Below are 131,043 nucleotides of genomic sequence, written 5' to 3'. Positions count from 1 at the left end.
AAGCACCTGCCTTCAGCTCAGGTTATGATCCCAGGGTCCTGGGATCAAGCCCCATATCGGGCAGGCTCCCTGCTCAGCAGGAAGCCTGCTTCTCCCTCCCCCACTCGCCTGCTTATGTTCTCTCTCACTCGCTGTGTCTCTCTCTGTTAAATAAATAAATAAAATCTTATTTAAAAAAAAAATGGGTTAGAGACATAAAGTAAGACCTGAAACTGTCAAACTTCTAAGAAATAAACATAGGGGAAAAGCTCCTTGACATCCACCCTGGCAAGGACTTTTTGGATTTAACACTAAAAGCAAAGGTTAAAGCAAAAATAAGTGGGGGGGCACCTGGGTGGGGCAGTCAGTTAAGCATCCAACTCTCGGTCTCAGCTCAGGTCTGATCTCAGGGTCCTGAGATCGAGCCCCACCTCAGACCCCACGCTCTGTGGGGAGTCAGCTTCAGTCTCTCTCCCTCGTCCTCTGCCCCTCCCCACTGATCGCTCTCTCTAAATCAATCTTTTTAAAAAAATAATAAACAAGTGGGACTACATCAAACTAAAAATCATCTCATCAAAAGAAATCACCAACAAAATGAAAAGGCAGTCTATGAAATGGGAGCAAATATTTGCAAACCATCTATCTGTAATCATAATCACAGGACACAGGAACTCCTACAACTTGACAGCAGAAAACAACCCCGTTTAAAAACGGGCAAAGGAGGGGTGCCTGGGTGGCTCAGTGGGTTAAAGCCTCTGCCTTTGGCTTAAGGTCATGATCCCAGGGTCATGGGATCGAGCCCCACACAGGCTCTCTGCTCAGCAAGGAGCCTGCTTCCTACAACCTCTCTCTCTGCCTGCCTCTCTGCCTACCTGTGATCTCTGTCAAATAAATAAATAAGTAAATCTTTAAAAAAAAAAAAATGGGCAAAGGACCTGAATAGACATTTTTCCAAAGAAGCTCTCCAAATGGTCAGTAGATATGTGACAAGTACTTGACATCACTCATCAAGGAAATGGAAATCAAACCACAGGGAGATGTCATCTCCGATCTGTTAGTCTACTATCAAAAACGATAAGAGAGAACAAATACGTGAGGACTTGGACAGATGGGAACCCTCGTGCTCTGTTGGAGGGAATGGCAGACGGTTGCCGCCACTGTGGGAAATGGCACGGAGGTTCCGCAAGAAATTGAAAAGGAGCTACCCTCTGATCCAGCAAGCCCACGTCTGGGTACGTATCCAAAGGAATGAAATCACCACCTCAAAAAGATGCCCGCACTCCCGGGTTCACTGCAGCACAATTCACAAGAGCCAAGATGGGAAAACAACCGAAATGCCCAGGGTGAATGAACAGGAAAAACGAAAGCAATATATACACGCAATGAAATAGTATTTGATCTTAAAAACAAAAAGAAGGAAATCCTGCCATTCACAACAACATGGATGAACCCGGAGGGCATTATGATACGACATAAACCAGACAGAGAAAGAAAAATATACTGTGGGGCACCTGGGTGGCTCAGCCGGTGAAGCGTCTGCCTTTGGCTCAGGTCACAACCCCGAGGTCCTGGGATCGAGCCCCGCATCGGGCTCCCTGCTCAGCGAGGAGTCTGCTTCTCCCTGTCGCTCTGCTGCTCCCCCTGCTTGTGTTCTCTCTCTCTCTCAGGGTCTCTCTCTCTCTGTCAAATAAATAAATAAATAGGGGCGCCTGGGTGGCTCAGTGGGTTGAAGCCTCTGCCTTCGGCTCAGGTCATGATCCCAGGGTCCTGGGATCAAGCCCCACATTGGGCTTTCTGCTCAGCAGGGACTCTGCTTCCCTTCCTCTCGCTCTCTCTGCCTCTCTGCCTACTTGTGATCTCTGTCTGTCAAGTAAAGAAATAAAATCTTTTTTAAAAAAATAATACTAAATAAATAAATAAATAAATATCTTTTTAAAAAAAAAAGAAGAAGTAGAAGAAAAGAAAAATACACTGCATGGGATCCCATATGTGGAATCTGAAACACAACAGTCCACTTCCTAGAAACAGAGGAGAATGTGGTTTGTCGGGGGCTGGGGGTGGGGGGGACCGGGAAGGGCTGGTGAACGGGTACACGCTTCCATCTGATGTACAAGTCGGGCGCTTTGCCTGACAGCCCTGTACTGCCCAACTCACGTTTACTAAGAGCAGAACTTACGAGTTCTCACCGAACAAAATCTGGAAGAGTAAACACGTGAGGTGAAGGTGTGTTCATTAACTCAGTGACGAAGATCCGTCCCCCATGTATACATGTATCAAATGCTCACACCGTACACTTTAAATATATTACAGTTTTGTCAAATGTATCTCAATAAAGCTGGAAAAACCACCTACAAGGTAAAAAGGGAAAGTATCTACATTTACTTTCCTATTTACTACAAAGTAAAAAGCATGGAAGTATCCAAGTGTCAAGTCTTTAAAATTACTCATTTTCTTCAAAGTGTCTGTCCTGTCATTTGTTGGGATCATTTGTCCTCAAGCCGCCCCCTCCTCACTGTCCCATTCCAGCACAGACTGGAGCGCATGTGTAGTTCCCCCGCCTGACCTCCCTTGGAGCCCAGACAGTGTTGTCGGACCCGCGCTTCAGGTCACTTTCAGCTCTTTCATTCTAGCCTCATCCTGCCAAGGGTTCTTGCCTGTCGTGAAGCCAGAGGTGGGAAGGCAACAGAATAAAACCAGGTCCCCTATTTCTCCTTTCCTTTCTTGCTGATGCTCAGAGGGTGGACAGCGGTCCTTGGGCTCAGCCTCCCCTTCCTCCCTCTCACCAGCACCTTAATCCCCTTATTCCCCTGGCTTCTAGCCCCACAGCTCTCCTAAAACTCCACGGTAAACCCAACGGGCACTTCTCAGTGGCCCACTCGTACTCTTGTTGGCACTGTTTGTCACTGTTCATTGGCTTGTTTCAGTTTTAAGATTTGTTTATTTGACAGAGAGAGAGAGAGAGAGAGAGCGCACAAGCAGGGGGACTGGCAGGCAGAGGGAGAAGCAGACTCCCCGCTGAGCAGGAGGAGGCTCCATCCCAGGACCCTGAGATCATGACCCAAACTGAAGGCAGACACTTCACCGACTGAGCCACCCAGGCGCCCCCATTGGCCTGTTTTCTACTAAGCTCTGCTCCCTTGACTACTAAGACATTAGAAGTGCCGCCCCGATGCTCTCCCATCATCTTAGTCACCTGTGCAACCTCCTTCAGCTGCTCCCTTCCCTCAGGCCTCACCTCTGCCCACTGCCAAATACACAGAAGCCCCTCAAACATTTGTGGTTTGATGAACAAACCCCATTTCCTCCTGCTCTCCCTCTCCACGCTCTCCACCAGAAATTCACTCATTATTATGGCTTCCAGTACCACTTCCATGCAGACAATTACCAAAATGTGGATCCACAAAATCCATGGCCGTTCTTGGTGGCTTCCCTGATCTCTGGCCAAATTTCAGGTTCAGATCCCCAGTATCTCCTGGGCATTTCCCTTAGACCTCTCCGGCATCTTTTTTCAACTGAGATTGTCCAAAAGCAACATTGTACATTTCTTTTTTTTTTTTTAATATTTATTTATTTGACAGAGATCACAAGGAGGCAGAGAGGCAGGCAGAGAGAGAGGAGGAAGCAGGCTCCCTGCTGAGCAGAAAGCCCGATGCGGGGCTCGATCCCAGGACCCTGGGATCATGACCTGAGCTGAAGGCAGAGGCTTTAACCCACTGAGCCACCCAGGTGCCCCAACATTGTACATTTCTTTTGTGGTCTCTCTTTTCAGAGTCAGCAACCATGTTTTCAAAATCCCCCTTATTTCCACAGAAACCTGGCATCATAACAATGTCTTCCCTCTTTGACCTCAAAAGGTTTCAAGTTGTGAGGCAGGTCTGCAGGGGCTCGTGCATGTATTTTAATCTCTCCACTATGGCGGCAGCGGCTGGTGACAGCCTCCAAGTGATAGGGTTCCTGCTTTGTGAAATGAGCCACCCAAGACTTAGCATCTATTTGGACATGATAATTGGGCGGGGTGCATCCCGGCGTCTTCTCTTCCCGGGGACTTCTCAAATAAGCAACACGTATCTTGATAAGTCTCTAAATTGACTTATAGGAGTCCTTCATAGGAGGAAGAAGATTCAGAAGTAACAACATAAGAACCCCCACCTAAATTCAAGAGAAGGCCCCCACTAGCTCTGAGTCCTACTGCCAAAAACACACCATGAAAAAATATATATATATCCCCCTGAAAGGTTTGACTTGGCCTCGTCTTTTATTCTCAGTCCTGAGTTCATCTCACTGAGGTCACGGAGAATGCAAATCTGTAACGTAAAGTACGCAGTGTCCTCATGTTGGCAGAGTGGTTATTCTCTCAATCAGTACCTCATTCCTGATGATTAAATAATTCACCTTCACTTTGCAGCTCAGCCCTGGCCAGCTGCCGTACAGGAGCCAGTCTCCCCCACCCTGCACCCCACGCACCATCAGAGCACCATTAAAATAAGTTGCCTGATTTTTTCTTCCTGTCCCCGATGTTTAATGGCCACTTTCGTCTCTGGGACCCTCCCACCCAGTCCAGAATTGACGGTCCTCATTTCCAGACTTCTTCAAGGGCTCTGTCCTAGCCTCCCTGCTGAGAGGCTCTACCCACTCCCAAACCACCGCGTATAGGATCATCAGATGAAAGCCTGCCTCTCCATCCCAACCTCTAACGGCTTCGTACTGTCCACAGGACAAATTCTCATACCCAGGGCCTAATATTTAAGCCACTTCAGAAGCTATCCCTAGAGGATATTTCCTCCTTCTCCGTACACAGATCTCTCATTAGATTCCAGGTTCCTTACTTTTCCCAAACCTCTTCTCCACCTGGTCTTCCTACTCCTTGATGTCAAAAACTTCTTGGTCCTCAGCCCCAAGACCTCAACATCTCTAACCCATTATTTCTCACCTTCTGGAACCCAGAGAAGTAACAGTACCTTGGTCCACAGTCAGATGCTGCATTATTAATTTGAGACTTGATTATAATATAACTGAGTGCCACAAACTACTGATAACAATTCAGCATCATTATTCGATATTCTTTTTTCTTAAGATGTTATTATTTAGAGAGAGAGAGAGCAGGGGGAGGGGCAGAGAGAGAGAATCCCAAGCAGACTCAGCATTGAGCACACAACCCAGTGTGGGGCTCGATCTCACAACCCCAAGATCAGCACCACCGGTGCAGAAACCAAGACTGGGAATGCTTAACCGATGGAGCCCCTCAGGTGCCCCTCATTATTGGATATTCTTAAATACGAGTCAAAACACATGGCAGTGGACATGATTCAGCTTCAAACCAGCTTTATGTGGCCACAGAGCCTTTTGTTTTCGATCCGAGCTTGGAGACCTGGAACGGAGGTGGAGGGGGTGGACTTACACTGTCCAGTTCCCTCAGTCCCCGCTGGTTATCTCAAACCCCACTGCTTCGGACGGTCACGAATCCCGCAATGGAGTCTGCAACGGCTTCTGAGAGTCACACATGCCGCATCTCACGGCCCTAGCAAGTCCAGGGACTCCTGAAGGCACGAGCTCTACCTTCTACTCCTCCCAGGGCTCATCACTACCCCCACCCCCAGGGCACGATACCATACTGGGCACACAGTAGGAGCCTAATAAATGCAAATTGGGTGAGCCCATACGCGACTGTGGAACTGATTTAGTGAACTGTCAGGGCTGGGAGACCAGGGGACTCCATGAACACAGGGTGGCATCCTTCACCCTTATGCAAGGACATGTGACCGTCTCACGATGGCGCTTTCCCACCGCGAACCCAGCACTTCCAGCAACGACCCGGTTACACACAGTCCGTCCCTGCGAGTCACCCCACTGAAACGGCCGTGAGAGTTACCTCCGTCCATGAAACCAACATAAGTGTCAGTTCCCGGAGGAAAAGGAAGAGGGATTTCCAGTTGGGGGCAGAGGAAGGGAGCTGGCTTCCTAAACACGCTATTTACAAACATCACATTCCAGGGATATGAAATCAGAGCAGAAAGTCTCTCTCGTTGACCTCAACAAGAAGCGGCTGACCTCATTCCAACTCCTGTCAGGAGCACTTAGTTGCTCTGTCACTCTGCTGGAATGTTCGGAGCTCATTTTTGCAAACCCCTTAGGTTGAATGATCTAGGATGCACAAGCCTCGGGGACAGTCAGGTGACAAATCAGGGGTGGCAGAAAGTGGTAGAAAGAATATGAGGTTGAGAGACAAAACAGACCATGACTTGGAAATTGGCTCTGGCACTCATTAGCTCTTCTGAGCCTTGGTAGCCTTAGCGCAAAAAAAAAAAAAAAAAAAAAAAAAGGCGGGCAGGAGGCCAAACACCTTCCTCAATGAAACGAGATGCAGATGGTAACAGCCGGTACTTACAGAGGCTTCTTTTGTGCCGGGCACCAATACACAGTGCTGGACAGTGACGTCACAAAGTGGATACTATAATCCTCCAACGTACATGGACAGATGCTGAGACACAAAGAGGTTCTAGGTCACTTTGCCCTGGTCACTCACCCAGGACACGGCAGGGGCAGGACTGAAATCCAGGTGCACTCCAAAGCCCTCACTGTGGTGCCCTTGGGAAGCTCCTGGCACCCAACAAAGGAACGAAAAAATGAGGAAACGCAGGCAGCAAGAAGGAAAAAACGCTTTACTCCACTTCTTTACTGGGATCCCAAGTCTCCCAAAGTTAGATGGTAAAGTCTTTACAAGGCTGTAGCTCTCCCTCAGCGTTGCCTTGTCCTGGCCTCTGTGGAAGGAACTGGAACAAATCGCCCTCCACACCCATTCAAGCTGGGAGGACAGGCAGTAAGACAGCCCGGCTGGTTCCCAGCCGATCCCAACCCAGCACAGCCTTCGACTCTCACCTGAGCAGTGCAAACTCTCTGCCTTGCCAGTGGGCTCCCTTCTCCCTCTGCCCTTTAAAGCCCTACTTCTGGGGGCACCTGCGTTTCGGCTCAGGTGGTGATTTCAGGGTCAGGAGATTGAGCCCCGAGTCTGCTGGAGAGTATCTCTCCCTCTTTCTGCCCCTCCCACTTGTGCTCTCTCTCTCTCTAAAGCAAATCTTTTAAAAAAATAATAAAGTCCAAATGCGGATGGCTCAGCAGTCTGGCAGCCCCCCAAATCCCCTTCACCGTATCAGGGGCTGGCCTTGGTGGCCCTGAGTGCTGTCAGCTTGGAGTTCCTGGTGTTGAAGCTTCCCTCCCCCACCCCGTGTGACCCTCCCACTCGGACAAAGCAAATCCGGCCCATATATCACGGTTATTGCCTGTCTTATCAGAGGCAAAGCTGCAGTCGTGGAGCCACAGACAGCAAACGAGCCCCAGCAGGAGATTTACAGGTAGATGAGGAGGGCTGATTGTACGCCATGGGCCATAGGGCACTTTTAAAATAAAGATAAGAAAAATACATACTTACGGGAGTGCGGGAGGCTCGCTCTAAAAGATACAGAATCCCCAGGAGGGCAGTTCGGACTGGGATCGCCTTAATCTGCTGGAGAAGCTTTGACAACCCACCCATCCTGGAAATGCCCCTTTGCAGCAAGGAAAAGCTCTAGCCCTCGGCATGATGACTCTATGCCAAACGTCCTCGCCGTGAAGGTGAAACCTAGCATAAGCTCTTTGCCGTCATGTACAAAACAGCCGCAGCTGCCCCAGACCCAGCGTGGAGGAGCCAGTGAGAGCAGACCCAAGGGGTGAAGTACTTCTCACCGCCCGCAAGGTTCCCAGGACCTGGGAACTCCAGACCCGCACGTCCCCAGGAGGTGTGGGGATGGGTCACCAGCTCAGAGAAGGACAGCAGCACCAGCGGGATCACTGTCACCCATGGACAGAAGGCATGCCCTTTCCTCGGGCTGCCCCCAGACAGGCCGGACAGCTCCTTTAATGGAACTAGGGGAGCAGAGTCATGGCCATTATTAAGAGTGGCCAGGCCTTGGGCATTAGGCTGAACTCGCACACGTGACCCATCCATCCTCTCAGTTATGCGTTTAAAACCAACCACCTTTTCTTAAGTTAAACGTATCATGTGCACACTCATTTTTTAAATTTAGAATTCACGGTCTATAGGTTTCAGTTAACTCTGGGTCAGTCAAGAGACCTTAGGAAAATGGCCACTTTGCACAGTGGCTTTTGCATGGAAGGCCCAGGAGATTTTCCCAGGAGCCTCTGCAAACCCAGACCCCATCACACCTGCTTGGAATATACAGTCTAGGCTTTGACAGATCTGCACCTGTGCAAGTCAGAAAGGAGTAACAAATTGAAGCAAGACAGGTGGGAATGTTTTACCATGTTTAATGACACAGATCTTCCCAAAGGAATCCCAATCCCTCACAAAATTATTCACATTCTTATATACCCCAAAAGCAAAATACCTCAACTGCAATCCTGGCCCCAAGGTGATTCCTCAAAATGGAAATAACTCCTTGAGACATAAAAAAGGTAAAATAAGAATAAACAATAGAGTTAACTGATCAGAAAGTGAAAAGAAGATTGACTTGCAGAACAGAAAAAAAAAAAAAGACTTTAAATAAGTATGGGCATTTAAGATCTGAGACCTAAACTGAATCGAGGAATTAGACTCAAACCATTTCAGAAAACCTGAACAGCGACCGTGCCGGAATCCGCTTGAGCTGACTGGCCCGGGACGCCATCCCACTGGAATGGGCTTCCTCGAGCTGCTTATGTCCTTTGTAAGAGGTTCTTTTCTGGGCCTCACGTCACAGCCTTCACATAACACGGTACTTTTTTATTTTTAATGATGACTAGACATCAAAATAAAGGACAACTGTAGTCTCAGACACACCCAAACAGACAAGCAGGTGTAATCAAGCATTTGTCTGTTTTCCAAAGTGGATGAAATCCCTGTTATAACATACACACTTTTACTATGTGGCTGGAAATTGAGAAGAGAATAAATGAACTTTTATTTGGGTTTTTTTTTCCTCCTTTATTTATTAATGTTGTATTCCTAATTTACCTCACAAACCGATTACTGTGGTCCTAATGAGAGAAGGAAATTTGACTCTCACTGAATCCTTTAAAAACTAAAAAGGATTTAGGGTACAGTAGAGGAAAATGGCAGGTTATAACGCTCCCGTTTTCAGGCCCCTTGGCTCTGGGCCTGTCCGCACAAAGATAAATGCGTCTCCAGCCCCACGTCGTCGCGGCCCGTCCCCCTCCTCATGCTCCCTCAGTCTGTGTAAACATTTCCCCAGGGTGCCTTCTAGCTCATTTTAAATCTGGTTTTGGCAGTCATGTTTGCAGAGTATATTTACTTCAAGTAGCTCTTCCACAGAAATGTTTGGGGAAGGTTTTGTTCCTCTTATAAATGTATTAAGCACTGCTGGAAAAGGGGCGGGGGCAGGTGACAGAAGGAGTGGTTTAAACTACAGTCCTAAGAAACCGGGCTCCTCTTACAAATGTATCCTAGAAGGGGAACATTTAGAGCAAGATCTGAGTTCTCCAGATGTAAGGCTCCCTCCTCCTAAGTTGTCAGTGGACTTTGTGTAAATCAAGCCTAACACTAAAAAAAAAAAACAAACCAACCACAAAAAACATTTACCGAAAAGAAAATCAGGTTGACAGCCTTTTCCTGGAGGATTTTTCAGGTTATTCCTCTACATAGCATCCTCCTCTAGCTCATGTAAGATCTAAGCTGAGGAAGGAAGAAAGGAAGGAGGGAGGGTAGGAGGAGGGGGAAAGGAGGGAAGAGCAGAGGAAAGGGGGAGGCGGGAAGGAGGGAGGGAAAGGGAAGGGGCAGGGAGGAGGAGGAAGGAAGGAAAAATTTAAAAACTTTCCAAAAACACATCCAGTGGGACGCCTGGGTGGCTCAGTTGGTTAAGCACCGCCTTTGGCTTAGGTCATGATCTCGGGAATCCCTGCTCAGCAGGGAGTCTGCTTCTCCCTCTCCCGCTGCCCCCTCCACCCACTTGTGTGCGTGCTCTCACTCTCCCTCTCTCTCTCTGGAATAAATAGTAAAATCTTAAAACACACACACACACACACACACACACACACACACACAGTGACACAAATGAGGAGCACCTGAAAAGGCATCCTGACACTTTCATTAGAATTCCAAAAAGTGCTTTCTAAATGAAAAAGCACCTGCCACCCAACTACAGTTATTTTCTATTTGGAGCTCGAAACACATCGGCCAACTGTAACATGAATTCTCTGACTTGACAAGAAAATATGAGCCCCACACAGGAAACACTTTAATCCGTGACTCTTACCTGGGCACAAAAGACTGAGTACAGGGTTTGATTTGAAAGGGGTGAGACACTGGTGATTCGTAACAAAAGCTGTTGTTCCTTTCTCTAAGGACGTGTCAGTTGGCTCCCTGAGTTGTCCACGACACTCCTCCCACTCTCCTTCAGGTTCCCTTGTGCAGCTGGAAGTTTCACGCGCTGCACATGGTACAGAGAAAAAGGCAAACTGTCAGCACCCGGAGGAGAAGGTGGTGTCACTCGAGCCCAGTCCTGGCACGGAGCCCTACCTGGGATCACGGGGGTCTGAGCCGGCTCTACAGCCTCAGGGCGGGAGGAGGCCATATTAGGTAGCAGGACCCAGCAGCCTGTGACCTTCAGCAAGCTACCAGCCTTCTTTGCATCACATCAGGATGAGATAAGCCGAGTATCTACCTCTTAGTGTTCTCCTGAGGAGTACACAGCCTCCTGGGCTCACAGTGAAGGCACAGAAGCTGGGCTGAACCGTTAAGCCCGCCCCCATTCTGTTCCATGAATGGGATCATATTTTTGGGCACGGAGAGAGTCTGTACAGGATTGGGGGGGGTTGGTATTCCAAGTCCCCCATCTCAAGCCACCTGCAGGATTCTCCATCCTAAATGTGCATCAGAATCTCCCAAAGAACATTTTTAAAAATATCTTTTCCAGGGGCACCTGGCTCAGTGGGTTAAAAGCCTCTGCCTTTGGCTCAGGTCATGATCCCAGAGTCCTGGGATGAAGCCCCGCATCAGGCTCTCTGCTTGGCCGGGAGCCTGCTTCCCTTCCTCTTCTCTGCCCGTCCCTCTGCCTACTTGTGATCTCTGTCAAATAAATAAATAAAATCTTTTAAAAAAGCAAACTCAACACCCAAAGAACAAATAATCCAATCAAGAAATGGGCAAAGGACATGAACAGACATTTCTGCAAAGAAGACATCCAGATGGCCAAGAGACACATGAAAAAGTGCTCCACATCACTCAGCACCAGGGAAATACAAATCAAAACCACAATGAGATACCACCTCACACCAGTCAGAATGGCTAAAATTAACAAGTCAGGAAATGACAGATGCTGGCGAGGATGCGGAGAAAGGGGAACCCTCCTACACTGTTGGTGGGAACGCAAGCTGGTGCAACCACTCTGGAAAACAGCATGGAGGTTCCTCAAAAAGCTGAAAATAGAGCTACTCTACGACCCAGCGATTGCACTACTGGATATATACCCTAAAGATACAAACGTGGTGGTCCAAAGGGGCACATGCACCCGAATGTTTATAGCAATAATGTCCACAATAGGCAAACTATGGAAAGAACCTAGATGTCCATCAACTGATGAATGGATTAAGAAGATGTGGTATATATACACAATGGAATACTAAGCAGCCATCAAAAGAAATGAAATCTTGCCATTTGCGATGACATGGATGGAACTAGAGGGTATTATGCTGAGCGAAATAAGTCAATCGGAGAAAGACAACTATCATATGATCTCCCTGATATGAGGAAATGGAGATGCAACGTGGGGGTCTTAGGGGTAGGAAAAGAATAAATGAAACGAGATGGGATCGGGAGGGAGACAAACCATAAAAGACTCAATCTCACAAAACAGGCTAAGGGTTGCTGGGGGGAGGGGGGTCTGGAGAGGGGGGGGGGGTTATGGACATTGGGGAGGTATGTGCTGTGGTGAGTGCTGTGAAGTGCGTAAACCTGGCGATTCACAGACCTGTACCCCTGGGGATAAAAATACATTATATGTTTATAAAAAAATTTAAAAATTAATTTAAAAAAATCTTAAAAAAAAAATCCTTTCCAGGCACCACCCAAAGAGATTCCAATTAAATAGGTCCAGAGCGAGGCCCAGGGATCAGGAGTTTTCAGAGCGCCTCTAATGTTCACTGAGGACCACTGACCCAGGAATGTGCCCCATGGTTTGGGTGGCCAGTTACCACCTGTGTCTGTTGGACTGGAGAGACTAGAGGTCCTGGGATGAAGGGAGGGGCGACATCATCCATTGTATCAATCCCCATAAGCCACCAAACAATAGGACCCTCCGAGCTGTGACTGAGTCAGAGAGAGGCCCCGGGGTTGGAGCTGGGCATGTGCAGGCTGACCCGCTTTTTGCTTTGGTTGTAACACAGGTGAAGGGACCCCAGGGAGAGGAGGTACCACAGCTCCTGCCTGTCCACTGGGGACAAGTGAGGTTGGAAGCCATGCCAGCCACTGTCGCAGGACCTGGAGGCCAAATGAGCTATGACAGAGCAGAAACCAGCTTTCTCATTAATTTCTGTCCTTTTTTTTGTTTCTTTCTTGGTTTATTTCCATTTTGCTCCTCGTTAATTTTAGAAAGGTTTCTGTGCTACAGTTCTTGTCTGCGTCTGAGGACATAAGCCCTGAGTTCCTTGGCACCCTCCTAGGAGCATCCCTAGTGGGGTGGCTCCTGTTGGCTGGCCATGGTGGTGGGACACTCATGGGCCAGAGCTGGGGCCATCTGGTCAGTCTCTGCTCCCTTCTTGGGAGGGTTACCCTAAGGAAAACCAACTCCGATATGAGGGTTGGAGGAATGAGGTGCTAAGTGGAGGCAGGTCTGGGAGCAGAAGGCAGAGGGCCTGGGTCTGCCTGCAGGACCCAGAGGTGTCACAGAAGGGGGCCCTGGAAGCCCGTCCTTGAAAGCGGAGTCCCAATGAGCTCATGCCAGACAGGGACAATCAGATCCCACCCTTGGTAAGGACCATGACACAGAGACAATCACACCTTCTAAAGAGAACTAGGGCTGATCCTGGAGGGAGTAGGAACTGGTTTATGGGATTTGCCAGGGGCGTGGGGGGGTGGGGGGGGGCCAAAGTCACATAACACGAAATTGTGCTTATGTTTATAAAATGTTAACCATTTCAAAGTATACAAGGGATCATCTATTTTATACCAAAAGTACCAAGTCCCAAAACATCCAGAATAACGAGAAATAGATGTACTCCAACCCCCCGCCCACCCAGTTCTTCCACCTGTTCCCTTGTCAGACAATCGGATTCACTGTTATTGGCTCAAGAGTCACTGGCCCTTCTGCGCCAAGGTTTACTGTTCCATTTCCCCCAGGCTGGAGATCACTAGGAACCCAGGAGAGAGACGTCCGCTCAACAGTGAGTGCACAGAGGTTGAGAAGGCACGAGATAAGAACTAGAGCTGCAAGCAGGAGCGGGTCTTTGAGAAAAGCAAGGCGGGGGACAAAGGGTGGGAGCCTGCGGGGGCTCCTGCACATGCTCCTCCCAGAGCTGTCTTCCTGACCCCTGGGGGGACTCTAGCCGTCCCATCTCGGCAGCCTGATCTCCTTGTTTGCACCCTCCCTGGATTCATGGAGATACTCAGAGTCCTTCTAATAAACGCCCTGTTTGCTTAAGATAAACTGAAGTCACCTGAGTTTCCTTACAACCACCAACAGGTTCACCAACACGGCCCTCCAGCCCTGCCTCACCATGAATGAATGACCCAAATGTGGGGCGGATATTCCAAACCACTGGGTGGGAACTTGTGTCATCAAAGAAACCCATTTTCTGCCTTTATTTTTTTTTTTCTGTAAACTCCACCCCCAACATGGGGCTCGAACTCCTGACTCTGAGATGGAGAGTCACACGCTCCACTGACTGAGCCAGCCCGGCGCCCCAAGGAAACCCACTTTCTAAGACAGGAGTTACTCAATTTTTTTCTTCCCTTCTCTCTATTCCCTCCCACCAGCAACCACGTATCTGCTGGTTTTATGTAACTTGATGTCCCCCATGCTGAGAGTCAACACAGCTTGGCATTCAGCAATTACGTGGCCACGTTCCCATGGCGGTCATTACGTGGCCACGTTCCGTGTAACTGCCTAATAAATACCTAGATGACTATTTTGGCAACTGGAGCTTAAGTGGCCCAGAATCCATCCTTTCATCGACCAAGCAGAACGTTCTGAGGTAGAAGCTTGCAGAATGGGCTATTAGCGAGCCCTCCTCCACATTCCTTGGTGCTGATGGGGGAGAGTCCTGCCAGCCTGGGGGCAAGGCGGCTTGTGCCTAAAGCGCGAATGGCCCTTGAGCCAGACTTTCAGGAGCCTGACTACCATGAACACGTAGCGTATCATCCCACACGCCTTCATGGCTCAAAAAGGTTCCTAATAATTTCGATGTCTCTAGGCTGTTGTTGCTGCGTTCGTAAGAGCACAGGCTCCTCACAGGAGATGATCAAGGGTGATGTCCAAGACCCTGCTCAATTCCAAAGGGCTCCCTCTTTCACCCCAGGGCTCCCCTATCACACTCTAGGTTTGGGGAGACAATGGAATGTAATGCTTTAATAGCACGGTTGCTGGGGGCGCCTGGATGGCTCATTTGGTGAAGCGTCTGCCCTCGGCTCAGGTCATGATCCCAGAGTCCTGGGATCAAGCCCCACAATGGGCTCCCTGCTCAGCGGGGAGCCTGCTTCTCCCCCTCTCTCTCTCTCTGCCCCTCCCACCTGCTCATGCTCTTGCTCACTCTCTCTCAAATGAATACATTTAAAAAAAAAATCTTTTAAAAAATTTTTAACATAAACAACAACAAAAAAAGCAAGGTGTCTGAAGCCAGACCACCCAGGTTCATATTCCCAGACATGCCATTCACTGGCCATGTGACCCTGAGCAAGTCACCTAAACCTCCCCATGCCTCAGTTTCCTTATCTGTGAAATGGAACTAATGGTAGAACCTACTTCATAAGGGTGTGGTAAGAATTAGGTATTAACTCATCTGATGCATGTGAAGTGTTGGCACCAGTTCCTGGACTTGGGAAGTGCTTAATAAGGAAGAGATATCATAATTCCAGGCCCAGATAGAAAGGGATGAGAAGAGAACACCTCAGGAATAACGTCACTCCACAGTGTGGCCAACTACTGACCACAGACCTGAATTCTACAGCTGTCTCATCACCCCATTCCACACTCACTCATGAAAAAATATTTACCCAGTGCCGAGGTCATGTGCTACCAGGATCGTAGCAGGATGGCAGAAGGGGGAGTGAGGTTCTCACTCAGGGCCCACTCCCGGCATTTGGAGTTGACTTTGTCTATGTTCAGTGGGATTCCACTGTTGGGTGCCAAAACTGGCTACTAGTTAGCAGAAGGGACAGAGTCCCTGACCTTGGGAAGGTTTCATTAGTAGAAGGGGCAATCAGCCCTTTATAAAACCCATATACAAATATAACAACAAATTATGTCAGCTTTAGGAAGGGAAATGGTGGCGCTCTAAAAAGGTATGCCTTGGAGGGGAAGGAAGTGTCCTGGAAAGTCAAGAGACCAGAGGATAAAGAGAAATGACCCAAACAGGGTCAGGAAGTACTATTTCAGACAGAGCATAACAGGTGCAAAGGCCCTGTGGCAGGGAAGAGACTATTCAAGGAGTTAGAAGCGGTGCCACAAAAGAAGATGGGAGGGAGGCAGAGGAGAGAAAGAGAGACAGAGACAGGCCTGGCAGACCACAGACACACATGCTGTAGTCCTCCTGTGTGGTACTTGGGGTCTCCAACCCATCTCCTCTCCACCACATTTTCTAATTACTTCATCCTGACAGCAGGAAATTATTTAAGCCAATTAAAATAAGAAGCAGCACTTAAGCTGCTTACTTACAAAAGACAGCAGCTTAAAAATATCTCTGTTCATGCACTGGGTATGCCTTCACCAGGTAGCTTGGTCTTTCGATGATATACTTTGCTCCAGAGACAGAATATTCCTATAACAAAAGCCAAGCCAGCAACTGTGTTACACAGTGTAACATATAAATCATTACACATATAAATCAATGCTACTCAAATGTGTGCTTTTGCATTTAAGAGGCCTATGGACCGCATGTCTGCCATACATGGCAGTGGGGAGGGTTTAGTATCGTGTGTACACATACATGCAAATTCTCCCTTCTTTCTTGTTCTTCTCCCTCCCTCCCTTCCTTCCCTTCTTTTTACATTTTCAAAGGATTATTTTACTTGAAAAGACTAGAAATTAACAAAGCAAAGCCAACAACTTTGCCAAGAGGAAGCAAAGTAATTTACAACCCCTCCCTGTGAAAATCAATATTCGTTTATAAGAGTCGTTCTATAAATCTGGGCTATGCCTGTGTTTAAGTCAAGACCAAGATGACCCCTTTGACTATGACACAGTATCCTTAAATCCAACCACTGGGGCCACTGCTAACCTTTCATTTGAGTTCTTTTCACATGATGATGGGTCACTTGGCTAACTGCTGCTAGCCTGCAGTAGAAAAAGTACTGGGTGTATCTTATCTATGGGTCAGAAACACTCCCCAGATCCCACATGTCAAACAGCCAAAACACCCTATCAACTTTTAATGTTTTCTTCCATGTTGTAGCCTCAGACCACAACTTCTCTGGACTGGGGGATTCTTGTGCACGGTGCACAGGTCTGGGCTTCCAGCCGAGGAGACCATCTTCTCTCCTTGAAAGGTCCATGCTCCCCTTCCCTGCAGGACCTCCACCCAGCGGGTGCCACCCTGCAAACTCTCTGCAACTCATTGCTCAGATGGAAGCTCCCTGGTTTCTTCCTCCAGGAAGCCTGCCCTGATTCCCCACCAAGTCAAGTGCCCCCTTTCAGATGCTCTCAGGACACCAGGCCCCCTCTTTGGTAAGCATCACAATTTTACATTTAACTCTGTGGTTACTGGATTAATGTCTGTCTCTCCCCCCACCCCACTGCCCCAGCCCTAGACTGACGCCCCCGTTCCCATGTGATTTTGTCAGTAGAGATTCTGCTGTTTCAGAAGCCCTACCTTGTGCAGGTTTTGCTGAGCTCTGTGGGATGTCAGGAGACTGCACACCCTTTCATGGATCTTCCTCCAGGAGGACTGAGAGCAAGGGCGGAACCTGGCCAACACACAAAAGCAGGGCGGAGTATTATGCAGCTGCTAAAAAGGATACTTAGAGTACAGAACACAGTGGGTGGCTATTTATAACTTACTAGCAAGAAGCAGCAGGAACAAGCAATATACACAGTGTGCTTTGCATGTCTTCATTAACCATCCGCGTAAGATACACACTGACTATAAAAGCAACCAGAATGTGAAGAATGGTTGGTGTTTGAGTCTGTGGCTGTGAGTGATTCTTCCTTGTACTTTACTGGGCATTTCAGGTATTTCTCTCAATCCTTAGAAATTTCATCCATAAATGTTTAACACAAAATGTAACCCCAACTGTTTTCCGCCGCAAGGATTGTATGTTTCATCTCATTTACTTGAGGCTACTCAGACCCAAACATCACCACAGATGGTACCAGAGCCTTCCAGTTCCTCCGATGGGAGGCTCCCTTCCACGTCTGGCCAACCCTGCTCCCCCGGCCTGGAAGGCCGCCACCCCAACCATGATCCCAACTCATGTGCACCCTACCCACCTTCAGAGCTCAGTCCAATCACCTCCTACCTGCACTTGGGGTCCATTCCCCCTTGCTCACAGTGCTTGACCACTGACACCTGGTCAGTATTTGGCTCATGTCTGTGTCCGCCCCTAGACTGAAACTGGCACCGGGAATCCAGGGCCCTGTAGGTACTGAATACCACGTAGGTATTTAATATTCCTTGAGTCACTGAATTCATCCCTTCATTCATTCATCTTTGGGAGGGGGTGGGTACCAACACCTAAACTCTGAGGCAGAATGGGCCATTTGGTGATGAAGAGCACAAAGACCATTTTCCAAAGATTCTTAAAGAATTTCAGCAATTTGGGTGCAATCATTCTCTTTAGCTAATGTACGATAAACACTGGACGGTCCTGGGCAAACCAGATGGCCTCTCCATGACTATGCTATCCTTTGTCACAGTTTCATGGCCTAATTTACAAATTCATAGTCAAATTATTTCCAAAGCTCTCCATTTAGAGGGACTCTGGGCAAACAGAATTTGCTGATCCATCAGAGGTAGAGGATAACAATCTGGTCTGCAGCCAGAGTCATCATCCTACAGTCAAATGTGCTAACTCCCGAGAAGGAACTTGCAAAAACCCCCTGCTGCCATCCAACAAAACCCAGACTCCTTAGCTCAGCTTCCCCAGTCCCTCAGGCTCTTGGCCTTGGCACCCACTATTCCCGCAAGCTTGTCTAACTTCTAGACACCACCAGGGCCCCCTGCCTTCTCACCGCCCATCCCTCCCCTCCTTCAACTCCATCATAATCCAATCCCCTCCCCTCAAGGCCCCCATGGAAATACCCCCTCCTCCGTGAAGCTTTCCATCAGTGCCTTCCCTCCTCCTCCTTTCTACCCTGATAACGTTTGGTCCATACTATTCTCAGAGCCCCGCCTGACAGAAAGCCCTCTGGGCGCATGTTTTTAAATCCTCTGCTAAGCTGGAAGTTCCCAGAGATCAGGAGAAATGTCTTAAATGTTAGGGTTTCCATTCCAGGCTAGCAGACCAGCTACCAATCCTGTTCTCCTCCAAGGCACTCTTCTGCCCACAGAGACACTACAGGCCGCCACACACCCAGCTCCAATCCCAAGGATTCTGCCTCCGTAGATAGGAGGTGAGTTCCTAGTGAGCCACAGCTGAGAACACTGGCCGGCTGCATAAAGACACTCAGGAGAGGCTGCTGAAGACTGCACAAGCCATCTCAGAAATCTATTTAAAAAGAAATGAGGCCGGGCGCCTGGGTGGCTCAGTGGTTAAAGCCTCTGCCTTCGGCTCAGGTCATGATCTCAGTGTCCTGGGATCGAGTTCCGCATCGGGCTCTCTGCTCAGCCGGGAGCCTGCCTCCTCCTCCTGTCTCTCTCTGCCTACCTCTCTGCCTACTTGTGATCTGTCTGTCAAATAAATTAAAAAAAAAAAATCTTTAAAAAAAAAAAAAAAGAAACGAGGCCTTCCTTATCTCCCTCTTGAGGAAGTTACCCACCTCCTGCTCTGTCTCTCACCCACTTGTGGATGGTCCTTCTGTTAAACGCATCTCATCCAGTGACATGAGTGTATGCCTGCCTCCCGGTCTAGTGTGGGAGCCACGGGCAAACAGGGACCCATCCTGACCATCCCAGTCCACCTGGTAGGAGCTCAGCAGAGGCAGCCCCAACTCCGTCCCTCAGAAATGTTCACTAGGCTGATTACGAGGAGTTTGGGAAAAGTATAAACACAGGCACATGGACAAAAGCTATAAGCTGCCCCTGATTCTGACAGCAGAGAACCATTTTGTACCTGTAAGAGAATGGCTGTTTGATCATCACACCCATTTTACAGATGGGGAAACCAAAGTCTAGAAGGTCTACAAGGCTGAGCACTTCTGTGAGATCACACAGCAGTTAGACACAGATGGGCACCAGAACTCACGTCCCCTGACCCACCAGCTGAAGGTCCTTTCCCGTCTCTGTTTAAAATCTTTACGTCCAGAGGCTAAGCCAAGAGGAGACGAAGGCCAAGTAGAGAGAGGGACGTAAATGTCTCTAACCACCTGTGTCTGCCTGCCAGGGCTGGTTTTTAAAAAATCTATTTCATGTTATTTTCCTCCCAAGAAGTAAGTAATCAGGAATTCACCATTCTTTAATAGATTTTACTAAAATATTTGACTTGGTCTCCTCGAGTCTATGATACAACATTTCAATGTAAATGTATTCTATCATTTCTGCAAAGCACTAAGAACGCACGGCCACTTTCTTAGTCTTAGTCAAACTTAATATAATTCCTATTAAAATTGCAGGACTTTCGTTTCATTGTGACTTTCATTCTGGGATTTACTACCTACTGGGTAGTACTACCTACTATACTACCTACTGGGATTTACTACTACTGGGATTTACTACCAAGTCCCTTTGTGAGCAATCGTGTCACTTGGATACGAGACTCTCTCTCCTTATTGTCATGACTAACAGTGCAGAGAAGAGGAGACCGGCATAGTCCTCATTCAGAACAATGGTTTGTTTTTTGTTAGTTTTTTTTTTTTTTCCCAGAACAACTGTCTTAAGAAAGACAAAAACCATGTGCTCTCATCTGTAGATGGAATTAAGGAAGAACACAAACAAGCTCACAGCTACAGAGACCAGACAGCTGGTGGCTGGACTCCGGGGGTCAGGGGAGTCAAAAGGACAATTTCCTGTTATAAAAGAAATATAGAGACATATGCGTGGAGACTACAGTTAACACCATTTTGGATATTTACAAGTTGCTGAGAGAATAAATCTTTTTTTTTGAGAGAGAAAGAGAGAATAAATCTTAAGAGTTCTCAGCACTCTGTAGAAAAAACAAAATTCTGCAGCTACGTATGGTGACCGAGGTAAACTGGGTTTACTGGGATGATCATTCTGCAATATACACTAAAACGGAATCATTACTCTGTATACCTGAAACTAGTATAATATGTCAACTATCCATTTTTAACAACTGTCTTAAAAATGTTATCTTCAGTGCCATTTTCCCGGAGCTAAGGTGACCAGACCATCCTGGCTTGCCTGGGAATCAGGGGTTTCCCAGAATGCAGGACGTCAAGGGCTAAAGTCACAGTAGTCCCAGGCCAGCTGGATGGCTGGTCATTTTACCAGATGGTACAGTCTGGAAAACAAAGGTCCCTCTCTCGATTTCTGGTCTGCCTGCCACATATACGCAACTGGGCAGGAGGTGGGGAGTGTTATTTGTGACAATCCTACACATAAGCCAAGAAAACATGTCCAAAAAAAAAAGAGAAAATACACCTACATGTTAATAATCTTTGCCTTTGAGTGGCAGAACTATGGGTGATTTTTTTTTCACTCCTTTTGTTTTTTTATGGAAGACAAAAATGGATAGATAAATAGCACCTATGCCAAGTTAGCTGTTAGTCCCATTTTCTTTTTTTTTTTTAAGATTTTATTTATTTATTTGACAGACAGAGATCACAAGTAGGCAGAGAGGCAGGCGGTGGGTGGGGGGAGGAGCAAGCTCCCCACTGAGTCGGGGCTTGATCCCAGGACCCTGGGATCATGACCTGAGCCTAAGGCAGAGGCTTAACCCACTGAGCCACCCACGCGCCCCATGTTTGTCCTGTTTTCAACAAACATTCTGAGATATGCTTTCCACAAGCGAGAGAAAAGGCTTCAACTCTTCCTTCTGGGAAGACTTAAAAACGAACACTAATTTTTCATATCAACAGCTGAATAACCCTAATGAAGCAAGCGATGGAGTGACCAGGCTTCACTCCTGCTAGACCACAACACACTTTTCGCACAATGAAATAAACAGGGGGCTTGCTGCTGACCTTTCATCGCAGAGAAGGGGCTCATCCAGAAGAGGGCTGGCGGATCTGGAATGCTGGGAGGTGGCAAGCGAAGCTTCCCTGAGGAAATCGGCATCCCCATGGTTACTGTAACTGGGCGAGGGTTTTCCGAACTTACTTGAATCGAAGGGTGACGATGATTCTTTCCTTAAAACAATCCGTTCATCTGGCTCTTTGATAACCTAAGGAACAACATGCATGATTCTTCAGCTGTGATTTTGTTTTCGTTTGCTGAATTTAGAGCTGGAGGTAGATGGGGTGGGAAGGGGACAAGCGGATAGAGGGCCTGCCCCCCCGGGGAGCTCCCCCAGTAAAAGAGGAGCAGGAAGTGGCAGTGTGAGAGACAAAATGCTCAGAAGCTCAAGGTCAAGGAAAGGTAACCAAAATTCTGCACATTTGGCATATATCCACAAGCCAAAAGAAACTCATGCTCTGAGGTTTGATTTATGAGCATATGGGATTATCAGGTTTGGTGAAGACATCATTTTTTAAATAAACTATTTAAATGCCACGGCATGAAAAGCCCCATATACTCCATTCTTTGCCTGTATCTATTTTCATGTTGGAACATCGAAGTTTGAGCCTTCATCTTCCCAAACCAATCAAACTTCAAGAGCAAGTGACTTACCACCTCTATGTATTATGCAAGTATTCGCTTAGGAAAAAAAGCAGGAAGAACACCTACTGCTGAAGCAGGTTCTGGGGCCACATGCAGGGGGATTCATTCCACAGATGAAGAGCGCGTACGTGAGGGGGACAAACCAACGAGCACAAAGCACACAGGAGGGCCCAGGCACCGCTCAGACTCTGCTGAGACTCCAGCAATCCATTCCCATGAGCAGCACTTGCTAGCAGTACACTTCCCACCACTCGTCGGGGAAGGCACAATAACCGCCATTAGAGCGGGAAGTAAGTCATTTCACAAATGCTATTTCTACAATTACCTTTACGTTAGCGGCAAGGCTGTCAAGAGAAGCAGCTAGAAGAAAGAGGAAGAGGTATTTCAGTGACTCATTACGACCAATTACCCCTAACACCACTGTGACATTTGTTCCACAGAGCACGGAAATATGACATGGGGATGAATTATTAAAGAATTTAAATGCTCCCTTGTAAGTTATGCTGTCAACTTTTACATGTCCCTTCAATCACTGCGATCCTATCTAGGAGTGTTTCTGTCCTCCTGAGGCCCGATGAAGTTATGTTATTAATGACAGCGCACAGGGATGTGGGAAGGGCAAAGGAGAGCCCAAAGTGAAGCCATAAACTCGGTCATCCGTACACAGCCCGGAAAACAAAAGTCGTACCGGCCCAGGCACCCAGAGCCTGAAAGCAAGCCAGGTGGCCGTCAGATAAATAAAATGCATCTACCCTGCCTCTTCTGTCATTCCCTGCCTTTGGTTTACGTGGAACCCTATTTATGCAGGAATTCTTGAGCATACTTGTCCAAGGTAGACACAAAGGTTAGGTAGAGACAATAAAGAGACAAGAGCTGGGGAGAGCATAAGGCAGGAGAGGTGCACAGCGTAATCATTACCCTGAACGATCCTAAGTTAAGCAGACCTAATGCCAGAGGGTGGTGAGAATGACCAGGAAGTGATATGATAAACACACACAGGCAGAATCAAGACTAAATTGGATTTTTCCAAATTCAAAAAAAAAAAAAAATGCTTTTGGAAGGAGTCTTTGCAAGGCTAGGCCAAGGCCACTGGGCCTTCCCCCTCTGTGCTTGGGGCTTAGGCAGTGACAACCGGCTTTTCGAGGATTGCTGATGCCACCATGCCACTAGCAGTAAGAGAGATACAAAAAGGGCTTTTTTCCAGCCCAGCGCTCACAGCCTCCAGACACAACCGTGGGTGTGTCTGTCTTGTCCCAGAAGCTGTCTTCTCCCCAGCTCCCAGCTGAGCAGGGGGGCTGGCAATGCTAAGGCCCTTTACAGCCACAGCCACAAATGTGCCTGTTGCCTAGAAACCCCCTTGCAACTGTTTGGAGCACTCCCTTTCACAGGGGGATAGCCCTTGTTCCGTTGTCTCTCAAAGTGCAGTCCGTGGGCCAGCCACATCATCACCTGGAAGCTTGCAAGAAAAGAGGGCTCCCAGGTCCCACCCCAGCCCTGCTGAATTAAAATCTACTCTTGAACAAGACCCCCAGGTGATTCAAATGCACATTCAAGCTTAAGCAGCACTGCTTTCGTCTACCTTAGGCCTGGATGAATGAGCGGACAGGTGACCTAAGCAAAGGTCTGGCTTGGAAGCTACGGGGACTCCAGCTGAGAAACCAGAGGTCTGAACGTCTTCTCTAAATGTAGGTATGCCAAACACTGGGGGTGTGACCAGTGCACACTCTGTAAGCTCTCTGGAGCCTCCCTTCTCCACCTGCCAGGATTAAGAAAAGACAAAGAGGCCAAGACCGGTGTGATGCATGAGAGCCCCATCGTAACCGAGCCAGCATTAAGCCCAACATGTCGTCCCCAGGAAAGCATGTCTGCCGTTGCCTGATTTCACCATAACAGGGAAGGCAGTGCTGCTTGTATAGGAGACATGGGTGATTTTCAATCCAAAGGACTTAAATTAAATGTCAGAGGTGACAAAGCACCTTCTGCTTCAAACCTTGCACTCTGTCCTCGGTGGGCTGCTAACAGTCACCGTGATTCAAGAACACCGACTTGAGTTACCAAAAGAGACCATGTGGCCCCCTTTAAAGTACAAGCCTTTAAGCCTAAAATAGGGAACTTGTCATCAGGGACGGCCTAGGTCCAATTCCACCAGGAGTCAAGAAAACGGGCTGGCATTTCTAGCCTAAGAATTCTGATCAAGTTCCGGAATGGACGAACTTCACCAGCATGACCTTCAGAGCTTATATGGTGCGGGGGTTCAATCATAAGGTCAATGCCACCAAGAGATGCACTTACTCAGTGACTCTCAACATATCTTGTGTCCAGAGATCTCCCCAGGGGTCACCAAGAACTTTCAGGAGCTCTGCAAGGTCAAGACTGTTCCAATAACACTAAGACAGGACTTCTCTTTTTCTCATTCTCTCACAACTGTACGATGGAAGTTTCCGAAAGCTACATGATGCGTCATGACATCACCACTCAGAATGGCTAATGGAAGGTGTGCTTGTGTATTCCAGTATTTTACAAATTTCTCAGCTTCCATTTCTAAAATGTTAGATATTAATAGATCTCATCTATATAAACTATTAATAGATCTCATCCGTATAAATTAAAACAAAAAAACCTGTATAAACAATAATATTTAAGAAGGCAAAAGGGTCCTAACACCTCCACGGGTGGGATTCCCTGCCTTAACCTAACTGAACCTTGCTTCAGGCAGTGTTGGTTCCCCTCCTTCCTAACCTGGAAGGAGCAGAGGTTATGCCACCTGATCTCCACCGAGCTCCCACTCCTTCCCGTCCAAAGAAATGCCAAGCCTCATCTGTGAGCTCTCAGCGGTGCCTCTGACAAGCCGACCCCACGTGCCCGGCCCAGCCAGGGAGCACCTGCCGCAGAGCTCGCAGGTGATGGCGTGACAGGGAGCATAGCATGCTCCTGCAACAGCTCGGGGAACTGGGAAAGGGACAGCTTCTCCTCCGGCTCTGCTCCAGGGGAGCTCCCGCCCTGCCAACTGCACAACTGGACTCGACTTGAGAATCAGGCCTCGAGTTTCCAGAGAAACTCAGGATGGCCCAGAATGAAAGAAGATTTTGAAGGAGGATGCATTTGTTCCCACTGGGGAATGTACGGGCGTAACAAGAAACTCGAGTACCTCTTCTCCCCGGAAAAGGCAAGTTGGAAAACTTAAGTTTTCTTCTCGACTTTCGGGACTGATACTCTGAAATATTCTCGCCAAAAGGCTTTGCACTGTCCACCTGAAAGAAAGGAAGAAATACGATCTGAACCCACCATCGCTTGTGTTACCCTCTCCTCGTTACCTGTAGCGGCCTTCTCCCTCTCAGCTGTGGGCCACTCGGGTAAAAAGAGGCCGGGAACACATTAAATCCCAGTCTCCAGGCACGTTCAATGTTATCCCAACGAGGGAAGCTTGCTTCAGCATGAAGGTATGGGCTAAATGTTAGCATAAAGTCAGACATCAATGATATTTTAACCACAGGTTCAGGATCAAGCCCAGCAAAGAGCAAGTGGAGTTTATTTCAAAATATTTCAAAATAGGACAGAGTTTCATGGTCCTAAACAGTGAGCAGTGTGGGCCTAGATGGGATCCTCCCTGAAGACAAGGGATGATGACTGGCTGGTATTTCAGCCATCCACACTCCCTTCCCATGTGAGTGTCTAGAACCTTGAAAAAAAGAATAGTGGCAACTACATTATTTTAATGAAGCTGACCTTATGTTCCTGAATTGGACAAGGCAATCTGTAAGCCAGTCCAAACACTTGAAATAGGGACTCCTCCCAAATATTTACGACACAGAGTTGCAGGATTTTTTTTTTATCTTGCTTATTTCTTTTTTTTTTTAATTTCAAGCAGGCAAGTTATAACATTATTCTTCATCCTACTTTCAGAAATATATTGATTAGAATGTCCAGTCTTCACATTAGGACCCTCTAAATTTTAACGCTTCTACTTAAAGAAATGTCACATACGATCAGGAAATCAGGCTACATAAGAGTGAATCCATAGAAAGCATTTAGAGAAGGGTGTGGTACACAGTAGAGACTGTACGAGAATTTGTTAAATAAAATAAATATTAAGCCAGTTTTATTCCCTATGAAATCTACAAAGATTTTAAGATTATTTAGCCCAAGGGGCGTCGACTACTGTGTATCTCACGAAAATCTACTTCCAACGGAATGAAGCAGACTGCCTAATAAATTCAACTCAACCACAGTTTTATAGCACCGTGTTTAAAGACTGGTTGCTAGACTTTGCCATTTTTACCCAAGTCACTAGGAGGAAAACAGCTGTTCTATGGTTTCTAGCCAAGTAACCTCTGTTACAAACCAGCCCCGCACGCCATCGTCCCTGTCGCATCCCCACTGTCCCTGTCGCATCCCCACTTTGTGGCTGACCACGCTCTGTATCTTACATTCACGCGCAAACATCACCAGCAGGGATGTGAAGCCAAGTTATCGACTTGACAATAATATCAACAGTTAGTGACCAGAGTTATAAGAGCTCTCAGAGAATAAGTCATTAACCAGAAGGTGATATAAGAGATGCTTTTAAATGTCATATTAACCATGTATATATTGAGAAACTCGTCTGGATATCCAGTAGAACTACAGCTTTGGGGTGGGGGGGAACCTTATGGAATTGTAAAAAGTGAAAGGAAATGTACTCAATTGAATAAATTTTTTACTTTTTTTTTATGCTGGTGAGCCAATAGGTAATTTTTCTTTTTTTTCATTTTTTTCTACTTTCCATTACTCTCCCAGGCAACACAATGGCAGGAGGCTAGTGTGATTACATGTGCCGGCTGCTTCCTGGGGGCTACATCTAAGCCGGCGTTAATGAGGGCTGTGAGGAGGCCCATCGCCTCTACTTCCTGCAGACACGTTTGTCCTGCCAACAAACAACCACCTCATTTTAAAAACTCAAGCACTTTTTTCTATTGCTACAGAGCACACGTCAGCCTTTGTTATGTGTGTCTTCTACCCCTGCCAGTCCGCTGATCCTTCTGGATAAAAAAAACCAGCAGGTTGTCACAGGGAGAGATCACACTCTATTAATAATTTCCAAAAATTAAAAATAGGGATGACTGACATGTATTGAGCAAGTCCTCTGCATGAGACATCTTGGTATGACTTTCCTTTTTTTTTTAAAGATTTATTTATTTATTTGTCAGAGGGAGAGGGAGAGAGCATGAACAGGAGGAGCAGCAAGCAGAGGGAGAATCAGGTCCCCCGCTGACCAGGGAGTCCAATGTGGGACGCAATCCTAGGACCCTGGGATCATGGCCTGAGCCAAAGGCAGACGATTAACCAACTGAGCCACTCAGGCGTCCCTTTGGATAACCTCCCTGACAATGACTCTAGGCAGCGAACTTCAGCTAATCATAGTTATTATTTAATTTGAATTCCCTCTTTTTTTTTTTAAAGGTTTTATTTATTTATTTGACAGAGATCACAAGCAGGCAGAGAGGCAGGCAGGGCAGGTGAGGGGGAGGCAGGCCCCCCACTGAGCAGAGAGCCCAATGCGGGGCTTGATCCCAGGACCCCAAGATCACGACCTGAGCCGAAGGCAGAGATTTTAACCCACTGAGTCACCCAGACGTCCCAATTTGAATTCCCTCTTTAAGGGCACCTGGGCAGCTCAGTCAGTTAAGTGTCTGCCTTTGGCCCAGGTCATGATCCTGGGGTCCTAAGATCAAGTCCCACCTTGGCCTTCCTGCTCAGCGAGGAGCCTGCTTCTGTCTCTGCCCCTCCTCCATGCTTGTGAGCTCTCTTACTCTCTCTCTCTCTCTGACAAATAAATAAATAAATACAATCTTTTTAAAAAAATGAACAGATGAGTGGATCAAGGCGTGGCTCATATATACAATGGAATATTACTCAGCCATCAGAAAGGATGAATACCCATCTTTTGCTTCAACTTGGATGGAACTGGAGGCGGTTATGCTAAGTGAAGTAAATCAAGCAGACAAAGACAATTACTCATATGTGGAACATCTGAAATAGTGGGGAGGATCACAGGGGAAGGGAGGGAAAACTGAACGGGAAGAAATCAAAGAGGGAGACAAACCATGACTCTGGGAAACAAACAGAGGGTTACAGAAGGGAAGGGGTGGGAGGACAGGGTGACTGGGTGGTGGGTATCAAGGAGGGCACATGTGGTGATGAGCACGGGGTGTTATATGCCACTAATGAAACGTTGAACACTACGTCAAAAACTGACGACGTACTATGTGTTGGTTAATGGAACATAATAAAAAATACATTAAAAAATACTAAATTAAAAAACAATAAAATGTTTCCAGTTCAAAAAAAAAAAAAGAATTCCCCCTTTATTTAGTATCACCCACGTGTTCTTACGGCCCAGCCTTCCTGGGTTTTCTCCTCATTCGCACCTTCACCCTTCCAGACTCTGAAAAATAATTTAAGGCTCACATGTCTCACTACAAATGGAGGTTTGCTTCCCCCGGAGAGCCTGATGTTATTTCCAAGGTTCAGCTGAGCAGGCTGGTCGTGAAAGCAGCGTCGGGCGGACACGGGAGAGGGAACGCGGGTTTGCATGCTTTGGGGCAGTCTGTTGAGATTACTGTCCTTTGGCTTCCTCTTCGTATTATTTAAGGGGAGTTTGGGTCCATCTGTTGCAGATAAAGGCCTTCCTGAGTTATTATATCTTTCTTCCTGGAACAAAAACAAGAAATGCTGTTTTTAAAAATGGAAAATGGGGGGTGCCTGGGTGGCTCAGTGGTTAAAGCCTCTGCCTTCAGGTCAGGTCATGATCCCAGGATCCTGGGATTGAGCCCCTTGTCAGACTCTCTGCTCAGCAGCGAGCCTGCTTCCCCCTCCTTCTCTCTGCCTGCCTCTCTGCCTACTTGTGATCTCTGCCTGTCAAATAAATAAATCTTTTAAAAAAATAAAAATAAAAATGGAAAATGGGAGAAAAAAAGAAGAAAAATTCAATCAGGATAGAACTGTATTGAATGGAACTTTGTCTAACTCAGGAAGAAGACTGAACATCTCAGATTTGCCAAACATGAACTTAAGAAAGGGTGTTCTCGGGGCGCCTGGGTGGCTCAGTGGGTTAAAGCTTCTGCCTTCGGCTCAGGTCATGATCCCAGGGTCCTGGGATCCAGTCCCGCATCGGGCTCTCCGCTCAGCAGGGAGCCTGCTTCCCCCCCTCTCTCTCTCTCTGCCTGCCTCTCTGCCTACTTGTGATCTCTGTCAAATAAATAAATAAAAATCTTAAAAAAAAAAAAAGAAAGGGTGTTCTCTCCTTAGTTTTTCTTCAGCTCAGCTTAACATCACTTACTAGGCTGGCATCATATATTTCAAACAGTGAAAAGTTTTTGCATTAGGAGGAAGTTGGAAGGTATCAGACACCCCTCCCTCATCACAGATAGATGACTTGTTGGGGGGAGGGGCTGAATCAGGCATACATTCTGGCCCAGCAGTTTCACGTTAAGGAATTCATTATAAGGAAATAACTATGTATCTGTATAGCTACATTCTTTTTCTTTTTTATTTGAGAAAAAGAGAGAACGGGGCAGGGGCAAACGGAGAGGGAGAAGCAGATGTCCCTTCTCAGCAGGGAGCCCCATGAGGGACTTGATCCCAGGACGGTAGGATCATGACCTGAGCTGAAGGCAGACATTTAACCGGCTGAGCCACCCAGGCGCGCCAGCTACAGACATTCTTATAACCATTCAAACAATGAGAAATCATTTATACTGGTAAGCAATTTCCTCTCTGCTCCAGACCCACGTGGCTGATACTCAGCTTTGGGATACGGGGGCAAACCCTTCGGTTCGGCCCGCCATTCAGCAGAGGCTCCACCACTAGGAGGCGCCAGAGGGAAACTGAAAACGGGAGGAGGAAGCCAGGACTCCCGCCGAGCGCGGCCTTCTACTCCGTGAGCGTCACCCCAGCCACGGGGCTTCACCGTGAGAGAGGCACACGCGGCCAGTGTTTAGTTTTCGCCCCAATAACCCCAGACCCGGCCTCAGTGCGCCCCGCTCAGATCTACCAGCACCAGCCGGCCAGGGTCCCCTGCTCAGAGCTTTGAGTCCTGCCCCACCGGACCCTCCCTCCAAGCTCCAGAGGCACCAGCAGTGAGCACTGTCCCTCCAAGAGGTCCGAGTCTCACTCAGCAGAGCCCCGTCTCTAAACCCTTGAGGAAGCACCGGGGCAAGCAGCCCCTCCCCACAGCTCTGGTCCCACCTGTGTGGGGTCTCTCCCTCAGGCTCCTATGAGCTTAATGACCCCACCTCTTCCTCTCATCCCTCAGCCCCAGGGATGGAAGCCGCTTCCTCAAGTTACTATGTCTGTCACTTCGTGTCCCCTTTTACCCTCAGTCCTTCAGTCCTTTAATCCCTGTTTGGACTTTTAAAAAAAAATTAATTAGATCTTTTTACTAAAAGAACAGGTGTGGTTTTGTTTCCTGACCAGACTCTGACTACTGTATCAGTGAAGAACCCAACAAGAAAACCATTGGCCAAATCATGGTACGTCCATACAACGGCCAATTATGAAGCTGTGAAAAACTGCATGGCCTAACGATACTTAAGGATGTGAGAAATGGGGCACCTGGGTGGCTCAGTCATAAAGCATCTGATTCTTGGTTTCTGCTTAGGTCATGATCTCAGGGTCTTGAGATCGAGCCCCACATCAGGCTTCACACACAGTGTGGATTCGGCTTGAGATTCTCTCCATCTTCTACTGCCCCTCCCCCTCCTCGAGCTCTCTCTCTAAAATAAATAAATCTTTTTTTTTTTTTTTTTTTTAAAGGATGTTAGGGGCGCCTGGGTCGCTTAGTCATTAAGCGTCTGCCTTTGGCTCAGGTTATGATCCCAGGGTCCTGGGACGGAGCCCTGCATCGGGTCCTTGCTCGGCAGAGAACCTGCTTCTCCCTCTGCCTGCCACTCTTCCTGCCTGTGTTTTCTCTCTCTGTCAAATAAATAATAAATAAAATCTTTAAACAACAAGAAAAAGATTGTTAGAAACATGTTTGTGCAGTATTAAGTGAAAAAGGAAAAATACAAAATCATATGCAGTATTGCATGATCCCGATCTTTTAACATTAAAATAATGTGTGTGTGTGTGTGTGTCTGTGTACAGAAGAATATACTCAAAAAAATGAGTCATGCTCATCTCTGCATAATAAGGATGAGAGGCAGTTTTTATTTTTATTTTGTCTGTGTTTGCTTATCTGCATTTTCTGGTATTCTAAACTAAATACTTTTGTTATGAGGAAAAAAATGATAAGAGGTACTACTTTAAAAAGTTAAGACTTAATGAAGACCGATATTAAGAGGCCAAAACAATATTAAAATGGCAGAGTAGAAGAGAGAGACAGACTGAAAAAAATCACTGTGTGGGGTGCCTGGGTGGCTCTGTGAGTTAGTCTCTGCCTTCGGCTCAGGTCACGATCCCAGGATCCTGGGATCAAGCCCCGCATCGGGCTCTCTGCTCAGTAGGGAGCCTGCTTCCTCCTCTCTTTCTCTGCCTGCTTTTCTGCCTACTTGTGATCTCTGTCTGTCAAATAAATAAATAAATAAATAATCTTTTTAAAAAATAAACAATAAAAATCACTGTGCACCCATATCAGATTGGAGAAAATAGTGGGTAAATAGGGAGAAACTAAAAAGCAGCCAATGCGGGGGTGCCGGGGTGGCTCAGTCACTTAGCATCCAACTCTTGATTTCGGCTCTGGTTGTGATTTCAGGGTCATGAGATCGAGCCCCACATCCAGCTCTGTGCTCAGTGTAGTTTGCTTGGGATTCTCTCTCCCTCTTCCCTCTGCCCCTCCTGCTCATGCTCTCTCTCTCTTTCTAAAAAATGAATTTAAAAAAATTTTTTTAAGTAAAAAACAGCCAATGCCTTCCAGAATTAATCATTGGCCTCCTGAGTTGTGATGCCCAGAGGACTGATGGCTTTGCACGGATCAGTGACCCTCTGCATTCAGTAGCCCTTAACCCATAGTCTACACTTTCAAGGATTTTCCAGGACATCCAGGCAACATTTGGGATGACAAGCAAAGTCCCTGAAGAAGCTTTACAAAGTACATTCATTCATTTTCCATATTGTTCTAGAAGATATTTTAAATGGTTAAAAATTATGTACAATAAGGTAAAAAGAAACACCGAAAGCAGTCAGCATGACAGAGAAATGGAAGAGTGCTCAAGGATGCTCCAAGGCCCTTCGTGATCGCCAAAGACAGCCCAGAAACACAGCTCTGTGCTGCAGCCTCAGGAGAAGAATGAAGGGACACTATTATTCAAAGGATCAAGGGCAAAAGTCACAGAACAGGAACAAGAAAGCTAAGCAGCTTGTGATTTTAGCTTTTGCATCTCTTCCACCGACGAGACCATGATGAACACCTGTCAAAAGCACTCGGTCAAATGTGATAGGGCTGAACAAATAATTTGAATATGGAAATTCAAACCCAGCAATAAATCTCCAGGTTTCTATTCATCTAGTTGCATTGAAACTTGGTGATGGGCTGAAACTCTTTAAGTCTGTGGAGAAAATTCCTGACAGTTCTATCACTGGGTTCTTGGTTATACTTACAGGAAATCTGTTTCTTTGTAGAAACACACGTTCTCTGATGGCTGTCCTTGTAGAAAACTCTATTTTGGGAGCAATGCCCTAAAAATAAAACAGCATAAAAGAAGCAAATAAAATTATTGGAAATAGATTTTTGGCCCACATCATCTAACTTGAAAGCAGGTAAGCACTTAATTACTTTTTTGTGTGGTTGGCATAATCCACACATATTACCTATAATATACACATAACAAATATATATATGATAAAATACTATTCAGCCTTTAAAAAGAAGGAAATCCCAACTTTTATGACTGCATAGAATAATCTAGAGGACATCATACTAAGTGAAATAAGCCAGACACAGAGAGACAAATATGGTGTGCCTTACTTATGTGTGGGATCTAAAACAGTCAAACTCATCGAAGCAGAGAGGAGAATGCTGTTCCCAGTAGGGACTGGAGGATGGGGGAAATGGGGAGATGGTGGTCAAGGGCACAAAGTTTCAGTTAGTTATGCAAGATGATTAAGTTCTAGAGGTCTAGCTGATGTGTAGCAAGGTGACCATAGTTAAAAATACTATACTGTAAATTTGAAATTTTCTACGAGGGTAGATCTTATGTATCCTCACTTCAAGAAGGAAGGAAGGATGAAGGAAGGGAGGGAGGAAAGGAGAGGGAAGGAGGGAGAAAGGAAGGGAGAGGGAGGGAGGGAGAAAGAGAGAGAGAGAAAAGAAAGAAAGAAAAGGGAGAAAGAAATAAAAAGGAGAAGGGGGGAGGAAGAAAGGAAGGAAGGAAGGAAGAGGGAGGGAAGAAAAAAAAAGAAAGAAAAGGCTAAATGAGTAATAAGTGATGGATAAGTTAATTAGCTTGATGTGGCAATTATTTCACATTGTGTATCAAAACATCAAGTTGTATACCTTAAGTGTATACAATATTTATTTGTTGATTATACATCAATAAAACTGAAAAATAAAACATAAGCATAATGAGAAGAGCTACGCCCCGTGTAACATGCAATCTTGTGCCAGGCCTTGACCTAAGTGCTCTGCATATAACAACCCATTGGATCCTCCCAACAACCCCGCGAGGTGGAGCTCCAGAATCCGGACTCTGTGGATGAGTAACTAAGTCAGCTGACCGCTGGTAACGGCAGGGCTGGTCGCTGGACCCGGGCGCTCTGGCTCCAGCGTTCATGCCATTAGCTATTCTCTTTAATGCGCTGACCCGTAGGATTGAGTGACATTATCTGGGAAGAGCGATACCCAGAGGTCCTCCTTCCCCACCTGCTTTCTTTGAAAAACATGCTTTGTATTGTACCAAATATTTATGTTCATTAGGTCTATTCCCAAGCTCTCCGTTTTGTTTCATTGATCGGCACTCCTGTCTCTGACGGGTACCACACTGAATAATGTACACGTGCATACAGATGCACACAGGCACACACAGTGCACACAGGAGCACACAGGCGTACGCAGATGGACACAGACACACACAGGCACACACAGACATACACACACACAGACGCACACAGACATACACACGCACACACAGACAGACACAGATGCACGCAGGCACACACAGACGCACACACACATGCGTGCACACAGACGGACACAGATGCACACAGATGCACACGGATGCACACACATACACACACGTGCACACGGACACAGATGCACGCAGGCGCACACAGATGCACACGGACGGACACAGACACACGGTCAGTGGTAATGAAGAACAGACTACTGACACACCCCATCACATGGATGGCTCACAATGGCATTTTTCAAAGTGAAAGAAGCCAGTCTCAAAGGGTTGTAGACTATGATTCCATTTACATGACCTTCCAAAAAAGGCAAAACTTCTAGTCCCCTGATGAAGAACAGACCAGTGGCTGGGGTAAGGGGCTGTCCGACCCTGAACAAGTCACCACCTGAGGCACCGACTTGTGCCACTGTCTCATCGCCTTGCGGGGAGGCCGTGTTAACCTCTGAATGACAATATGACAAACTGTAACCGCTCACATCATGTACTTGCCTGTACTTCCAGACAGCATGCTAAACCCTACACATAGATTTAACCCTCATTTAACCCAATGGGGGAAGGATTAGTATCAGCCCATTTTATAGGTGAGGAAACTAAGGTACACAGAGACTAAGTAATTTACCCAAAGTCACAGTCACTGAGCAACAAAACTGGGACTGAACCCAGGCAGTCGGGGTCCAGCCTTAACTTCTGCACCTGTGGCTGTCTAGCTGGCCTTCAGGACCCTGCTCTATGTTGCCTGGAGAGGAGGAAGAGGGTGCCCTACCTGCCAGGAGTCCACACCCTGTAACACATTCTTGTTCACCTCCTAGAACCTCCACCCCTGACAATGACTTACAGACAATCAGGAGGAATGTACTTCCTTTTTCACAGCAGTACTGATTTTAGCTTAATAGTTTAGAGCTGAAATCTATAGGTTTTCTCTTGTCCAGTTTCCTTAGCAACGGGAGGAAGGTGGTAATGGTTAGGTCAACAAACAGATTTCACAGTACAATTTTTCAAGAATTCCAACACCAAAGGAAAAATGAAATGATTAGCTACAAGTTAATAATTAAGAAATAATAATATTCTTTCTGCTTACTTTACAAAGTCAGTCTTCACCTAACAAGAAAACAAATTATATTAAAAAAGAAAATTCTTGGGGCACCTGGGTAGCTCAGTGGGTTAAAGCCTCTGCCTTCGGCTCAGGTCATGATCCCAGGGTCCTGGGATCAAGCCCTGCATCAGGCTCTCTGCTTGGCGGGGAGCCTGCTTCTCTCTCTGCCTGCCTCTCTGCCTATTTGTGATCTCTCTCTGTGTCAAATAAATAAAATCTTAAAAAAAAAAAAAAGAAAATTCTTGGGGCTCCTGGCTGGCTCAGTCGGTACAGCATGCGACTCTTGATCTTGGGGTCATGAGTTCAAGCCCCATGTTGGTCAAAAAGCTCAGTTTACAAAAAAATCAAATTATGCAAAAAGCCCAAACAAAGCAAAACAAAAAAAATTCTTGACCTTGCCAAGGAAAGGAAGGAGAAAAAGCTGTCAAGGTATCAAGTGAAATAAAATGAAATGTGGAAATACAAAGAAAAAGTCACACTTCTATGGAGGAAATAAGTCTAATTTTTAATGAAATAATAAGAGAAAACAAATGAATGATTTGCCTGACTGGTACACATAATCCACACTCACGTTCTACAATATTAATGAAGAGAAAGTGGACACTGGGCTGACAGAAATGTGAGAGAATCAGCCTCTCACTGCGACCAAGCATGCTGACTTTGAAGTCCGACAGGCCAGCACGATAATCCTCTCTGGGAGGCTTCGAGCACATTAAACTCCCTGCGTCACCTTCCCCAGCCACAAAACCGGAAAAGAATGGCAGCCACCTTGCAGGGTTAAGGAGGACTGAACAACGTCAGTCATGTATCAAACTCAGCACAGTTCCTGGCATCGAGTGAGTACTCAGCGAAGGTCAGCCTTCATTAAAACTACGCCAACCGGTTTTATTTTGCCTTCTAGAACATTCGAGAAAAACTGAGCTCCTCTATCTTTTTCCAAATTGTTTTAAACATAGTTTCATTAACTTTACTGATACTTTACCCCTAATGCATGAGGATATTTCCCAGCAGTTTTCAAGCCCTTTCTCTGATGATTACCTGCGTTTATGAGTAACTAAACACAACTTCCTATATGTTCTTCTTCCTACTTGTGCTCACAAAGTTAAACAGAGATGACATTTGGGAGAAGATAAGACCGTGTGTTTCTCCTCGTCTTGATACCCAGCTGGATACCAGCCCCGTGTTTGCAGATGGCTTTGACTTAATAGAAAACTCAGGCAAACCACAGTTAATATGAAGAGTAACCCCCATGTGATGGGCACCGGTTTTTATCCTTTTAGCTTCGGGAGAGCAGTATACCAATAGCTCTAAATAACAAAGGCAAGCATTCTCACAAGTACCACGGATATAAGTGACAGACAAAGAGAGTATCTTTGAGGGGAAAAAATGGTGTCTGTGATCTTCACTAAACCATCATGATTGTGGAGGGTTTAAAAGTTATGCTCAGAGGCGCCTGGGTGGCTCAGTGGGTTAAAGCTTCGACCTTTGGCTCGGGTCATGATCCCAGGGTCCTGGGATGGAGCCCCGCGTAGGGCCCTCTGCTCAGCCGGGAGCCTGCTTGCCTTCCTTTCTCTCTCTCTCTGCCTGCCTCTCTGCCTACTTGTGATCTCTGTCAAATAAATAAATAAAATCTTTAAAAAAAATAAAAGTTATGCTCATTAGCAGTTCGGAGGAGGACAACTTTGGATGAATGTTTGTTGCTTTAAATATTAGAAGTTCTGTCACCATAAACATCACAGAAACAAGGGTCCTTCGTGTTACGTATTCTGCACCGTACTCTCAACAAAACAGGAGGCAATGACATTTTATGAGAGTATAACTACAGCGATTCATGGGGGAGTAAGAGCAGGGGTGAGTATTAAACAGGCTTTTTAAATTCATAAAGCTGTGGCCCTTCCAACAGAGGCCCTCTGAGTAACATAAATGTTGAGGAAACTGTCAGAGCTGCTGTGGGGTTAGAAACCACCAGAGATACCATCAAAATGAGTATGCCGAGTTTGGGTTCAGGTAATGCCCCCCAAACAGACTGCCAGGGGAGTAACTGCTGTTCGTTCAAGATCCTTCCATAGTCTCACTGTGAGCCTCTGTCCCTTTCCCTTCCATTAAGTGGAGACTCTGAATCTGCCTTGGCTGACAGGAGAGAGATCACGAGGAAAATATCATACCAGAGGCGGGGCGCCTGGGTGGCTCAGTGGGTTAAAGCCTCTGCCTTCAACTCAGGTTGTCATCCCAAGGTCCTGGGATCGAGCCCCACATCGGGCTCTCTGCTCGGCAGGGAGCCTGCTTCCTCCTCTCTCTCTCTCTCTCTCTGCCTGCCTCTCTGCCTACTTGTGATCTCTGTCTGTCAAATAAACAAATAAAATCTTTAAAAAAACAAAAACAAAAAACATACCAGAGGAAAACTCAAAAGCTCAAAAGAAATGAGAGGCAGCATTATTACTCTCACGACTCTATTTTCTTCCATTATCACTACAGAAACATCAAGTCTTTCCGTTAATCTGCATTAAGAGGAGGGGGGAAAGCATCCTTGGAAGTAAGTGACAGTATGAACAAGGCAATGATTTGGCCTGATAGGTTAAGACACCCACACCTCTCAGATCAGCAGTGGGAATCAATATAATCGGGGTTTTGAATGGGGCATCTAAACGGGGCCACTAGGAGTACCAACTGAGATGCCATGATCTGCCCAAGAACAAGCCCTATCAGAAATAAGATGTCCAAGTCCCAAGAGTCTCTCCCCACTGAAGTCCGGCTGGGCGTGAACCACTTACTGGAAACCCCGCGATTGTCTTCATGAGCACCTCCCGGCACATCCCAGGGAGCGAAGGTGTCAGCTTGGGTTCAGGGAAAAGGAAATCCCGTGTGTTTTCTTCATAGCAGGCCAACTCCTCCCATACTAGAAAGAAAGGAGAAGAGCCATAAGTAGATTTACATTCTCAAAATGATCTACATTCCCAGGTTTAACAAAATAAAAGCTCATACAGGTGACAGCTCAGATGGCACTCAGCTAAAAATAGACATTTTGATCAAAGCACCTGTAATTTAAGAGGTGGAGTAGAAGAGACTTCTACTACTTCTTATCTCATGGATCATTTTTAAAAGCCTTCCCACGTCATAAAAGAGAATGAGAAAAAAACTAAAGGATTGCTCCGCAAAACAGAACAAAGAGAAAAATCTCTTTTCATCCATCCATCCGTCTGTCCATCCATCAATGCATCCACCCATCCTTTCCTTCAACAATGTTTTCTAAGGACACATCTTGCGCCAAGTCCTAGGGATAGAACAGGAACAAGGCAGACAATGCCCCATTCACGAAAAGGTTACAGCGTAGACTGGGGGGATGGGAGGATGGAGGTCAATGTGTCCTCTGATACAGAGGTACCAGCATCCCCATGGCCCATAGAACAGCCAAAGCTGTGGTTCTTAGCAGGGCTGGTACCAGCCACAGGGACATTTCCAAAAATTTGCATGGTAAGATGTCCTGTGATGTTCAAGATGTTCCTGCACAACATTCTAACATCATAACATTCTTTCAGGTGAGAAGCTGTTTTGTAATTGGCCGAGCCTGGAACCTCACTGTTACATATGAACATGGAGCACTTGCTTTGCATGATCTTAACATACACTGAATTTTCAGGAAAGCAGCTACCATGTAAACTAAGGGTCATTTGTACGCGGCTGTGTTCAGCTCTTTACTGAGACGCAACTGGCATTTTGAAAATCATGCCATGTCTAAATACCTCCTTACACTCAATGTTTGGGTATCAATACCAGCATTTTATTTTCAACCATTTTCCTTTTATTTCCCCTTTGCTGCAACTGAGATATTATACCGTTTGCCGCGATGTGTGTGAGCTGGTTATATTAACCATGAATAGTATCTCAGTACAGCAAAGGGATGCCACAAACCATGAGTTCCCTGAAAGAAGATCTCAGGTCTAGGAGGGCTGAGAGTCACCGCACTGAAGGACGACTACTGGCGGAACCCTCCTTGTCTACACAGCAGGTGCTCCACGAAAGGGTCAGACAGAGAGTGGCCCTTGCGCAGAGCACCGCTAAAAAAGAAACCAGAGTCAGTGAGACGTCTTAGCCGTTTGGTAACTGCCATTTGATTCTGAGAACTCTGATGGGGTGTATTTCTGGCACATCAGTGGGACAAACAGCTGACATTGTCAAACGTGACAGAGTAATGTCTTCCTACTTATTCTGCTCAGCACAAACGCTTGGGCTCTAATAAGGATCAAAGGGCAAAAAGAACGCATTATCTCTTTCATCAGGAAATCATCTTTCCACTCCTCTCGTCTTGTCTCGGATGTGCACCAGCCACACGGACTGATGAGCTGTCTTTCGCTCCTCCACTACGTACGGACTCCCTCAGCCCACGCTGCTCCTTCCAGAATGTCCTTCCTTCCTTCCCATTCTCAGTGAGATCCCATTCATCTTTCAAGTTTCACCTTAAACGTCTCATGTCTCCAAGGTAACAGGTCCAAAACAGAACTCTTGAGTTTTTCCCTCAAGTAAGCTCTTCCTTATCCTCCCATCAGAACGAGTACCACAAGCTTGAGCCAAAAATCTAGGATTTACCCTTAATTTCACTCTTTCACTCCTCACGTGAACCCATTAGCTAGTCCTGTAGACTCCATCTCCAATATAAATCTAAAGTCTGTGTCCTCTCTCCACCCTTACAGCCACCAGCCTGGTCCCAGCCCCACCACCTACCTCCTGGACCATGGCCACCGCCGCTGAGCTGGCCTCCCTGCTTCCGCTGTCCTGCTATCAGAGCTCTCCTCCATATACTGCCATGTTATAAATACATCTCATTGTACCTTTCCATCTTCTTACAACCTTCCAACGGGCTCCCCATCCTGCTAGAATAAAACCAAAGCATCTCACGCTGGCCTTCAAGACTCCGTGTACTCAGGCCTCGCCTCACCCCTCCTCCATAATCTGTTACCACTCGCCTCCTCGATCATGCCATGTCCGCCCTGCTGCCTTTCCTGCTGTCCTTCAGACACACCATGCTTGCCCGAGTTCTCCTGTCACGTTCCTTCCCCGGATCTCTGCACCGCCGGCACCCTCCTACCCGATGAGGGACCTCAGTTGAAATGTCATCTCATCAGACAGGTGGGACCCCAACCTAAAGAAGCCTGGCACTCCCCACCACATCACCCTATTTCACTTTCTGCCCGACAGGTAGAGCGAACCAAGACTGGCATCACACCTGTGTTTGTGATCTCCCGTCGGTGCTGGGACCGTTACATTCATTACCGCATGCCTGGCAGGGCTGTCCCTAGAGGGCTGTGAGTGTGGGCCGGTTACCAGCACACAGCCCAGCCAAGACCACCTTACCCGGAAGGGGCTATTCTGCTAGCATCTCTCATAGGCCCCTGCAGAGGTCATTAAAGATAGACTTCTAAAAAAAATTTTTTAAGGTTTTATTTATTTATTTGACAGAGATCACAAGGAGGAAGAGAGGTAGACAGAGAGAGAGAGAGAGAGGCAGACAGAGAAGCAGGCTCCCCACTAAGCAGAGAGCCCGATGCAGGACTCAATCCCAGGACCCTGGGATCATGACCTGAGCTGTAGGCAGAGGTTTAACCCACTGAGCCACCCAGGCGCCCGTGGGGGGGCAGTTCTAAGATGAATCTCCCGCTTTATCCCACCCTCCTTTTCATCAGTGCTCCTCTGACAGTGCTTTCTTGGTGATGGGTATGATGTCCCACCTCGCTGGCCAGAGAGACTTCCTCTACTCAGAGACCTCGTAAGTGCAACCTGAAAACAGGCAGTGATGTGACTGTCTCCTCGCCCATCACTAGCAATGAAACACAGCTTTCTTTCTACTAAAGCCTGTGGCTTGGTGGTTAAGAATTGTTTCTTGGGGGCGCCTGGATGGCTCAGTGGGTTAAAGCCTCTGCCTTCGGCTTGGGTCATGATCTCAGGGTCCTGGGATCAAGCCCCGCATTGGGCTCTCTGCTCAGCGGGAAGCCTGCTTCCCTTCCTCTCTCTCTCTGCCTACTTGTGATCTCTGTCAAATAAATAAAATCTTAAAAAAAAAAAAAAAAAAAGAACTGTTTCTTGGCTCAGACAGAGCAGGTTCGAATCCCTGCCCCACTATCTACCAGCTCTGTGACCAGGAGCAAATTACATAAGCTCCTAGTTTCAGCTTCCTGTTCAGGAAAACATAAAAGTCGTAATAGTCCCTGCCCCCGGGGCTACTGTGAGGGCACATGACATTTAGAAAGTGTCAACGACACCACCTGCCATCGCCTGCCTCCATCAGGACCGCTCCATGCCGCCAGCTGAGCAGAGGCCCAGCGCCACCCTGCTCTCTGGTCGTCACGTGTTTTTGATCCCATGCTCCCGCTCAGATAAACCCCGACATGTGCGGTGAGATGCTCTCCACACTGGCCTTCTCCTGTCTCCTTCCATAGGTTTTCAGCCAGCTCTCGTCACTGCGTCCAACATGACAACTACTAAATCACGATTCGTGGATTTAGCAAGAATCAAAATAAAAATAAAGAGGTTGGAGACTAGGAGGCTCATCTCCTGTCTTGGAATCACAGGAACAGAGAGACTGAAATTGGAGAAGAGAAGTAAAAGGCTATGTGTCTCAGTTCTCTCTCTCTCTCTGCTTTGGTCATGTTCTGGAGTCCAAACTGCCACCCAGTGTGCAAATGCTGGCATGGCAAGGGGGGACACGGCAGCAGGAGCCTCGGCCATGCATCATAAGCAAAGACACCCGCTCAGCGATCCCCCTAGGCCAAGGGAAATGTCTGGCAGAAATCGGTGTTCTTGCAGACTCAGACCCAGACATCATCAACGCCTTCAGTGAGAAACTTGTGCCCCAAAAAACGAAAACAGACGAGCCTTCGAGAAAAACAGTCATTTTCATAACCATGTTGTTTTGAAAATCTAGCCTCTGCAGAGCATATCAGAAGTTACAGCTTGCCCATCTCATGTGACACCTTCTGTATAGAGAAGGAGACCGGCTCTGTGAGCAGGAGGCAAGTAGGACACCACGCAGCAGAGCAGGAAATCAGACCCGTATTAACTGAGGCAGGAGGAGCTCTTTTGTTGGGGATGCCTTGTGAACACCACTACGAAGGATAAAACAAAGTCTGATTGAAGGAACGGGCACGCACTGAAATAGCATTTTACAGCTGGGCAGAGCCTCCGTGATTTCTCCCAGAGGAACACATGGGTAAGAAGAAAGCCCCAAGCTCCCAGCAAACAGGATTACACTGCTGCCCCCCTGTGTCTGCTGGCTTTTTCTCAGCTTTTGTAAACATGAACGTGGTGGTGGGTGGGGGCGGTCCTTCATGGCTTCTAAGCCAAATCATGGGACCTCTTTAGCAGTAAAGCTATATGCAAATCTGAGGTACTCATGTCATTAACATAATGGTCATAATGTGTCTTTTGACTCTATGTGTTTCGGAAAGCGGTGCAAATGAACATCAAACAATAAAATAGGGGCACCTGAGTCGCTAAGTCGTTAATTGTCTGCCTTTGGCTCAGGTCATGATCCCAGGACCTTGGGATGGAGCCCAGTATTGGGCTCCATGCTCAGCAGGAAGACTGCTTCTCCCTCTCCCACTCCCCCACCCCGACCCTGCTTGTGTTCCCTCTCTTGCTGTGTCTCTCTCTGTCAAATAAATAAATAAAACCTTTGGAAAAAAAAAAAACAATAAGGGTGCCTGGGTGGCTCAGTGGGTTAAAGCCTCTGCCTTCGGCTCAGGTCATGATCTTAGGGTCCTGGGATCGAGTCCCACGTCAGGCTCTCTGCTCAGCGGGGAGCCTGCTTCCCACCTGCCCTGCCTGCCTCTCTGCCTATTTGTGATCTCTCTCTCTCTCTGTCAAATAAATAAATAAAATCTGTAAAAAATAAAATAAAATCTGCAGCAAAATGAAAAGCAAAAGATTTCAGACACATGAAGGATGGGTCCACGTGAACCTAAATGTGGTCCCTGGGACCCCACAGTGCAGCCTACATGAGACAAATCATTTTTGCTTAATTATCCAGTATCAAGAACAAAAGGAGAGCCAAGAGGGCTCCCTTACCACCGTTCTGCCTGGAGCCACGGGCATGATACCAGCAGCCCGGCATGGGGCATGTTCTGAGCACATCTTAATACACAGATGTTGGACCAGTCAACGGACCAATCTGTAATGCATCTGAAGCCAAGTGAAATTATTTTTATCAGTTTTAATTTAATGCTATTAAAAATTACAATTCGCAATACAAGGACTGTAGACAAAAGGAAAGTAAGTACCATATGGCCTCCATTTCACATCTGAGTAGCTTCTGAGTTATAACCCGTCTGCATGCACCCAGCCTCAAGGTTCTCCAGTCAATCATCATGGCCTTGAACTACTCCTGCAACCTTCTCACAGATATTTCTGGTCATATGGTAATCTAAGATACATTAAGTTTTAAAAAGCAAGTTGCAGGCTATGTATATTCAATCAGTATACTGATTGAATACTAAACATACATATATTAAATACTAAATATATAGAGTATGTTCATGTATACATGTGAGTATGTATAAATGTATTTTAGATTTCCTTGAATACACTAAATGCATTACATATACATATATATGAAAACATCTAAAAAGCAACACAACAAATTATTAGTAGTAATTATTGTCAGAGGTTGTTGATGAATGTGGCTTTTAACTATTTTATAAACTTTGTGTTAGTTAAATTTTTACAGTAGTAGTATTTAGGTATTGGGTTACATTTTTTTAAGATTTTATTTATTTATTTGACAGAGAGAGAGAAAGGACAAGCAGGGGAAGGGACAGAGGGAAATGGAGAAGGAGATTTCCCACCAAGCAGGAAACCCGACGTGGGGCTCGAGCCGAGGACCCTGAGATCATGACGTGAGCTGAAGGCAGATGCTTAACTGATTGAGCCACCCAGGCGCCCTAGATATTGGGTTATTTTTTAAAGCTTCTTATAGAATTAAAAAAGACCAAAATGGGCCTGCTTCTACTTCATTAACACTGAAATATAACTTGCCAGTTTGCATTGATAGATGCTTGAATATAAAATTAGGTCAAAAAAGAAAAAAAAATGGAAAAAAATTGAATACCCTGATTTTAGCCTATCACTTTCAGGCTGAAAAATATTCAGTAAGAGTTTCTGAAAAGCAGGTAGAAAGCCTCTCTGATCTTCCCTCTGTTCTCCCTAAGAAAGCCCTGACATTACGTGACTGCCTATCCTTAGATCCACACAGGGTGGGGTTCCTGTTTTCAGGGCCTGCTTCTGCCAAAGGGCCAAGAGGCAGAAGAAAGAGCTACAGACTTCCCGGTCCCCACGACTACTCAGGAACTGTGTCTTCCTCTGGGGACAGCCCCAACAGGGCAAAACTACGATCCTCAAACGGCCTCCAGAGCTACGTCTGCTTTAGCTCATGGAGCTGTGAGACTCACTTTCCTTCTCCCACACTTTCCTAAGAAAACAAAAGATTCAAACAATAAATAATCAAGGAGGGCCTGGGTGGCTCAGTGGGTTAAAGCTTCTGCCTTTGGCTCAGGTCATGATCTCAGGGTCCTGGGATTGAGCCCCGCATCGCATCGCATCGGGCTCTCTGCTCAGCAGGGAACCTGCTTCCTCCTCCTCTCCGCCTGCCTCTCCACCTACTTGTAAATCTCTGTCTGTCAAATAAATAAATAAATAAATCTTGAAAAAATAAAATATCAAAAGAATACAAGAGAACAGGAGACGTACATATGCATTATGCATAACTTATTAAAACTTCGATAAAAATACCCTAGGAATGTATACCAAAGTGCAATGTTAACATCCAGACATCCCTCCACAAGGAATCAAAGGATGAAATGAAAGTCATGTTACACAGAAGAAAAGCAAGAAACAAATCATGGGAAAATGGAAACTTTTAAGGAGTAAATTTTAAATTTCAGGTTGTCACAAATCTAAATCACGTATCTAAAAAGGGGCCAGCACATATAGTAAAATATATTTTGAAGAAATTATTTACTTTGCAAACACAATAAATTCACATAATATCCAGCAGCAGCTAGGCTTACGGGCAAGGGGCATCCCACAAACTACTGAATACAGTAATAACGGAAACTTGCTGGCGATCAGCTTACTCCCAGGTGACAAGCTACAGATGTTCAGTCTAGTACAGTTGGACCCCCTCACCCTCAGTGGATTCTGTTCCAAGGCCCCCAGTGGACACCTGAAACAGCAGAAAGTCCTCAGTCCTATATACACTACGTTTCTCCCTAGGCATATCTACCTATGATGAAGTTTAACTCATAAGTTAGGCTTAGTAAGAGATTAACAATAATAACTACTAAGAAAATAGAAAAATCATAACAATACACCATAATAACAGTCATGTGAATTTGGTCTGTGCAAGATCACCCTTCCCATGATGATGTGATTTGATAAAAGGCCTACGTGATGAGAAGAGGTGAGGTGAGTGACTCAGTTGTTAAGCTACTACTGACCTCCTGACAATGTCAGGAGGAGGGTCCTCTGCTTCTCAAACATGGTTGTTGCCATGGGTAACTGGAACCATGGGAACAGAAGCCCAGATACGGGAAGACTACTGTAGTTCTATTCTTTACAAACATACCAAGAGAAAAAAAATGATTTTTTATAAATACGTAAAAGACAAAACCTAAATGTTTAACAGTATCAATTTAAGGATGATTATACTACGAAAGGGCACCTGGGTGGCTCAGTGGGTTAAAGCCTCTGCCTTCAGCTCAAGGTCGTGATCCCAGGGTGCTGGGATGGAGCCCCACATTGGGCTCTCTGCTCAGCAGGGAACCTGCTTACCACCCCCCCCGCCTGCCTCTCTGCCTACTTGTGATTTATCTCACTGTCAAATAAATAAATAAATAATCTTAAAAAATAAAAAGGATATTATACTACAATGGAAAAACCCATAGCTATTGAGAATGAGAAACCACAGCAAAACCCCAAATACTATGTCTCTATTGTTCATGGACTTACAATAACATGTAAGTAAATTAATGAAATTCTTTATTGTCATTAAAAATAATGATGTTCATCTATGCTTTTAGAAATGCCAGTGCAACAGTCTCCTATTATGGGGAGGCCAAAAAGAGAAGAAAGTGTATGTGACACTATTATGTAGAAATTCTTTATCTAGGTGTTCTTCTGTCCACAGAGATACAGCAAGAAACAGGCTCACCAAATTATAAAGGTTTTCTCATCATTTGGGAATGCTTTTTGCAGCAAGTAAAAACTGTAAAGATATTTTCACTTTGGGAGTAGAAAAGGCAAAAACCTGTAACAGTAAAGATCACAAAGGAATTGGAAATGGTTGAGTCTAGGTAGGGATGCCTGGGTGGCTCGGTTAAGCATCTGACTTTGGCTCAGGTCATGATCCCAGGGTCCTGGGATCCAGCCTCTGCATCAGGCTCCCCTGCTTGAGGGGAGACTGCTTCTCCCTCTCCTCTCTCTCTGCCCCTCCTCCATGCTTGTGTTCTCTCTCTCTCAAATAAATAAATAAATCCTTAAAAAAAAAAAAAAAGACACACAAAGCAAAGGTACAACAGGAAAGTTTCCTCCTAAAGTCCCATGATTCTAGCAAGCATTTTTTCTGTAAAGGGCCAGACAGTAAATATTTTAAGCTTTGCAGACCATATGGTCATAACTACTCAACTCCAGCATTAAAATAAAAAAAGCAGCCACAGACAATATTTAAACAAATGAGTATGGCTGTGTTCCCATAAAACTTTATGGGCAACAAAATCTGAATTTTATATAATTTTCACATCATGAAATACTTAAAAAGTTTTTTCTAACCACTCAAAAATGTAAGACAGTTTGGCAGTTCCTTAAAAAGTTAAACACAGAGGGGCGCCTGGGGTGGTCAGTCAGTGAAGCATCCGACTTTTTTTTTTTTTTTTTCGAAGATTTTATTTATTTATCTGACATATAGAGACAGACAGTGAGAGAGGGAACATAAGCAGGGGGAGTGGGAGAAGGAGAAGCAGGCCTCCCACTGAGAAGGGAGCCCAATGTGGGGCTTGATCCCAGGACCCTGGGATCATGACCGGAACCGAAGGCAGACACCCAGCAACTGAGCCACCCAGGTGCCCAGCATCCAACTCTTGATTTGGCTCAGGTCACGATCTCAGGGTCATGGGATCGAGCCTTGTGTCAGGCTCGGAACTCAGCATGGAGTCTGCTTGTCCCTCTCCCTCCCCCTGCTTGCATGTACATATGTGCTCTCTCTCTCTCGCTCTCTCTCTAATAAATAATTTTTTTTTAATTAAACATAGAGGTACCATATAACACAAAAATCTGCTCCTACGTATACACCCAAGAGAACTGAAAACATGTACTCACACGACCACTTGTACATGCATGTTGAGAGCAGTGTTACTCATAATATTCAAACAGTGGAAACAACCTGTATGTCCACCAACCAGCAACAGTATAAACAAACTTTGATATATCCGTATAAAGGCACATCATGTGGCCCTAAAAAGGAATGAAGTAATGATCCATGCCACATCATGGTTGCACCTTGAGAACATGCAGAGTGAAAGGGGGTACACAAAAGGCCACAGATTGTCTGAGTCCATTGACATTAAATGTCCAGAACAGGCCATTTGACAGAGAAAGTAGATTAGTCACGGCCAGGGCTGTGGGAAGAGGGAATGGAGAGGGACTACTAAGAACTACACATTTCTTTCTGGAATAAGATTGTGGTGACTGTTGTACAACTCTGTGAAGATACTAAAGCAACTGAATTATACACTTGACGAAAGTGAAATTTGTAGTATATGAACTAAACATACAGTATATGAATCTCAATTTTTAAAAACACAGACATTTAGCTCACGACTCATACAAAACAAACTGCAGGCCGGACCTGGCCTGGGGCCTATAGTTTGCCAACCCTGTTCTAGCATTTAACACAGAAGCCAGCTTTGGGTATTACAACCCACATGTGCCCCATAAATTAGAACAAAGCCAAAGGCAACAACTGGAAAGAGACTGAGCCAAGATTTTATTATTCGATGATAATTAGATAAAGTTATGAAAAAACAGAAAGTCAAATGCCTGCTCACGCTTACTGCCACCAAACCCATAAAGTTATTTTTCCAGGAATGGACAGAATTCAACAGACCAGTGGGAGAAAAAAAGGAGTGTTCTAGAAAGCACAACTTGTAAATACCAATCCATTCCACCATGCCAAAGTCCTTTCAAAATAAAATAAGCAACTTTAGAAATGTATTTACTGGCACATTACCTGGAGGTACTAGCTGTATTAATTCAAACCTGGTTAGGAAGCCTAAAAGGGAAAAAATGAGATTTTAACACTTAGAAAAATTGCTGGAGTTGTTCATTAATTGCTAAGTTTAAGACTGCCATAACATCCCATCTACATTAATAATAATAATAATAATAATAATAGGTGCCGTACCAACAATGATTTAGGTATTTTGAGGCCCAGTAATTCAAAGGCATGGAATGAGAGTAAATGGTATTTTATGCCCTGATTTTAATATATTCATATTTTAATATATTCATGAGTCAATGACATAATAATCAATTTCTCATTTTTAAAAATTCACAATACAACTGTTGTCTATTAACCTATACAAGTTAATCTTGCTTTAAACAGTATACTCTCAGGGCGCCTGGGTGGCTCACTGGGTTAAGCCTCCGCCTTCAACTCAAGTCATGATCCCAGGGTCCTGGGATCATGCCCCATATCAGGCTCTCTGCTCAGTAAGGAGTCTGCTTCCCCCTCTCTCTCTGCCTGCCTCTCTGCCTACTTGTGATCTCTCTCTCTCTCTGTCAAATAAATAAATAAAAATCTAAAAAACAAAAAAAAAAAACAAAACAAAAAACAGTATACTCTCTGACTGCATAAATGAGACATAAAATATCACATTTTTTATACTTCCTGAGTCCAAAAGGCATTTATAGAGTGAGCCCATGTACAAAATCTATAAAGACAAGAATAAATTTCAAATCTTAAAGTAATTTAAACATAAATGGTATTAAAAGTGGTTATATATAAAAGTGGTTTTATATATATATAAGATATATATATAAATATATATATAAGATATATATATAAATATATATATAAGATATATATAATACATTATATATAAATATATATAAATAATATATTATATATAAATATATATTTATATATTATTATATGTAATATATAATATATTTGTTATTATTATATATTAATATATATTATATATAAAAGTGGGTATATAAAAGTGAAAACACTTTAAAATAGATAATATTGGTGGCAATTATAGACACTTAAAATTACTAATACTGTATGATATATTTGAAAGTTGCTAAGAGACTAGGTCTTAAATGTTCTCACAATAAAAAAGAAACGGCATTGTGTGATGTGCTGAGTCTTCGCTATTGCTGTGGTAGTTATCATTTCACAAAATTTAAGTGTTTGGAATCCACATATTGCATACCTTAAATTCACACAATGTTATACGTCAATTATGTCTCAAAGAAGCTGGAAATACATGAAAGAAAAGTAAAATTGCCTTTTTGTGGACTTATGAAAAATATATGAGTGTATGAGGACAGAATTTTAAATGCCAAGAAACTTAGCAGCTAAAATAGCTTGTAGTTTTAGGTTTACCAAGTAGGGAGAAGGAGTATCTTTGCCAACCATCACTCCAATGGTAATGTGAAGCACTTCATTGTCTCAAGCCCCAAATTCCTTACATTCGACTAATTCTCACCACACCCCACGTTCATGGATTGGAAGACTTAATATTGTTCAGATGGAAGTATTCCCCAAGCTGATTCACAGGCTCAGGGCAATGCCTATCAACATCCTAGCTGGCTTCTCTGCAGAACTGACTTGCAGATCCTAAAATTCACATGGAAAGCCAAGGAACGCCAAATAGCAAAAACTGCCTTGAAAAAAGAACTAAGGTGGAGGACTCACATTTCCTGATCAAAATACTCTTATTAATATATGGCACCAGGGCAAATGCATATCCAGATGCAAAAGAATGAAACTGGACCCCTACTTCATGGTATTTACAAAAATCAGCATAATATGTGTCATAGGCCTAAATGTAAAAGTTGAAATTATAAAACTCTTAAAAGAAAACATAGACATAAATCTCTGTAACTTGAATTAGGTAATGCTTTCTTAGCTATGATATTAAAAGTGCAAATAACAAAAGAAAACAGATAAAACAGAACTCATCAAAATTTAAAATTTTTGTGTTTCCAAGAACACCATCAAGAAAGTGAAAAGATATAGTCCAAAGAATGGAAGAAAATACTTATCCATTGTACAACTGATACGGGACTTATATCTACAACATACATAGAACTCCATATATTACAAGTCTATTACATAATACAACTCAATAATAAAAAGCCAAATAACACAATTAAAATATAAGCAAAAGTTCTGAATACATATTTCTCCAAATAAGATATACAGTCAATAAGCACATGAAAAATGCTCAGCGTCACCACACCACAAAGAGATTTCACTTCATACCCACAAGGATGGCTAACAATCAAAAGGATAGGGACTAACTAGTGCTGGCCAGGATGTGGAGAAATGGAGCCCTCACACGCCTTGCTGGTACAATATGAAACGATGCAGCTGCTTTGGTAAATTTTCTGCAGAGATTAAAAAGAATTACCATATGATCCGGCATGTCTATTCCTAGGTATGTACCCAAGAAATGAGCATATGTCGGGGCGCCTGGGTGGCTCAGTGGGTTAAAGCCTCTGCCTTTGGCTCAGGTCATGATCCCAGGTCCTGGGATGGAGCAGGATCTCTGCTCAGCAGGGAGCCTGCTTCCCCCTCTCTCTCTGCCTGCCTCTCTGCCTACTTGTGATCTCTCTGTCAAACTCTGTCAAACTTAGCAGCTAAGATAGCTTGTAATTCTAATAAATTGTAATTTTAATAAATTGTAAATTTAACAAATAAAATCTTTTAAAAAAAGAAATGAGCATTTGTCAACAAAAACACTTGTACACAGATACTCATAGCAACATTATTCATCATAGCCCAAACGTGAAAACAACCCAACTTTCCATCAACCAAGGAGTGAATAAATAAAACATAGTTTAGCCACACAATGGAACACTATCTGGCCACAAAAACAAATGAAGAACTAACACGTGCTGTAGCAAAGATGAATCCTGAAAACATTATGCTAAGTGAAAGAAGCCAGTTACAAAGGACCACGTATTGTATAATTCCATTTATATGAAATATCCAGAATAAGCAAATCTACAGAGACAGAAAGACTGGTTAGCAGTTACCTAGGGCTGGAAGTGATTAGTGTTTAGGGCTTCACTCTGTGGTGGTAAAAATGTTCTAAAATTAATTATGGTGATGGTTATACAACTGTGTGAAGATACAAAAACCATTTAATTGTAATAAATTAATAAATAATAAATCCCATCTCTATCTAGAAAAGAGTTTGTGATAAAATAAAAAACATGATTTAAATTTGACATAGACTCTCCTGAATATAAATGTGGAAATGTATTTCAAACATGGAAATATCACAACTTAGAATATAGTAGAATTTTACATCTGTGCACACAATTACATGTACACAACAGTTATTTTGTTTTGAGAGTACCTACTTTCTAAAATGTCTGCTACAGCCCCAGGATCTATTGCATTTTCAAATACCTGCAGGAAAAAAAAATGATGAAAATACATTTTCAAAGATTAATGTATGTTTATAGAAACTGTAGATTATATTCTTCCAAATAATTAGCACATGCCAATTCCAGCCATATAATATTTTAGACTATTTTAAACTTCAATAGGAGTATCTTTAACAGGAATGTGGTTAAAAGTTCAACGAATGACTATAGAATGAGAACACAGTACCATGTACAAGGGAAGCCTGAGTTAGCTGCATCTACCACTGCTCAAAGTGTCATTAACTTGACCTGGTTCCACAGTTTGTTCCTAAAAGTACATCTGGCATCAACCTCAGAGTTTGCTTGAGGACCTAAAAAAAATTATGCATACCACAGACACTCATTAAATGATGTTAACTGAATAAATGATGTTAGCAATTGGTTGTGCTGAAAAGGAACGTAAGAAAAATGCTCTCTATGTGTAACACAGAAGTAAACTATGAGCGAAAAAAGTCAATGGGAGAAAGACAACTATTATATGATCTCCCTGATATGAGGAAGTGGAGATGCAATGTGGGGGATTTGGGGGGTAGGAAAAGAATAAATGAAAAAAGATGGGACCGGGAGGGAGACAAACCATCAGAGACTCTTAATCTCACAAAACAAACTGAGGGTTGCTGGGGGGAGGGGGGTTGGGAGAGGGGGGTGGGGTTATGGACATTGGGGAGGGTATGTGCTATGGTGAGTGCTGTGAAGTGTGTAAACCTGGCGATTCACAGACCTGTACCCCTGGGGATAAAAATATATATTCATAAAAAAATTAAAAATTTTTTTTAAAAAGTAAACTATGCACTAGTAGCTAGACTCCTACAGAATCCAAAATACCCAGAGCGAGGGACAGCCTCGTAAGTTTAAAGTATATCGTGAAGTACAAGACAAACGTTGTGGTCTCGCTCTAGCCAACGCCAAATCTGCTTATTTTGATCTTCAGCAGAAGGATCTGGGAGGGGACTGAGATTAAAGGCATAACACGCCCTTCTACCTGAACTTTGGAAGTCTCTAAGAAACCAAGTTTTCAGCAGAGTTTGATTTCAGGCGTTGAAGTTCTGATTTAAATGGTGTTTAAATTTAAGCATGGTTAAAATCCGCTCCTGATCCAAAGCCAAGTCACCTTTAAGTACAAAAATGGAGGCTGTCCCCTATAATCCATTTTTGTCTTACCAACTTCAATTTAACAAGCGATTGCAGGTGAGAGGTTTTTCTCTTGAAATATTTCAGTACTAGCATCCCTTGACTTCACCCATGTCTATGGATTTTCTCAACTATGATCCTGGGGAGTAACTGCTCAAACAGAATGTCTCATGCATTCTTTTTCTTTTTAAATTGTACTTTTTTATTTGAGAGAGAGAACACAAGCGGAGAAGAGGCAGAGGCAGAGGGAGAGGGAGAAACAAACTCTCCGCCGAGCAGGGAGCCCAGTGTGGAACTCCATCCCAAGACTCCGGGATCATGACTGGAGCCGAAGGCAGACACTCAACTGACTGAGCCACCCAGGCGCCACATCTCATGCATTCTTGATAAGCAATTTCTTATTTATCCAAATGTCTGAGAACATTCAGTTCTGGGTCACACAGAGGGTACACAGAGGGTCCACAGAGGAGAAAACGTCTTGGATACTTGCTGCAAGTATCTGCAGCTAGAGAATGGGACAAACACAAGACAACTGGGGCCGGGTAGGAGAAAGCTGGAATATGAACCCAAACGGCTCAAAAACAAGGGCAATATTTCAAAATAGACTGGATTTTCACCACCCACTTCCTACCACTACCAATATCTAAATAGTAGAAATGGGTTCCTCTGGATTCTGACTATATGTCCCAAGGTAATATCCATTTATTTCTCTCCCTTATCCAACCAGTTTGGTAGACTCTATTTAAATTTCTTCTGTGATTTCAAAAAATATTACCTAGAGCCCTAGCCTTTTAGAAAATCAATCCTCATCTCCTCTCCCAGTCTCAGTTGGAAACAGGTTATTTTCTGGACAGTACCATCCAGACCTTTAAAAGTGATGGGCTCTACCTTGTCTAGCCTTCCCACACTCATCCCTTCATCCATAAAGCAACTCAGCAATATTGTTCCCGGGAAAATGATTAGGCTTATCAAGAATCAGATAAAACTGATTCTGCCTTCAAATTCCAAAACAAAAACTTCAAAGGACTGTGCATGATGCATAATAATGAAATTAATGTTCTAAATAAAAGTGGGGAAAAAGTCGTAATGTTCTATTAATATCATGCTCATATTCACTAGAATGGAACCTAGGCTTTATCACTGTAGCTAAATAAACCAGGGATGACCTAAGAAAATTCAATAAATCGGAGGAGGCTTGTTTTGTTACAGGATTTCAGATACAGGATTTTACAAATCTGAATACAGGTTTTTTTTTCCATTATTTTTCTGAGTCTACAAAAGTTTGTTTCTAAGGTCCACTAATGAACTGATAATCCCTGTCATAAATGTAATGCAGCTGCCTCTAACACCTCCAAGAACATTCAGAAAATGCTCTCTGCTCCAGTTAGAAAATGCCATGGGAATTCCAAGAATAGAAAACATCCACTGGGCATTTAGCGCTGGCTTGACAGAACTTGGCTCAGACCTACAATGCAAAAGCAAGCCCTCCAACTCTGGTTGTCCTGTGCCCAGGTCCCTTCAAGTCATCTCTTTCTTTCTTTCTTTTTTAAAGAAAATATACAAAATAACTTTATAAGACCCATTAGATGACCTCCAGACAACATTTAAACTTCTCTATTTGGCAATAAGAAAGTCAAGATTACCTTTTCAAACCTCATGCTCTGCTGAATCATAATAGGGAACACAGAGGGAAAGCAGTCCGTCTCCAGGTACTGATTTAGGAGGTACACCCCAAGGTACACATCTTGTTTGTCAGGAAGGAATACCCCTGGGCAAGAAATCTTAAAAACAAATGAAAAATAGAGAACAAGGTTTGCGTGGTGACGCTTTTCTAAACGGAGCTCTGTTTTTTCCTTAACCCCCACAGACGACGTCAAATCCCCCACCCCCACCGCGCCCCTTCCCCTGGAGCCCCCACACCTCCACCTTCCCCCGTCCTCTCCTTCCTCAAGTGCAAATTCCAGTTTCCTCCCACGTCTCCGCCAGGTGTCACAATCGTCCTCCCGCCCGCTGCTCTCCCCGCCCCTCCGGGATGGCAGTGCGGAAGCGGAAGAGGCTGCAGGGCCGGGAGCCTTGCGCTAGGCCGGCCGGCTCCTGGGGGCCCCCGCCGCGATGCCGAGCCCCCGAAGGAACGTGGACGGACGCCCGCTGGCCGCCTCGGCATCGAGCAGCAGCAGCCCCGGCAGCCCGGCCCACGGCGGCGGCGGCAGGTTCGAGTTCCAGTCGCTGCTCAGCAGCCGCGCGCCGGGCGCGGACCCCACCTGCGCCCGGCTCCGCGCGTCCGACAGCCCGGTGCACCGCCGCGGCTCCTTCCCCTTGGCCGGGGCGGGCCCCTCGCAGGCAGCCCCGATCCCGCTGCCCGAGGAAGACCGCATGGACCTGAATCCGTCCTTCTTAGGCATCGCCCTGCGCTCCCTGCTAGCAATCGACCTGTGGCTGTCCAAGAAGCTGGGGGTGTGCGCCGGGGAGAGCTCGTCCTGGGGTAGCATGCGGCCCCTTATGAAGCTGCTGGAGATCTCGGGACACGGCATCCCTTGGCTCCTGGGGACCCTCTACTGCCTGGCCAGGAGTGACAGCTGGGCCGGGCGCGAGGTGCTCATGAACCTGCTCTTCGCCCTTCTCTTGGACCTGCTGCTGGTGGCCCTGATCAAGGGGCTGGTGCGCAGGCGCCGCCCGGCTCACAACCAGATGGACATGTTTGTCACCCTCTCAGTGGACAAGTACTCCTTCCCCTCGGGCCATGCCACCAGGGCCGCCCTGGTGTCGCGGTTCATCCTGAACCACTTGGTGCTGGCCATTCCGCTGAGGGTGCTTGTGGTCCTATGGGCTTTCATCGTGGGCTTCTCCAGGGTCATGCTGGGGCGGCACAATGTCACTGATGTGGCTTTTGGCTTTTTTCTGGGCTACACGCAGTACAGCATCGTGGACTATTGCTGGCTTTCACCCCACAATGCCCCGGTCCTCTTTGTACTTTGGAACCAACAATGACACCATCTCATTCATTATGGCACCCGGAGTTCTGAAGGTTTCCTCATGCGATGAAGCCAGTGTAAGCCAGAGGCAATCCCGCTTGTCCCTTTAAGGACATTTCAAGCTTCTTTTGGGATTTCAGGTGTCATTCCGTCTTGATGGGTTGCTAAGCTGGAGAACATGCTAGCCATTATGACCACAGCCATATTACAGAAAGCAAAAAAAAAAAAAAAAAAAAGCCCTCTATTACATATTTATTCAATAACTGCTTATATCTCCAGGACAACTGCAAAGAAAACAAGCTGGGGTGACTGTAATCGTGCTGTTTTTTAAAACTTGACAAAAGTAAATTTGTGTTTTGTAGTAATCCTGTAAGTATCACTTGTAAAGTGAACTCCGAAAAAAAAAAAAAAAACCTATGATCTTCATTCTGTAAATATACGTGCAGATATGCCACCTACTAATACTAGGTTGAGGTAGATTTTAAACAGTATTTTAAAAGTCTAAGACATAGGTTTTTCTCATTTATTCCCTGAAAATCTGTTGCCACGGTGTCTTCTTAATCCTGCTTTTCTTGATAAACTTTCTTAGTCTCTTCCATCTTTGTGGCTTGGGTAGTGATAAGAGAAATTATAGTACATATCTTGCTTTCCTTTCCCTCTACCTCCTCAAAAACTCTTTAAATAGATATTTATTTCCCATTTCTCTCTAATAGTATCTTTTTGCATTTAGAGAACAAGCCAAGAACTTACTTGAAGAAGAAACACTTAAAGGTGGGCATAACACAGTGCTGATAGAAAAGGAAGGATGGAACTATGGCCAAATGTTTAATTCTGTTGATGACAAATAGCGTGGCATGACAGAGGACAGAAAAGCTAACGAAGGCTGTCAGGAACTAAGAGTCTGGGGGTGGGCTTACCATATACTATGTCAGTGGGCCAGTATGGCGGGAGATGGGGCTCTGCTGCCCATCATCTCTACTGAATAAAGATTACCTCAACTGAGGTAATAGGAAAATAACGGTTCTTTGCAGTGCAAGGGCATAAACTTTCTCAGAGCCACCACAAGGATGACCCTGTATATTAGAGTTTTTCATATAGAATTCCACTTCCCTGTATACAGCACACTTCAGGTAACAGTATTTACTTGAAATTCATCAGGGGAGCCCACTGCTATACCAGGCACAAGGTGTAACTAACTCCTAAATTTCCCTTTACGTTGACCTTCACATTTAAAGCAGTTTTTCCAGGATGCCTCCCCAAATCACCAGACCAAAGACCACCAAATTCAGGATGGACTTTACTCATTATTCTTTGACCAGGGAAGACCAAGAACAGAATGTGCTTTAAATGCTGTTCTACCTGAAAAATGAGAACTTTTGAATTACCTCTGGAACTGGTGTTTTCAGATAATGACAAAATTTTGACATGTATAAAGAGAGAGGATTATGGCCTTTGATCTGTCAGTTAGAGGGCCACACAGGAATCTGGAGAATGGTGTGACATGTGGGCTCTGACTGGGTAGAAATGTGAACTTTCTCAGTGGAAGAGGCACACGGAAGAACAGCTACTCCTCAAAGTAAAATAAAATCATTTGTATTCCCATAACATCCTGAACACAGACTACCTCTTCTCTCGCTGAATCAAACTGTAAAGCTCTAAGTGATTTGCTTTATTGTTTAATCTTAGATCTTTTGTTTTAATCCAGCAATATTCAGGCCGGATCTTTTTGAAAGTAATGATACTTATTTCCTTTTGCAGTGTTCGCAAGTCTGAATATTGGGGGCTCACAATTAGTTTTATCTTCAGGTTCCTGGTTATACTTCTGGAACTCCCTGTCTTAGCTGATGCGGACCTGAGTTTGCAGGCTTTTAAAGCACAGATAATTCAACTGATGTCTCTGAAACACTCTACTATAGAGTAGAAAATGATTTTACTGTAAATTAATTGTACACTGAAGAATGCCTTTTAAAAATTAAAATAAACCAGTAATGTTGAATGAAGTGAGATGAAAACTTGATTTTTGCCTTAAGAGGAAGACTGCTTTATCACTCAGCTTCTCAAGAATTCCTTCCCCTTACCACAAAATTTTGAGGGTCAGCACTTGATGTAGCACAAGTTGGGCCTATTTGCTCTCAGCGAAATGGGACAAATTCAGGAAATTTTTTTTAAAGACTTTTATTTATTTATTTGACAGAGAGAGATCACAAGTAGGCAGAGAGGCAGGCAGAGAGAGAGGGGGGAGCAGGCTCCTTGCTGAGCAGAGAGCCCAATGCGGGGCTGGATCCCAGGACCCTGGGATCATGACCTGAGCCAAAGGCAGAGGCTTTAACCCACTGAGCCACCCAGGTGCCCCAAATTCAGGAAATTTTTTTCTTTCAGAACTGCATGAATGATGAAGCCCCAGCACTTGTCTCTTGTATGGAGGCTAACCAGATTTTCCGTGACCATAACTTACTGACATTGTGCTTGTAATCACGACTGGTAGAGAAGCCCCTATAGCTGGGAGTATATGACAGTCTGTCACCAACTTCAGATGGAAGCTGAATTCAGAGTAGTGACTGACCCCAAACAGGAACAATGTAATCATTCTGCCACAGCACCTCACTTAAGCAGGATTCTTATAAAACAGGTATTGACTAATTGACCCCTTTTGCAATTAGCAAGCCAGAGCCATCTCTAGGGAAAATACTTAGAAAATATTCAATTAGGGGACGCCTGGGTGCCTGTCGGTTGAGCATCTGTTTCCGGCTCAGGTCATGATCCCAGGGTCCCCGGATCCAGCCCTGCATTGGGCTCCTTGCTCAGTAGGGAGCCTGCTTCTTCCTTTGCCTGCTGCTTCCCCTGTTTGTGCTTTCTCTCTCTGACAAATAAATAAAATCTTTAAAAATATATATTCCGGGGCGCCTGGGTGGCTCAGTGGGATAAAGCCTCTGCCTTTGGCTCAGTTCATGATCCCAGGGTCCTGGGATGGAGCCCAGCATCAGGCTCTCTGCTCAGCAGGGAGCCTGCTCCCTCGTCTCTCTCTGCCTGCCTCTCTGACGACTTGTGCTCTCTGTCAAATAAATAAATAAAATCTTTAAAAAAAAAAGTATATATATATATATTCCATTAGTTCATAGAGGTGGCAACTTATTAGGAAGTGATTGGGCTTTCTGAAATTGAATTCTTGTTATTTAAAGAAGGGTGTTTTGTTTTTGATTTTGTTTTTAATTATTTCACAAATCTTTATCCTGGAAAAATAATAAAATTCTTCTTGGACTTAATGCATGGTTATTTTAAAATAATAGAAAATTTTACAAAGCTAACAAACAAGTCCTATGAGGGGGTCAAACGCTGAAAGAGGTTGGGCTGAACTAAAGGTGAAGAAATCAGGGAAGACCAGTGTAGAGATCTTAGGGACACAGAGATCCGATCTGTCCCAAAAGATAATGATGTGTGTGGTGAGGAGGTGGTTTAAGTGGTCGCGACCATTTAGGAACCCTGGGGAAAGAGTCTGATTTAAAGCAAGGTGTGGAGATTCGTCGACTTCTCTTACCGCCCGGATCTGTAGTTCCACCACCACTTCCAGAGGCATCGTTCCCTGCGTGGGCGAAAGGACGGGAATGAAAAGATCCTTTTGTGCGGAGCCTTGGACCGCTTTTCCTTAGTTTAGCTCACTCCCCGGGGCAAACGTTCCCAGCGGCTTCCCCTGCCCCCTTCGCCCTCGTCCCCCCATCTGTCCCCCCGGACTCAGCCCAGGTCCCTCGCACCCGGACGGGTCTCACACTGCGGGAGCTGGAGCCAAGGCTTCCAGAAGGCGGAAGCGCGGCGTTGCCATGAACGCTCAAACGCGCAACCTTCCACCTGGAACGCGGGCGGGCTCGGCGCACGCGCAGTCCCGAAGCGGCTTCCCGGGCTGGACGCCGGCCGCACAAACACCGGGTGCCGCCGTGGGCGCTGCTGGCTCGCCGGATGCTGGAAGAGCTCCAGTTTCCCTTCCCATCACCTCTCTTTACGGCCCCCGTTGCTATGTTAAAATGTTCACAGCGTGCATTCTGAAAGGGGAATAGGATCATTAGCTCCGTTATCATTTAAGTGCTTCCCATTTTTAGTAGCTCTATGGCCGCCGAGCCCCGGAATTTCTTCAACAATTCCAGTTAATAGAGTAGCCTGTCCCTGAAGGTACTCTCTTGCTTGTGAAATGTTAGGTCCTTGGGTTTGGTTTGGAAAACATGGCCCCCATCAGTAAGAACCAACATGTGTGCTAATTAGAAATACAAGGATAATTCTGAGATTAAAACTTTTGGTTTCCCATGTTAGCCACAATGGAAATATTTGTCCATCTCTCTTTTCTGGCGTTTAGTTAACCTAAGGCAAGCAGGGAATTACATTACGTCCCAGGGGATAATAGTTACAGCGGTTGCCAAAGCCAGGGCCACACTGTGAAAACCATCAGAGGTGGCAGGCAGAGCGAAAGTTCTTAACCAGTAGGGGAAAATGCGCTTTTGTCCTCTCATGTATTTGATAGACAAAAAGGAAGGAAAGAAGGAGGGAGTGGTTGCTTCTAGCCAATCTGAAAAATCTGGGCGGGCTAATGCTGTCTCCGGAAAGAAATCTGAGATTGTGATGAGTCATTCATTACTAAGCTATTGGAGGTTTCTGCATTTGCAGGAATGCAAGTGCACAAACATGCCCTGAGACAATTAGGCATGAACTTTGGTAATTGGAGTTCTTTTCCTCGGAACGGGAACACTCACGATGAGGGAGGGTATATTTTGTCCTTACACGATCCCTGTTGCTTTGGCTGTCTGCACACCAAGAGGCACAAGGGTGCGTGCTTGGCTCCCTGCCACATCCAGAGAACTGATTCGTTGACTCACAACAGCTTGCTGGTATCCAGGTGAGCGGTGATATACAGGAACAGGACCAGAGTCGACCCTCACAGGTAAGTCACCAAAACCAATACAAAGTCATCAAGGAGAGTAACAACCAAAGCAAGATGACTAAACAACTGGACAGAGACATACGGGAAGGGAGAAATCAATCTTGATTGAGAACCTGCAAAGTGCTAGACACTTTGCATATGCTCATTTATTTCATCTCCACAATAATCCTTAGAGGAAGGTATCATCTCTATTTTACAGATGCAGGATCTGAGGCCAGACAGCCTTTTCCCCAAAGCCACACAGCTAAAGGGAAACAGCCACACTTGAATCCCGGTGTGCCCTGCCACCTCACAGCCCCTGTGGCATAGAAATCCTGTTGATGTGTACAGACACACTGTCCCATCTCATGCTCTTACTGGTCTTAACTGCACTCTCCTTGCTTGGCTCCTAGGGTTGGATACAAGTCTTGTCTGGTTTCCCTTCAACCTTCTGCCCATTCTTTCTCTTCATTCTCCTCTACGTGGCTATGCGTGTTTCTAGGTACTTTCCTTTACTTGCTCTATGCCCTTTACCTATGGCGGCATACGATGTTGGTAAGGACAAAAACACAGATCTACATATTTCACCTAGGCCTTTCTTCTGCTCGCCCTCCCAAGGAGGACTCTCCTGACTATGAATACATGTGTCTCTTCTTTGTAGCAACTATCACCCTAGCAGTTTCACAATTGTTCCTATGATTGTTGATTGTCTGTCTCCATAAACAGTGAGTTCTGCGTGGCTTAGAGTTTGTATTCTAAATACCTAGCATAGCAGATGCTCAATAAATATCTTTGAAGAGATGTTAAATGCAGAGATGGTCAAGCCAGTCTATAGGGTTCAAGGTATATGGGTAAGTTGAAGAAGGTCATCAAGAGGACATGACCACTGGTTGACCTGTAAGCTGAACCAGAGCAATTCGAAGCTTGTCATCCCCTTCCCTTCCACTGTCCTTGGATATACGTTCTGCCCACCATTCCTACAACAGGAGTCATTTCAAGAACACAGGCCTTGAGAGAGCAAAATGCTGTTGAGACCATCTGGATGGTATATGTGACTGAACCCAGTTAAGTCCTCCAGATAAACCTTTAAGTTTCTGGAGGGTGGGTGCAGAGATCTAGTCATCTTGTGGCTGCCTAAAACAAGCCTCCTGTGTTCCTAAGTACCCTTGCTTATTAAAACGGCCACCTACTGATCTTAAGTGGCCTGCCTCTTTCTTCCGTCTCTCACGGTCCTCCACATCTAGGAACCAGCTTCAGATTTGACCCACTGAAACTGCTGAGTTTGGGAATCAACACCACATCAGGGCAGACTAAATTCGCAGAATGAGGAAAGACCAGGTATAGCTACTACTCGTCTGCCATGGACGTTTTAAATGAGTTGATGATGAATATTTACGCTTGTTCATTTTACTCACCATGGTCACCTGAGCTACCATGGAGTTGTAAAAGTTTCTACGTACACAATGTACACAATGCCTCTGGCCCATATTGCAAAGTAGTGAATCACTGAGGCCGCCATCTGGGTGGCAGAAAGCAAATCCCACTGACCAGCTTGTGTTCCCAGTGTTTCTGCAGAGCAGACTGGCCAGCAGTGATAGCAGCACTGCAGAAATGACACATCAGCACATCCTGCTCACATCCTGGCCACTGCCAAAAAAAAATGGCACATGTCCCACATGGGAATTTTCCAAACACTTAATTGGCAAAGAACAAAAGTGTAACAGTCAGATAATTATGGTTGCAAATTTTCCATTTAACCAAAGACATGAATGATAAGACAATAAATTGTAAACATTCCACAAATAAGGTAGAAAGGAGTATTCATATGGAGAGAGAAACTAAAAGAGAGAGAGAGAGAAGGCTCTAATGGCTTAAAATAAGACAAATTCTTCATTTATTATTATTAGTTTTGTGGGTCAGAAATCGAACACAGATCTCACTGGGCTAAAGGCAAAGCTAGAAGCAGGGCTGTATTCCTTGGCTTTTTTCCTTTCTTTGTTTTTCCAGCTTCTAGGGGTCACTACATTTCTCAGCCAGGAGCTCCCTCCCTTCATCTTCAAAGTCAGCAATTTGAGCGAAGTCCTTATCACACTGCTATCTCTCTGGTTCTCTCTTTAGGGATCTTGGTGATTACACTGTCGGATCCAGATAACCCAGGAACGTTTCCCTATCTTAAGGTCAGCTGATTAGCCATTTAATTCTATCTGTAATGTTAATTCCCCTTTGCAGTGGAAGCTAACATATTCAAAGGTTCCAGGAATTAGGACAGGGATATCTTTGGGAGGCTATTATTCTGCCTTCCACGGACCTCTTTAGAGAGCAATTTGTTAATGTCTATCAAAATGTTTCATTGGACTCAGCAATTCCAATGCTAGGAATGGGTGTGTGGATATACTTTTACACATACAGAAGAATACAGGCTGCAGTATTATTTGTAGTTAAAAAAGATACGGGGGCAGGGGGGTGGGGGTGCCTGGGTGGTGCCGTGGGTTAAGTAACTGACTCTTGGTTTCAGCTCAGGTAGTGATCTCAGCATCGGGCTCCCTGCCCAGCACGGAGTTTGCTCAAGACTGTCTCTCCCTCTCCCTCTGCCTCCCCCCTCCCAAATTAAATAAATCTTAAAAAAAAAATATATATATATACTGGGGGCACCTGACTGGCTCAATCAGTACAACATGCAACTCTTGATTTCAGGGTTGTAAATTCAAGCCCCACGTTGCAAAGTTTACTTTAAAAAACAAACAAACAAAAACTAAAAAAAAATTAAAAAAATTAAAAAAATTAATGACCTTAATGGTCATTAAGTACGGTCAGATTTAATCAATTATGCTTAAGCCTTAAGGACACTTAATGCAGCATGGAACACTATGCAGCATGGAAAAAGAGTAAAGCAGAGCTGTACATCCTAGGAATAAATACTCTCTAAAATACAGGACTAAGGGGGGCAAAAAGCATTGAACGACAACAAAAAATGTGTTAAGTATGCTTCCATTTGGAAGAGACAGGGAATATATGTGCATACATGCTTAGAATATTCCTGAAAGGATATACTGGAAACTGTTAGTAGTGGATGCCTCGGGGGAGGGGTCCTAGAATAGAGAGAGAAGAAATTTCCTTTTCATTGAATATCCTTAGGTACTTTTTGAGTATTTCTGCCAAGTATTTCCATTATCTAGTCCAAACAGGAAAACAAATTAAAATAAGTAGAATAGGGGTGCCTGTGTGGCTCAGTGGTTTAAGCCGCTGCCTTCTGCTCAGGTCATGATCTCAGGGTCCTGGGATTGAGCCCCACATCAGGCTCTCTGCTCATCGGGGAGCCTGCTTCCCTCTCTCTCTGCCTGGCTCTCTGCCTACTTGTGATCTCTCTCTGTCAAATAAATGAATAAAATCTTTAAAAAAATAAAATATTCTGTAAAAAAAAAAAAACAACAAAGAACAAAAACAAGTAGAATACATAAAAGACCAAAAAGGCCCAATCTGCCTAACTAGGGAGGGCCGGGAACGGATTCTGGAGCTTTGGGGGCGGCATCCTATATGCTGCATGCCTTGAAAAAGTTTGCGTTTCTGCTTCCAGTGCGGTGGGTCTTGTCCTGTGACCCTGGGCATCTCAGGGATCCTAAAGCCCCTAAAATAATGGGCAACATTTCCTGCATGTGTACATAGGCATTTTTCTGGGAAGAGAGGCTGTCGTTTTCACCAGAGTCTGGAAGGGATGGAGTTAGTCAAACCAGGTTTTAGATCCACTGTCCTGTCCTCTATCCTGACATTAGTTCCTCTCTAGAGGGCAAAGAAGGGCCATGTGGGTGATCTGACAAAGCAGCAGGTAAAGAAAGAGGGGCTATTCTCTGCAGCACTTAAATGCCCATTTACGAGAACAAACTGTCTCTCCCAGGGAAGCTGTATTCAATAATAAGTGAAAAAGACCTCCCAGGTCCTGTTCTGGGCCATTAGTTTGTGTCTGGACTCAGACTCCTTTTTAGGCCTACAATCTTCTGAAATAGTGAATTATTCATTAGCACATGTAAACAATACCAGCAGATTAAGTTTCCAAAGTGAGCTGTTCATTAACATTTGTGAGAAATGCCTGAGAAGGAAAGATTAAAAAAAAAAAAAAAGATCCAAGTACAGGAAACAATCCGGATTATTTCAGCAACAATGCATTTTCAGATCACTGATTTTTTTTTTCAATTATTTATTTGAGAGAGCAAGTAAGTGAGCAGGAGCAAGGGGAGGGGCAGAAGGAGAGCGAGAAGCAGACTCCCCGCTGAGCAGGGAGCCCTAGTCAGGCCTCTGTCCCAGGACCCCTCTATCATCACCTGAGCCAAAGGCAAATGCCCAACCAAAGGAGCCACCCAGCCCTGAATTTTTTTTTTTTTTTTAAAGCACAGACCCAGGGGCCCCTGGGTGGCTCAGCTGGTTAGTTGCCTGACTCAGTTTCAGCTCAGGTTGTGATATGGGGGTTGTGGGATCAAGTCCCGCATGGAGCCCTGTGTTGGGCTCTTCGCTGGGCACAGAGTCTGCTTGTCCCTCTCTCTACTTCACTCCTCAATCACTCTCTCTTCTCTCAAATAATTTCTTTTTTTAAAAAGCACAAGCCTAGCCTTGAGACCCAATAAATAATTGTTTTATATCTGCCTTCTCCTAAATCTTTCTCTGAAATGTTCTTTTAACAGTTTAGTTTTCTCACAGTTTGATATACAGAAAAGTTCACCTTTCTCACTCTTATTATGAAAGTATAAAAAAGCTCAGTAAACAATGCTGGACTCTTTCCTTGATTCTCATAAACTGCATAAAAATGAAGTTTAGGGGTGCCTGAGTGGCTCAGTTGGTTAAAGCCTCTGCCTTCAGCTCAGGTCATGATGCCAGGTCCTGGGATCGAGCCCCACATCGGGCTCTCTGCTCGGCAGGGAGCCTGCTTCCTCCTCTCTCTCTCTGCCTGCCTCTCTGCCTACTTGTGATCTGTGTCTGTCAAATAAATAAATAAAACCTTTTAAAAAAATGAAGTTTATATTTTTTAAAAAGTTAATGAACCCACTGATTAATCTTAACATTACTAAAGGTGGCATCCTGTCTTCCTATGTGATTCACAGAAAGGACCTATGAAACGCTTATGCCAAAAAGGTGAGGTTGAATCTAATCAAGCCACTTGAGCTGCACTAACAAGACAGCTGCATATAGCTATTTACATTTAAATTAACTAAGACTAGGGGCGCCTGGGTGGCTCAGTGGGTTGAGCAGAGAGGCCTCAAGCAGAGGCCTTCAACAGGTCATGATCCCAGGGTCCTGGGATCAAGCCCCGCATCGGGCTCTCTGCTTGGTGGAGAACCTGCTTCCCCCCCTTGCCTGCCTCTCTGCCGACTGTGATCTCTGTCAAATAAATAAATAAAATCTTTAAAAAAATATTAACTAAGACTAAATAAAATTGGAAATTCAGTTCCTCACTCACACCAGTCACATTTAAAGTGTTCAATAGTCACATGTGGCTAGTGGCTACAATACTGGCTAGGCAGGTAGAGTATTTCCAACTTCACAGAATCTTCTATTGAACGGTGTTGCTCTAGGGCTAACTCCACTTAAAGGAAAAGTGGAGGAGAGAGAAACATGTCCGTGACACAAGGAAGCAAACGGACATACTGGAATATGGGACATTCTATAGAACAATTGATGCAGATAGTCTGCAATAAGTCAATGATGTTAAGGGATAAAAAAAAAAAAGAAGGGAAGGATCAGGGGAAATGCTCTATATTAAATAATACTTCAGAAATCGAACAACCAAATGTAATATGCAGCCATTACTGGGATGGGACCTTGATTCAAACAAACCAACTTAAAGAGAATATTTGAGATTATTGGGGAAATGTGATATGGGCATGAGTTAATTTTGATAGGTATGATAATGTCCTTATGTTTATGCGAGGTAAATATTAACACCGTTTCAACAACATGTTTACGTATTAAAGTATGTAGTAGTAAAATGATCTGAGGTCTAAGATTTGATTTTCAAATACTACAACAAATTAATAAAAAGAATGGATAAGGCAAATGTAGCAAAATCTTCATCATTATGATCTGGGTGATGGATATATGGTGTTTATTATAATTCTATACTTTCGTGTATAAAATAGTCATAACAATTTTAAAATGTTTAACATATACTTAACTAAGAAAACCAATCCTTATATCCAAAGTATCCTTATGTGAACCTCCTCCTGTCCTAAATAGTCCAACAAGAGGACCCTTACTGGTATCACTATGAAATGCCCTTCAGTAGAATTCCTATAGACACTTTAAGAGAACACATGGTGGATCTACTTACCTCAAATGCAAATTAAGTAAATTATTGGGATACATAACACTTTCCAAGTGATTCAGAGGGAAACCCACTTAAGGAAGAAAGAAGCAGTATATTAGAAGAGTGGCCTCTGCGTGCATATCCAACAAAGGAGCTGGCAAGCTGAGTATTTCTGTAAGTGCACATACTTCTCCAGAATTTTCCCCAAGTATCAGGAACACATCCAAGGAAGGAATTAAATTGCAACTGAACAGCTTTTAACAATCTTGGAGTCATCTGGGATCTGGACTCACACATGGGATCTATTTCACAAACTTTATTAGAGTTTATGAGTCAGACTCATATGTTACTCTGGCTTCCACTTTGATTCACTGGCTTTTGTAGGCTCAATACTACACAGACCCTTCCACAAGGACTGCCCTTGGGCGTTCTGGACTACATAGTCCATATCCTTTCGTTTTAAAGTAATTTCTACTCAGAAAAAACTAATTTGCTCCTTTGAGTGTCAGCTGACTAGTTCCATGACCATGGGAGCAGTAGGATAATTATGACCCAAAGCAGTTTCCAAAGAATTATATTTATGATCCAATTATAAGAAAGTGTAAGAGTCTGATTGAGTTCCAAGACTTGTAAAAAGTATCCACTGAACTCGAGCGAAGGATTTAGGCCCCAAAGTCAGCAATGGCTAAGATGATGTCATTATATCCACCCTTTAATCTCCTACCAAAATATACCTCTTCCCATTACTTTTTCACCTTTTTCTTTTTAAGGTTGTTGTCCGAGGTTTATTGAAGATATTACAGCACAACAGAAAGATTTGAATGGCTCCACGTGGTGTTTTGAAATTCATCCCAAGTGCAGCCTGAGTGACCTGCAGGTTGGACGGGCTGCCAAAGTCCAAGAGTTTCAACATTTCCTTAGTGTCGGGATCTCCTGATCCAGGGCTGAGATCTTGGGAGTGTAATTATCCCTCCTTTCTCTCTCCTCCTCCTGCAGCTTGATGGAGATCCCTGTCCCCAGGGCCCCCCTGAATCTGCTTCATCAGGTGTGTGATAGAGCCTGTGATCCTGCTGAGCTCCTTGCTGGACTTGATGGTGAGCTCCTTGCACACGCGCATGTTGGTGTGGAAGTCATGGCCCAGGCGAGTGTAGTACTTCTCAGTGATGACCTGGGCTGCCTTCTTCATGGTTTTGATACAAATGCAGCCCAGGCTGGCCAGGATAGTCTTCTGTCTTTATATTATTACACACGTGTCCTTTTATCCTTATTTCCACTCATTCATTCATTCCTTATTCATCAATTCAGTATGTATTTATTGAATATCTACTGTGTGCTAGATACTGTTTTAGACAATCAAGGTACAAGGGTGAACAAAAAGACAGTCTATGCCTTTGTGGGCTTTCCATCCTAGGAGGGGAAGATAATAAGTGAACATAAGATAGTTACAGTATGATAAATACTAGGAAGGAATCCAGGTATTGGTGGTGAGAAAGAAATTTATAGGTTGGAGAAGGAATAAGAACCTAATTTAACCCAGTGCACAGAGAAGCCTAAGGGGATGACATCTGATCTATGATCTAACAAGAAAAGCATGACCACTAGCAGGACTTTTAAAGTACTAGACAGAAGATATCCCAGTGAAGGGAGCAACAGAATGTAGAAGGCCAGGAGTCAGGGAGGAAATTGATTTGTTTCAGAAATTGAAAGGAGGCAAGTGAGCATACTAAGAGAGACCTGGGCAGGGAGCAGAGGAGGTTAAGAGATGACACTGAAGAGTTGGCTGGCATTAGACAGTATAGGAACTCAAGGTTAGAGCAAACAATGTTTGCTTATCTAATAGCCATTACCTAATAGCCATAAGCTTTTCTTCCTGGCTACTGGAGCTCCAGTTTTTTTTTTTATTTTTTTAAGATTTTATTTATTTATTTGACAGAGATCACAAGTAGGCAGAGAGGCAGGCAGAGAGAGAGGAGGAAGCAGGCTCCCCGCCTAGCAGAGAACCCGATGCGGGGCTCGATCCCAGGACACTGGGATCATGACCTGAGCCGAAGGCAGAGGCTCTAACCCACTGAGCCATCCAGGCGCCCCTGGAGCTCCAATTTTGCTTGGGTGGCAATGCGTCTTACTTCAGGGAGTGAATCATAATTTATTTAAGCCAATTCTGGACAATGAGATATAAGGGGAAATCACTGGAAGGTTCTGAGAAACATTTTTATTTCTGATAGTAGAGCCACAAGTAAATATAGCTGTTTGCCTCCTCTCTTCTTGCTTTGGCTGTTGTCCTGTTTTGCTGTGATATCCAGAGCTATGGCAGCCATCTTGCAACCACGACAAGCCTGAAGATGAAAGTCAACAGACTTAGGATGGTGGAAAGGATAGAAAGAACTTCAGTCCTTGAGGACATCAACAAACTGCTAAACCAATCCTGAGAACACTGATCCTTTTTTGTTAACACTGATCCTGAATTTGCTAAAAATAACTTTCCTTATAGTTTAAGTTTCTATTAGCTGGGTTTCTGTTATTTGTATTGGAAGCATTTAATTGACAGCAGGGGTGTGGCATGATCTGATTATATATATATATATATATATATATATGTATATATATATATATATATATTTTTTTTTTTAAGTCTCTTTGGTAACTGTGTGAAGATTTATGAGCAAAAATGGAACAGAGACATTGAAGACTACTATAGTAGGCCCAAGGAAGATAATGATGTCCTGGGCTAGGGAGGAAGCATTACAACTGAAGAGAAATAGATTCAAGACGTATTTGAGTAAAAATAACAAAAGTTGGGGGTGCCTGCGTGGCTCAGATGGTTGAGTGTCTGCCATCAGCTCAGGTCATTATCCCAGGGTCCTAGGATTGAGCCCCGCATTGGGCTTCCTGCTTGGTAGGGAGCCTGCTTCTCCCTCTCTCTCTGCTGCTCCCCCTGCTTGTGCTCTCTCGTTCTGTCAAATGAATAAATAAAATCTTAAAACAACAACAACAACAATATTGCTTGGGTTCAGACATGGGAGAGGAAGGAGGAGGATAAATTAAGGCTGACCTCTTTTGGGATTGGTGGTGGGGCCATTTATTGATATGGAGAAGACAGGAAAAGTTTGGGAAAGGAGTGGAATCAAGAGGGGTTTTTTGAAATGTTAAATTTAAAATATGTATTCAAAGAGAGATGTCGGGGCGTGGACATTGGACTCCACATTGGGTGCAGAGCCTACTTTTAAAGAGAGAGAGAGAGAGATGTCAAGTCAGCAGGTAGACAAATGAGTCTGAAGTACTTTAGGTCAAGGCTTGGATTTCAATTAGGAAGCTGTCAATACACAGATGTTATTTAAAGCCACAAGAACAGATAAGGTCCTCCCCACTGGCCAAAATTTGAGGAATTCTAAAATTAGAGGTCTGTTAGAAGGTGAGAAGCCTGCCAAAGAGCCTGAGGGGAAGTAGTGAGACAGGTAGGAGAAAAAACAATGAAACAATTACTTAACATTTATATAGAGCTTACTTCAAGCCAGGCACTGGTCAAAGCACTTTGTGCCTTCATGGAAAAAAAGAGGAAAAAAAGTGTTTTCCTTTTCTTTCCACCCTGTCTGTTTTAACTCCTGTGGCTTTCCCTAATCCCAAAGGTTTAGGCACAGTGCTTCTCAACTGTCATTTTAACTAATTATTAATTAGTCATTTCACTGAAAAATATTCAAACCGTATAATGCACGAAAGCTAAAAATATAAAGCAAAGAAACTCAGAAACTCTCCTCCTCACCTGATCTACCATCATTACGAATTCTTGCTCACCAGGAATTTTCTATACACATGCACATATTTTTACACAGATAGGATCATTCGCTCTGATAGCCATAGATATACACACAACTATATCTAATTCTGTAATTTTTTAAAACACATTCTGGAGATTTTCTCTATCAGCACATACATAACTACTCTTTTTAAAGACTATCGTATTAATATGCCATAATTTAAGTTCCTTTACTGATGGGCAACTAGTTTCCTGTTTTTTGGCTGCAAACTGCTGCAATAAACATCTTTGTAGGTAAGTCATTGGATATTGTTACAAAACCGTTGGATAATTTCCTGGTAGTGAAATTGCTGAATCAAAGCCCTTAAACCACTGATACTGTCAAATCACCCCTCCAAAAAGATGACACAAATCCCATTCTCTTTAACAGCATTTTCCTCACATCTTGTCAACACTGTGTATTGACAAACCTCAAAGTTTGTCAGTCTACGAGACTGGGAAAATGGCGTCTCGTTTTTATTCGGGTCTCTGTAATTATGAGCAGGGCAGCAGCGTGGTACTGCTGGATATACACGGTTTGAGGTTAGACCCTCGCATAGGGTCTGATATTAGGCTGATCGCATATCTTCCCCTTGAACGCGTGTCCTTGGACACGCTGGATGTTTCTCCTCAACAAAGGGCTCAACGAAAGCGCACGCCTTCAGGACTAGAGGTGCGTGGGATGCGGGCTGCCCGGGCTTGGACCGTGATCCCCCACCCTCGCAAGCATTTCCGCGCCGCGCTTGCTCGGGTCCTTCATCTTCCGCGCCCTCCCGGTCAACTTTCGCGAACTCCTGTAGCTTGGAGCTCGAAACGGGAGAAAACTTGGCCCTGCTTTTCAAAAATTCCGCCCTATTTTCCGCCCACCAACACTAAGCAACAAGGACTTGCGCCTAAGCGACTCGCAGTGCCCCGAAGGGTCAACTGGCAGCACTCAAACCTTTCAGAGAAAGGCAAGCCCCAGACCCAGCCCCCGCCGGTGGGCGCCTAGACTTGCCTCCGCGGCCCCGCCCACCATACCGGAAATGACGCTACCAAGCGAGTCCGTCTTCTTCCGCTGTCCGCGGCCCAGGCTAGCGCGGGGTGTGCGTCGGCGTCGCGGCCAGCAGAGGGATTCTGGGTAACGGCCCCGGCCGGCTGGGGCGGCTGGCTCCGCGCAGCAGGTTCCCCTCACGCCAAGTCCGTTGGCAGTGGCGGTTCTAGGGCTGGGGGCCACCGGACATGGAGCAGCCGTGGCCGCCGCCAGGACCTTGGAGCCTCCCTCGGGCCGAGGGTGAGGCTGAGGAAGAGAGTGACTTGGACGTGTCCCCCAGTTCTCCCCGCTGCCCGCAGCTGCCGGGCGGCGGCGCGCAGGTGAGAGGGGTCCCGCGTTTGGCGAGGGGGATGGGGAGGTGTCGCCAGGCCCCCGGAGTACCCAGTCTCTGCGACCCTCCCTGTGCCCTGTTCTGCGCTCCCATCTCTCCCGCGTGTCCGGAGCTTGATGCCATTCCACGGCTATTGTAGCATCTTCTGAGGGCTTCTAAGAGGGTCTGGCCATATATATATTCCCAACCTCCTCCTCCACGCACACCTTTTCACCTTGGCTAATGCCTTCCCATCCTTGGAAGACGTTCCTCCCCCTCCCCCACCTTCACCCCACTCCTGACAGCACCCAGATTTGGGGCGGCTAACGTTATAACGTTGACCCTTTGTCCCCTTGTGCGTGTCTGTATCCGAGCGCGTATTCTGCTGAAGGCTTTGATACTTGTGCACGGTTAACAGGAACGGTGAATGGTTGGTTGTATTTCAGTAATTCACTGAGCTCCTGACTTCAGGCAGATTTAGGACCCAATTTCACTGACTTCTGACACCTGAATAAATTCTGTAAACCTCACTTTTGGTGCTGGTGTAAATCTGTCTCTTTAACGTGACCATTTTTCCCGTCCAGTTATATTTTAAGTTTTGCTTCATATCGTTTTGGGTGGCTTCACGTTTGCCTTTTCCTTCAGGCTTCTTCCTCAGATTTCTGGTGCTGCTTGTGGTTTTCAGTCCAGCCTTCTTTCCTCTGAAACTTATTCAAACGACACACCATTTAGGATTTTTCTGGGTCCTGTCTTAGGAAGTGCTCACATATTCTCATCACCTTGTCCTGGTGTTTCTCCTAATTTGAGTGTGTTTGGAAGTATATTTCAGGAAAACAGACTAAACACTAACATGTTCAGTGACATGTTATGGGTTTCTCTCTGCCTTCTAGGCTTCTTGCAAAACGGGGTCCCTAAGAGCTTGACTGAATTAGCAGCTCTTCTCTAGTCTCATCTTGCTAGCTGTTAGTGAATATGAGTTATTTACATCGTTTGCCAATAAGTGTAAGGCCATCGGTCCTATGCCCAGCTCACTGGGTAAGTTGGCTTCACGGAAAAAAATGCTGTTTCATAACCATAGACTGTACTTCGGCCAGCCAGTCTCTGGGAAAGTGCAAGACATTTTTTAGGAGGCCAGATTGAGAGTTGATAGGTCAGTAGTCACCCCCTAATTATGGATTGCTAGTGTCATCTTTATATACAAAATGTGTTATATGAGCATATAATGAATGTGTTACAGAGGGGAAAAAATGAACAGCAGCTGCTGTTGTCCATTTTGAAGGCATATGGAGAGAACGAGAGGTCTCCGGAATTTCAGTGCGTTGTGGTTGAATCACGAAAGTCTAAGAGAAACCCTGAACTTAGAAAATATCTAAGCTGAATAATACCTGGCTGGCTAAGTCGGAGGAGCATGTGACTCTTGATCTCGGGGTCGTGGGTTCGAGCACCATGTTGGGTGTGGAGATTACTTAAAAAAACAAAAACAAAAACAAAAAAAACAACCAACAACTTTAAAAAAAAAAGTACTTTTTACTGGTGCACTTGGAATTGTAAGCTTATATAGCTGAAAGTGATTTTATGAGTAAACAGACTTACCTTCATTAAAAATGATTTCTCTGAGATCTTGTTGCTAGTTAGTGGCAGAATTAAAACTAGAACCCACTTCTGACTCCTAGTAGTGTTTTTTCCTACCTGCTGCACTTCCCATTCTGTGATGTAATGTAAAACCATATGCCAGATGCTACCTTTCATGTTAAGATTTGCAAAGTGATTACTAATCCTAAATTAGTTCATGTGTTTATAACCCACTTACTTGTCTTGCTGACTTTAGGACTTAAGTTTTTGGATTGCAATACTTGGAAAGAATAAAATGTTTAATTAAAATTATAAATATTTTATAATTTTTTTCAAAAACAACTCTGGTTTAATTTTACCAGACATGGGAAATCTAGATCTCTTAGTGTCATATGTGATGTATAGTTCTGATACCCAGTTAAAGTAAAAGGAATTCAGAATTTAGAGATCCTGTATGAGCATTTTTTTTTTTAAGAGTTTATTTATTTATTTAACAGACAGAGAGATCACAAGTAGGCAGAGAGGCAGGCAGAGAGGGGGGGCGCAAGCAGGCTCCCTGATGAGCAGAGAACCCGACATGAGGCTCCATCCCAGAACCCTGGGATCATGACCTGAGCCAAAGGCAGAGGCTTTAGCCCACTGAGCCACCCAGGTTCCCCTCCCATATGAGCATTTTTAATGTAAAGTTATATTAATAAACCTAATGCCAGCAGTATCTTTTTGAATTCATGTTCATTAAAATATTATTATGTTTAATGTTCTTCTAAAACGTTGGTGTGTTCACAGGTAAAATGTAATTTTTTTTTTCCCCTAATCATCTCAGTGTATGTTGGATAGTTTGCTCAAATGGCCAGATGCTGTCTGTGTAGTCTGTGGAGAAGAATTTAAACATGAATTATTTTTAGAATTTAGAAATAGGATTTCTTTGTTTGATTTGAGACATAAATATTTGTTCCCACATAATTTGAAAATGCAAGGTATTTTCATTTGTCCATATTGCTTTCTTAGTGTATCTTTGTCTTACAAAACAGATTTTATAAATTTTTTTTTTATTATTATTTATTTGACAGAGAGAGAGAGATCACAAGTAGGCAGCGAGGCAGGCAGAGAGAGAGAGGGGAGGAAGCAGGCTCCCTGCTGAGCAGAGAGCCCGATGCGGGGCTCGATCTCATGACCCTAGGATCATGACCTGAGCCGAAGGCAGAGGCTTTAACCCATTGAGCCACCCAGGCGCCCCACAAAACAGATTTTATAGCTTCATTATTCTCCTTTTTCTGGCCTCTTCTTAGCATAGTTGGGCTACAGTTATTCTTGATCCTAACTAAGAGAGCAAAAAATAAAAATAAATATTTTACTTGGTTGGTTAAGGCCTTGTGGTACCTGGGCTCCAGACCTGCTAAACTAATAAGCCACCTGAATAACAACAATGTCCACATTTGCCACAACATGAATCTAGGACTCCTCTGAAAAGTTGAGGCCTTGCATGCTACTTGCCTCAGAATTCTTTGCCACCACTGGTCTGTTACAAGAAGTGGAGAATCATTAATGCATCTAAGATTGATGGAATTCTAGCCTCTTGAGAAGCTGCTGGTTGAGTAAACAAATAAGCACAACATTCTGTGGAAACACCATTAAGGAGTATGTAAACCTTGGGTGGGAAGGGAAGGACTTGGAGGAAACTTAATGGAAGCGATGCCAGAGTCTGGAATGGAGATCGGAGTTTAGGGGACAAGGAGTTGTCACATTGAAGAGTAACTAGAACTGACTCTAGAGAGATAATGGAAATGAGATCATGAAGAACCATGCCATGCCACAGAATTTGTGCTTTATCCCAAGACACTAAGAGTGTGTAGAATTATCAGATTTGTTTTTTGGAGAAATTACTCAAAGTCTAGTGGAGTGGACAATGGCTTCAGATGAGAAAGACTGTATTTCCATAGCTGAGGTATGAAATTATAAAGGCTTGAGTAGTGACGCAGATTAGGGAACAAATCAAAGTAAAATTGTTCCGAATACTTAGTTTGACATTGGTACATTTTGGCTGAGAAGTCATAAAGAATGTGCCTTCAGCTTTTGTTTTATGGAGTTGAAGAATATAAGAAATTAAAGACCCATCACAGTGCTGTCAGTGTAGTGGTTCAGTAAATATTAAAACTAATTACTCTTGCTTCTGAATGGAACAGAGTCAGTCATGAGGATGGTCCAGTTTTTGGTTTTGTTTTGTTTTTTTAAATAATTTTGCCTATTTTGATTAGGATTAAGTTAAAGAATGTCTGACAGAGTCAGTTGTGAACAGAAACTCCACATATAAGAACTCAGATCACTAGGGATTGGGATAATAAAGAAAATAGAAACCAAGAAGTAATTCCTCCAAATAAAAGGTTCTTTGCAGCGAGGAACTTCAGAACAAAACTCTAAAGATCGGGTTTTCAGCATGTTCAGTTTTAAGGTGATGGGCTAGATTGAAGCTTTTGTTCTCATTATTCTGCTGTTTCAGGGCTAAGAAGCTATAAATCAAATATTCCTTGAGCACCAGCTATAGGCAGAACACTGGGCTAATTATCCGGCTTTTTGCTGCTGTTAGTTGTCAGGAGAGAGGCATAGATTAACAAAGAAGCTTTTAGCGTCTAGTTGATGAAAGAAGACCTAGAATATAAAAGTATAACTGCATACACAGAAGGCAGAACGCGTGTGTGCCACAGATACCGTATAGCAGTCCTTGACTAAAAGAAAACTGAGTTGTGCTGCATAAACATACCATTGTCTTCATTTCTTCCAATATTGTTTTTTATCCAGATTTATAGCCATGGGATTGAACTGGCTTGTCAAAAGCAGAAAGAGTTTGTGAAGAGCTCTGTGGCATGCAAATGGAATCTCGCCGAAGCTCAGCAAAAACTTGGTAGCTTAGCCCTGCATAACTCCGAGTCCCTGGATCAGGAGCATGCCAGAGCACAAACAGCAGTGTCGGAGCTAAGGCAACGTGAGGAAGAATGGCGGCAGAAAGAGGAGGCCCTGGTACAGAGAGAGAGGATGTGTCTGTGGAACATGGATGCCATTAGCAAGGACGTTTTTAACAAGGTACGACTTTTTATGGGATTATAATGAAAGAAGAGAAAACGAAAGTGTTTGTACAAACCAGTTGTGGGTATTTGGTAACAAAGCAATAGAACCTGTGAACAGTATTCAGTTTTGACAGTTTTTGAGAAGTGTTTGTTACAGAAACCTGTCTCCCCGGTAGTGCCAGTGTGGGTAGTCGTTACTATAAATCTGTGGCTGTAGCATAGCGCGCTGAATGTAAGGGTGGACTCTGGACTCACACTCAGCTTTGTCACATGCTGCTAGCTTTGTCACCCTGGGCAAGTCACTTAACATCTCTAAGCCTCAGTTTCTTCAACAACATAGGGTGAGTATAAAGACTGAGCTAAGTCCTTAAAAGCCCACAGGATAGGATCTGGCACGTGGTAAAGCTTAGATGCTACAAGAGCTTTCCGATGTTGTTGCCAGCTTGCTGTCAGTTCCGTGACACTAATGTGTAGGTACTGGGTTTGTTAGAGTCTTACACCCTTGCTTACCAGAACGTATTTAGTAAACCTCAGGTAATAGTCCAGATTGGGCATTACCAACATTACAGCACTTTTGCCAACTTAGTAGTTACTAAGAGTAGTTTCCAATTTCTCACTGGGTTATGTCGGCTTTATTCTTTGTGCCGTATCTGAAGAAGAACTGGGCGGTGAAATTCATTTTTACTAATGTGTGAAGTAGCACTTCTTTCTATCTGTACTAAATTCTTGAAGCTGCAGGGAGAGATTGCTCCTTCTTGTCTAAGTCCACATTCACTTTATCTTTAACCATCATTACTCTCTAGACTTCTCGGTCCATAATATTATTTGTTTCTGTCCTAGCATCTGCTCTCAACCCATCCTCTTAAGGGCTTTCAATTTCCTTTCCCTGGACCAGCCCTCGTTCGGCTACAGCAACAAGGAATACACATAGGTTAAATGTACAACAGCAGTAGCTCCATCAGTGCTTTATTAAATTGAGAAAAATTATGAGTACAGCATGCTTACTGTAAAAAAAACAAGTATGTAAAATCGAATTGAAAGTCTTCCTTCACTTCCAGTTTCATTCCCAGAGATAACCACTGTTAACAGTTAGTTATATCTTTCTAGACTTTTTAATGTGCCTGTGCCAGTTTGTATTATTTCTGCTCTGTGCACGCACACACACCAACATCATTCTTTATCTGAATGATTCACTGTATCTATATATATTGTTCCAAGGGTTCGTGTCTTCTTAGCACTTATTTCTGGTTTGCGTTTTTACACCATAACTACTTAAAATAACTTTTTTTTTTCCTTCCAGAGGGAATGGTCAAAGTAGTGTTTCTTTGTTTTATAAAGTTAATGTCTCTTAACACAGTGGTCACAAAGGCAATATTTTCATTTGTCTGCTTTTAATTATTTTTATGTGTGTGTTTTTTTTTTTTAACTTAGGTTCTAACCTAGCCTACATTTATACCACAAATTAATTAGGATTATCTTTATGTTCCAGTCATTTGCTCAAAATCGTACATTGATTTTGTCTGGGAGCTTGAGACTTGAGAGGACTGGTCTAGATCTGCGCTGTCCAACTCGATAGCCACTAGTCACATGTACTATTGAGCGCTTGAAATGTGGCTAGTCCGAATTGAGATGTGCTGTAAGTGTAAAATACACACCAGATTCTGATAACTTAGTACCAAAAAAAGTAAAGTATTTCATTAATAATTTTTTTGTCTTACGTGTTGAAATGATCATATGTTGGATGTGTTGGGTTAAATAAATGTTACCGATTTCATCTGTTTCTTTTGCTTTTTAATGTGGCTAATACAAAACTTTATATTTGTGACTTGGATCATGTTTCTATTGGACAGTGCTGGTCTAGATAGCAGGATATATAAAGGAAATGTTTCTATTTTGAAATATATAAACTTGTGTGCTTTTGAGTTGTAAACTGGCAGAGAGCTAGTTTGTGATTTTTGTTTTTGGCAGTGATGATCACAAGGTTTAAATGCAATCACAGAATGTTCTGAGAAACTGTCCTGCCAGTTTTTCTGGCTACATAAAAACTTCATCTTGGTCTGCTTTATGGCTTCTTAGCTGAAAATAAGCATCTACTTAATAGAAATCTGTACTTGATTTCAGAATCAAACTGACCTCTCCTAAGAAAAGTTTATGATAAAGGTCCATTTTAGTTTTATGTCTTAGCGAAGAAGTTATAATAAATACATTTTACACACTTTTGAATGTCTAATTTTATTTCCAGAGAGAACTCCAGAGATTAGGGTAGAGTTGAAAATATTTAAAGGAAATGAATAATGTAAAATATATATTATGCATGTAAAGGATCTTTCTTTATACTTTGGTAGGGAAATTCCGTTTAACAAAAAGGTTAATTGGCACTTGGATTTTTTGGTATGATTTCTAAAATAATTCTATAATTTTCACATGTACCATTTTAAAAAATAATGAAACTAATACAAGAAAGTTTTTACTTTTTTAAAAGAGTTTAACAGATGAATTTGATGATATAATACCAGTATAATACTATACCACCTTTTTATAGTGTCTGTAGGAATCATTGCTAGACATTCAGTATCTGAGAAAGAATATTTGGTGAATATAAAATCTGCTTTTAACTGCAAGAATTTTTTTCTTAGAGTTTTATTAATCAAGATAAAAGAAAAGAAATAGAAGATGAAGATAAATCAAAATCATTTATGCAGAAATATGAACAAAAAATCAGACATTTTGGTAAGTCTACTGCTTAGTTCCCTTTTTTTATAAAGTGTTTGATATCAGGGCACCTGGGTGGCTCGTTCGGTAAGAGTCGACTATTGATTGCGGCTCATATCATGATGTTGGGGTCGTAAGATTGAGTCCTGGGTAGGGCTCCGTGCTTAGCAGGGAATCTGCTTGAGATTCTCTCCCTCTGCCCTCCTGCTTGCTTGTGCTCTGTCAAATAAATAAATCTTAAAAAAAAAATAAAGTGTTTGACATCATAAATATGTGTATAAAAAGTGTATTTATAAAATGGGGGGTCAAAAAGAAGATAAGTGGCAAAACTCCAGTTTTGTGGTACTTTGGCACAGTCGTACAGCTCTTGCTACAGACTGTTTTTGGTCATAAATAGATTGACAGTAAACTTAATTGAGAAGAGAAGCAAAATTCAATCTATTATTATATAATGCTGCCATCTTAAGGCACAGTCTTTGCTTACTCCATAACCTTTTTCCATTCCCCAACTAGTCTTTGCTTTTGTCATTTTCCCTCTTTGCTTCCATGGTATCTGATTATTTTATGGTTATAAGATTCACATTCATTATTTTCAGGGTTTGGATATGTTCCTATGTAATTCCTGCAGATCCTTCAACTGCAACTCAGATAAACATAGTCACAGACAGACATATACAAAGTACTAAGAAGTAGTTTTCTCTATGGGAGAAAGATGGTGGGCTGAGGGTTGATGTGGTGAAGACTTTCCATGAGAGAGAACATCTGGGGTACCTGGGTGGCTCAGTGGTTTAAAGCCTCTGCCTTTGGTTCAGGTCATGATCCCAGGGTCCTGGGATCGAGCCCTGCCTCAGGCTCACTGCTTAGCAGGGAACCTGCTTCCCCCTCTCTCTCTGCCTGCTTGTGGTCTCTGTCTGTCAAATAAATAAATAAAATTTTTAAAAAAGAGAGAGAGAGAGAGAACATCTTAGCTAGATTATGAACACATAGGAGTTCTACTTGTAGATAAGGGAACAGCAGCATCATGTGCAAAGGCAGAGTCAGGAAACAACATGCTGTGATGGGTAAGCAGTGTGGTGCCGCTGGGGTTAAAATGCCACTGGAAAATGTTAGGGGTTAAGGCTCAAGGCGTAATTTTTTTTAGCCCAAGTAATATGTTAATTTCATAAACATAGTTTTTATTTGTAATATGTTAATAAGCTTATTAAGTGGCATTTTGAAATACACTTCCAATGGTGTTTTCCCCCCTAAGTATTTAAAATTTCATTCATCCTTCAGTTTTAATAAGACAGTGGATAGTACTTCAGATTTTTCCCCCTTTTTATGTAGTTTATCCATAAAGGATTTATTTTTCTCATTTCTTGTTTTAAAAAAAGCAGGCTGTGTATTCAGGTTAATTCAAATATAGAACCTAAAGAAATGAACAAAGTTTACTTTTTTATTTTTAAAAGATTTTATTTATTTATTTATTTATTTATTTGTCAGAGAGAGAGAGAGAGAGAGTGTGTGCGCGCACAAGCAGGCAGAGCAGCAGGCAGAGGCAGAGAGAGAAGCAGGCTCCCCACCAAGCAAGGAGCCTGATGTGGGATTAGATGGGATCATGACCTAAGCTGAAGGCAGCAGCCCAACCAACTGAGCCACCCAGGCGTTCCAAAAAAGTTTACTTTTAAAAAAGTCTTTAAAGAGTCTTGGTTGTGATAATGGGATTTGCCCCTCCCACCTGTAGCCCTTGCTTCCTACACCAATGTATTCCACTGCCTCTAGGGAATAGCATCCTGTAGGTTGTCATCATTAGCCGGCATTCTGTAAGCTTGTTGCTTTGGAGCCATGGGACACCTAGCAGGTGCAAAACAGTTCCCTCATTTTTGCTGTAAACTGAATGTCTCAATAAGAAACAATTTTGTGTGGGGAAAATAACCCAATCTCAACAAGGTGTTGTAACCCACCTGGCAGTGTAACTGTATTTAAGTCTTCAATAAAACATTTAGCCATTCCATAAAATCTGCTTCTGGGTAATGATGTGTATAAGACCATTGAATTTCGTGAGCCTGTTGTCTTCATGTCTTTTGCTGTAAAATGAATTTCTGGGTCAAGAACTAATGTGGTATGGTACTGAATAATTCATTTAGTAAGACCACAGATGTATTACTTGTAGAAGCATGGCAAACAGGGAGGGCAATACCAGATCTAGAATGGGTTTGTTCAAGTGAGGAACCACTGCTTTCTACGGGATGAAATGGGACCAAGATAATCACTCTGTTACTTGATGGCTGACTGGTCCATCCAGCATATAGTGCCATATTTAGTTTTCACTGGTTTCTGCTACTGGCACATTAGGTATTCAGAGGCTATACTGGAATCTCTTAATGGGGACATCCCCTGCTGTTGAATCTCTGCGTAATCTCAAGTCTGGCACCATGACCCCTGAGCTTATATTTTGCAAGCAGGGAGATGGCTGAGGAAAAGGCTGACTTGACATCCACAGGTGACTAAGAAACAGTGGTTTTGCCATTGCGTGTTGGGGTCTTCCAGAGTCTCATCCTGTAATACTAACCAGAGCCTTCTGTCTTCAAAGCCAACCAGACCTGATAGCTACTCCCAGATTCACGTTGTGCCTGTTTCTTAATGGAAATGTACACTGGCTTTTTACTTTGGAGGAGATATCCTACTTGCTACAGCTTCTTGCATCCCCAGAAATTTCACTACAGTAGTAGGCTCCCAAATTTTCATGTGTATTTTTTCCCCCACTTTCTGGCATGAGTGTATCTTACCAGGACACCTGGATACCTGCTGTTTCCTGCTCACCAAGTTCATCAGTATAAAATGGGCCAGCTGGTAATCACGTGGGATGACGAGATGATAAAAGTCTTTGTGGACTAAATTGTGGCACAGAACTGATAGACCTTAGGCGAGATAGTGGAAGTTCAGTGCTGTTCTTGCTGGGTGGAAGCAGATGTTTCTGGTATTATATGCTTATTATGGTAAAGGGGAAAAAGCATTTGTCAGAATTATGACTACAATAATATACTCTGAATTAAACACATCTGGAATAGCAACTGTAATTAAAACTTCCAGCTGGAGGCGTTCCAAACTTAGATTGCATTCCAGACTCTTGGAAGACAAGGGCCTGATACATGGGGGGCTGTAAAGGGCTCCAGGGGCTCAATATCGGTACTTCTCTGTGGTTTCAAGTGTACTTAACATTAACATTTCCATTATGGTATTTGTTGACTATCTTATGTTACTTATGCTCTTATAATTAGGTGGACTTTACCACTCAATGATAAATGGTATGACCATACCATGGAGTATTTTGAAGCAGTGATGTCTTGGTTTTTCCCCTTATATTTGTATTTATTACTTTATTTAATTCATGTTTTATGAACATAACATACCAATTTAGCAACAAAGTCTGTTTTCTTTTAAATTTCTCTAAGTTTTAAATTTCTTTAAGGTTTAAAATTTCTTTTAAATTTCTTAAGTTTTATTCAATGTCATATACATCTTTAACATCACTTACTTTGTGATCATGTGAGTAGGTTTTTCATGATCTAGCATAGTTTTTCATGGTACATCATCTGTTCACTTCCAGCCAAAGTTAGCTATGACTTTACGTTTTTGAGTCTGTAGAGTGCTGTCACTGGAAATTTTATCAAAAGCTTTAAATGTGGGATGCCTGGGTGGCTCAGTCGGTTAGGCTGCTGCCTTCGACTCGGGTCCTGATTCCAGAGTCCTGGGATTAGTCCCCCAGTGGGCTCCTTGTCCAACAGGGAGTCTGCTTCTCTCTCTGCCTCTGCCTGCCATTCTGCCAGCTTGTGCTCTCTCTCTCTGACAAATAAGTAAATAAAATCTTAAAAAAAAAAACAAAACTGTAAATGTTTACATAAGTACTATGATGGATCTTTCTCATTTGTATGGAAGGTGGATATTTAGTCTCCTCAGTGTAAGCACATACATACTGCTTTTCAAAAACACATTAATGTACTGTTTTTGAAAAACATTTACTATAAAGTACTCCTGAATAGAATGTGGAGTGACATGAATAGAAAATTCATATGTATGATAGGATTCTAGTTTTTAAGTCATTAAAAAATAAGCCCAGAAATAAATACAATTCAAGTGTTAACTAATTTTCTCTTATATGATTGCAAATGATTTTTCTGAATTTTTTCAAATTCTCCACAATGAATATACATCATTTTTATAATAGGAAGAAAATATTTTAAAGGGGTTTATCCTAAGAATTCAAGGATGGCTTAACATTGGAAAATTTACTAATGTGATTTACTTTATTAACAGTTTATGATAATATAACCACAGGACTTGGTGATCAGTTTGATGTGGGAGGCATGGAAATGTTTAGAGGAATTTCTAGAATTTTTGAGTGGGTGATATGGAGCCTAGGAAGCACCATAGATGGCAGGGAGGGAAAAATGGGCTTAGTTTCAAATAGATGAATTTTTGTGTAAGTCTGTGTAAAAATAGTTGGCTGGTGGTAGGTAATTGAAAATACAGGAGCCCTGGGCCTGAGGAAATACAGAAAAAGAGGTCATTTATCTTTCATTAATAAATTTACAACCTGGGGCGCCTGGGTGGCTCAGTGGGTTAATAAGCCTCTGCCTTTGGCCCAGGTCATGATCTCAGGGTCCTGGGATCGAGCCCTTCATCGGGCTCTCTGCTCATTGGGGAGTCTGCTTCTCCCTCTCCCTCTGCCTGCCTTTCTGCCTACTTGTGATCTCTTTCTCTGTGTCAAATAAATAAATAAAATCTTGAAAAATTTACAACCTTTTGGGGAGATTTTTTGCAGATAGAGACGTTAAAGTGATTAATATAATTTAAAAGATTCAAATCTGTTACTCCGTAATTATAACGCAAAGAAGAAAGGGAAATCAGTAACAATGTGTTTTGGAGGACCATTTCAGGAATTAGGTGGAGTACTGAGAGTCGATGGATGGATTGGGATTTAGATGTTGAGGAAAATACGTAGGTGAAAGCACATAATTGAAATATTTTAATTTGTCAAAGTAAGGTTTTTCAAGCATTCAGAGATTGGTTGGCTAGTTGGAATGGCTAGATTAATCTTAACCAAAGTATTTGCTATTTAATGAAAGAATGAATTATTTCCTTTTGTGTTGATACTACCTAATGTTTACTCTGCATCAGCCACTGTCCCAAGTGCCTTATATGTATTAACTCATTTAATTCTCACAGAAACCCTGAGTGAGATACTATTTTTTGCCTTATTTTATAGAAGAGGAGAGGGAGGCATAGAGATGCCTATCTCTATGGTAAGTGGAAAGGCCAGTTTTCAGACCTAAGCCGTTGATTTCCAGAGTTGACTTGTTTAGTCACCATGCTAGATTGTGCTACCCTCTATTTGTTTATAAATTTGTTTGCAAATTCCAAAATAACATTAGTAATTTCAGCTATGTTCTGTTCATTATGAACAGAATGGCTAAAGCCATTCATTATCTTTAAGTGTTTTGTTAATAAGATTCCACGCTCTTTTCACAAAGGAGTGTGTGGACTGCCTGTCATCTAACCTCAGTTTCATAATTATCGATACACATTTTTGAAATCAAGTGATGACAGGTATTTCTCAGGTAAAGAAAAGCTGTGGTCAGCCTTAAGTATTAATTTTGTCTTGGGTATCAAATGGATAGCTTAAAAATTGCAACATGTTTAATGATGCCCTTCCTCATGATCCCTGTAAGTATCACTAACCATTTCATACTATCCTTCCTATAAAAGAAACCAAAATGGGGGCGCCTGGGTGGCTCAGTGGGTTAAGCCACTGCCTTCGGCTCAGGTCATGATCCCAGGGTCCTGGGATCGAGCCCCGCATCGGGCTCTCTGCACAGCGGGGAGCCTGCTTCCCTTCCTCTCTCTGCCTGCCTCTCTGCCTACTTGTGATCTCTGCCTGTCAAATAAATAAATAAAATCTTTAAAAAAAAAAAAAAACCAAAATGGATAGGATTTTGGTACCTCAGTAAGTGATGATGCTGCCGTGGAGAAGTAAAGAGAAGCAATGCTCTCTCTGTTGGATGGTGGATAGAGTTGAAAATACTGCCTCTTCAGGAGTGTAACAAAAGCTAATGCAAAATTGCTTCATAGGATTTATTTTATGGCTTCAGGTATAAGAAAGAAAGATTACGCCTTCTTTAGATCTTAGCCCCAGAAGTTATTAGACTCTTTAAGTATACCTTGAGAAGTAGTTTTAAGTAACTTTCAAAGTCATTGTTTCTCAGTGTTTGAAGTGCCTTAATCGCTGTATCTAAAGTGTTGGGGAAATACTTTATAAAGCTTGTAAAACTCTTTATGTGAAAATGCTAACATGATTACTCCCTTGTTTTTTTGAATGAGGAAATCATTCACTTTCAGTTGATTCCCACGTGTTGCACTAAATGTGTATTTCTCAGTAAGACATTTGTTCTCAGTTTTGTTCTTGTGTTCTAATGTGGAACTTTAATATATAGGAGTTCAGTTTGTGTCTAGAGGAAAGCCAAACTGTTGAGACCACCTTGCGAAATCTCCGTAATTATTCAGTGACATACAGACTTCTTTGGATGAGTCTTTTTTTTTAATATATATATATATATATTTTTTTTATTTCTCTATTTGAGAGAGAGAGAGCATAAGCAGGGGCAGAGACAGAGGGAGAAGCAGACTCCTCACTAAGCAGGGAGCCTGATGCAGGGCTTGATCCCAGGACCCCAGGCTCATGACTTGTGCGGGAGGCAGACACTTAACCAACTGAACCACCCTAGAGCCCCTGGATGAGTCTTAAGAATCTAAAGCTAACATAGTTTAATTGGCTCAAGTGTAAGGCTTACTGAACAAAATTTAAAGCTGAACACTTTGCTGGTTCCATGATGTCATTGAACTTTACACCAAATTTCTTACTAATTTGGATAAAGATGAAGATACACCTTAAGTAATATTTGGATTAGCTTGATATTTTGAAGCAAAATGGTATCTGCTTTCAAGTATATGTAACTGATTTCATTTTCTATATGTTATAAATATGACTAAATGATTAACATGACTTAAATGGTTAAAGTATATTTACTATTATAATACCTACTGGATTGGTTTTCTATGCTGTCAGTGTCTGACCATATCACCTTAGACATTTTATTTACTTTTATTTTTTTAAAGATTTTATTTATTTATTTGACAGAGAGAGATCACAAGTAGGCAGAGAGGCAGGCAGAGAGGGGGAAGCAGGCTCCCCACTGAGCAGAGAGCCCGATGCGGGGCTCAATCCCAGGACCCTGAGAGCATGACCTGAGCGAAGGCAGTGGCTTAACCCACTGAGCCACCCAGATGCCCCTTTCTTAGACATTTTAAATAAGTTAGAGATAATATAGTTCTTCTATTTTATTAAGTGTTTGCTAAATACAGTTTCTTGAGGTTTTGCTTTCTTTGCCATCTTTCTAGTAGAAAAATTTGTATTCTGTGGATAAATAATACTGAGTTTCTTTAAATAATCTGTGCTCAGTTTAGCTTAGGATGACTAGTCATCTCAGTTTGCCTGGAACATCAAGCATTTCCCAGATGGAGGGGTTTTTGGCTTTAAACCCGTCACCCTACTTTAACCTAATTATCTGGAATAAAACTTAATTTGTGAACTCGGGAAGCTCTTTCCAATATACTGGGTATTGCTTTAAAAGAGTTTTATCACCACGCCTGGGTGGCTCAGTTGGTTAAGCGTCTGCCTTTGGCTCAGGTCATGATCCTGGAGCCCTGCATGGGGCTCCCTGCTCAGCAGGGAGTCTGCTTCTACCTCTGCCTCTCACCCTGCTCCTGTGTGGGTGCACGCGTGCGCGCGTGCTCGCTCTCTCTCTCTCTCTCAAATAAATAAGTAAAATCTTAAAAAATATATAAATAAAGGAGTTCTATCCCTCTTATTTGCTCTTTTATCATTAACAAATTGCTGTGGTGATATGAATTGTCTTTAAAGAGAATCATTTAAAATACCAGTTTCTTTGTTTGTAAGAGTATTTGACAATTGTGGTTTAATTCTTTTTTTCTTTTAGGTATGTTGAGTCGATGGGATGATAGTCAGAGATTTTTATCTGACCATCCATATCTTGTATGTGAAGAGACTGCTAAATATCTTATTTTATGGTGTTTTCATCTAGAAGCTGAACAGGTATTGTGTGAGTCTTGAGTTTCTGGAACCTTAGTGGAATTCTGATTTGCTCTTTTGGTTTTTTGTTTTGTCTTTTATGTTATTTTAAATGAAAGCAGAAAGGTTATTAAATGGTAGTAATAATTTTTTTGTTTTTAGATCTACTGGAGTTTACTGTGGGAATATCTTCAGTTGTTTTAGTTAGCATATGGAAACTTTTCTCCAGTGTACTTTCTTTGCCACCTCATTTCTCTTGTTCCCACATACTATAAACCCTTTTCTTTTTTAACCTGTTGGAAAATCGTGTTTTAAAATCCAAACAAGTAATCACAATATTAAATACATTGTCAGAGGTATTTCTCATAATTTTAAACTCTCTGTTTTCAGAAAGGGGCTCTAATGGAACAAATAGCACATCAGGCTGTTGTAATGCAGTTTATTATGGAAATGGCCAAAAACTGTAATGTGGATCCAAGAGGGTGTTTTCGTTTATTTTTCCAGAAAGCCAAAGTAAGTAACTATTTAATATTTTTAAATGGGAAGCTTAAGCCTTAGCTGAGACCTCTTTGGTCCATATACATCAAAGACAGCCATCCAACCAGAATGCCACAGACTAAACTCTCCATAGATACTATAGTGGGAAAAATTATATTGCTGATTTCATGCTAATTTAGAGTTAAGGGAACTCTGTAAGAGGCTGTACTGTAGCATGCATATGAAATTGAGACTTGTTTAAATGAATGTGTTCAGGAAAATTAGAGTGTTGCATCATTTATTCAGCCAATAAGTCTTGACTGTCCACTAATGCAAGGACTGTTTTCAAGATGCTGAGGATACAGTATTGAATGAAACAAATAGTGTATCCTCCATGTATAGAACTCACAGTTTAATGAGAAATGACTTTTGTAATGAAATAATAGGAAACAACCTAAAATTTCAACAACCAGAAGAATGGTTAAAAACAACATGTGGTATAAAGAATATTAGGACAACCATTAAAATTATATTTAAGAAAAAAAACTTTTTAAGATTTTATTTATTTATTTATTTGACAGAGATATCACAAGTAGGCAGAGAGGCAGGCAGAGAGAGAGGGAAGCAGGCTCCCTGCTGAGCAGAGAACCCAATGGATGTGGGGCTCGATCCCAGGACCCTGAGATCATGACCTGAGCTGAAGGCAGAGGCTTAACCCACTGAGCCACTCAGGTACCCCTAAGGAAAATTTTTAATGATCTGAGAAAATGCTTTGCTGAAAGTCGAAAGAAGTGATATATAAATAGGATGATGTTGGCCATGTTAAAGAAAAACAGATACGTCTGGATTAAATACCATTTCACACTCACTAGATTAGTAATAATTGAAGAGTTAAACAAGAAGTAGAGCAGTAAGATTTCACATTCACTGCTTATAGGGATATAAGCAGCCACTTTAGGAAATTTCCTAGCGAAGCTGAACAAGTGTTTGCATCCAGAAATTCTCCTAGGTGTATGTACTAGAGAATAGATTTCTCAGCATGTGGTCCAGGGACACCCAACGGTCTTTAAGACCTGGTTTCAGGAAGCCTTGAGTCAAAACTGTTTTCATAATAACACGAAGATGTTACTTGTTACAGAAAGCAGATGTGTGAATCCAGCTGTCTTCTGTTCAGCCAGACTTGTCACTAAATATTTTTTGTTTCAGAAATAGAGTTTTTTTTTTTAAATAAAAATGTTATAAATGTTAACATGTAATGAGTTTGTTGTTAGATAATATTTTTCAAATTCCTGGGTTTTAATTTCTAAAACAGGAAACATTGACAAATAATAGCCCACATAATCAGGAGCTCTTTAGTTTCCTCAGTAATTTTCAACAGTGTGAAGGGAGTCCTGAGACCATCAAGTTTGAAAAGAACTGCTGCCTTCGAGAAGCTCTTATACACATGCACCACATACCATAATGTTCATAGTAGAATTATTCATAGTTGCAAAAAGGCTGGGAGCAACCCAAGTGTCTGTTGACAGTGGGATGAATGGGATATTCATTTGGGTAAATATTAACCAGCATTACTGTGGATGAAAAAATGGAGTGTGGGGGAAAAAAACAAGTCACAGAATGATTTATTTAGTATCTTTTAAAAAATATTCTATATTCTTGGGGCACCTGGGTAGCTCAGTGGGTTAAGCTGCCTTCAGCTCAGGTCGTGATCTCAGGGTCCTGGGATCAAGCCCCACATTAGGCTCTTTGCTCAGCTGGGAGCCTGCTTCCCCCCTCTCTGCCTGCCTCTCTGCCTACTTGTGATCTCTCTCTGTCAAATAAATAAAATCTTTAAAAAGAAATTCTGTATTCTTTATGAAGTTGCAAAACAAGCAGAACTAAATAATATATAGTTGAAGGGTACATAAGTAAGCAGTAAAACCAAAGAGGCAAAAGAGTAACTTTTTAAGAAGAAAGTAACCTCAGAGAAGGGAGAAGAAATGCTCTTGGGAATTGATTTATAAGATGCTAGTAATGATCCATTTCCTAATTTGTTATGGGTACATAGTGCGGTTTTGCCTCGTAAAGTACATATGTATTTTACAATTTTTTGCATGTAATACATTTTGGCATACACAATTAGACATTAGAAGGAAATTTACCAAAAGTTTAACTTTGATTATTCTTGGGTGGTAGAATTACACGTGATACTCTATTTTATAAAGAGGAAAAAATGTATGAAGTTAAATGTATTTTAAATTTTAAAAAATTGGGGCACCTGGGTGGCTCAGTGGGTTAAGCCTCTGCCTTCGGTTCAGGTCATGATCTCAGGGTCCTGGGATCGAGCCTCACATCGGGCTCTCTGCTCAGCGGGAGCCTACGTCCCTCTCTCTCTCCTCCTACCTCTCTGCCTACTTGTAATCTCTCTCTCTCTGTGTCAAATAAATAGTAGCTCTGCCTTAAATGTTGTAAATGCTTCTAAAGTACAGCCTAAATATGAAACTTTCCCAAAACAGTAAGAGTTTTAATGAGTAAATGATTGATTTGGTATTTTAGTTAAGGCTTCTTATGACTATTTTAAATGTTCACTTGACACACAGGTGTAATAAAAACCATACTTAGTTCTTCACCTTACATGATTGGATATGTTTGAACTAGTGCTTATTAATAGGATAATGGAACATAGCCAACCTATGTCTAGGCTTTGAAATTTACTTTGTCAAAATAGAACTGAGAAGTCTTTAATCTTAGCATTGTGTTCTTAACAATTTTTTAAAATTAAGGAATAACTAACTTTCATGGTACTTATTACTTTGTGCCAGGTACTATTCTAGGCAGTTTACCTGGATTAAGTCATTAAATCCTCATGATTTTATGAGGGTTATTATTTCTATTTTACAAGTTAGGAAATTAGCATAGAAAATAGGTTACTTAAAGCAAAAATTAGGCAGGTCTCCCTAGATGTAAATCCCCAGGCCTTCAGCATGCAGTAAAGCCAGGAGCTGTGCCCCTTGGCTCCTCTCATGGTTTGTTGCATAACCATTTGAGAAGGATTACTTCTGGACTTGAAGGCCAATATCCTGTATGTCTATACAAGTACCATATATTGATTAAAGTGAAATGCTATAATATAATTAAGGAAACTATTGCTAAATTCATAAAAGGTAGAATGCAGCACAGAATATTATCTGTGTGATTTGTATGGATATTGATGTTAATAACCACTCACAGGTTTTAATTGATTACATAATCTAAACTACATTAAAGAAAAAATAGCATTCCACACAAATGGGCCCAGCGATATTATGGAATGAGATTTTGACAAAAATCTCTTCCATCACCTGAACTTAAAGCCTGAAGTACTATTAGTGTAGAATAAGTGTTGTATCATTCCTTATCTGCAGAGGAAACTAAGTGGAGGCTACTGCCAATTAGGTGTTTTACATCAAGAATCTTGATTGTGTTATACATCATTGGAGGGAGGTCCCTTCCTGCAACATAATACTCATTATACCTTTTTCTCTCCATAATGCTGACAAGGTATTTGCTTCACTAAAACACTAAGGTACTTCCAGAATGCAATAAAATGTTAAATTTTATTTGGTTTTCATGGTTTTACAAATAGGGAGTATAGAGCTGGAGATTTATAGAAACAGCTAATAGTGCCCTATCATTATTTGATGGAGAATTAGAAAGTTTTAAGAATATCCTGTGGTTGTTCCTTGACAATGTGAGAGGTTAAATGAGAACTATTTTGGATCCTGTCAAGAATCAAGAGAAATTTGGAGAATTCCTACTTTTTTTGTATTTGTGTGTATACATCTGTATTTGTGTGCGTATATATATATTTGCTTTATCTTACTGGAGCAGAGGGAAGTGGAGCAAACCAATAATTTTCCTATAAAACAGGGAGTATTCACAAATCTGACGGGGATCTTGGTGGTGTCTACGGACATGTAAACTATTCATCTTATCTTTACTTCCTCCACTTCAGATCTGATACGTTTGTTAGAATTTACTGTGTGGTCTGAAGTCTTGAAAAACAGAGTCTTGTCTTGTGTGTTTTCCAGGCAGAGGAAGAAGGTTATTTTGAAGCTTTCAAAAATGAACTTGAAGCTTTCAAGTCAAGAGTCCGACTTTATTCTCGATCACCAAGTTTTCAACCTATGACAGTTCAGAATCATGTGCCCCATTCTAATGTGGGATCTATAGGTTTGTTAGAATCCTTACCACAGGTAAGTTGGAAAAGTAAATACTTGTTTTGTTTTGTTTTTAAAGATTTATTTATTTATCTGTCAGAAAGCTAGCGACATGCACAAGCAGGGGTGCAGCAGGCAGAGGGAGAAGCAGGCTCCCCGCCAATCAAGGAGCCTGATGTGGGACTCAATCCCAGGATCACGACCCGAGCCCAAGGCAGATGCTTAACCAACTGGGCCACACAGGCGACCCTATTATTTGTTCATAAATTTATTCACATAATTTTTGTTCTTTTATACTACTCTTTGTTCTTACATGGGATGTATATGGGATTGTTCTAAATATTCTTGCCTCAGAAGAAAACTCTTTCATTTCATGCCGTGTTTGGCACTAAGTCTCTTGCATCTCTTGGGTATTTAGAGAGGCACCAGATTCTACTCATGTAATATAGAAGAGCTGAGTTGTACCTAAGCACTCTCAAATGTAGGTGTTACCTCTTGATCATCTCAATCATGAACTTTTTAAGATGGCTCCTGGGGAACATCTCATTCTTAGCAAACTATACTGTTAAGTGTTTTCTGGGTTGGGGGCGCCTGGGTGAGGCAGTCAGATGAGTGCCCAACTCTTGGTTTTGGCTTGGGTCATAATCTTGGGGTCATCGGTTGGAGCTGGATGTCAGTGTGGAGTCTGCTGAAGTTTTTCTCTCTTTCTCTCTGCCCTACTCCCTAACCCATTGTACACTTGCACAGGCTTTCAGTCTTAAATAAAAAATTTTATTGGATTTTTTTGGAAAATCCAATTTTGGAATCCAAAAAATTGGAGGGAAAAAAATTTTTCTTAGGATGAATTAGCTTCAGAGCATATATCCAAGTGGGAACGACGGTAATTTGTTCCATGAGTTTATTTAGTATTACATTATGAAATGTTGGTGTTGCCTGCCAGAGGTAACATTTTTAATACATTAATGTACCTTCTGCTAAACTGCTCTTGCTAGTAATGTCTACCAACCATTTGAGCCTCTGCTGCGAGATCTAGATAAAGCTGTGTTTCTAGCATGACGGGTTTTGTCAGAAGATTTAAATTACCACTAGAAAGTTGCTGCCCATGTTGATTTTAGTAGTGTTTTAACTGATCCCAGTCATCCCTCATTTCCAGACACCAAGATTCTGAGACTAGCTTTAGCCAGTTCAGTCTGTTGCCTACACAGTGAAAAGGGCAGACTCAATCAGGAGACAATGTGAGGAGAACCCTGTAGTTTTAAACTCATAAAATGGTAGGATTGAGATTTTCAATATCTACAGCTTATGTCTCTATAATTTCACCATTTGCGTTATATAAGTCATAGGCCAAAGCGACAATTAAGAAAAGCAATTGATAACTCAGAAAAGAAATTGATTCAACTCAGCCAAAAACCCTAATTCTCAAGGATAGAAATAATCAAGGTCTTGATTTTTACATAATAAGTAATACTTCCCCTCAGTTACATATATTTATCCTACAGAGTATCTCTTAATGCTCTTTAAGTATAGTAATGATTTTCTTTTCCATTCTTTGAGAAATAACCCATATATAACTAGTCTTTCCAAGGGAATTTTATGACTGTAGGACAGTGTCAAGTCCAATATATAAACCTATAATTAAGATATCACGGAATGAATACAAAGGGAAAAAGAGACTTTGAAGGATGTTACTGGCTTTAAATAGAAGAGGGAAAAGATACCCATTGAAATATCCCAAGTGGCCTGTATTATCAACAAGTTGCTTCTGGTTTGAGCGAAGTAAGTTCTTCCCGCACACGTCAGATAGCTGCTGAGACTGCTGCTTGGCTGCCCTTGGCGAAATGGGGTTGGGGCTATACAGTTTTGATGCTTTAAAGTGGCTGGTATTTTCAGGATTGTTGAGTCTTAATTCATTTGAGCTAATTCCTTGTGATTGGAGAAGTTGAGCATCCTGGTCTAGCCCTCCTGAGGGAGAGAAGGGCTGGGTAAAATTTCAGCTAGATGAACAGAAGGACTGGACGGGGTGATGGGAGGCTTTTGGGAGAAAGGCTTTACCATAATTCTATCCCATTTTTACGATATCACTTTAGAGATTGTAAAACACTTTCATATGTTGTTTCATTTCATCTTCTCAAAAGCCCTGTGATTCATTTTCATTCATTTTTATGGGTGAATAAACTGCAGCTCAGGGAGGTTAAGCAGTTTGCCTGAATGACGAGGCTAATACTCCAGTCCTGGGTTTCTGTCCTCCTCCGCTGCTCATTCACCTGCACTAAGGTTGTTGCTGAATCATGTGCTACAAACAGGACCGGACACACAGTCATGCGCTCTTACAGAGCACTAGGGACTGGCGTGAGAAATGTGTTGAGAATGCTACCAGATGAAAATTACGGGGGTAATTAGTGGCATTTAAGTGTAGACTAGGTTAGGCATGTTGATGGCTTTTTGCTTTTTTAAGTCTCCATGTTGAGGTCTTAACAGTTCTCAGGGAGATGGATGATAGTTCTGGAGGACTCCAGTCCAGTCTTGGCAGAGCAACTGTGAGCTCTGTTCTGAAGGCCTTTGGAATTGGGCTTTCATTGTCAGAAAAGGTCTTAGCCCTGTTTCTTTGGAGAATGGGATAATGTAATGAGAGCTTAGTAATTTTTTATAAAACTTAAATTGGCGTAACACTTCAGCTTTTTTTTTTCAGTTGACAACCGTCTTATGAAATAAGCAAATACCATCATTCTTAGTTTCAGAGAACCAAAGCAAGGCCTCTTGGACAGAGGTGTTGTAACAGTTACCTTAGGTTTATCCTATAGACCAGCTTTCAATTTTATTAAATTGTGATGAGGAGGGGCACCTAGGTGGCTCAGTTGTTAAGCGGCTGCCTTCAGCTCAGGTCATGACCCTGGAGTCCTGAGATCCAGTCCCTTCCTGCTCAGCCTGAAGTCTGCTTCTCCCTCTCCCCTCCCTCTGCGCCCCCCAGCCTGTGTTCCTGCTCTCTTTGTCTCTGTCAAATAAATAAATAAAATCATTAAAAAAAAATCTTGGGGTGCTTGGGTGGCTCAGTGGGTTAAGCCACTGCCTTCAACTCAGGTCATGGTCTCAGTATCCTGGGATCGAGCCCTGCATGGGGCTCTCTGCTCAGCGGGGAGCCTTCTTCCCTCTCTCTCTCTCTGCCTGCCTCTCTGCCTACTTGTGATCTCTCTCTCTCTGTCCAATAAATTTTTTTTAAAAATCTTTAAAGAAAAAAATCTTGAGTAGTTTTCTCTGTAGGGACTACATACATTGATGGTAGAGGTAGGGTTAGAACTGAGGTCCAGGGGCGCCTGGGTGGCTCAGTGGGTTAGGCCTCTGCCTTCAGCTCAGGTCATGATCTCAGGGTCCTGGGATCAAGCCCTGCATCACGTTCTCTGCTCAGCAGGGAGCCTGCTTCTCCCTGCCTCTCTGCCTGTTTGTGATCTCTCTCTTTCAAATAAATAAATAGAATCTTAAAAAAAAAAAAAAGTAAGAGCTGACATCTGGCATTGCTGTAGTATTCTGGACCTCGGTTATTGGGACCACTGCCTTCATCAGGACTTGATGGGAAATAATCTGGCTTCTTGTTAGCTTCTGGACTTTTACAAATAATGGAATCACAATGTATTATACTTGATTAAAAGAGAATCTTTTGAAAACCATGCCTCCCTTTGGGATGGGAAAGTTTAAAACATCTATCCCGTTTGGACTGTTTTCCTCATTGGTGTTCATTAAATACAATAAACAAATGAAACCAGGTGATAATGGTGATAAAACTGAGTAGCTAGCAGGTATTCGGAACAATTGAATAGATAAAATTGAAGGTCCTGGGTCTTAAGGGCATATGTCCCTGGTCATGGTGCTTTAGTAAATAATAGTTTTATTCCTAGCTTTAGAAATACAGATAAGGTATTTATGAGTTTAAAAAATAAAGAAAATCCAAATTAAAATGTTCTTTTAGTCTCAATTTTTAAAATATGGATCTAAGTACCTCTCAAAAGATTAATTTCTCACTTGAGTTTGTTTTTAACCTTTGAAAAACCAAAATAGACTCTGAAGGTAGCTGTAATTTTTACTTGGTAAATGCATTTTTTTCCTTATTTTCCAAGTGTTTTGCATTTTTTATATTTACTGTGGTAATTAGATAGTAATTTTCAAAATGCATTGCCACCTTAAAGCCATATTTATCTTAAATTGTCAGTTACTTTGTACATATAATTATGTGGAAGATGTACCCTTATATGATTAAATAATTTAAATTGCAAGCTTTGTTAAAAGGAAGAAAAAGTGTTTATCCCAGTTTCATTTTTTACATATATCTTTCTGTTTTTGTCACATCCTCTTTGATCAAGTGGTCCAGTCTGTTTTCTTTATACTTGGGTTTCAACCCAAGTTTGTCTTTGGGGTCCATTTTCTTTCCCTCCTACTTTACTTTTGCCATACTGCTGAGACAGAGACAGTGTGAAACTGAGTATGTAATTGTGTACAGTGGCATAAAACTATTATCCATTGCTTCTTCCTTATATTCTTTTTTTTCTCTTTCCAGAATCCAGATTATCTTCAGTATTCTGTCAATACAGCTCTCTGCAGTTTAAACTCAGTGGTACATAAAGAAGATGATGAATCCAAAATGATGGACACTGTGTGATTTGGTTAAGACTGCTGAGGCCAAGTGCTATTTTGTTACAAGAAAGGAAGAACTTGGCTATTTTCTTGACACTTTCATGGGTGCTGCACTTTATTTTTGTTCGGTTTTGATGGGAGGGGAAAAAAGAGTACTGAAACGTTTTGTAAAATTTTTTTATGTGCTGCTAGGTTTTTTGTTTGTTTGTTTGTTTGTTTTGGGAAGAGAGGAGTGGTCCCGTATGTTGCAGGAAGTCAAACTGGACTCTTTTTTTTTTTTTTTTTTTTGGCTACTAAATTTGCCTTTAATCTTATTATTCTCAGTTTTGGAATCAAAGTATGAAAATCTGCACAAATGCAATGTTTACAAGAACTGGCTGATTCTAGGAGGCATCTGCTACAGTCTCTTTTTATGTGGATATGTACATGTCCTACTCTACAAAAATGATTAAAGATAAAAATGTACTTGTATCCTCCTGCAAATTTTGCTGTCAGGTCTGGTGTTGCATCATAGTAAAAGCAATAAATCAGTAGTTGATAATCTACTTTACTAAATAAGCTGGGTGGTAAAAATTAAAACAAAGTCTTTTCCCTTTAAAATAATACTACATTTGTATTTTCGACACCTTCAGTTAAATCCTTGACTATAATATCATTTTTATATGGATACTGACTTTATCCCCTGTGTATTCTCAAAACTGTATTACTTAGAAGTTAATTTTACTCTGTTGACTTTTTAATATTAAGGGTTATAGTAATATAAAAAGTGATAAAGCTAATACAGATTTTTTTTAATAAGATCAAGTTCGAGCTCACTCTTATTTTCTTTACTTGACATAGTCTGGGATCTCTCAGGGAACAAGTTTTAAAAAGAACACTAATGGCCTGTAAGAACAAATAGGAAGCATAATCTGATTTTTAAAATCGTGGTTGTTTAATTCTGATGTAGCCCAAGGACTTTTTTAAAAGGCAGGAGAAATCTTGGAAGACCCAACTGCCTCGAGCTGCCAACTCCTTCTAAGAATTTGGTGATCGTTTTCAGTAATGATGGCTTTTACTACATTTGTCATTTCTGTCATTAGATCAGTTACCATAGAATGCTTCTGAGCTTTACTACTTCCCATAGAATTCATTTCAGATGTGCCAGGGTGTTTGCGGTTTCATTTGGAGTTAGAGGACTGTGCTAATTATGCTATTATCCTTATTACTGAGGGTTCATCTTCTGACTTAGGGGAACATGGGCTTTGGTATGTATTGAGTATAGTCTTTGGCTCAGTCCCATTGAAGTAGCAGCACACATTTGGAAGACAGCTCACTGGGATTGGGAGTACATGTCTTGAGAAACCAAATAATGCTAAGGGACCCATACGGTGATCAGACCTATGACCGTGGCCTCATTTGCACCTTGTGTTCACTGAGGTGATACGGCATGTGATACCCATAGAAATGGACTGGAATTACTGAATCATACTTCTGTAACATCACAATCTTCCTGGTTTTCAGAATAAAACTTTTTGTGCTTTTGATAAAAATATATACTCTATAATAAAATGTTTGACTAATTTATATGGTAGTATTCATCAGCCTGTACTTTTTTTTTAACTAATGACCCAGTTATAGAAGGCTTGTTTTTGTTTTGTTTTCCTGTTCTGGAGTAAGCTCTCGTTTTTCCTTTCCTGTCAAATAGAGATTGGACACAGGAGTGAAATCCCCGATTTCACAGAAATGTTACTGGAGACATTACTTTCCATTCCTCAACTTCACCTTTCCCCAGGATCTTCCTGGAAGCACCCCAATTGTTTTGAATCTCTTTTGCCTTCTCTAAGTTAGAGGTATGACCAAGTACTGGGAGGAAAGAAATGACCAACAAACTGAGTAAATTACTCCTGAAGGGTTTTTTGGTTGTGTTCTCTGAAACAGGAATTACTGAAGAGCTGTTTAAGAAGTTGTTATGTTTTTTTACTTTCAAAGGGAAGCGTTCTGTGTTGTGTATGTACGTGCAATTGCATTGACTCTGGGAGCTCCAGACTAATGCTGTGATTTGCACGTAGAGACTCTGACGTATTTAGCAGTACTTTAGCACTGAGAGCAGTAAATTGACATCCTTTTTATTTGTGTTTATTTTTCTTTGGTACTAAACTATCCCTTTTAGAAAAATATCCTCTTTTCTGTTTTTGTTTTTTGTTTTTTTTTTTAAGACTTGATAGACATTTGATAGAGATCACAACTAGGCAGAGAGGCAGGCAGAGAGAGAGGGGAGGAAGCAGCCTCCCTGCTGAGCTCCCCGCTGAGCAGAGGGCCCGATGCAGGGCTTGATCCCAGGACCCTGGGATCATGACTGAGCTGAAGCCAGAGGCTTTAACCCACTGAGCCACCCAGGCGCCCCGTCTCTTTTCTTTTTCTTAACAAATAATAAGAATCTTAAACTAAGCAAAGGGATAATTCATATTTCAGATTGAATTTTGCTGGGCTGTCCAGACAGATGAATGAAACATCTTTGACATCAGAGTAGCCATCAAAGATTCCCATTTCTTTTGATAAAATTAATCTTCTAATAAAAGATTTTTTTAAAGTAGCTACCACTTCATCTATTGCCTGTTAACTTGGTGTCATTTTATCTGTGAGAGTGGAGACAATTCTGATCTAAAAATCAGGGCATCTGGGTGGCTCAGTCGTTGGGCATCTGCCTTCGACTCAGGTCATGATCCCGGGGTCCTGGGAGCAAGCCCCGCATCGGGCTCCCTGCTCCTCTCTGTGTCTCCCTGTGTCAAATAAATAAAATTTAAAATACTGATCTAAAATTAGTCTCTAGGAGTTAGATGGGCAACATTCTCATCCAGTTATACCATTAATGGGCTCTTACCAGTTTTGCATAAGCTCATAATGTCCTGTAACTTCTCTTTAGGAAAATCGGGTGTTCTTGTAGATTAACATTCCTGTTCCCATTTTAAAAGTGAATTAATATGCTGTCCAAAGAACATGAGTCTGGTTTAATAAGTGGATTTACTTACAGGATGAAAAAATTGTTTGTGGGTTTAGGCAGAGCGATCCTGAATTTAACCTTGGGCCATTTTCAGAGAAAAAGAAGATGTCAATATACTGTTCTCAAGATCCGTCATGTATTTCAGTTCTTAAATTGATGGGGGACGGAGATGTGTTTGTGAGATTTAAGGTCAGACTATTCGTTTCAGCTTTATCACTGTATCATATACATTTTAAAAATTCCTAAAATCCTTTGCATCCATTTCCCGTCTCTAATAGATACTGTGTACCATTTCGCAGGTCTCAAGAAGCAGACTCATGGAATAAGTATTTGCTTGCTTACTCCGTAAGGTGACGGGGGCATGGTTACAAAAATGAATAAACGTTGATTATGAATTGCTTAGCATCTAATAATGAAGTCAAAACCATTCTCATAAGCCTTAAAGAATTAGACTTGAAGTTTTTTCTGAGTATGAAAATGATAAAAAAAAAATTCTTGCATCTTTCCCCTGGTTTCTTAAAACAGCATGATTCTTTTCAAATACTTAAGAGTCCTTCGGTAAAATACGAAACATCACCAAGTTGATTTACTTTGGTAAATCAATTTGTTAATCAGTTTGATTCTGCCAAAGTGCAATTTGGCGTTAACAGTTTAACTTTACAGTGCTAGATCTATGGAAAAACTGTTGATTATTAGTGAGTTAAAAAATCAAACCAAACCAAACACCAAACAGAGTGGGGTGTGCACTCTACAAAGCATATTGGCTTTTACTGTATATTAAAAATTTTAAACTAATAACTTCCAAAATCAAAATCTTGAGTCACAAAACTAAGAAAGCTATTTCTTTGGTTGATGAGAAGACACAACTTACATGTTTTGTTTTGTTTTGAAAGATTTTATTTATTTACTTGACAGCACAAATAGAGCGACAGACAGAAGGAGAGGGAGAAGCAGGCTTTCTGCTGAGCAGAGAGCCTGATGTGGGGCTCTGTCCCAGGACCCTGGGATCATGACCTGAGCCGAAGGCAGCCGCTCAACCACTGAGCCACCCAGGTGCCCTACAACTTAACATGTTTTAAACATGTTTTAAAATACAAATTGATTCTTGCTGTTGGTTGCAGGTATTACAGCAATTTAACCTTCGGTCTATAATTACCATGATTTGTTGTTAACAGGTAAGTTTTGTCACAAACTATGGAGTGTCCAAAATAGTTTGCTGGGCGTGCCATTGTGAGTACCTGGGGGAGAAGTAGCTGTGGGCTGGGGCTCAGAAACTTGAGCATCTTATCTATTTCAAACGAAATTAAGAAAATTTGTGGATGGTTCTGCTAGTTTGCATTTCCCACAGCACCTCTGTTTATGCAAAGTGCACCAAAGTAACTGGTGTTCTGGAAAGTAGGAAACGGTTAAGGAACTATCCTTTGCCTTCCAGGATGGTGGCTCTACCGAGCCACGGCATTCAGCTCTAGCAGATTTCCAAGTGGCACCTAAATCACGATGGCGTTGAGCCGGATGAACCCCCAGCAATGACAGCCTTCATCAGAATGGTCTGAGAACAGCTCAGTCAAGCATAAAACAAGTTTCCATTTGCTTTAATAAAGGAAAAAATAGTGCAGGCATTACCCAAAGTAATAAGTGTATGTGCATAACTTTGGGTGACGTGTTTTGGGGGTAGGGAGGAAACAGTCACAGGGATGAAGTCTTTAATTTTCAAAGCCATGTTCTTCTACCCATCTTGTTGATTTTCAGATCTGTGTGTGTTAAGGCCAGTGTGCCGGCAATCTTATAGCAGGAGATAACAGCTTTGAATGAAATCAGCCTGTGTGCTGCTGTATGACAGTTAATAGAGAGCAGTCACCAGTTCAGAAGTCAGGGAGACATCAGGGCATTAGAACAGAGGCTGGGATGGAATGGGCCCTGCGGAATACTGGAGGCAGAGTGACACCCACAATTCTCAAGGGTAGTTTTATTGTAGTATATTAATGTTCATGTATGCCTGGTAACCCAGTAATAATTCATGAGCTTACTGGTTGACAACAGTTTTAGAAAGCACATTAACATTCAAGTAAGGCATTACAGAAAGTTTCGTAAAGAATTAAATGTGTCCTATAATCCTTTTTTAAAGCCTTGGTCCTTTCTGAAAGATCAACATTAAATTTTTAAAAATCAAAAGAAAAGCTTTTCTCCCCACAAAATACATAACCACTTGCCGGCATTTCATTTTAAGTGCCCGGGATATCATGGGCCAGACGTTCAAAGGCCACTATTAACAGCTTGTACGAGGACTTGTTGTGCTGGATTTAGCACCAAGGAAAGGAAGAGGAAATAGGCCAGTGAAGATGTAGTTGCGTTTCTCCTCCACTTCTTGCCCCACTCTTCTTACCGGGCCACAGGACAGAAGCTTGCATCCTTGTTGCCCCACTAAGAGAGCAAATGATCTTCACTTTTAAATGGCTACCTAACGTACCACACAGGCAGAGGTCTCTCCCTGCCGGAAGTTGAGGTGGTAGGGACACCAGGAGATGTCCACTGCTTTGATCAGCAAGGGGATTAGTAAATCCTTTTAACTGCTACTAATTTGATTAGTTTACTAATTCTGATTGTTTACTAATTGGTTGTTATGTGTCAAGGGAATTCTCCCCAGGTGTACCTGATTCTACTTCTGAGGACCAAGAATGCTTACTTTACTTAGGACCATGGGTTTTCTTTTCTTTTTGTACTTTGTTACTCATCACTCATGAGATCTTACACAGTGATCAAAAAGAGAAACGGGCAAGTAGATCCTAAAGCACATATTTCTTAACCTGAGAATTTTCCTATATGCTGATATAATTTTATTGCAGACTGAAAATTCTGAGTAAACTGAAGGTTTAACAACACAAAAAATACAGTATATATGGCTAAGCTTACAAGTTTCTTAGTGTAAAGGCAGCAGTGAATTTGGATCCTGAAGCTAATCTGCGTATCTAGTTGTTTGTTTTCTAGAATTTGAGACACAGTGTCTCACAAAACCATGTACCACAGTGCTAACAATGCTGGGTTTTTGGCATCAGTCTATACACATTTCTCTAATAAGATACTTTACCAAGTGACGTGAAAATTTTTTTTAGCTTTTCCAGAAAAATAAAAATTTTATCAACCACTTTTCTGAACAAAAGTTACACTACTACCAATTGCTCTTTTAATTATCCTCTAGAAGATTTTTCCAAAGTTAAGACATCTGATGCTTTTTTTAATTGCACGCCGATAGAAGATATCTGGGTAAAACACACTAGACCAAAAGAAGAATCTTAGTATCAGACTCATTTGACACATCCTTAGTTTCCAGAATAAAATCAGTGGAAGTGAAACTAACATAATTGTCAAAGAATTCATACATGCCAGTCTCAGAACAAGGAGCTTCTAAATGCAGAGGCGAGGAATCCCTGCTCGTTTTACTGGTCATGTGAACTTTCCCTCATGGAGTAACTGATGCTTTCTGGTTCATCTGTGGAACTTTTGTTCGTAGGAAAGCATAAACATAGGGCCAGATCTTGTCAGTTTCTGTTCCAGAGAAGGTTTCCAACACTCCCTTTTTCCTAAAGATGACAAGAAACAAAACAAAACAAAAAACCACAAAAACAAACAAACAAAAAAAACAGGTCTGACTTTTGTCTGATGAGCTCTTTCAAAGCGATTCCCCCCCCACCCCTGGAGAAACTACTCAAATCTTGGGTCGTATTAGAATACTTCCAAAATCAAACAGAGTATTTGTCAAATGTTTAACTAGACAGACAAGGCAAAAATGTCAGAAACAAAAAATTTGAAGGTATTACTGCTAACAAAGCCAGGCCCCTAAGCAGCATTGTATTATATACTTGTCATAAACCCATACTTTTCTATTTTAATTTTTTTCAAAGAGTGCTAATTTTTATTTTTTTATTTTTTTAAAGATCTTATTTATTTGAAAGAGAGCACAAGTAAGCAGAGCCTCAGGCAGAGGGAGAGGGAGAAGCAAGCTCTGCCCGATGCAGAGCTCCATCCTAGGATCCTGGGATCATGACCTGAGCCAAAACCGAGAGTCAAACGCTTAACTGACTGAGTCACCCAGACACCCCAACAGTGGGAGTTACTTCAAATTAAGTCTTAATTAATTAATCTCTTAATCTCTCCAAATTTTATAAGGTATCATAGAGGAATGCTTTTGTCCTCAGGGAAGCCTCTGAAAATCAAGTGAAAGTTTGCAGAGCAAAGACTGATTCTGTTCGTGGAAAGAAACCAGAGTTCCTCGGTGCTCTTGGGCACACTTAAAGACACTGTGTGTGAGTTGGGGGAGGACGGCAAGCAGGAGGAGGAATGCCAGAACCTCTGGAGGGAGAGTGTGTTCTGAAAAGCAGCCCTGGGGTTCTGATTCTGCTCACCACCTTACCCCCAGGGGTAGAGACATTGACAGCTGGTGTTGCAGCAACACATACCAGTCTGCCTTGGGGAAAAATGGAGAAACACAATAGGAGACACCATAAAAACAGTTTTTATTGCCATTTCCCTCAAAATTCGAAAGAGGAAAAAAATAAAGCTAAGCAAAAAGCAGGAAGCGTAATCAAGTATTAGGAAGTGGTCTTGCAAGTGCGTAAGCAGACAAAGCCTGGGGCCCCGTGTTTGGAAGGCTACTACCAGTTTGGAGATCCGGGCTGTTACTTTACTTTCAAATATACAGTGTTGTCAGTGAAACAAGGAATCTGAGCTTTAGAAAGGATTACGTGAGCTATTATATTTAAAACACTGAGCACACACTCAATAAGCGGTCCTATTTTGCAACTGACCATTTCCATAAGCCACAGGACACAAGTGAAACTAAAATCTAGGTTTACCATTGCAAGCCAATGCCTTTCTCTACTGATCACAGACTGTGCTTACTAGACCCCTAAATCCATATTATCATTTTTTTAAAAAAACTCTCCTCCCCCACCCGCTGTGTGGGGTTTGAACTCAGGACCCTGAGATCAAGAGTCGTGTATGCTCCACCCACTGAGCCAGCAAGGCGCCCCTCACATCATCATCTTCTGTTAAGAGTCACTTAACAGTGATCCTCAAGCTACGAGGAAGTCATTGTGTGGAATGTTCCAAGGGCCAGAACAGCTTGCCCATAGGTCACCACTGCATCTATGCGGGAAGGACCTGTGAAATGAATCTATATAAAGAAGAATTTATAGAGTATAAAAAGAGATGCCATTTCATCACTGACTTTGTTCTCTGAAGAACAATCCCGAGCTGGAAGGAAGCACCATAATGCTTCACAAGATCACGTCTCAGCTCAAACCGAGAAAACCTACACCCTGAAAGGATTTACTGTTGGATCCAGATGTGTTGTGTGGTCAAGTCTAAGAAACACATGGTCTAAGTGTGAGACTCTGGAAATGCCTGAAGGAGGCACAAGGGTTTTGAACCTTTCAAATGGCATGGAGTAGATCGTGAACCCTGAGAATGTCTGGAATGGCATACCCAAACTGAGTAAGAGGCCATTTGAGGCTATATTCCAAACGGGGGGGCCGGGGGGAGATCTTTACTTCATGTCATCGGATGACACTACAACTGAAGGAAAGGGGTCTGCAGGTGATACTGATTTAACATGGACCCATGGATGGCGCCAGTCAGCCAGGAGCGGATCTTAAACAAATGGCGTCTCACCCAGACTGACAGAGCATTTGAGCAAGTTGAGAGCATGAAATCACAAGAAGCTGTTGTTTTTGAGAACTTTGATATGCACTGAAAACAAAATAGATCGTAGGGTGACTATGCGATGTATTTATAGGGCTGCTGCTGTATATGTGGACCTGGGATCTTTCCTCTCCCTCTAAATATGTTCCTTATCAGGAGGATTTATTTTGCTAAACAATTTGCTAACGTATTACTCAAATTACAAAAAATCCCCCAAAACCAAAAAACCCAAACCCTATTTTTGTTTCTTTTGAATATAGTGTTTAAAATAGAAGTGCAAAGTCACAAGTGAGTACATTACTGAGGGCACAAGTGCAGGAACCTATCCAATCTGAAAGCTGTCCCTGGATGGACATCTGTCATTTTCATTTCTCTGTAATAAAACCAGTCTCACCTACAGGTCCCCGTAAGAGTAACAACCTCGTGCTCTTTGTTAGCACAGACCTAATCACTCTGTATCACTGCTGAAATGCTAAATGTCTTAAAATGTTTTAAACTAACAATGCTGATTACCACCGAAAGTGTTGCAAATATTTTCAGTTTTTGGGTAAGCCCAGCCTTAGCTCTACATGCCGGAGTTTAGAAGGAAAACTTCAATTCATGGCAAGAGGGAGCAAAAGCTGGAAGCCTGGAAAGACTAGGGTTTCTCCTGGGGTGCCTGGGTGGCTGAGTCGGTTAAGCGTCTGCCTTCAGTTCAGGTCATGATCCCAGAGTCCTGGGACCGAGTCCTGCCATCAGGCTCCCTGCTCACGGGGGAGTCTGCTTCTCCCTCTGCCCTTTCCTCCCCCTGCTCGTGCTCTTTCTCTCTCTCAAATAAAATCTTAAAAAACAAACAAAAAACCTACGGTATCTCCTAAGATAGGGACCTGGATCATAACGCTTCCTCTCTGCGGCCTTCCCAACTCTCCTCCCCACTCCTGGAGAGAAATAACCCCCATTTCCGCTGGTGTGAGTTGGTTACCTCTATGAATAGCCTTGCACTGTTCAGATCAGCCCAGCTACAACGCACTCTCCCTTCCGATTCCTTTCGAGTGGGTAACAAAACCGTGTTTGAGAAACAACACCTTCACCAAAATCGATCCGTGAGCTTGTGTGGAACTCTCCGCACTCCCCAGCTTCCAGGATGGACGTGATCAGAGGGAATGGGTACCAACTCCAAACTCTTCCTGGCAAATAGGCCCTCTTTTCTGCTCAGTAGCTGAAGTGGTAAGAGACAAGCTGGGATGCCAGGGGGCTCACACAGGGGCAGCCCAACCGAGATTGAAGCCAACACGGAAAAGGAGCTGACCATGACCAAGGCCAGAGGACGCCCTCTGAACACTTGGACCCAGGGTCTACCTTTTGACTTTGTAGTTAGAATTAATTCCCCTTTGCTGAGGTTAGTGTGAATGAGGCTCCTGACCGATAGAAGCTCACAGCCCATGGTATGGAAACTACGATTTACCCAGCGCTCTGCCTCACCCTGGGGCATGAGGTGCAATTTCCTGGGGCCTGGCCTTGACCCGTGTGGACCCGTGTCCGCAGAGTAAATAAGACCAGCAACTACTACCGAGTGATTTATTGGTACTGGGGCTGCGGTAAGCCTTTATGAGGATTCTCTCAATCCCCTTTACAGCCCTATCCAGGAGGAACTGTTTAATACTGCTCTGGACTTCACACATGACGAAACTGTGGCACCAAGGTTGAATGAAGACCGAGCCCAGGGCCACACACACAGCTTGTCACCGGCAGAGCCAAGCTCGTTACAGAAACCACAGATGCATAGTAACAGCCACTGGAGAAAGCGAATTGCCAACTCCCTTGTAATTTCACTGTCCAGAAAGTACTACTCTAGAACAGTTTGGAGACGATGGCTTCAGAGGTCACGGCCTGTGTACCCATCACACCACCACCAGTAGCAGCCAACAATGACACAGTGTTTACTCTGCATCAGACCCAGTTCTAGGAGTCACTCCTAGGAACACACTCTTCCGACCCTCTATCCTTACCCCCAGTTAAGCAAGAGGTTAAGACCGAGTTAACCAACGATGAACTGGGATTTGAACTTGGGCAGTCAGGAGCCAAGACCTGCTCCAGCCACAGCACTGGGCTGTCTTGACACGGAATCACTGTTCAGTTAGTGAATGTTATGAAGGGAAAGGGGGATGCAGTCTCTCCTCCATGAACAGAGGTCAAGACTGGGCAGGCAGACTGCACTGACCCAAAGAATTATTCACCATCATTTCCTATTTGTTGTGGGAAACAAATTCCCTAACAAGCAGACAAAATTGTGTTCAAATACAAGTTCTAAAGACTATTAGCCAAATAAAGGATGTGAGGCTAGGCTGCCATTTGAGGCTTCTGTACCTCCAATGGCACGGGTGGCGGGCATTAGCCGACTTGCCTCCCCACCGTCCGCAGCAGCCCTCCCTCTACCCAACAGCAGGCTCTGGCGGGACTCCCCACTCCAGAGGGTGACCAACCAGCCTATTCCCTCCCAACCGGGAGCTGGTTCCAGAACGGGCAGTAACCTAGGCCTACAACAGTCAGTACAAGGCATTCCCCGCCCACAGGGGCTGGTTTGTGTCGGCGCCACCTTCGTGACGTGTGGGGCTTTGCTCACTTGGCGGAATGCTGACCCCTCATCCCCCCCATGAAAAACAGCCCCCGCCTGTTCCTGGCAGCCGACTGCAACCCGGCAGGGAGTCTAAGGACACAGCCAATGCAAAGCTCAAAGCATGGCAAAACTCTGACCAAACCTAGCGGTGACTGAAGCCCCATAACCTTCTGGAATTCTCTGTTACATAAGCTAATACTCTTCCCATACTGTTTAAACCAATTTGAATTGGATCTTCTGGTGTTTCGCATTTCAGCTTCAAAGCACGGATAATCGAAACCTAACTTAGTGCTTCATCATGCAAGAGAAGCTCTGAAAAGCGACAAACTCACTGGTAATATTCCAGGACCGGCTGAGTTTGGACTTCATAAGCCTTCAGTCTCTTGACAACTGTCTCTGGCTTGTCATCGTCACGCTGAATGAGAGGCTCCCCAGTCAGGTCATCGATGCCCTAAACAGGAGTTACAAGAGGCTGGGATCAAACATCTCATCTTCGAAGCGTGTTTTTAGACATCCATCTGCAGGCACCAAGCACACAAGTGTGCTCCTAAGTAAACAGAACCAAATCCAAACACAGACCATCATGACGCAGAGCCCTGAGAGCCTAGGTCTTTGCCGGTATCGGTCCTCAGAGTTCAAAGGTTTCCTAAAAGCAGCCTCTCAGTAATCTCAGATGTATACAAGATGACTCAGCGAAAGCCTGGGAATCCCAACTGTAACCCCTAAATGAGCCACAGCCGTCACTAATCCTTCTCACCCCAACTCCTAGCACACTTCCCGGCATGGAGTAGGAAGTCCGTAAATGCTTCTGAATGAGTAACAAACCCCCATTGTTCCCGCGGATTCCTGGACCAACAAGCCGAGCGCGCCCCAGACTGGTCCACCGCACCACGTGACCTGAGAACATTCCCCCCGGAGCAGATGTCCTAACACGTCCGCGAGGGCAAGAGGAGTCGGAGGCCGTCTGTGCCAACACAGTGACTCACCACAGCTTTGGGAGGGTTGAATTCGATGTTGTAGACGCGGCCGCTGGCTGGATGAATCCAGCGCGCAGTGAGACGCTGCTTAATGACCTCAAAGGGCACGTTCAGATTAATCACTGTGTCTATCTGATAAGCTCTATCCAGGGCTTCTGCCTGTGGAAGTGTCCTTGGAAAACCTTTACAAATTAAAGAAAAAGAAGAAGAAGAAGAAGGAGGAGGAGGAGGAGGAGGAGGAGGAGGAGGAGGAGAAAGGAAGGTTGGGAGTGGGGAGAAGGAAGAGGATTAATGAATGATGAATAACCGAAAAAAAGCAGGAATACGGGGCAGGCGGATCAGAGCTGTAGGGCAGCTGTGATGGTGGTTAATTTTATGCGTCGACTTGACTGGACCCGTGGGATGCCTGGATACTGGTCAGACATTATTTGGGGTCTGTCCGTGAGGCTGTTTTTAGGTGACAGCGACATTTAAATCAGGAGACTGAGTGAAGCAGATTGTTCTCCCCGATGTGGGTGGGCCTCCCCTAATCCGGGGAACGCCTGGACAGACCAGAAGGGGTGACCCTCCCCCCGTAAGGGGGAGTTCCTCTGCCTGACTGCCCTGAGCTGAGATACTCAAAAGTCTGAGGCTTTTCCCACTTCAGAGTCAAACGGAAGCCAGCTCCGCCTAGGTCTCAAGCCCGCTGGCCTTCAGACTGGAGCCTGACTGACCACCCAGCGGTTTTCTGGGCCTCTGGCTTGCACACTCGTCCTGAAGATCTCGGGATCTGTCAGCCTCCACCATCCTGTGAGCCAATTCCTTAAAATAAATACCTCTCTCTCCAAAAACTAAAAATCAACCTCTCCTAAAGGATCCCACCACAGATCTGGCTGCGGAAAGTTTACAGCTGACTGCAAATTACTTTCCACCCTTCCTTCTCCCTCCTCATAAAATATTCTCCGAGGATGGGGAAGGAACAAGTCACAGCTGGAGGGAGTGTAGGAATCCTGCGGTCCACGGCTGCCTTTTGCTTCAGAGGAAGAAGCAGGCCCAGAGAAGGCGACTGGCCTGAGGCCTCAGGGTGGTGAATGGTGGCACTCAGGCCCCCCAGCCACCAGATGTGTGTCTGTAGCCACGAGCTGCCCTTGCTCTGCCCACACGCATCATCCCGCCGGCTGAAATGCTCTGACACCACTTACCATCCAACAGCCAGCTGTGCTGCGTGAGTCTCTTCAGCTCATGAAGGGCCAGCCGAGTCATGACATCATCTGGGATGAGCTTCCCTTGGTCAATGAACGTCTTGGCTAACACACCAATTTCTAGAGCAGAAGAGGGAGGGAAACACTATCAGCAAGCGTACGCGTCTCACCTCATTCTAGGCCCCTAGCAAACCACTGGCCTGGAGAGCACCTCCGGACGGCACCGTCATACAAAAACGTGCATTGTCAACTTTTATGATAAAAACAGAAGTTACGAAACGATCTATACCTATTTCAAATTCCCAATTTATAAAAATATGTAAATGCAAATGTAGAGACAGAAAAAATAATAGAAAGCTACTGACACCAGGTTAACAGCCGTCATCTCTGTGTGACAGAAGTGATTTTTTTAATCTATCTGCACTATTCTGTATTTTGGTAAATTTTCTAATCAGAAAAAATGTACAGGATACTAGAAATTATTTTCTTTTTAAGTAAGGACCTGAAATAGTCATTATTTATAAGTGGCTCAGTGTAAGTGCTGGCTATCATGTTACTGTAGAGATTCTTCTAATCCTCTAAGACAGACGCAGCTGTCACATAATTCAGTTTTTGGCCAGATTAGCACAGTGTTCATAGTACGTTTTACTGAATGCCCTGGAAAAGACTTAATGGACAGTTTAAAAGTATTACCCACAATCTGATGTCATTCTTACCCAACAATATTTTGATTTGTTCATCAGTTTTCACCAAACTATTTAAACTGTATTCATTAGGAATTGTGATACTATTGTAATCTATGTGTATATAGGGTTGTTGTTGTTATTGTTGTTTTAAGTAAGCTCCACACCCAATGTGGGGCTTGAACTCACGACCCCAAGGTCAAAAGTTGCACGTCTACCAACTGAGCCAGCCTGGAGCTCCTGGTGTATGTATAGTTTTATGTCCTTTTTTCATTTAGCATTTTTTGTAAATATTTTTCAGTGATTTTATATAGTCATTTTTGGTTAACTATATAACACTCCATCAACATATACCCAAGTTTGATATATAAAACATTATCACAGCGGGACTGTTGGACATTTAAATTATCTAAATTGGTCTTGGTTTTGCCCTACTACTGCTACTTTTGAAGATCTTAACACCCTTTCTTCTTTTTTCTGTTTTTTGAATTATTTTTTTTTAAGATTTTATTTATTTGATAGAGGTTTCAAGTAGGGGGGAGAGGCAGGCAGAGAGAGAGAGAGAGGAGGAAGCAGGCTCCCTGCTGAGCAGAGAGCCACATTCAGGGCTTAATCCCAGGACCCTGAGATCATGACCTGAACCGAAGGCAGAGGCTTAACCCACTGAGCCACCCAGGCACCCCATGTTTTTTGAATTATTTCTGATGGATAACTTCTTAGGAGTCAGATTAAAAGGTCAAAGTATATGACTGTTTCCATAATTCTTGGTATAAACTGCCACACTGACTTCAGAACAGATACTAAATTGTCATATGCATGAAACTTTGGGTTTTCACTAAGCACATTAACTGCCTGGAATTGACAGGCGTGTGGCCAGGGGTCAAAGTCTGAATCAGGAAGAGGGCCTGGTTCCTGGGACAGCACTCAGGAACCTTTCAATACAATACCCCACTGTAAAGGGACACACACTTAGTATGGGAGCACCTCTCTGTCGCTTTGACCAGGCTCTGACCACTGCTCTGGGGAAGCAGAGGTCAGCCTCATCACCAGTGTTTGGGGGAAAACATGTAAAAACTTGCACTGCTTCGGGGCTGAGTCCCTAAAATGGGGATCGGCCCCTTTGCTCACCTCTCACTCTTTAGGCCCAGCCCTCGTGTAAGCCCTCAACTAATGACATCAAAGGGATTGAGAGGATGGGGCTTATTTTTAAAGTTCTGAATTTCATCATTATAAGAAGAGCATTAAGAAAAGATCATCTGATCTTTCCACTTCTGCTCAACATTGTATCAGAGATTCTCGCCAGGGCCCTTAGTCCAGAAAAAGAAATTAAAGACATCCAGAAACGAAGAAGTGAAACTATCCCTATTTGCAGAAGAGATGATCTTCTGTACAGAAAATCCTAATGCACTAAAAGAACTGCTAGAACTCATGAGTTCAGCAAAGTTGTAGGACACAAGATCAATATACAAAAAATTTAGCCTTGAACGGTCTGAAAAATAAAATTAACAATTCCATTCACAATTACATCAGAATATAAAAATAAAAATCTTAGCAATATATTTTTAAAAAGAAGTGTAAAATGGGCCATCTGAAAACTCCAACATTGTTGAAAGAAGTTAAAGACCTAACTAACTACATGGAGAAACCTCTCATATTCATGTATTAGAAAAATTAATATTAAGATGGAAGTAGTCAGGGTGCCTGGGTGGCTCAGTGGGTTAAAGCCTGTGCCTTCAGCTCAGGTCATGATCTCGGGGTCCTGGAATCTCTGTCATTAGGGAGTCTGCTTCCCCTGCTCTCTCTGCCTCCCTCTCTGCTCACTTGTGATCTCTGTCAAATAAATAAATCTTAACAAAAAAAAAATGGAAGTAGTTTTGGGACACCTGGGTGGCTCGGTCAGTTAAGCATCTGCGTTCAGCTCAGGTCCTGATTGATCCCAGGGTCCTGGGATCTAGTGCCTGCATTGGGCTCCTTGCTCAGTGGGGAGTGTGCTTCTCCCTCTGCCTGCTGCTCCCCCTGCTTGTGCGCTCTCCCTCCCTCTCTCAGACAAATAAATAAATAAAATAGTTAAATAAATAATAAGATGGAAATAGTCTCCAAAAATTACTAACAGATTTAAAGCAAGATTTAAAGCAGATTTAAAGACATCAGCTGGTGTCTTTGCAGAAACTGAGAAACTGATCCTAAAAGTCATATGAAAAAGCAGGGGACCCAGAACAGCTGAAACAATCTTGAAAAAGAACAAAGTTGGAGGACACATGCTTTGGATTTCAAAACATCAATCAATAATGTGCAGTACTGGGAGAACAGTAGATGTACAGATTAATGAACAGAATTGAAACTCCAGAAACAACCCCTTACATTTACCATCAACTGGTTTTCAATGAGGATACCAAGACAATTCAGTAGGGGAAAGAATACTCTTTTCAACAAGTAGTGCTGGGACAGCTGGATATCTAGACAAGAGAGAATAAAGCTGGACCTCAACCTCACACTGTATGTACAAATTAATATCAATCACAGATCTTAGGGTACGAGCTAAAACTACAAAACTCTTAAAAGAGAACACAGGCATAAATCCTCATGACTATTCATCAGGCAATGTTTTCTTAGACATGAGGCCAAAAGCACAATCAACAAAAGAAAAAAATAGATGAACTGCATTCATTAAAATTAAAAACCACAAAGAACATGTGAAATGGTGAGTGCTGTGAAGTGTGTCAGCCTGACGAGTCACAGACCTGTAACCCTGGGGCAAATAATACGTTTTATGTTAATAAAAACAAAACAAAACAAAAACACAAAGAACACCACAAAAGTGAAAAGACAATCCACTGAATGGAAGCAAATTCTTTATTTACTTTTATTTAATTTACTTTATTTATTCTTTATCTGATAAGGAACTTGTATTTAGAGTATCTAAAGAATTCTTACAACAATAAAAGACATAACCCTTACGCAATAAAATCCCATTTTTAAAAACTGGCAAAGGATCTGAATGCAAAAAGCAGATATACCAAAGGCCAATAAGCCCATGGAAAGATGCTCAACCTGACTAGTCATGAAGGAAATACAAATGGAAACCACAATGAGATACCATTTCACACTCACCAGGATGACTATAATCAAAGAGACAGATAAGAACAAGATTAGGCAAGAATGTTAAGAAACGGAAACTCCTCTCTATTGCTGGTGGGGTTTTCAATGATGTAGCCAAATTGGAAAAACACTGTGGCAGTTTTCAAAAATGTTAAAAAGAGTTACCACCTTCCCTAGCAACTGCATGTTATGCCAAGGTGTACGTACACACACACACACACACACACTCACTCACATCCAAGACAAATTAAAAGACATGTACACAAAAACTTGTACACAAGAGCCAAAAAGTGGAAACTCAAAGGTCCGCCAAGTGAGGAATGTACAAATCAAATGTGAAGCATGTAGACAAAATTATACCCTCTGCCATACAAAGATGAAGTACTGATATATGTTACAAAGTGTATGAACTTGAAAACAAGTTCACCAACTCATGAATGGATAAATAAAATCTGCTACATCTATTTGATGAAGTACTACTCAGCAATAAAATGGATGGAGAACCAACACACACTACAACATGGGTGAACCTTGAAAATGTCAAGCTAAGTGAAAAGAAGCAGACACAAAAGACCACATACTGCATAAGTCCATTCGTCTGAAATGTTCAGAAGAAGCAAATCAATAGAGGCAGAAAGTAGATTGGGGTTGCCAGGGGCTCAGATTGGGGAGTGGAGGGGAGACAGGAGTGACTACTAATGGGTATGAGGTTTCTTTAGGGGGTAATGAAAATGCTCTGAAATTGACCGTTGTAATGGTTCCACAACTCTGGGCATATATTAAAGTCCAATAAATTGTAAACTTCAAATGGGTAAAATAGATGGTATATGAATTAGATCTCAATGAACCTATCAAAAATGAGGCAATCCTTACAAAAAGCACTATTATGAAAGGAACAATACATATGACAGTTTGCTGTCATTTATGTAAGAGAAAAACAAGAAAGAACAGGTAACATTTGGCTGTATACACATGAAATAGCTCTGGAAGGATTTTTTTCACTAAATGCTCTTTTAAATTTTTTGGAATTCCAAACCATGTAAATATACTGCCTCTTATAAATTAGGCTTTTGGGGTTTTTTGCCTTTACAAAAATAATTGGCCCTACTGTCAAAACCATTAGGGGTGCCTATGCTGCACAAGTTTTATTAGGGAATCCTGGGAGCTGACAGAGACTTTGACTATCATCTACTGAGTTCAACTTCCCCAACGTACAGATGAGCATAGAGGACATTTGAAAGGATCAGCTCTCTAGTGCAGGGTTCCATCTCTGAGAAGCGCTAAACCACAAGGCAGTTTCTCAAACTTTGGGCAATCCCACAGCAACCTCACGATTTCTGCCACAGCCAGACCATCACCAGTCCAAAAGTGACCGAGCTTTTCAAATTCACAAATTCTGATGTTCATAAAATGAAGGCTTGGTGTGCTCACTGCTTTTCATATAGCCTTTGAAATAAAGAGATTAAACAACTGTCCCCACCAAAAATGATCTCCCGACTGTCTACATTGCATCAGCAAAGTGTCTAACTGGTGCTCGAGGGGACCTGAGTGTTCACCCCTATCTCCGGGTAACTGCTGTTTACAAATGAGCGAGTTCTTCAACCCCTCCTGCACTCAGTTGCTCATCTTTAAATCAGCGGGCTGGCCTAACGTCTTAAGAGTCAGGCTCCAGCCTCTTGACTCCGGGTTCATGCCCGTCACCATGACTCCACGTCTGGTCCTGCCAACAGGTGGCCTCGCGTGTCCAGTGTCCTTGTCACATCCTCTGGGTTGGTTTTTAAACTTTAGCTCTAAAATACAGCTCTAGGTTATAAAACACAGCACCGTCATGAAATAGAGGCTGGAGAGTAAGCTAGTGCCCTCCTTCTTCAACCCTATTTGACAGGACCACGTTTACAGAAATGCCACGCTCAGGATTTCATATTGGAAGGAAGTAAGCAGGGATGCTGCCAAGTGTTGATGAATAAAGACGGTCATAACAGTATTTATTATAGCAAAGAATGGTTAACAACATAAATGTCCAATGACGGGAAAACGTTAAAATTAAGTATCATTTTTGGGGCCCCTGGGTGACTCAGTCAGTGAAGCTTCTGCCTTCGGGTCAGGTCACGATCCCGGAGTTCTGGGATCGAGCCCCACATCAGGCTCCCTGCTCGGCGGGAAATCTGCTTCTCCATCTCCCTCTGCCTGTGCCTTACCCCCGCTTGTGCCAATGCTTGCTCTCTCTGTCAAATAAATAAATAAAATCTTTAAAAAATATATAAATAAAAAAATTAAATGTCATCTTTATGACTGCCTCATGGCGTGTGGCCATGCTCACAATAAGTGACAAAAAAGGTATATGAGCAATCATTTAGAATGCAACAATTTTGAAAATACATACAAATGCAACAGAGAAAAAAGCATCTAAGGCACTAAAGGGTTAAATGTTATGGTCTCCCAGTGGTGGAATTATGAGGATTTTAATTCTCATGACATGTTTTTCTACCTTTATAATAAATATACTTTACTTTTAGTATCAAAAAACATCAAACAGTATTTTTTAATAAAAGACTACAATGCTTTTTCAGCTCTGATCCTGTGGGAAATATCCAGTTCCACTAAAAAACAAAACAAAAGAACAAAAGAACAACAACAACAACAAAAAACAAGAAGAGAAAAATGTTAGAAGAGAAAAATATTTATTGAGAATATGTTCTTAGTCCTGAGATACAGAACATCTGTAATAACAATCTTCTGATATCTCCCCAAACTCTACTTTGTTTTCTTTGTTAAAGAACTGCTGTTTTTAAAAACCGTTTAAAGAAGGAGCAGGCTCCTGAGGCTGAGGCGAGCTGGACTTCTTACCAAGGGATGCTCCCCTCCAGTCCCTCCAGCCTCCCTTTCTCCACTTGGGAGTCAGAGAATAGTGGGCCTGTCTGGGGATATTAAGGATAAACAGGGCATTGTTTCTTAATTTTGAAAGAAGTTCACATCATTGGCTTTCAATTTAATTTTTTAAAAATGCTTGGGTGAGCCTGGAGGTGGGTATTAAGGAGGGCAGGTATTGCGTGGAGCACTGGGTGTGGTGCATAAACAATAAATCTTGGAACACTGAAAAAATAAAGAAAAAAATGCTTTATGTTTTCACAAATCAATGGAACTTTAACTTCCTGCTAAAAGTGTTCTTTAGGGGCACCTGGGGGGCTCAGTGGGTTAAGCCTCTGGCTCCGGAGCAGGTCCTGATCTCAGGGTCCTGGGATCAAGCCCCACATTGGGCTCTCTGCTCAGCAGGGAGCCTGCTTCCCGTGCTCTCTCTCTGCCTGCTGCTCTGCCTACTTGTGATCTGTCAAATAAATAAATAAAATCTTAAAAAAAAAAAAAAAAGAAAAGTGTTCTTTAACCACACAGTGATACCTCACTGCTCCATTATTTTTCAGAGAACCTCTTAGACATTCTTTAAGCCTTCCCACTTTGCATAAACTTACCCCCACCAGGTGCCGCGTTGGAGGCTGTTTACTGTTACCAAACTACTTAAGAATGTTGCATCAAGAACATTTAGCAAGCAGGCCAAACAATTTAACCTTCTGAAGAAGTGTTAACTGACCACAGAAGACGGTATACACTGTATGTTTCTTAAAAGATCAATGTTAGAAGAGAAAAATAAAAGCACTCATTTGCTAGGCTCCGGACCGTGCGGATTGAAAGAACTCCAAGAGACAAACTAAAACCACTGAGGTTGTTCTTTTTCTCACTTGTATTTTAAAACAGACAAAAACCCCACCCCCCACCTAGAAATTATCTAGATTCAGCAAACAGATGCCTATACAACCATGAACAGGATGCAAAGGATTTTTATGTTCTGATGTGGAAAAATATCCTAGATACAAAGTGAAAATACGCTGGTGCAGAATACATACATAGCGTGATTGCATACTGGATAAAATAAGGGCGAGATACGTGTGTGTTTGTACACAAATATACATTTCTAAAAGGAAACACAAGGTCCTGTTCCCCTGTGAAGAACTGGACTGAGGCAGGGAACGAGAGAGGGCTTTCCTTTTCATTTCAAGTACTTCTGTCCTTTGTCCAATCCTTTTTTCAACTTGTGCAGGCATTACTTCAAAAATTTTTTAGAAGGAGGTTCAAAATGAGTTCCGTTTTGGAAAATAAAGGTCAATACCTTTGAGGAAAAATGCCTCATCTTACTGCTGACTTCTTAAAAAACAGCTTTTTTGGGGCCTTGGTTGGCTCAGACGGTGTGAGACTCTTGATCTCAGATCTCCCTGTTGTGAGTTCAAGCCCCACGCTGGGTGTAAAAATTACTTTAAAAACATATTTTTAAAATCATTATTAGAAAATTTTTTTAAAAAATAAAAACAGCTTTCTCAACATATAATTTGCTTAACATAAAATTCATCCATTGTATAGAGTTTGTTGATTGGATTTGGTGCTGAGTTTTAAGAATTTATTTGGCATGAGAAATGAAACAGTCGGGGGCCTGGGTGGCTCAGCTGGTTGAGTGACCTTTAGCTCAGGTCATGATCCTGGAGTCTCAAGATCGAGTCCCGCATCGGGATCCCTGCTCGTGTCCCCTCTCATGCTCGCTCTCTCTCAAATAAATAAATAAAGTCTAAAAAAAAAGAAAGAAAAGAAAAGAAACAAAACGGTCTTTCAGATAACTATGCACAAGAATAGTTTTCCTGTCTAAGAAATCTCTGGGGTATCAAAGTTCTAAGCCAATTTTGTGATTGCAGCGAGCACAAATAATAGCCGGCCTTCAGATTATGGCAGAATGGGTGGATCCAGAAAATCCCAGCGTTTAAACAAAGCTATAGGAAGCGCAAACCCTTCGGGTCAAACTTCAGCTCTCCAGGTGAAAGGGCAGGTGGAGAACAGGCCACAGATCCTCAGGGAGCAGAGCGACTGGACCGGGACGTGCCTCTCAAACGAAGCCCAGCAGTTCACTCTAAACTCTGAACTTCGAACTCGTCCTAACTCTCTAGTCTTTTCCCCCAAAGACCCGCCCAAAGCTGCCCCGGAGCCTGGAGCTTTCGGGGCGCAATTGCTCAGCTGGGCGGCGGGAGGGGGATCCCGCCTCCGCATCCCTGGTCCCGCATCCCGGAACCCGCACCCCGGGCCCCGCATCCCGGGACCGCATCCCGGGGCCCCACTTTCCCCAGATCCGCATCCCCGCCCGCAAATCCCGGCCCGGGCGACGGCGCCCCGCCACCGCTCCGGCCCCGGCTCCCACCTGTGCCCCGGAGCATGTTGTCCCGGAGCAGGTCCCCGCTGGAGAGGTGCGTCAGCGCGAAGTGTTTGGTGATGCGTGACGACACGGTGCCCTTGCCCGAGCCCGGCGCCCCCATGATCACCGCGCGCAGCAGCCGCGCCGACGCCCCCATGGCGGGAGGGAGCGGCCCGGGCCACGCGCGCTGGGGAGTCCGGCCTGGCTGCGCGCTCGCCGGGCTGCGAGGTGCGGCTGCGAGGTGCGGCTGCGAGGTGCGGGGTCGGCCGGCAGGCTGCGCAGCGCGCTGGAGGCGGGCGCGGCGCCCAGGCGCTCCCGGAAGTGAGGCGACGGCCACCGCGGCCGCCCCGCCCGTCCCCGGCCGGCTCCCGCGCCCCCTGCCCGCGCCCCGCCCGCGCCCGCGCCCGCGCCCGCCGCGCCTGCGCCTCTCTGCGCCTCCTACCGCGGGCCGGCGCCCCTTCGCGTCGGCTCGCGGGTCTTCGCCGCGGGCCCCGGAGGCCTCCTCGGCGCCCCCTTCATTCCCTTCCCCCGAGCCTCCCTCGGGTCCGTCCTGCCCAGGCGCTCCCGCGTGCCGCTCGCAAGCCCTGCGTCCCCTCGCCGCCAGTCCCGGGTCCCCAGGCCGTGCTGCTGGGCGACCTCTCCTCCTCTCTTGCTCGCCCGCGGGCTTGTGAGGTGCGGTTGAATCTGTGTAGAATCTGTGTGAGTGGCCGTGGTCGTTCCCCCCTCCCGTCACAGGAGGGCACAGCGGCGGCAGTTCAGCGAGCTGCTCGGAGTCCCGTCTCCGGAGGGTGCCTCTTCCTCCCGGGGTCACGCTGCCAGATCCAGAGGGGCTGCCGCTTTCTCTCTCGGCGGAGTCTACAGGGGCGGGCCCCTCCGCCAGCGGCGTTGTTTGCATTCGGCAAACGCGCGGATTCCACGAGTCGACTCCTGCCGACGCGCGCCGCAGACTCGGAGGAGCCTCAGGAGCGCAGTGTTGAACAAGACACAGATGGTTCCTTGAAGTCTGAGGTTCAGACGCGGAGGCAGATCATCGCAAGGAAACAAAATAGATGAACGTGATAGTTTGAGGTAGTGCTATGAACAAAATAAAACAATGTGTGCAAGTGTGGAGGGAGGCACTTTTAGATCAGGCGGTCAGTGCTTCCCTAAACTCTCCTTGGAAGAAATGGCATTTGCTATGAGTATTGAAATAGGAGATAGAGGAGAGGGGCACAGGCTGGGGGATCCCTTAAAACGGAATGTTCAAATGTCCCCGGAATAGTAGTAACACAACACAGACATTTTAAAAAATTAATTAATATTATTATTATTATTATTATTTTTTTTTTTTAGTAATCTCTACACACAGCATGGGGCTTGAACTCACAACCCTGAGATCAAGAATCACGTGCTCTTTTGACTGAGCCAGCCAGGCGCAACAAGACAGACATCTGAGTGCATATTTCATCTGTAAAATGGGCATGGAAGATTAATCTGGGATGTAAAAACAATGTGTGTAGAGTACAGTGCCAGCTACAGGGTAAGTGTATCTGAACTCAGTGACCACATGGGGGGATTTAATGGGTAGAAGGTGCCTTACTTAGAAATGTAATGGCTTGGGGGCACCTGGGTGGCTCAGTCAGTTGAGCTCAGGTCATGATCTTGGGCTCAGGTCATGATCTCAGGGTCCTGGGATCAAGTCCAGAGTTGGGATCAACAGGGAGTCTGCTCCCTGCCCCCTCATGCTCACTGGTGTGCTCTCTCTTTCTCTCAAATAAATAAATATCTACATAAAAAAGAAATGTAATAGCTTGTAACATTCATGATTAAGAGAGAATGCAAACAAATGAATTAAACATTCAATTCATGTAGTTAGAAAAAGGACATGAAAAATAAACCAAGGAAATCAGAGGAAGGGATTATGTAAAGAAAAAGAACATCATGAAAGAATTGGAAAACTGACGAAACAGGACTAACAAAAGACAGGAGAAGTCTGGGCAGGTACAAATTGTGAAACACTAGGAAACCTGAAAGTGTAGAGAAAGGGCGACTAATCTCCAAAGCTGGGGACCTGTGACTGTTTAGCTGCAAAAGAGCCCTGAATGAAAATCCTGGGAGAATTTCCCTTAGAAAAAAAAGCAGTTAGACAAAAGAGCTGAAGAATCATCTTATCTGGGGAGGAAAAGATGAGTGTTGTGGTCACATCAGCAGGCCCTGCAAAGCTGTCAGCTAACTGCAGCTTTGCTAAAGTTTGCCGATTACGAATGAGTAAGTAAGTGCCACAGTGTGGGCAGTCTCCTGGCAGCTGGAGTCATTTCGCCATACATAGGCATTCCTGGGGCTGGTTCCCTTGCTCCAGCGATAAAGACACTGAGCTCATATTGGTACATCAGAAGCTGTAAGTCGAGAAGAGATTTAAGACGGGCTTGTATGCCGGGGCTTGCCCTCTAGGAGTCCTGTCGAAGCCAGGGTCTGCAGAAGTCCGAGGTAGCCCCGCGTGGAGAGAGACCTGCTGTCCCAGTCATTCCAGCAGTCCAGCTGAGCTGTGGTCCCATGAGTGAACCCAGGAGTAGGTGACTTCAAAAGAGTGGGCCAAAAGGTTTTCCCTCAGCTACGAGAACAGAATTGTCACTAACTTGGGAAGACTATAAGGGAAACAGGTCTGGGGGGAGAATATCAGAGTTGTTTTGGGAAAAGTTAAATTGAAGACACATTTGAGACATCCAGTGGGAGTTGATAAGGAAGTGGTTAGAGGGGCGAATTTTGAGTACGTGGTGCAGGTGCAGGCTGGAGATGTAGAATTTGGGAGTCCTCATTTAAATTCTCAAGAGCATAAACTCATTCAGGGAGGGAGTTTAGATGAGAGGAGAAGAGGTCTGAAATCTGAGTTCTGGGGCGCTCCACCATTTGGAGGCCCAGGAGGAAATACTGAAGGAGTGTGAGGAGGGGAGGTGTCCACTGAACGTGTTTTGTGGACGGAGTGCTTGCAAGAGTCCAGCTCCCTGGATACGTACAACTGGGAACAGACTGAAAATGATTTCTAATTGTGCAAAACAAAACCCCAATGAAATGGAACACTTTTCTTACTTACAGTGTATAGCTGAAAAAAATCTGAAAATGGTTTTGTTCCAAATCCCATAGCTATTCAGCATCAATTTTCATAATTTCCAAAAGTGGTAGGTGAAGTTTACAGAATGCTTTCTCTGCGAGGAAACGTCTGGGTGTAGAATTCAAATTATTCAGAGTAAGGATATCAGGGGGAAAAGAAAGAGAAGGTGTCCACCAAAGTGGGAGTACAGACCAGAGGAGCACAAGTCAGAAGGCTGTTTTTTTTTTGTTTGTTTGTTTGTTTGTTTTTTTTTTAAGATTCTATCTATTTATTTGACAGAGAGAGATCACAAGTAGGCAGAGAGGCAGGCAGAGAGAGAGGAGGAAGCAGGCTCCCTGCCAAGCAGAGAGCCGGATGGGGGACTCTGATCCCAGAACCCTGAGATCATGATCTGAGCCGAAGGCAGAGGCTTAACCCACTGAGCCACCCAGGCACCCAAGGCTGTATTTTTTTAACACTTGGTAAAGCAGTAGAAGAAGGAGCCTTGGAGTTAAGACAATTTTATTTTGGAAGATTAAATAAACACTTGGAAGATTAAATAAACAAGACTATTTGTGAAAGCCCTGAGAAAGAAGAAAATGAAGAAAGCCTAGCTTTACCAGTTATTAAAACATCATAAGGCTTGGATAGTAAGATTAAGGTGTTGGCACGTGAATATGTAGATCTATAAAACAAAGTGGAAAAATCCAAAAATAATTGCATCAGGTAATTTAATATGTGATAAAGGTGGCATCTCAAATCAATGGAGGAAAAAGGTATATGGGGGTAAGTGGATAGCCAGACAATCATATCTGTTTCTTACACGAGATAAATTCCAGATGGGTCAAAGATTTAAAAAAAATATTTTTAATTAAATAAAGCTATATAAGTACTAGAAGGAAATAAGGGTGGATTCCTCTGTGATGGAGGAATTGGAGAAACTTTCTGAACTCAAAAGTTCAAAGTTCTGAACTCAAAGTTTTGAACTCAAAACTCAAAAGGCAATTAAGGAAAGGGCTGAAATTTGCATTATCCAAACAGCAGCAACAATAAAATTTTTTTGCACAGCAAAACACATCAATCAGCCAAACAAAAAGACAAGTTAAAAACTGGGAAAACAAATTTCCAACTTTCAGAAGATTCCTGTCCTATGGTTATGTCCTGCAGGGCAAGGAGGACTTCCTGTTTCGTGGGATTTGCCAATCACCAGGGAGTAAATATTCCCACCATAACAGATTTTAAATTCGCAAGATGCACTCAGCTGTACCAATGTGGCATCAGCTGGGTCACAGAATTCCTGATGATTTAACAATCAGCTGCTAGCCACCTCTAGCCTCTCACTGTAAATATCCCTAATATATAAAGGGCTTAAAAAGATGGAGAGGGAAAGGAAAACCATCCCCTTGTGGGAAATAAGCAAAATATACAAACACACATCTACCAAAAAAAAAAAAAAAAGAAAAGAAAAGAAAAGAAAATATAGGTAGGACCTTTAAATATATGAAAAGAAATGTAATCATACTTGTAACAAAAGAAATGCAAATTAAAACTACAGTGAGATACTACTTTTCAACAACTTTGGCAACAAAATGTGTTGACAAAGTAGTCAGGAAACAAGCACTTTTATTATTTTTTGCTGGTGGAAATACAAAAAGAAATATCTCTAAATACTGAGACATGATCTCCAGTGAAAAAAAGGAAGGTGGTAAAACTAAAGAGTTTTTTGTTTGTTTGTTTGTTTGTTTGTTTTTGTTTTTTTGTTTTTTTTTTTTTAACTAGAGGGGGAAGAAGAGATGAATAAGGGGTTCCTGGCTGGCTCAGTCAGTACAGAATGTGACTCTTGGTCTCAGGGTCATGAGTTCAAGTTCCACCTTGGTCATTGAGATTACTTTTTAAAAAAGGAAATAAAAGGGCAAAAACAAAGTTAAAAGTACAAATGTAGGGACGACTGGGTGGCTTAGTCATTTAAGCATCTGCCTTCAGTTCAGGTCATGATCCCAGGGTCCTGGGTTCAAATCCTGCATTGGGCTCCTTGCTCAGCTTCTAAGCCTGCTTCTCCCTCTGCCTGCCACTCCCTCTGCTTGTGCTCACTCTTGCTCTCTCTCTCTCTCTCTCTCTTTCTCTCTGACAAATAAGTAAAAAAAACAAAAACAAAAACCCAGGGGTGCCTGGGTGGCTCAGTTGGTTAAACATCTGACTCTTGATCTCACTTCAGGTCTTGATGTCAGTATAGGTCTTTTTTCTTTCTTCCTTCCTTCATTTCTTTCTTCCTAAAAAGATTTATTTATTATTTGAGAGAGAGAGAGAGAGTGCGCACATGCCAGAGGCGCAGAGAGAATCTCAAGCCAGCTCTGCCCTGAGCACAGAGCCCCACTCGAGGCTCTCCCACCCATGACCCTCAGATCACCACCTGTCAGCTCAGGTCCTGATTTCAGGGTTGTGAGTTCAAGTCCATGCCCAGCGTGGAGACTACTTAAAACAAAACAAAACAAAAAAACCATTACCTCTAGGGGGAGGAGGGAATGGGGCAGAGAGACAAAGAAAGAGATAAGACTTCTCTTTCTCTCTCTCTCTCTCTCTCTCTCTCTCTTTTTTTTAAAGATTTTATTTATCTGTGAGAAAGAGAGAACTTGAGCAGGGGAGGGGTAGCAGGAGAAGCAGACTCCCAGCCGAGTGTGGAGCCTGATGCGGGCCTCCATCCCGGGACTCTGGGATCATGACCTGATGGACGGCGGAGGCTTCACCGACTGAGCCACCCAGGTGCTTGAGATCAGACTTCTCTGATTATGGTTTATAGAGTTGACTTTGTTAATTATGCAACAAGACAAATTTTTTTTAAGATTTATTTATTTGAGACAGAGAGAGCTAGAGTGAGCAGGGAGAGGAATCAAGAGAGAAGCAGACTCCCTGCTGAGCTGGCAAACCATCTTACAACCCATCTTACCCATCTTAGGGCTCCATCTTACAACCCCAAGATCACCTCCTTGAGCCAAAACAAAGAGATGCTTAACTGACTGAGCCACCAGGCGCCCCCAGACATAATTTTAAAAAATGTTTTCAGAAGCAAGCCCTAGAAGTCAAAGGCAAAATGAAACAAATGAACTTGGTTGTGTAATGACCTTGTTCTGTCTATTTTTATAAATTGCTACTGCTCTTTGAATAGCTTGCAGAAACATGAGTAGCCTCCTTCGGTACTGAGGTAACCCACGTTCTGAAGTTTTCTCTTGGAATTTTCCATGCTATCTTACATATCTAACTTTGGCATTCCTTCCAGATGACAAATACCAAAACCTTGGCCACTTTCCTAGCCTGTGTTCTCCTCGCCTGAGGCATCACCTGTCTTTTGAGATAAAACTTCTCCCATCATACACTGACTCCTTTCAGAAATGAGACTCTGTGTTATTCTCCTAATAATACCCCTTCATTTCCAAAACCGTGGTCCATCCGGGGCATGTCTGTCCCAGGATCAAGGGATAAGGTAATCATACACCCTTGAGGGTAATCCTCCTCCATGAAATTCAAGAGTTTCTTGGTTCCCAGAATTTGGAGTTGCAGGTAGCTAAATTTGACTCTCACAAGCTGAGGGACCTTGAACAAAATAATTAACTTCTTTTAACTTCAGTAGCCTCATTTATGAAATGGGGGGAAGATTACACCAATCTTATGGGGTCATTGTGAGATTTAAATAAGATGTTGTATGTGAAATGTCAGGTATGTACTTGGTGGTCCTTCTCTTCCCCTCCCTCTGCTTCCCTCCTCTTTTCTTTTTTTTCAAAGATTTTATTTATTTATTTATTTATTTATTTATTTATTTATTTAATTTGACAGAGATCACAAGTAGGCAGAGAGGCAGGCAGAGATAGAGGAAGGGAAGCAGGCTCCCTGGGGACTCGATCCCAGGACCCTGAGACCATGACCTGAGCTGAAGGCAGAGGCTTAACCCACTGAGCCACCCAGGCACCCCCCTCCTCTTTTCTTATTTCCCACTTTCTTTCCATCCAATCTTCTTTCTACCTCCGTCCTTCATTAAACGAAATGAATTAGGTTAGGAAATTTTTAAGGTTCTTTTCAAATCCCAAGATCCTTAGAAACATTGATGGAGTACAACACATTTAGATGGGGCCTTGGCTGATAAGGATTAGAAATTCAAAGATGATAGAAATGTGGGTTTAGAGACCAATAGCAATTTTAATGGAAGAGGAGTTTAGGATCAAAGAAAACACAGGGGAAAGGTCTCCTTGGTGGAACTATTTTAGGTTCTCAATAATATTAGAAATTCTGATGATTTATGTAAGGGAGGGGAGGAAATAGGGGAGTGAGTGAAGGAGATGGGGAAAAAATTGAAAAGTAAAGAAGATTAAAATAAAGTTAGATTACAACAGGTGTTGGTGAAGATGTAGAGAAATTGGAATTCTCATGTGCTGCTGGTGGAAGTATAAAATGGTGCAGTCATTTCAGAAAGTAATCTGGCAATTTCTCAATTAAACATCGAGTTACCATATAACCCAGTTCCACTCCTGGGTATATACCCAAGGGAACCGAAAGCTTAGGTCTATACAAAAACATGTACATGAGTGTTTATAGCAACATTGTTCGTAATAGCCAGAAGGTGGAAACAACTCAGACCTCCTTCAACAGATGAACGGATAAATAAAATGCCCTATATTCATCCAACGGAATTTCACCTTCCAAAGACCTGCAGATGGCCAACAGGTTAAGTACATGAAAAGAGGCCCAGCAGCATTAATCATTGGGGGAATGCAAATCCAAACCACAACGAGATATCATCTCACACCTGTCAGATGGCTAAAAGATGATGGCCAAAGACCAGAAATAACAAACATTGGCAAGGAGGTGAAGCGAGAACCCTTGTGGCCCATTGGTGGGAATGTCATTGCAGCCACTATGAAAAACGCTATGCACTACGGAGGTTTCTCAAAATATTGAAACTAGAACTGCCATACGAGCTATCAACTCTACATCTGGGGTTTTGTCAGAAGAAAACAAAAACACTTATTTGAAAAGTTATCCACACCCTCATAGTCATTGCAATATTAGTTATGTAGCCAAAATGTGGAAACAACCTACGCATCCCCTGATGGAAGAATGGATAAAGAAATTGTGGTATATGCAGTGGAATGTTATTCAGCCCTAAAAAAGAATGAATTCTTGCCATTTGCTACAGCACAGATGGACCTTGAGGGCATTGTGCTAAGTGAAACCAAATACTGGATGATCTCTCTCCTACGGGAATCTCAACAACAGCGGCGGCACAAAGTCAGGCTCATAGATATAGAAACCTGGTGGTGGTTGGCTGAGGCAGGGATGGGGAGTGAGAGAGAAGAGAGAAAGGGGTCAAAAGATTAAAAGAAGAAGAAGAGGAAGGAAAAGAGAAGAGAAGAAAAGGAAGAGAAAGTTGCTTTCCTGATTAAAAAACACCCTCCCCAAAACTAAAATAAAATCCTTTGAAGTGGGACACACTGTTCAGCTCAGGCGTGGTCCATCCATGGCATTCAGGAGGGAGGCCGAAAACAGAAAGAGGAAGGCTTTTTTTTTTTTTTTTTAAGATTTTATTTATTTGTTTGAGAGAGAGAGAGCTTGGGGGTGGGTAGGGCAGAGGGAAAGGGAGAAGTGGACTCTCTGCCTGCCTAGTGGATGGCAGGGACCCTAAGATCATGACCTGAGCCACCCAGGTGCTCACATGGCCACTTCCTTACTCTGTCCTCACTCGGTCCCTTTTCTTTGTGTGTGTGCTGTCCTAATGGGTGTCATGTGTTAATTTTTTTTTTTTCCACTTTTCTGTTTCATTTGGAAAAAAAAAAAAGTAATGAACCTATATAATTTTTATTCCCCCCCCAATCTCATATTAAAAATAAAACAAATCCAGGGGTGCCTGTGTGGCTCAGTTGATGAAATGTCTGCCTTCGGCTCAGGTCACGATCTCAGGGTCCTGGGATCAAGCCCCACATTGGGCTCTATGCTCAGCAGAGCCTGCTTCTCCCTCTGCCACGCCCTCTGCTTGTGCTCCCTCTCTGACAAATAAATAAAATCTTCAAAAAAAAAAAAAAAAGAATGAAACAAATCTAATTTAACATAATATCACTTAAAAAATGACAGTGGAATTTTTCTCAGCCTGCCTTTTTCCGATTTATTGAGGTATAATTGATAGCATCGCCTTTTTACTCTTCATATTAATTGATTCTTTTGTTTGTTTGTTTCCATCAGTGTTTACGGAAGGCAAGGCCTGGTTTTAGGAATATAGCAGTAAACACAGCAAAGCTCTTCCCCTCAGGGAGTCATCCTTCTAGTGGGCGGGAGATGGGGATCTTAAAGATTGCTGCAAAGCAAAGCAAGAAAATAATACGAATCTAATCATAAAGCAAAGGAAAATTAAAATCTGTGAACAATTCTTTCCAATATCAACCTCTCTTTTCAGTCAGTATTTGCAGCCTCTGCCTCATGGGATATTCCCTGCCGCAGAAGGAGGTGCAAAGATCAAGGACTGGGTCCTAGGCCTGGTTCTGCCGACCTGGTGGAACCTTCCTGGCCTCCGCAGTAAACCGGGATGGATGGCAAGTCTCAGAGCGGCCGGAGCGGCTCTTCCCCATTGGGCGCCTCCGTCGTTTTGTAAATGTACATCCACCGACAATGTCTTTGGGCAACTCTTTTTTTCTTTTTTTTTTAAGATTATTTATTTATTTTTAACACAGAGAAAGAGACAGTGATAGAGGGAACCCAAGCAGGGGGAGCAGGAGAGGGAGAAGCAGGCTTCTGGCCAAGCGGGGAGCCCAACGTGGGGGCTCCATCCCAGGGCCCTGGGATCATGACCTGAGCCTAACTAAAGCAGACGCTCAAGGACTGAGCTGCCCAGGCACCCCTGGGCAAATTCTCTTTCTTTTGATCGCCCCCGCCACCTTTGCATCAAGATTCCACAGACTGCCTTGAAAAGACGAACATGTTAACAGGTTCAGATACTATCATGTAGCAAATAACTTTTTAGAAAGTTAATTACTCAAATTAGTCCTAGTAGATAAAACTGTGATGCCTTGGGGCACCTGGGTGGCTCAGTGGGTTAAAGCCTCTGCCTTCAGCTCAGGTCATGATCCCAGGGTCCTGGAATCAAGCCCCACATCGGGCTCTCTGCTCGGCAGGGAGCCTGCTTCCTCCTCTCTCTCTCTCTCTCTCTGCCTGCCTCTCTGCCTACTTGTGATCTGTCTGTCAAATAAAAAAACAAAAAAAACCACAAAAAACTGTGATGCCTTGGGGCACCGCGAGGATTCGGGTGTCATGGGAAGGGTGGTGAGAACAACCTGGTCCCAGGCTCTTGGTGCTTAAAACAAAAACAGACCATCCCCGCCCCCCCCCGCCCAAAAAAAACCCCTCTACAGAAAGGACCCCAAGACACAGTCTGCAGTTTCGCCCTGGGCTTGTCATTCATTCACTGTCTGAAGAACAACAGAGTATGTGGCTGGGCAGGCGAGGAATACTGATTTCTCAGCCAGCACTAATTGAGATAAATAAATATATAAATATATAAATATGTAAACATTATAAATATAATAATATAGTTTATATTATATAATATATATTAATTTTATATAATATGTTAAATATATAAAAATATAAATATATGTACATATGACATATATAAATGATCCATATTATATATATTTATTATTGTCTCTATAATATATATTATATATAATATATTATTTATATATTATATATAATACATATAATATAAATATATGTATATATACATATATGTAAATATATGCAAATACATGTATATATTTATAAATATATAAATATATATAATATATGTAGTTTATGTTATATATTAATTTTATATAATACGTTAAATATATAAATATATAAATATATATAATATATAAGTACATTTACATATAATATATAATATATAAAAATAAAATATATTTACATATATATTTGTATAAATAATAGAAAAACGGAAAAAGATGAACTCTGCTTAAACAGCCTGTGTCCTACAGCTCTCACGAGTTCCCTCCGGGAAAGGCGCCCCGTGCGGAATGGAGCCCTGCAGCAGAAGTGACCGCTGCTCAGGTGGGGGTTTTGGCTGTGCGGGTTCCGAGCCCAGACTGAGCGAAGGGACAGGGAGCGGTCCAAGTTGAACCGGGAGGAAAGTCATGCAACCACGGACGGAGGGAACGTCAAGTAGGAGGAAAGCAGGCCGGTCTGAGGCTGCTCCTCGGTGCGCTGCAGTTTCTGAGATGCCCAGAAGGAGGTGCTGTTCCCGCATTCTTCCTGCTCCCTCCCAGCTCTCCCGGAAGCTACAGGTGATAGGATTTATCATTTAGATCTCAGTTTACAGATTTATTTTTTTAATGTACATTTGACTTTACTTTTAAAAA

General features: G+C 43.2%; 3 protein-coding genes and 1 pseudogene across 10 annotated transcripts; 1 reads left to right on the top strand and 3 right to left on the bottom strand.

The window, feature by feature from the left end:
* Positions 1–10,347: 10,347 nt before the first annotated feature.
* Positions 10,348–59,866, bottom strand: SPATA6L (spermatogenesis associated 6 like). Of its 8 annotated transcripts, XM_032866520.1 has the most exons (14): positions 59,807–59,866; positions 59,593–59,637; positions 54,729–54,866; positions 51,889–51,937; positions 48,518–48,559; positions 38,019–38,143; positions 32,629–32,706; positions 28,501–28,743; positions 25,202–25,304; positions 22,379–22,413; positions 21,417–21,616; positions 16,990–17,083; positions 15,837–15,939; positions 10,373–10,406 (listed from the first exon to the last, which is right to left on the bottom strand). In XM_032866520.1, the coding sequence occupies exons 2-13, from the start codon at positions 59,629–59,631 to the stop codon at positions 15,850–15,852; spliced, it is 1,236 nt and encodes a 411-aa protein (XP_032722411.1). In that variant the 5' UTR covers positions 59,632–59,637; positions 59,807–59,866; the 3' UTR covers positions 10,373–10,406; positions 15,837–15,849. The 8 variants fall into 8 exon arrangements, with proteins under 8 accessions (XP_032722409.1, XP_032722411.1, XP_032722408.1 ...); XM_032866518.1 differs by lacking the exons at positions 59,593–59,637; positions 59,807–59,866 and adding an exon at positions 55,347–55,731 and having other exon boundaries at positions 10,348–10,394; positions 15,835–15,939; XM_032866517.1 differs by lacking the exons at positions 59,593–59,637; positions 59,807–59,866 and adding an exon at positions 55,347–55,731.
* A 7,780-nt stretch (positions 59,867–67,646) lies between these two features.
* Positions 67,647–71,024, bottom strand: LOC116873068 (annotated as a pseudogene).
* A 1,084-nt stretch (positions 71,025–72,108) lies between these two features.
* CDC37L1 (cell division cycle 37 like 1) lies at positions 72,109–98,706 on the top strand. Its single transcript, XM_032866516.1, has 7 exons — positions 72,109–72,398; positions 76,757–77,038; positions 79,659–79,752; positions 87,771–87,886; positions 88,253–88,375; positions 92,389–92,553; positions 97,064–98,706. Exons 1-7 carry the CDS (start codon positions 72,267–72,269, stop codon positions 97,163–97,165), a joined length of 1,014 nt encoding a protein of 337 aa, XP_032722407.1. The 5' UTR covers positions 72,109–72,266; the 3' UTR covers positions 97,166–98,706.
* Positions 98,707–102,074: 3,368 nt separating this feature from the next.
* On the bottom strand, positions 102,075–119,833 carry AK3 (adenylate kinase 3). Its single transcript, XM_032866515.1, has 5 exons — positions 119,590–119,833; positions 110,575–110,694; positions 109,403–109,575; positions 108,749–108,867; positions 102,075–103,701 (listed from the first exon to the last, which is right to left on the bottom strand). The coding sequence occupies exons 1-5, from the start codon at positions 119,738–119,740 to the stop codon at positions 103,581–103,583; spliced, it is 684 nt and encodes a 227-aa protein (XP_032722406.1). The 5' UTR covers positions 119,741–119,833; the 3' UTR covers positions 102,075–103,580.
* Positions 119,834–131,043: the final 11,210 nt, after the last annotated feature.

The sequence above is a fragment of the Lontra canadensis genome, unplaced genomic scaffold (genome assembly GCF_010015895.1).
Source record: "Lontra canadensis isolate GAN:19392208 unplaced genomic scaffold, GSC_riverotter_1.0 scaffold31, whole genome shotgun sequence".
NCBI lineage: Eukaryota > Metazoa > Chordata > Mammalia > Carnivora > Mustelidae > Lontra > Lontra canadensis.
Note: the sequence above shows the minus strand (reverse complement) of the source record. Positions and strands in the feature narration are given on the sequence as shown.

Coding starts and splice junctions, on each gene's coding strand:
- SPATA6L (XM_032866518.1), bottom strand. CDS start 55,616: ATGCCGTGTCCCGAGATCTCCAGCAGCTTCATAAGGGGCCGCATGCTA. Junction 38,144..48,517: donor AATACAGCTAGTACCTCCAG/GTAATGTGCCAG, acceptor CTTTCTTTCTAG/TATGGGAGGAGTTGGCCTGC. Junction 15,940..16,989: donor CTCAGCAAAACCTGCACAAG/GTAGGGCTTCTG, acceptor CTTTTGTTATAG/GAATATTCTGTCTCTGGAGC.
- CDC37L1 (XM_032866516.1), top strand. CDS start 72,267: ATGGAGCAGCCGTGGCCGCCGCCAGGACCTTGGAGCCTCCCTCGGGCC. Junction 77,039..79,658: donor GCAAGGACGTTTTTAACAAG/GTACGACTTTTT, acceptor TTTTTTTCTTAG/AGTTTTATTAATCAAGATAA. Junction 87,887..88,252: donor TTCATCTAGAAGCTGAACAG/GTATTGTGTGAG, acceptor CTCTGTTTTCAG/AAAGGGGCTCTAATGGAACA.
- AK3 (XM_032866515.1), bottom strand. CDS start 119,740: ATGGGGGCGTCGGCGCGGCTGCTGCGCGCGGTGATCATGGGGGCGCCG. Junction 110,695..119,589: donor CAACATGCTCCGGGGCACAG/GTGGGAGCCGGG, acceptor CTTCTGCTCTAG/AAATTGGTGTGTTAGCCAAG. Junction 103,702..108,748: donor CCGGTCCTGGAATATTACCA/GTGAGTTTGTCG, acceptor TGTCATCTTTAG/GAAAAAGGGAGTGTTGGAAA.